The 121,896-nt window shown below is 42.2% G+C and overlaps 3 protein-coding genes across 5 annotated transcripts; all 3 read left to right on the forward strand.

Annotated features, from left to right (window-relative positions):
* The first annotated feature begins 10,641 nt into the window (after nucleotides 1-10,641).
* On the forward strand, nucleotides 10,642-26,891 carry LOC131107735 (poly(rC)-binding protein 3). Of its 3 annotated transcripts, XM_058058007.2 has the most exons (14): nucleotides 10,644-11,204; nucleotides 11,967-12,007; nucleotides 15,056-15,166; nucleotides 15,285-15,308; nucleotides 15,412-15,444; nucleotides 16,462-16,578; nucleotides 16,652-16,783; nucleotides 17,185-17,313; nucleotides 18,353-18,442; nucleotides 19,638-19,679; nucleotides 20,104-20,179; nucleotides 21,904-21,956; nucleotides 24,052-24,221; nucleotides 24,544-26,889. In XM_058058007.2, the coding sequence occupies exons 3-14, from the start codon at nucleotides 15,089-15,091 to the stop codon at nucleotides 24,902-24,904; spliced, it is 1,305 nt and encodes a 434-aa protein (XP_057913990.2). In that variant the 5' UTR covers nucleotides 10,644-11,204; nucleotides 11,967-12,007; nucleotides 15,056-15,088; the 3' UTR covers nucleotides 24,905-26,889. The 3 variants fall into 3 exon arrangements, with proteins under 3 accessions (XP_057913992.2, XP_057913991.2, XP_057913990.2); XM_058058009.2 differs by lacking the exon at nucleotides 17,185-17,313 and having other exon boundaries at nucleotides 10,642-11,204; nucleotides 24,544-26,891; XM_058058008.2 differs by lacking the exon at nucleotides 15,285-15,308 and having other exon boundaries at nucleotides 10,642-11,204; nucleotides 24,544-26,890.
* A 2,958-nt stretch (nucleotides 26,892-29,849) lies between these two features.
* vwc2 (von Willebrand factor C domain containing 2) lies at nucleotides 29,850-90,462 on the forward strand. Its single transcript, XM_058058013.2, has 4 exons — nucleotides 29,850-30,085; nucleotides 49,366-50,062; nucleotides 57,256-57,385; nucleotides 89,678-90,462. The coding sequence occupies exons 2-4, from the start codon at nucleotides 49,445-49,447 to the stop codon at nucleotides 89,827-89,829; spliced, it is 900 nt and encodes a 299-aa protein (XP_057913996.2). The 5' UTR covers nucleotides 29,850-30,085; nucleotides 49,366-49,444; the 3' UTR covers nucleotides 89,830-90,462.
* Nucleotides 90,463-96,899: 6,437 nt separating this feature from the next.
* spmip7 (sperm microtubule inner protein 7) lies at nucleotides 96,900-121,284 on the forward strand. Its single transcript, XM_078787424.1, has 8 exons — nucleotides 96,900-96,908; nucleotides 110,588-110,767; nucleotides 111,762-111,818; nucleotides 111,913-111,977; nucleotides 112,206-112,341; nucleotides 112,422-112,486; nucleotides 113,676-113,783; nucleotides 121,182-121,284. The coding sequence occupies exons 1-8, from the start codon at nucleotides 96,900-96,902 to the stop codon at nucleotides 121,282-121,284; spliced, it is 723 nt and encodes a 240-aa protein (XP_078643550.1).
* Nucleotides 121,285-121,896: the final 612 nt, after the last annotated feature.

Raw genomic sequence — 121,896 nt, forward strand, 5'->3', positions numbered from 1 at the left:
ATATATGTTGGTCTCCTATTTTTTTGTGTCTCATATATGTGTGTCTCCTATTTTTTGTGTCTCATGTATGTTTGTCTCCTATTTCTTGTGTCTCACTCATATAACTATGCACTACATTTAATCAAGGACAACCAAGCAGCCTTGGGCAAATCACAGGACACATAATCGCTCTCAGGCACATACAGTTCCGGAGCTCTCCGACACATCCACAATTTTGACTAACAACAGATAACGAAGGAGCAGGACGTCGGCAGCCATGGCCTGTCGATAACAGCTGGCTCCACCGCTCCAGCTGGCTCCACCGCTCCACCCCGCCCGCCCTGCGTTGGCGAGAAGACGTCGGCCGAGGAGAGGAGGGGGGCCACCAGTGATGCGCCAGAGATCTACCGACATTTCTTAGCATAATAAAAGCCGGGCAGGGACAGTTAGCTGTACTCATTTGTTCTGACCTGTAAGTAAAGCCTACGTCTCTGCAGGTGTTAGGGGAAGACTTATGGGCCCGGAGCTCCGTGTAATCTGACTGGTCTGAGAGTAAACCATATAACTGACAAGTTCGTTGTCATCTCTTGCCTCCAACACGACACCCACAGGAATCACTGACCTAAGAACAGGTGGTCAAATTCCAACAATACATATACAACACATATTGAGTTACTGTAAGGATAACATAACCACACTTCTAAATATGGCTGTTAGATAACACATAATGCACATATACTCTATTCCCAAAATCGCAAATACTGTAATTCACCAATTTGGTACACTTTCAGCTACAGCAGAAATCATGCTCAAAGCAAACAGCAATCTGCACATCTAGCATATTAGCATGCAGAGTTAGATTATAAATGGACTGAGCAAAAAACTCATGCTTCGTTCACACAGACGCCGAATCGATGGCGAATTAAATCGGCGAGCAAAGCGGCTGCAAAAAACATAACAAAGCTTAATGAAAGCGTAAAGACCGTAATACAGCGTAAGAAAGGTTTGAGCAATTCGGGACATTCGGCAAGAGTGCCAAAATTTTTTAAACTGTTTAAAAATTTGAGGCGATCTGTCACGAATTGCGTGAAGCCGGGAGAGCGTATTAAAGCTTATCAAAGCGTGAGGAGATTGTGAGATTTTTTGAAAAATGATGCCGAATTCGTTGCCGATTCAAAGCGCGACATTCGGCGTCGGTGTGAACGTAGCATAAAACATCATGTACTCGGGGTGTAATGGCATCACAGTTCAATGCATACGTACAGTTTGGACTCACTGCCTTTTCTTTATTTTCATGACTAGTGTGATAGGAAATGTATATATCACAGGTATAACGTAGGTTACACATTGTGCGAATTACTCTACGGCCTTTTGTAGAGCTTCAGCTCTTGCATTCAAGCACATCCTGCTGTCCCTTCAAGGATCGTGGGCACAGCAGGAGGCTATCTGTAACCTGGGGTTAGGGAGTGTCGGAGGAGGTCATTCTTTGATCAAAGCTCCCCCATCATGGGACAGGGACATCAGGAGGTCCCACCAAATGGTTGACCCTAGGAGGTTATCTGGCATGGGTACGACAAACCATGTCAGAGGAATGGGTGTGTAGGCTAACCCCCATACATGAGGGCGGCATCGGGGGAGTGGCAAGAAGGTCTCCTTTCTCTTTTAATGTAATTCATTTGCATGTTATGGAGTATAAAAGTTCCCGCCAAGAGGCCACTCTTGGCCAGATACCTACAGACCACCATGCATACTGTGTGTTGTCTGACCCCTTTGTTTTGCAAAGGTAATAAAAACTGCCAGAGTTTTGTATTTATTTGAGACATTCTCTATCCTACTTAGGATGATAGAATTTTTTTCCACAACAATTGGGTGTCAGAAGTGGGTTTCCTTGGCTGATTGGATCTGGACCTGTGGCGGACAGCAACTGATCATCCTGGAATGAATTTTTCCCTCCAGCCTCTCTGTCAGTGACAGAGATTTTGAGGGCTGACCGTGCAGGACTCCAGACCATCACCACTGGAATCTCTTATCATAGTGGTACGACATCTTTTACACGGTGAGAATGCTGAAATAAATGCTAGTTCTGGCATTAGATAACAATACACATTGTAATACTTACCATATGCACATTTGGTCACCTGTCGGTATGGATGAGATCTCTGTAATATACATAATAGAGTGAGTCACGTAGCTAAGTATACTGGGTATACTTATGCGAATAAGATCTCAGTAACAACAGAGTGAGTTACGCATGTTATGGAATGGAATGGCCTTTATTGTCATTATACAAGATGTACAACGAGATTGGAGAGCTTCTCCTTTCAGTGCAGTAGTCAAGTTTTAAAAAAGTATATAAAAGTAGAGTAAAAAAGACAATTTAACAAGATATATACAAGATATATACAAGATATCCAAAATATACACATAGTATTGCACAGGAGCATATGCAGGAGCAGACATATTGCAGATATATTAATTTTAGTGCAATGATAAATGGGTCATAGTGCAAATAATGTCTGGTGTATACATACAGGTGAGTAAAGTCACATATGAGTGTATTGTATTGGGTTGTTAAATAAATAAATATGATTGAGGTAGTAACAGAGACAGTGATGGAAATATTGCACATTTGCATTATGCTAATGACCGGGTACGTTGTATATCTGAGTTCAGGGTGGTGATGGCTCTTGGGAAGAAGCTGTTTCTCAGTCTGCTTGTTTTTGCCTTGATGCACCTGTAGCGTCTGCCAGAGGGCAGCAGGTCAAACAGCTGAGCACCGGGATGTAAACTGTCCTTGATGATGTTGCGAGCTCTGCTGAGGCACCGGGTGGAGTAGATGTCCGTCAGGGAGGGCAGAGGGCAGCCGATGATGCGCTGTGCTGCCTTGACTGTCCTCTGAAGCCTCCCTCTGTCCGCCTCAGTGCAGCTCCTGTACCAGGTGGAAACACAGTAGGTCAGCAGGCTCTGGATGGACGAGTGGTAGAAGGCCAGCAGCAGCTCCCTGTTCAGGTTGTTCCTCCTGAGGACTCTCAGGAAGTGTAGACGCTGCTGAGCCTTTTTTATGACAGCTGTGATGTTGTCTGTCCAGGAGAGGTCGTCGGAGATCTGGACTCCCAGGAACCTGAATGTGTGGACCCTTTCCACACACTCGTCGTTGATGTAGAGGGGGGGCGGGTCACTCCTGTTCCTTCTGAAGTCCACGATGATCTCCTTTGTTTTGTGCGTGTTCAGGGCTAGGTTGTTGTCGGAGCACCAGGTCGTCAGCCTCTGGACCTCCTCCCTGTAAGATGCCTCGTCTCCCTGTGATATCAGTCCGACCACTGTAGTGTCGTCAGCAAACTTGCCGATGATGTTGCTCTCATGGGCCGGACTGCAGTCGTGTGTGTAGAGGCAGTACAGGAGGGGGCTCAGCACGCAGCCCTGTGGTGATCCGGTGCTCAGACTGCGGGTGGAGGAAAGGTGGGGGCCGAGTCTCACAGTCTGGGGTCTGTTTGTCAAGAAGTCCTTGATCCATCTATGCAGCAGCAGAAGTTGTATTAATGGCAACAAGTATTTGATTTATTATTAGACACTGCGCTGCTCACGAAAGTGTGCTGGCCACACCCCATTGGCGTGGGGTAGTGTGCCTGGTCTATGTAATTAGAGCCCATTATATCTAAAACTGTTGGTCTTACATAAAAATGCACACATTTTATTGCATTCAATGTTTAAAAAAATGTATATGGCTCTCACAGATACACATTTTAAAATATCTGGCCTTCATGGCTCTCTTCGCCAAAAAGGTTCCCGACCCTGCTTTAGGCGAACAAGATCTCTGTAATAACAAAGAGTGAGTTACGCTTGTCGCTGTTTTGGGCTGAAGAGACCTCATTAATAAAGAGTGAATCACGCACCATTGTATACTGGGTATACACTAATGCAAAGAAAATCTTAAGTGATAAAGAGTGGATTACGCACGTTATGGACAGCTTGTTTTTTTTCGTGAATTGTGCCCGAGGGAACAACACGGATTCAGGGTGACGACCTCATCTTAGGGAAACTGTGCACAGAAGGTGACATTTGTAAATATGGGAAATCTGGTAAACAAGCAACCATAGGTAAAGAAAACAAATGGGGAAAACATGCATTAAAAAAACACTAATATGGGGAACTTTTGAGAAAAGGAGAAGTGAGTTTTATATTAACAAGAGAAAGTGAGTTAAACAAAATAGAACAAAACTAAAATAAGTGAGATTTTTGTTTTGGGGAAAAAATATGGTGATTTAAAAAAAAAAGTTAATTACGATGACTTGAGAGACAGTCAAAGAGCATTCAAGAATTTTGTTTCGAGCATGGACTGTTTGGAAAAAAAATAGTGGGGAAAAATGAAAAAGGCTAAAAACCATTGAGAGCAAAGAGCACTGCTTGCAACTAAGACTTGCAATGATGATAGTTACATAGGCAAGATCTGCAACACACACTGACATAAAAACAGACAAGACTTCTCAGAATAGGTCTTCTTCTCTTTCTCCTACAGTGACTCAGTGTCTCAGAGTGAACCATGATCTTGATCGCACACCTCCACCCTTGCTCTGCCAACAACCTGACAACAACATCCTGATACAACAACATGCATGATGAGTCCAGTTTCATCTTCACCAAGACCTGAAGAAGCTCCATCACATGAGCTGTGTTCTAACTGCAAACGATCCCTTCCAGACATTCATTGTCACTCGTATCCAAACGGATGCTTAGCAAGGATCCTGTTACTGATGGTGGACACCATGAGTGGAACAATGGTGTAAGGAGGGCGTGCGGGGAGGCCATAACAGCCCTGCCTGTGTTTAGTGAAGTTGTCCCACTTCCCCCGACCCCTGAAGAGTTCTGAAGACGTTTGCTGACATGGTGTTCATGGTGACGACAATCACATCACCAGCCCTAAAGTGGAATGTGGCTGACTTAGAACTGGATGGATCACACTTTTGATGCAAGGACAAGCCACGCACCAGAATCTATGGGTGGCAACAAATGGCCACCTGCAAGGAGGACATCCAGAGGAGAGACTGGGACAGCAATATGAGCCTGGCATATGCAACAAAAGGAGACTTTGGACCAGAACCTTGGAGGACTTTCTTAACAAGCATGGTGGAAGTAAGCAAGGAGGTGGGGCGTGATAGGATCAATGGCTACTCTGACTCACCTGATGCCATGGATGATACTAAAGTTGACAGTAACAAACACACACACATACACATCCATATGCTCTGTCCTTTTCTTTCTTTTGTTTAGAGTCTTGGCTTAAATCAGCTCCTCTTGCTGGTAGCTATGGAGGATATGATCTACTTCTCTCTTTTAGAATATCCTATAAGAATACTTAGTATACAAAATATGGCAAGGTTATTTATTTTCCTTTCGACTTTGATGAAACACACACTCACTAAGAGTGACAAATTCCTAACCTCTCCAAAGTTGAATGGCAAATATGTTAACTTCATTGGCCAGTCAGGTGAAGTGGACCAAAGACAAGTCACCATTGGACTTTCTATTTAAGAGAAAATTCAACTTCAAAAATTAAGTTTGTTGGCATATGGTGCAAAGGGTATTTGGCCTATTTTCTGATTCATATGGAGGTGAAGCTGTAAAAACCTGTAAAAACTGACCCTGATGTTCACACTTTTGTGAAGCAGGATGCCAATCAGCTGGCAGGGTGTGTCATAATTTTAACTTGTTTGTTCCTCAGGAGACTTCTTCAGGATCCAGAGTTTGAGTTGTTGAACTTTGTTTGATGTTTGTTTAATGAGTTCCAACATTAGAGGTTGATAATGATCAGTGATCAGCAGTGGCATTGACACTCCATGGATTGTACAACACGCTGAAGATTTTGGTAAGTTACTGTATCTTGTTTTTCTTTACTATATTTGTAGTGTTTTCAACAGGGATGTTGGTGACACCAAGCTATTACTTATCTAAACAACTTTTAATCACTTCTAGAAAAATACACACCCTTAGCATTGCTTATTCAAACCCATTAACTTATTTATTCGGAAAATTGCCTTTAGGGCAGCACACTCCCCGCCTGGCCTCAGTGAGGTCACTATACTTAAACATAAATTCAGTCCTTTTGCATAAGAAGAATACCTTCTGTGACCGGTCGCATAAAGGTCTTTACACAGCCTTGATCCGATGCCTTCACTTCAATTTTCCTTACATGGTGGTCTTTGCCTGGGAATGTTGCAGTGACCCTAGCCATGGGCCAACTGTTACATGTGACCTGCTTATATTTAAGCAAAACGAGGTCACCGACCTGGAGGTTTCTGCGGGATGCAGTCCATTTCTGTCTTTGTTGCAATCTGGGCAAGTATTCTCGCCTCCAGCGTGTCCAGAACTGACTGGCGAGAGCCTGGACCCGTCTCCACTGCTTGGTAAGGTAAGGTCTTTGTCCAGGAAGTCTCCAGGTGGGGGTAGAAGGCAGGACTTTTGTGTGATGAGCATAGAGGGGGATAGGATGAAGGGGCTCTTTGGAGTACACTGGGAGGAGTGGCCTCACATTCACGATGGCTGTAATTTCGGTGTGTGCACAACACTTCATGAGTCCCAAGATCCTCCCTTGTGGGAAGCATGTGGTGGATTGAATTCCCAGGTGCAACCTTGGTCTGTAAGGTACCTTTGGGTCGATTTGTCCATTCCAAGTTCTTTCGAAGCTCCAACAAAATTGGTGCCATGATCAGAGATCACCTGTTTGGCAGGGCCTCTCAGTGCAAAGAAGCGGCGGAGGGCATTTATGCAGCTGGACGTGTCCAGAGATTCAATTACCTCAACATGGACAGCTCTCGAGCTCATGCAGGTAAACAGGATGGCCCACCTCTTATTTTCAGCTTGTCCTCCCCTGGTTCGCCTTGTTGATATAGTCCAAGGCCCGAAGACATCGAGGCCGACATAAGTGAAAGGAGGACATTCCTTGAGGCGTTCAGGTGGTAGATCCGCCATATGCTGTTGTTTCTGCTTTCCACGTAGTTTGCGGCATGTAATACATCTATGGATTACTGAGTTGACGAGTCCTTTGCCACCTAAAAGCCAAAGGCCTGAAGCTCTGATTGCTCCTTCCATCAGGTGGCGACCCTGGTGCTTACTAACTCGTGGTGGTGACGAGTAAGCAGAAGGGAGACATGACTGTTTTTAGGGAGAATTACTGGGCTCTTTTCAATATTTTCGATCTCAGAGTGTCTAAGTCGATCTCCCATGAAAATAAGACCATCTTGCAAGATTGGGCTGAACTTTTGCAGGGGGCTCTGTCTCGGGATAGGCTTGCTGGAATTAAGGGTGATGATACGACTACAAAGTCGATCATAGACCTGCGGCCTAGGGTGTCCTGGTGCCAAGTGCACTTATGGACATCCCTATGTTCGAACATGGTGTTAGTTATGGACAAACTGTGGTTCACACAGAAGTCCAGTAACATCACACCGCACGGGTTCAGATCAGGGAGGCCGTTCTTCCCAATCACGCCCCTCCAGGTCACACTGTCATTGGCCACATGGGCGTTGAAGTCTCCCAGTAGTCACCAGCTGGGGTGCTCCCCTGATGTACTCCGAACTGCCATTTGGCATGTATACACAAATGACAGTCAGAACCCTTTCCTCAGCCCAAAAGTGTAGGGAAATGACCCTCTCGTTCACCGGGGCTGACTCCAACACAGAGGCACCAAGCCAGGGGGCTATTAATAAGCCCACACCAGCTCGCCGCTTCTCCTCTGCAGCAACTCCAGAGTAGAACAAGGTCCAGCCCCTCTCGAGGAGTTTGGTTCCGGAACCCAAACTGTGGCTCGAGGCGAGTCCGACTATGTCTAGTCGGAATATCTCAACCTCTCGCACAAGTTCAGGTTCTTTCCCCACCAGAGAAGTGACATTCCATGTCCCAAGAACCAGATTTGGCCGCCAAAGACCAGGTCGCACAACCCAGGTTTGATGTTTATCTGTAAATGTACTGCAATTTGTGATTAATGAATAATCAAAAGGGAGGAGTGTGATGGGAAAATTTATATTTCACAGGTATAACGTAGGTTACACATTGTGCGAATTACTTTACGGCCTTTTGTAGAGCTTCAACTCTTGCATTCGAGCACATCCTGCTGTCCCTTCAAGGATCATGGGCACAGCAGGAGGCTATCTGTAACCTGGGGTTAGGGACAGTGTGGGGAGGTCATTCTTTGATGAAAGCTCCCCCTTCACAGGACAGGGGACATCAGGAGGTCCCACCACATGGTTGACCCTAGGAGGTTATCTTGCATGGGTGCGACAAACCATGCCAGAGGAATGGGTCTGTAGGCTAACCCCCATACATGAGGGCGGCATCGGGGGAGTGACAAGAAGGTCTCCTTTTCTCACGTTCCGGCTTGTGAGTTTTACGGTTCGATCCCAGGATGCAGAGATGATGACCCATTTGCAGGTAAAAATATATTTAATTATGCTATGCAGCAGAACAATGCACTAGCATGACCAACTCAGCAATGACAATGAACCAACAAAAAAAAACGCACCGGTTGAACTAAATACAATCAACAAATTACAAACAGGTGCGCGTAGAGGAGAAAGTAAAAGTGACGGAACACAGGACAGACCAACACAGGAAATAATACAAAATAAGGGTATGAACTAGGAACAGAGGCATAAAAGGAACTAAACGAGCTGTCACACCTTTATTCTTGTCAGTTACAGTTCAATAGTACAATAGCACAGTTATACAGAAGTACAAGCAAAATAGTGCAATCATCCATCCATACATATACAACATACTATATGCAGTTTAAACAAGGGGTGACAGGACAGGATGATTGAGCAATGAAGGGGGGAAGGGGGACAACACGAGGATAGGGGAGGGAAAAAAAAAACAACAACTCCAAACTAGACTCCTAAATGAAGGAGCACAGTGTGGGACTGCATGTTAAAAAACCTCTGCATACAATTTGGCATACAAGTAAAAAACTTAGTTCACACATATAGACACAAGACCAGCGCCACGGAAAAATAGCCGATGCGAGCAGCAGCCAGCCAGGCTACCTGCAGCCACTTGCCGTGGTCTCCGTCATGCCCGCATGGGGGGGTGATATAGCGATGAAGGCGTTGGATGGGGGGGTGAGTGCAATGCATATGTGTGAGAGAAACAACAGGTATCCGTGAAGAAATAATGGAGGGTCAGAGCATCCCGCTACAGCAATCTCTTGGGAGAAGTAACCCTTATTGTGAGCCACTGTACTACAACCTCACTTTACCTCGGTCATAGAATGTGAATGAACAAACTGACCCTGGCCCCCCATCAGAGGAAGGCAAAGTTATGTGGCCCTCACTGGAAAAGGTTTGGGGACCCCTGATTTACATTGTCTGTGATTGGTTGGCGACGATAAGTGTTATAGAAAATGGGATGGATGGATATTTAAATTGAAGATTCTCACTGAAGGCATCACGGTCCTATCGAGTCTGACTGGTGTGTGTCCTACCTTGTCTTTGAGTTTGAACTGAACTGATGAGGCATGCTCGGATGAAAACCTCTTCAAAGACAACCTGAACAGCCTTGCTGTGATCAACTCAGAATACAATTACCTGTATGAATGAGAATATTCACAGGCATACGAAAATATTCCATTTTCCATATTCCAAGGAATCCTACTTGGTGGACAGGTCTGGAATCGATCAACCGCGATAAACAAGGGATTACTGTATATTATTGCTGAGACACGGAGAAGACTTGGATTAATGAATATCTGTTTCTTCTTCCATCTTCTCTGACATGTTCTCTATGTAATTGTGTTAAGCCTGATTGAAACAAATAAAGCTTTGCCCTCGCCATTAAAAAAGCAATTAAAGGCAGAATGGTGTCAAATACAATTCGTGTGTTTCATCCATTTATTCCAAGGCAATTAAACACCTGCAAATCGAGTACACTCTCTAAATGAGAAATGAAACAATTAAATACGACTGCAATTCAATATAATTACTGGAACAATGGTCTACAAACGTCTATGCTTAGACTTACTTTAGTATGTTGTTCCTTTTTAGGATTGTTTGAATCAAATTGGAAGTAGTTACACCAACAAGTTTTAAGTAATCCCTACAGTAATCTCATTACATATAATCCCTTCCCCTACAAAACCATCAGCACGGGTGGGGGTGATTAGTCATAAGCAACATGGAATTGAAATGTCTTGTCATCTTAAATGATATGCTCCAGATCTCCTTTTTGTTGAATTAGAGACTAAACTTTAATTGACCTACTGTCTTGAACTTCCAACCTCAAAGGTACTCTGAATAAGTCACTTCTTGTCGAAAAACACCCTCACTCATACCATAATCCTTTTCTTCTCATGAGTAGCTATAACAGTTTTATTCATAGAAGCACTGCTGGGCCTGCTAACTGAGCAATGACTGCTCAGATGTCTAAAAGACATGCAGCCATGAGGCTCACAGCAGCCATCATTGTTTCCGTGCAACACAGTGAATAGTAATTAAATATGCCACTTATGCTTCACTGATTCACTTCCCTCACAATTTTGAAGCTCCAGCTGAATACATTTTTCTGTGCAGAAGGGCTGTATTGTATCCACTCTGGCCTCATTTCCAGGGTAGAGGGGCTTGGCGTGGGGGAGGGCAGGACAGAGAGCAAGCGGGGGAAGCACCCCACGAGGACATTGTGCTTAACATCACTAAATATCATCAACGCCACATTGTCCTTGTCATCCCTCAATTAGTCAGCCTCAAGTACAACAATTTCACACAGGGAGTTTTTTTTTATAACCTCTACAAATATACTCCCATAGCAACGCCCATTAAGAAACCTTCTGTGTCTCTATGTTTTTATTTATTTTAGTTTTTTCACAAAGGCATTTTGTTGTGTTGGACCTAACTGCAGCCTGATCTAACCGTGCTGGACAGCGGACAGCACAAGAGAATCTTTGCCCTGCCCTCAGGCCTCTTCAGCTTGGGGATCTCCGTGTGGAGGAACGCCTCTTTGGTGGCAGAGACAGGGAGAATTAGGCAAAGATGTGGGTTCTCTTTCCCTGTGTAGGGGCTTATCTTGGGCTAAGCTGAGGGACTAATAGCAAAGCCTGCTTCCACTCCAGCCGGTCTAAGGGCACAGAAAGCCATCTGTCCATTCTGTGGACAACGGACAACAAAGAAAGTAAACATTGAACACGGAGTTTATTCTACCAGGAGCTACCAGATATAAAGAGGAGTGAAGGGTTTGCATATCAGGTCAGTATGTATTTCTAATGTTTCTCTCTGCACTAGGCCTCTATACTCAGACACAGTTACAAGGGGCAGGGTGTTGACTGCCCATTTTGGACTGCCAACACTGTCCCAGACTGTAATTTAACGTTTTGCGACTGAGTATTTTGAATCTACTGTAAGTTACTTTTGATAGCGATAACAAGGACCGAATTCTCTCAACACCTTAGACTTCATGCAATATAAGATATGATAAGATTTTTTTACTATTTTACATTTTTACACCTACTATGGTATAATATACTGTTACAGGGCACTGGGTTATTATGTTTGTGATAAGAAAGCACTGGAGGGAACACGACTTCTTTTTCTCTATGTAATTCCCTTGTAAAATAACCTATTCAAAACGACACATTTGAGTATGTTGTGAATGAAAATGCGTCACCTCTCGAAAGGATTAATTGTGTTTATTATGATGTATGCTCTGTGGCCGCCATTGTGTGACACTGTTTTGTTCGTAAGTCTTGAGTAGGAGCTGACATGCTAGAGGTGACAGAAATAGGTCAAAAGGGTCTTAGCATTAACCAAACAAATCCTGGCCCATAGGATTAGTACGAGATGTTGCTGTTTATTTATTTGGTGTAGTCACTGTAAAATTATAATGATACACTGCTTTAATGTTATTGATTGGGTTAGGTGTTGCTCAGTCCAATAAGATCAACACAGGAACATGATAGAACAATATTATTGCTAACAGTTAACCCACCCCTCTTTCTTGTTTTCTTTTAGGTTTGAAATGGCGGCAGGGAGTTCTTCATTCATTGGTTTATGTAAGTATACAAACAAATTTGTGGGCGGGTCATGTATTACAAATGTAATTGTGCAAACAGAATCCCATTGTAGGATCAAATTCAACGGGATTAAAAAGGAACAGGCATGTTCCAATAGTAGGGCGAGCATGTTTTAAATATCAAAAACCAGGACACTCTGCCCGGAAATGAGGTACTCAAATGAAACTCGAAGTTTACTCAAAGATGCCTTGTAATTACAGTATACAGCATGCATATGTACATAAAAATTGTTATACAAATATCTCTTGCCACTTTGCTTGGAATTTGATACTTTATCACAATTTTAAACATATAGTAATTCATAAATTGGCCTGCCTATACGGCCTATTGTTAGTAAAAAAAATATGCATGCTTAAAGTGGACATTTTCCACTTTTCTGATCTATAAATGTGGTTCAAATGTTGTATTCTTGTGTTAAACTATGCCAAAGTTTCAGATAATGAGGTTTGCGCATTTGGAAGTGAGCCCTAAAAGAAGTTTGGGATGGCTCAAAACGCTCGGTTTCAAAAAGCGTGGTAAAACTACCCCTTTGTGATGTCACAGAGGGGTGGACTTCCTTATATGGTTCATACTTAGGAACAATTTGGGCGTGTGACCAATCACAGTGAAGTGGGCATGCCCGCAGGTGGGTCGTGGGTGTCACAGCCCAGCATGTTGGTGTTGCGATGCTACCCCAGGATGCAGAGAGGACGAGTAGGTGCAGGTAAAAGCTTAGCTTTATTTTCAAAAAGTGATTGCAGCACTGGCATACAACACAACAAAAAACTCAATGCACCAACCAAAGGCACACACACTCGGCTGAACTAAATACAAATCAACAAATTACCAACAGGTGCGTGTAGGAGAGAAAGTAAGTGACGGAAGACAGGAAATAGTACAAAATAAGAGTAGGAAGGCTGACAAAGTGAAAACAAAAACTGTCACACAAGCAAACGGTGCAGAGTGTGACAGTGGGTGGAATAAATGAAAATAGACAGTTTTGGCAGGAAGCACACATCAAAGGTAATACAGCTGTAATAGGTACAGATTCTAGAAAATCTCAAAAGTTGTCTGTGCGGATTATTGTGTGTAGCTACTCTATAGGAGACCACAACTCCATACAAAGGGTTGAAAAATGAGCATAATAGGTCCCCTTTAAGGCATTCAGAAGACACATTCAAAGACGTTGTGATAAATATGTCGTGTTCTATATCGCTCCCAAGGTGTGAGTAAGACGCACAAGCTCCCAACTTGACTGCAGGAACAACAGGCCTTTAATGTAGGTTAGAAATATCTGACCACAGGCACAATAATCCCTAACACAAGTTCCTGTTGCGGCCGTAGCCCAAGCTAAAACTCAACTCTGAACCCCTAATGTATCCAGCCTGTGCCCGACCCTCCACTCAGTCCCCTTAGCAACAGAACACTTTTACAGCACAGAGCAGACACATGAGTTTCATATATGCCTTAAATTTTATCTAGTTTTATTTTCAGTTATTATGGCTATACACACACACACACACACACACACATATATATATATACATATATATATATATATATATATATACATACATATATATATATATATATATATATATATATATATATATATATATATATATATATATATATTGGGTAATACGGATAAAGGGCATAAAATTACTTATCATGGTTGGGTCTTGAACCAATTAACTGGGATAAACGAGGGGTTGTTGTACTACTAAACACTATCAATTATCAAAGGAAAATATTGAAAGTGGTTCCCGAAAAACAGAACATCACCGGAACATGAGGTCAAATACAAAGTAAAAAATTGCAAATTGCAAAAAAAAACGTGCCCAATAAAATCACAAAAACATCCCCATTGGGAGACTTCAACTCAGTAAGCATCAAAGAATTAATCTTGTGCATATTTTGTGCTTTCTGTGCTTTTTTGGCAACATTAATTAAAAATCCGCTCACAAGCAGAGTACCCTGATGCCACATCCCATTCTAAAAAAAGAATGAGAAAACAAGACATGGCGTTTGGACACCCTAGCTGATAGCATGTTGCCATGCTCTCTCCCCTTTTCCTAAGGACTCAGGAAGTAAATCTACCATGTATTTGCTTAAGCCAGCAGGATGTAGGTGAGGCTTCACGCAACAGCAAACCCGGTGCAAAATTGTTAAAGTTGCCAATAGGAATGAAGGCGTTTTGTCAGACAAGGATTTTCATTTTTGTTCCATTAGCAATATTGTCATTCACATTTGAACCCTGGGATGTATGGTCTCTCCAAGACTTCAATAAATCCAATGATTCAACTTTCTTAGTATCAAAAATAATATCATCCCATTTTGCAAACAAAAGCAAACTCTCAAGACTAAATGTCTTTTCTGTGTTATGAGAAAGGAGCCTCTCTTCCTACATGGACTGCCTCCCAACATTCTTCATTTGTTCTGCAAAGACAACAAAGATTGGATTCACTGTGTCTACCCGGCTGAAATTGTGTGTCAGTACATTGGAGACCATCACACACATCACTTGATTCTCGCCTCTTCACAGTGGCATCCTTTGTGTCTTATCATGTCTAGGGGAGTCACACATCTTGTGTTAAGCCGGAACCAAAGACCTGGTCCCATGTGAAGATTGCACCTCGTGATAGGCTTATCTCCTCCACACTCACAACCACAGGAATCAGTCCCCTGATAGATTCTCTCTACATCATCTCTACTGATAGAAATCTCTTTTATTTCTTCTGCAGATTGATACAGACTTATATTACATTCTTAAGCACTATTTGTCTGAGGACCTTTTTTCCTGGATGACACAGGGGCTAACAGGAAATTATATATTACTGATATCCTGCAGGCGGCGGGCCAGTGGACTGCAATAAGTGGGCAGTTAGCAGATGAAAGAATAACGGATAACAAATAACTTGAAACAAACTCCACTTTTACGCTTCTCTATTTAACTGTCTTCTTTTTGATGGCTAATTTTATAGATAATGCCACTGAATGCCCGAGGTACGGTATATATACTGTGTTAATATTTTATTTCATTTGCAGAGTATTTACATAAAATTCGCAAGAACACAGAGTATGTCTGAGAGGGAAGAAATGGCCTTGGACGGGAGCCTGAATGTTACACTGACACTACGGCTGTTGATGCATGGAAAGGTAATCGACCATTGCAGAATAGCTGAATTAATTAACTATTATTCCGGTCCATGTTTTCCTAATACCCGTTTTGTTTGTAGCTTGTTATTGCTCTTAAGATGATTTGTTTTCATTACAGGAAGTGGGCAGTATAATTGGAAAGGTACATTTAAAAATTTGTGAATGTATCATCATATACTGAGTCACTGGCATGTTATTTATTTTTTTTAAATGAAAAGTCATTGTCAATTTCTGTTTGTTTCCAGAAAGGAGAAACAGTGAAGAAAATGAGAGAGGAGGTAAGGAGTACAGTGGATCCTTGCACATTCATGGCCCCACAAAAGTGTGAATCTTTTTTTAAATATGCATTTTGTTTAGTAGAAAACATTTCAATCACTATAAATTGGTAACTGTTTACAAATACATGACAATACAGTATAAAAATATACAGTGTATATCAGGAGAGTTCCATTGGCCCTTGGCAAATAAAAGAAAAATAAAAAAAAACAAAAAAGCAGAAATAAGAATAAAGGCAAAATATTTGGAGAATAACATCATAATATTCTGAGAAAATATAGCATTAAGTTGAAATAATAAAGGGCCACAGGGTGAATGAGTGGTTAGCATGGTTGGCCACACAGCAGGGAGATCTCTGCTTGGGCATCTCTGTGTGGAGTATGCACGTTCTCACCGTGAGTGCGTTGGCTTTCTCCGGGTACTCCGGTCTCCAAAAACCAACATTAAATTATGACTCCAAATTGTCCATAGGTATGAATGTGAGTGTGAATGGTTGTTTGTCTATGATTGGCTGGCATCCAGTCCAGGTTCAGCTGGGATAAGCTCCAGCATAGCCCTGTGACCCTGGTGAGGATAAGCGTTATAGAAAATAGATGGATGGATGAATATCATTATGATACCAAAGTTTACTGAATATATTTTATAGAAAGACATAGACCATTTTGTCTTGTAACTTGCGTGCTGAAAAAGTGTGAGTAACCCTGACCTATAGTATATTGTACTTTAAATGTGCTTGCTTGGTGTATGAGGCAAACACAACCTGTTTCAAGTGAACACTGGCAATTGAAGAGAGAAGGGGAGTGTTCTGGAGCTTTTATTGCAAAAAACAACGTTATTGTAAATGTTGATCCGAAGTCGGAGGAATGTTTACATCCAGCTAGCTGGAAAGTTTGAAGGGAATGAAATGGAATAGACATTTTTAAGGGTGTATCAATTACTTGCTTATTGAATTTACCAGAAAATAACCTCAGCAAAAATGTATTTCTTCAGTCTTGCAAGTGTGGATATATCTTTCTCAGAGTGGCGCTCGTATCAACATATCGGAAGGATCATCTCCCGAGAGGATAGTGACCATCACAGGGCCAACCGAAGGAATCTTCAGAGCTTTCTCCATGATTGCACAGAAGTTTGAGGAGGTCAATATTGGTGACATCCTTACATTTTTGTCCTAGCCTTTGTGCTAATAGGAACAATGTTCTTCTGGCTCAGGATATCACGACAGCAATGACAAACAGCAACGTGACAAGCAAGCCACCTGTGACGCTCCGCCTGGTTTTCCCTGGGAGCCAGTGTGGCTCACTGATTGGAAAAGGAGGCTCTAAGATCAAAGAGATCCGAGAGGTAGGAGGCCTTGCCTTTCCGCAGTTTCTATTAGGAAGTTGTTTTTCTGCATGCAAATGAGAACAGACAACCTCCTACCTGATGTTCTGACATCATGTGTCCTCCCATATCAAACACTTCAGTCAAGCCTCCATGTTTTTTTGCCTTCCATACATTTTGTGGAATTGCTTCGGTAGCTGCGCATGAGAATTCAAAATCACTATGCTTGTACAGAGCCTGAATACTCATTCTGACTAGGAGATTATTTATATGCACCTCTTCAAATATCGGTGCACACATTTCTATTTGGCTTGCAGCTGGTCTTTGCATGTCCAAATCTGATCAGGATAAATCTGCAGGTGCTTGAAACTGCATTTCTGGCATTAAATAGACCTTTTGCGCTGTTGTCTGACTATGTTAAGACTACAGGGGCGCAGGTTCAGGTGGCAGGAGACATGCTGCCGGACTCTACAGAGAGGGCTGTCACAATCTCTGGCACTCCACAGGCCATCACTCAGTGTGTAAGACACATCTGCTCCATCATGCTGGAGGTAAGCACTGTCAAACAGCTCAGCATGATCAAGAATTCTGTTTCGGCACACATTTGCTTTAGATGGGAAGAGGTTCCTCAGTAGTATAGTCAGTCTTGTTGCACTAAAGGTTGTATACAGTAGTGAGCAAATGGTGAAAATCCACAAGTAATTCATGCCCATAACAATGTCTATTTTGAGTTTTGAGTGTGTCTCAAATAACATTTTTTGACTCTTTTGTAGTGTTATTAGTCAGCAGATTTAGAGAACATAGTCTATGTAGGTTTCACTTTTGGTTCTCACAGAAAGCATGCTACGAAAAACATTATCCGTGAATCATAAAGACATAAACATTGAAAAATTATACATTTAGGGTACAGTTGAGTGTGGTGTGGAAGAACATGATACCTCAGCTGCATCAAACATCTTTGTCATGAGCTTGAAAAAAGATTCACCCCTATATTTATTTTCCTGTGGGCATCAGACATGCCGATAATTCCGTCGATACAGTACAATGCATTGGCGTCATTTCAATGGCTTTGGTTAAGTTTGTTTCTTTTGTTGAGTTGAGTTCGGCATTAGTGTTGAGTCCAAACGCTAATGAACTATTTAATATTGATCTAATCTCTGAATTCACAAAACTCTGACTAATTAAAACAACATGAGCTCGATTATTCAAACTGATTCGATGTACTTGATTTGCTAAGGTTTGATGGTCCTGTTTGCTGGATAAAAGAATGGGCCCTCCATTATCATAATAACCATTTATGTCACACAATACATTCTATTTTCTGAGTGAGGGAGCTGGGAAAATGGATGTGTCTCTCCTCCATGCCCAAAGGCAAGGGCAGTGTTACCCTCATGCATGAAAAATGAAAAGGCTTGTAAATTAAGAGTTTATTTCATCTATGGCATGCAAGGTCCATGTAACCTTCGCAACCGATTAAGCACTTATTAAAAGATTCAGCGAGGGATCAAAGTGATGTTAAATGTATTAGTCTTGTCAGGGTTCTGTGTATAAATCTTTCTCTGTTTTTGGTTTTCATGACTTTATCTCCAGTCTCCTCCAAAGGGAGCAACTATTCCCTACCGTCCAAAGGCCATTCCTGCCGGAGCCCATGCAGTATTAGCGCAACAGCACTCTGCACAAGTAAGTAGTCATTCCTTGTCACTTTAGCTTCCTTGGAAAATAGAAGACAAAAACAGAGGTCTTTTATCTCCAGAAGTGAGTTAGGAGTGTTTTAACCACTAGAGGGACTGTACCTTCGAACCTGATTTATACTCCTCCGTCAAGGCTCCGCCCCCTCCAAACACACCACAGAGCTTGAAAAAATGTGAACTTTACATCAACCTTGTGGACTGTTCAGGTGTGTTTTTGGGGCTTTTTATTACATCATTGGCCGCACGATGGATGAGTGGTTAGCATGTAGACCACACAGTCAAGAGATTGTGAAGACTTGGGTTTGATTCTCTGCTTGGGCGTCTCTGTGCGGAGTTTGCATTCTCTCCCTGTGTATGGGTGGGTTTTTTCCGGTTTCCTCCATTCCAAAATCATGCATGTTAGGTTAATTGACTCCAAATTGTCCTTGGGTATGAATGATTGGGTCTTTGCCACTCGCCCAAAGACAGCTTGGATAGGCTCCAGCTTACCTGTGACCCGAGTGAGGCTAAGCGGCATATAAAATAGGTGGATGGATAGTACATAATTTTCCCTTCCACGAAAGCATGAAAATATCTGCCATAGCAAAAGAAATTGAGGAGTATCTCAGCAAAAAAAAAAATGCAATATGTAAATCAGTGCTTCAGTCACATTTTTTTAAACGTTAATACAGGTTTCTCATTAAGAGGATAACAGTCGCCATTGTATACTAATACACCAGAAGCTATATAGGTTGTCAAAAAGAGTTTTTTGGGAGAAAAATTCCATGTCTTCATTGACGCTTCTGATTGGCTTACATTCCAGTGCCGACATTAATTTGGCCTGTGTTTTAGTGTGCTTGTTTGTGTGGACATAGACTAATTCCCCGCAGTGTGAAACAGGGACAATAACATGACTAAATCTGATGGTTTTCATGAGATGGCTGGGCCACTGTCCTGGCACAGTATGCTCTGATTTATCAGACATCTGTTATTGAATTTCTGGTCAAAATGGGTTAAAAACAACATATGACATTTAGACGAAATTCCATCAGGCCAGCACCCATTAGCACTATTGAGCTCTCAGGAAAAAAGCGAGGGAATGGATTTTTTTCATAAAGCACTCAGTTCTGTTTACTCTGTATGCACAGAGGTGAATTTACATTTCAAGTGACACATATTCACATCTCCTCTCTTCTATCATCCAGGCCTTTGCACTTCCAGGGCCGTACGCTTTTGCGCATCAAGATGTAAGTGTGTTCATTTGAATGACAGAGCCCATTCCTTTTTGACCCTCTCTGCCCACTCCCTACCAAGTCTCAACTATACCCTCTCTCAGCCCCTTTCAGCAACAATGAAACTTTAACAAACCTGATTTGTCCACTACTTTGTCCATTACTAACACTAACACAAAGTAGCAGCATACTCTGATTGAAATCAAAGTTTAAGAGTAGTCCCTTCATGAGCAAGTTGTAGATTTGTAGCAGAGATGTGACTGTATTTTCAGATGACTTCCATGAGAATCCAGCATGTTTTCTGAAGGAAACAAATGTCTTCACACTTATACTATCTGTGATGTTTGTGAACTTCCGATTGTCTCTGTATTTTAGCGGAAAACTCCTCTGAAATAATCCAGTTTGATTGGTTAGCTCTAACTTCCTTCCTACCCTGCAGTTGACCAAGCTTCACCAGTTGGCTATGCAGCATATTCCCCTCCCTTCCCTTGGGCAGAGCAACCCTACCTTCCCTGGTACGTACCCACGGCTCCCAGGGGAAGACCATCAATCCCTCTGTCATCACTCCTCTTCCAATCACAACATCAAACAGCCCCTGTCACTTTAGAGAGGATCACAGATATCTCCATTTTCTCAGAGGTCATCCACTCTTTCAGGTCAACCGTAAGTGGTCACATCTGATCAATCACAACTGGAGATCCAAAACAAAATGTAAAAGCCGCAAATACATTTTACAATCTTAAAAGTTTGCTTTGACACAAAAATAGTGTGTGAATTGTATGTGTACTATATGGACAAAAGTATTGACCAAAATGTGCCCTGTGATTGGTTGGTGACCAGTCCAAGGTGTACTGTACTGTAGCCTGAGATGCTGCAGCACACGCCCACCATCCTAGTGAGAATAAGTGGTTCAGAGTTCAGAGAGCTAGAAGTATGGTTGATTGTACAACACAAGGAAATGATTGAGCAGGGAGAGAGAGTAGACAATGCAACAATCTGGCAGCATGTGAGTATCCAACAAAACAATGTACGATGTACAGTGTGTATAAAATGTATAACCCTAATTTACAGTGACCGGGAAAATGCACAGATATTTAAGCCCACCCTTTTCATTAAGAATGCAAAGTTCAAACCAGCTAAGCTTAGAGAATATGATGACAAAATGCCGATTACAAGGGGTCCTTGGAAAATGTTCTCTCCCGCAGGGTGTCTGTGGACCCAAAAAGCTTGAGAACCCCTGCACTAGGCACAGTCATGCTCGAACAAAAAAGTGCTTTCTCTTCCCAAGTGTTCCCACAATGTTGGAAGCATAACATTCTCCAAAATGCCTTAGTAAAATTAAGTTTGTTTGTCTATATGTGCCCTGTGGTTGGCTGGCAACCAGTCCAGGGTCAGAAGGCAGCTGGGATAGGCTCCAGCACCCCCGCGACCCTCGTGAGGATAAATTGTAGAAAATGAATGAATTAATGAAAAAAAATACGTTTAACAGTGTAATAGGAAGCGTATCAAAAGTGGCATGCAGTGAAAAAAAAATGAAATGTTGAGATGTTACAAGGTAAAAGTAATAACCTGAGGTAACATACGTATATTGGCCTACAGTGAATGAGCATGTTAAATAAACTGTGATGTCTAGCCATATACTATTTTGATATACAAGGAAATTAAAGAAGATATACTTTTGTCCATGTATTGGAAACAAGTCCTCTAAGAGGGAAATGTGAAAATGACAGCAATATTTACAATTTTATAAATATTGAACCATTTCACTATTTCTCAAATCCTCTGAAAGAACAAATCCATTTGCCTGATTTCACTCTGTATAAACAAATCCCAATGTCTTGATCCCCACTCCTCCCATCCAGTCACATCTCCCCTCAAAATCTAACACTATCTTGGCCCACACCATCCCTCACATTATCAAACCACATCGCCATGCAGTCCCCCCCGCCCCCACAACTAACTGAAGAGCTCAACACCACATACAGAGGACTGATGTGAAAGAAGTCATAATGAGACAAGACTATTAGACACATAGCAGTGTCCGATGCAGTATGTGCTTAGAATGTGTGTTAAATATGCATGTATCATACAGTACATGTGTGAACCTAGAAATATTTTTTTGCCATTTTCATGTTCTCAAAAAGTGATAAACTAGTAAAAGTAGGTCAACTTGTTATATCGTAATAGTGGAAGCCATTAGTGCCATGCAGTTGTTAGTGTTCTTTGTCCTACTTTACAGGATTGGATGCTTCTGCCCCCACAAGTTCACAGGAGCTGGCAATACCTAATGATGTAAGTGTCTCATTATTTGTGTTGTGGCAGTACAAAAAAAAAATTTGGATGCTGTGTACTTCATTAACACTGTCTAGGTGGTCAGCTTTGATAAGCAATTTTTAGACCAAAGTAATTTGCAGCAATAAAGGTATCATCTGTCTCTTTCATTAATGTACTTATTTCACAAGTGCAGTGCAGTACAGTCCGTGACCCGCTACAAATACATTTGGACTGTCACAAATAGACTTGGCGCAATCTGTTCCCTTTCGCTCATCAACAAATTACAGTGGGAGTGAGAGAATAAGACGATGTAGCAGGACGGATCAGTGTTGCCATTTTAGCGATATTGTCGCTATAGTGTAAAAAGCAAAAAATCTAGTGAAGAGACTTTTGGAGACTAAAACAGAGAGGCTCTCAAAAGGGTCAGCACCAATCACAGTCAGAGCCTGTTTTCCAAACCGAAGGCACAAAGAAATGATCCACTCCTTCACCTAGGATGACTCCAATGAATAGGTAACAAGGCAGGGGGCTATTAATAAGTCCACACCGCCTCTCCCTAACAGCAAGTCCAATGTAGAGCCAAGTCCAACCCCTCTTCAGTTGTTTAGTTCTGTAGCCCAAAGGCTAAAAGTAAGACTATTCCTTCCGAACCTCTTTACATCCTACACAAGATCAAGACAGATTGCTGCCAGGGATGTGATGTTCAATCTGCCTTGTTGGGTGAGCCTGTACATTTCATTTAGTGTTGTACATTTTTGTTCACTTGCAGAGCAGCAGAGCAGAACACTTTTTTACATAGTGTAAATAAATATAGTAATCCCTCACCACTTTGAACTTGGAATTTTGCTTCTTCATTTTGGTTCTTCACTGTATCATAGTTTTAATTAATAAGTCATGCTGCCTATTATTAGTCCAAAAATATACACAGGTACGTCCATTTGATTTGGATTTGGTGCTTAAATGAATAATTTTTCAAGCATAAAAATGGCTAAATGAACTAAAATACAAATATAAGGCAGTCAAAGACGTTGTAATGATATTAAACTACACTGGTCATTAGGTGTCAGTAATGTTACTGTATAAGCTGCTACTTTTTTGTTTAACTTTGAACCCTGCTGCTTAGTAGGGTGGCTAAATTCTAATCTCAAGACATCTCTTTCACTTTGAATACGTTATATGTAACAACACAAAAGTCATCACACAGCAACTTAACATGCAAAATGTATAAATAGTAATATACAACATGTGCCAATATAAGTTTGAAATAAAAAACAACTCTTGCTCTTGCTTGTCCTCTAGTGAAATGCTTTGCTCAAATGAAATGCATTATCAGATAACTAAAAAGTTTTTTTCATGTTAAACTCATATTGTTAATTGTTTATATATTTCGTAGGTATACCGTTGTTAAGTTGCTGTGTGCTGAGTTTAGTGTTGTTTGTAAGATGATGCTGTGAGTCAGACTGTTATATTGAGGAGTAGACTGCAATTTCCAAAGGGTTGACAGGCTCCTGTCAAATAAAGAGCTACCTGGTCCTCATTTTATGACATTGACGTCTTTTTTACATGCTGTAAAAAGCTCATAGATGAGACATGCTCACCGAAATGGGATACTCTTTTGCTTCACTATGGTGACCATCATAAATGTTTGGATTGTGCCAGTCGCATGATGTTATTATTATGAATGCTAGTGGGGTTATGCATTCTGTGCACTGTTAAGAGAAGATCTGAGACCTTTCGTACTAATCTGGGACAATATTTTAAGAAGGTAGGAAGGCATGGTAGGGCAATCACAGGGATAAAAGTAGGGACTTGCTCTCTTTTTATTCCTGTTTCATTTATTCTTGTATTTAATGTATCTATTACGGTAATTTATATGTCCTTTAGGTGTCCTCTGTACTGTGCAAGTGACTTAGGATGTAATTCAGGTATAATGTAGGCATAATTTCCCACTTTACAATAACAGTGTAGAAACATAATGGAACACCTATATATTGTGTGCATTTTCACATTGCTGTGCTGCTTTCTGTATTATTTTCTTCTTCTCTGTGATGTTAGTCCTGAAAGGGAGAGTCTGTGTAGCCATTTACATGTGGTCACTCTCCCTCTCTTGTAGTTTATTGGCTGCATAATTGGAAGACAAGGCACCAAGATCAATGAAATCCGCCAGGTCTCGGGAGCCCACATCAAAATTGCCAGTGCCACTGATGGCTCAGCCATGCGCCAAGTCACAATCACAGGCTCGCCGGCAAGCATTAGCGTGGCCCAGTACCTCATCAGCGCCAGGTAAGAAATGATGCAAAGCCGGCATGTCTGGCAGGCCTACATAGTGCACTCTGACATGATGGTCAACCAAGCGTTTGTGTGAGGGCAAAATAAATGTGGTCAAGGTGAGGTTGGATTTGTTCCATCTCACTGCCTCCAGCCTCTTGACTGCATCAACATCCTGATTGTCTCTGCTTTTTAACACATTCCTGCTCTGACTCATGTTTTCTCCGCTCTCTCCCCCTCCCTTCTCCTTTGTCTCACCCACTTTCTCCCCCGTCATGTTCCATTGTCTTCTCTTAACTTCACGTCTCAACATCCCCTCCAATGTTTCACCATGCAGCTTAGAGATGGCTAAATACACCATGCAGGCTGCGTCTTCTGCGACCCCAGTTGACCTGAACATGAGCTACTCACAGTCTGCTCCCACCGCCTCCAATGCTGCTACCTCAATCGCCGTCCTGGCGGCCACCACCCCAGCCCCCACCAGCATTAATGTCCACTCTCCCTCTACCTTACCGACCATTCAAAACCCACACTACGCTGTCCCTGTTTCCAGTCTGCTTGGCATGAAAACGCTCCCTGTACTGGCTGTACACCCAGCAGCTGCTACCAGCCTAACACAGGGTTTAGCCCCTTACACTGCAAAAATACCCACCTCTGGTGTCAAAAAGTCTGAGCGGCAGAAGTTTGCTCCATATTGAGTCAGTCCAATTGGATAACATTGCACTAATGGATGACGAAATACTGATATTTGGTACTTGCTTATATATGTATGCAACCTTTACCAGTGTAGCATCTCCTTTCCATAAAGCAGGAGAGCAGGAGAGCAGAGGTATCAAGGTATTAAAGTAGGCAGCAGAATTGGGTATTAACTCAGTATTGCATAATATGCAATGTGCTAACTCAGGCTTGCATTTGAACCCAATGAAAACTTTTGTAATGGTTTCATGACAAACAGCTTTATGTGAAGAGTTACTCCAGGAGATTTCTTTTCCAATATGCAATTGTTTACATAGTTTTCTATCTTTGTAACTAGATCCATTTTTGATAGAGAATTCCATTTTTGCAGACAGAAGGCTGGTAAATGTACAATACTAGTGGGGTGTGTTTAGTATAATGAATAAGGATTGCTCCATTTTTATGTCATATTTCCCCCTATTCCTTCACTATAGGCTTTCATCAGGGCTAACAGGCTTGGGTGTTCTGTAGTAGCACTGCACTGTTGCAGTTCTGATGGGATTATCCTAAAGCCACATGGATTCTAGTGGAATTCACTCTGCACTGTAATCCTGTAGAGCAGGACTGGTCTAAACAACTCATTTATTGTTTCTGCTTGGTTCTTGTTCATTTTCCACACAAATTATTAACTATTTCTGTCACAAACTGACGCAGCACAGTTATTGTAACACATGTGTGTACTTGGTGATGCCTACCCTGAGACATTGCAAATTTGTAATGTTTGATGTTTATGCAATGGCTTTGAAATAAATGTGTCATTTTGAGAAAAAAAGGTTGTTTTTATTAGAGAAATAAGTCTTGCTGTACTGTGACTTACATAAAGGACTCTGTGTTATGTTTCACTATGATGTTGTGTAGTGTTACCCCAGGATACGAGGACGTGGTTGCTGGTGCAATCAATAAAACTAAAGAAAGCTCATATGGAGTGGCACAACACATAAAAATGCAACATAGCAAAATATCAAGGAAAGGCTAGGAGGCAGAGCTAGGTCTTACGTAAAAACTCACAATGGGAGGTGGAAACAAGAATGCCCCCCAAAAAGGACAATCACTCCAGGGAACAGGAAAAGTGCTAACAGAGATGCAAACAGATGCATCGAGCAAGAAGCGAGACTCCAAGGTGAAACGAAAATCCAAGCAGAAACAGATGTAGAACCCTAATTACAAATAAAAGGTGGGCTCAACAGCCCCTTCAAACAATGGCAAGCATGTGGTGCCAAACAGGGTTTTTTGGTTCAGAGAAAGAAAGTGACATGTCCATCCATCCATTTTCTGTACCATTTATCCTCACAAGGGTTGTGGGCATGCTGGGGCCTATCCCAGCTGCCTTGGGACGAGAGGTGGGGTACACCCTGGCATGGTCGCCAGCCAATCACAATTTGGAGTCGCCAATTAACCTAGCATGTTTTTGGAATGTGGGAAGAAACCGGAGTACCTGGAGAAAACCCACGCATGCATGGGGAGAACATGCAAACTCCACACAGAACCAATGGAGATTCGAACCCAGGTCTTCCCGATCTCCTTACTGTGTGGCTTACATGCTAACCACTCATTCACCATGCAGCTCCATATTGTTTATTTTTCTGTTTAATTAATTCAGTTACAAAGACAACACATTCTGCTTATGGAGAATTATCAACACATATGAGTGAGGAGGTACTCATGGTATGACAAAAAGGCTCTGAAGACAAAGAAGGTTGGGAAACACTGATTGAAAGTACAAAAGCTACAGCATGAACAGCGGAAGCCACAGCAATTTCCTTTTGGCTATTGTTACCTGTGTGTCGAAGCACCCCATTGCATCTAATTTATTCTCCTTTTTGTACGCGTTCTTATTTCCACCTCCTACAGTGAGTTCATTTGTTAGCTGAACCTCCTTTCTTTCTTTCTTTCTTATTTTGTACTTTGTGTTTTTGCATGTCGTTTTTGTCTGTGTGAGCTTCATTAAAGACTCTTGTTATACATTTTGCCTCAGTCTCTGCATCCCAGGGGTACTGCCCATTGTGACATACCCATTTTCTTTCTGGAATCATGTCATTAAGCATGGTATCAACATTTCGCTTTTCGGATATTTGATCCTAGCCAATAAATTTTCTAGATTTGTAGACAGAGCAGCTTGATGGTATAATTTTTTTTCTCATGTCCAGACATACTGTATCATGGCTGCACACATGCAGTTGATCTGGTAAAGCAATTTTATTTTTGTATTGGACGAGGCACACAGTCACACATACAACAACATAAAATATATGCAGTGTTATGGATTTTGCAGGGAGTTGACAATAGACTTGCAGATCATAAGTAAGCAGGATGGAAGTGCAACACATCTTCAGCATAATATTCAGCGCAGGTTGCAAAAAATATATATTGTTGAAGCTAAAAAAAAACACAATCATTTGATGTCTGATTTCTTCCCCATACTAGAGTACTCATAATACAATCATAGAAAAAAATTCTTAGACCACCCTTGCTTCATTTTTATTCCTGGCACAACTAAAGATGCCTTTATTTGGACAAATATAATGATGATAAAAATGAGTTCATATGAGTACATTCTTTGGCAGTACAATGCCATAGCTATTGATGTCAGAACTTAGGTGATTGTGGTTATTGCTAGATCAGCTCTTAAATTAATCTCTTATGAGCTCTTTTTGTTATAAACATACATATGTACACCTTTAGTTATACCAGGCATTTAAATGGATCAATCAACTGGAGAAACAAGGGTGGCCTAATAATTTTTTTTCCGTGACTGTAAGCTGCTATAGTGTCGTCATTGTTGCATTGTATCGCCAGAGGCCTGTCCCAACCCTAAATTGACACTTCTGACTTGGAAAACCATCAGTGCAACTTTAGTGGAATTCCAATGTTGAAGAGCAGATGATCAATAGTTAATGGCTGGGAAAATATAATGACATTGAAGATTGACATTCATCCTCAGGCAAGGTATGACAGCAGAGAGCAATGCCATGTGTATGCTGATGTCTATCCAGGGTAGTTTTGAGGTCATGGCTAACCTCTGATGCCATTGTCATGATGTTAACACAGACAAGTGTGCCTTTTAAGACTAAATAAAAGCTGGGCTTGCAACGTAAATAGGTTTAGGGTGTGTATATTCAATTTTATGTGCAGTGTGGGCTAAAGCTGAAATCAGTTAGTCATCCATTTAACACAATGTTTTATTCTAAATGTTTTTAAGGGGACCTATTATGCTCATTTTCAGTGCTTTGTATTATTATTGGGCAGCTACATACATTCTGCATACATTCTGCAGTGTCTTTCTGCAGTGTTTCCATGGACTTCCTGCATCCTACCCAAATGGTCTGTTTCATTTACTTGACCCCCAGCCCTCCTCTGGATACACTGTGATTGGTCACACTCCCAAATGCTCCCGAAGACTTCCTGATACGTAGGTCCGCGTTTACTGAGTGCAGGCCATGCGTAGCCAATATAAGAATGTCCGGATCGCATTGCTGTTAGTAGAACTTGGTGTTGGAAAAACAATATGTAAAACCGAGCATCAGAGCCATCCCCAACATCCCCAAAATCTTTCATGGCTCACTGCCAAAAGTGCAAACCTCATTATATGACGCTTTGGCATAGTTTAACATGAGAATACAACATTGTAACAATATTTGTAGGTCAGAAAAGTGAAAAAGCATAATAGGTTCCCTCATTAGTTCAGCACTGCTTTTAATACATGGAGTTGGAATTAATCTGCTGGTTTAGTATGTGTTTTTTAATTTGTCAGCTTTCCCTGTCTGTGTTTTGTGTTGAGGCCACCAATTGCATGCCGCACCATCACCCTGATATAACTCTATTGATGCATGTCAGATCACCCTGTGTGTGTGTCCGTATTTCTACATAAAGTATGTTCAGCAACAGATTGTAAAAGTTTAATTTCACCTGAGGGGACACTAAATGATTAGATAGCTGCAATATCATAACAATTTTCATACCATGCAAGTTTTATTACATTTATTTTTTAACACAAAACCTCCCAGTTCTACATAATGATATATTACAGAGACTAGTTTGTTACGCGCAATATTGATGATAACCAAGACAAGGTACAAGGACCCAGGACAAATTTTGACAAAAGTAGTTTTGAAAACCGAATCATACAAAAACTGGAGCGTTTTAAAAATGGAGGTTTGACTGTAACTGAATATTGGTGACAAATTTGCACCAAATATTTGGAAACCTGAGTACCTGGACACAGTGGCGGGGCAAGGGTCCCTATGGGAAATTCATTGGGCTCCCACCCCATTCGTGCAAACTGAAAAAACATTTTCTTTTTTTTGGGGGGGGGGCATTTTATATGTACTGTATATTGACAAACTTGGAGAACCCTTTTGCCCATTGTTGTCATTTCTGTGCAGTACACATATTAGCACTTGGAGCACCCAGTCTCTCAGGGGCTCCCTAAAAGCCGGGGCCCCAGGCAAATGCCTTTTTTGCCTGTTGGCATGCCCCGTCTCTGCCTTGAGAAAGCATGGAGACAATGGGCAATAAAAACATACATAAAAATTATACATTGGATACATGAGCTGAGCTAATGAGATTATTACCTATAAAAGATTAATACATAACAGAAAATTGAGAAAAATAATGTATTTATTTGATTTATTGAATTGAATCTAAAATGTCTTCCAATTATGGAATGCTTCCAGAGAAGACAGGAGATATAGGAAATGACAAACACCGATTAATGCTCTTCAAATTCATGAATTGTATAATGAAAATGATAATTCCTAGAATTCCTAGAATTCAATAGAATTAAAAAACCCTAGTGTCGTCCCTGGGGGGAAACAGCAATTAAACCGCGTTCTTAATCAGAGCAGTAGAACCGCGCCATCTAGCGGTCACGTGACACAATAGCACGACGTCACAAGCAAGCCACTCCGCCTACATTTATTTAATAATTTTGGAGGGAGAAATAAAGTGGTGGTGTGGAGCAGGGACATCACACTCTCTGGAGCACAAGCAGGGAGCGCAGCACCTTGTCAGCCGAATTAAGTTCATAATAAGCAACCGTCCTCCGGAGAAACGTCGTATTTTCTCCAAAGCGGACCCGACGCGCATGTTGTTTGTCTGGACTCCAACTCTGTGTGGTGACCCACGGAACCAAACACTGGTCACAGGTAGGTTCACAGCAATTTGGTTTACAAAGAATAAACTATCTATAAATGTGTGTTTAGATATGCAGGGTATTTTTCCACTGAGGTATTCATGTCATTACAAAAAGACCTGTGCACCTGTAGATGCCACATGTGGGTTTTCTTACTGTTCGCTTCAGTTGCGTGGTGGAACACAATACATGTGCTCATAAGAAATTCAGAGTATATTCGGGTAGGCAGCAGGGGAATGCTGGAGAATGATTTTTTTTCAGAAAATTCAGCTCCACGTCCTCATGTGTGCCTTCAATTTTGACCCACTAAAATGTAAATGTCACCAACTCTCTGGGTGAGATACATCATCATGAAATCCATGTATCATGCTGCTCTTTAATATACTGTAGCTTCACTCCGATGCTTCCCTGGCAGGATTTGTGCATACATCAGAGCTGAATGATGTAAAGATTATGTGACAGTTTTGCAAGGGTAGTTGCATTTGTGGAAAACTTTTGATTTAGGTCACTTGTAAGATTTACAGTGAGATGATAAAATTCAATTAGACAGCCCCGCAGCGATTTATTCTCTGGCATACGGCTCAATACTCTGCTTTGGTGACCCTTATTGCTGTAATTAGATTGCATTATCCTGTTTTATGTGTATAAAATTTGTTTTTAGGATGGCATCATTAATTCAATGCTTTCTCAGCCCTGTCAAATTGGAGCCCACAAGCCAAGACTGTCTGAACCTATCACATCTCATCCCTGGTGATGTGCTTTGTCATCATTTCACCTCAAAGTAAATAGTTACATTCCCCATGTGTGTAGATGGCATGTTGGGATGTTGGAGTAGTGCGAGACAAAGAATTTGACATGTGCAAGCAGTGCTCCACACTTGTGTGTGATTTGATTCTTGCCTAAGGACATGCTTTTCCTCCTGATGACATCCAGTTTGATGCGACAGAGGGACATGGCTTTAGTTTTATTCACAGGGACACTTTGAATGTGATGCTTGCCTTGGAGGCCAGCCAGCCAACCTGTGTGAGCCTCGCACTGTTTACAGCAAAGGCCCTAAAAACAAATCAAAAGAAGAAGCTGCCTATTGCTTCCTTGCACGTCACCATCATTTCTTTTCATCACCGCTCACATGGATAAAACAGGAATTTAACATATGTAATTATTTGAAATAATATCAAGATACATTAGAAACTTGAATGAAAAAGATATGTCTTTGCTAAATGTGTGGAAAATTCCTGAAGATGAGCATGCTGCTTGAGTTTATTTGGGCCTATTTATAGCAGTAATGTGTTGGTTTAATTGCTCCAAGCTACCCTGGAAGGAATGGCTCTGAGTGACATTATTGAAGAAAGCAAGAGGCAGGTCAACCTTTTCTCCATGTCTTGAAGTCTTGTCAGTCCAATCTGTATTAATACTAGTATCTTATTAGTCAAGCTTGAGCAAAAAATATCTCCCTGAGCTCAAAATGTGTGGGCTTTATTCCCTGTGCTGGGTAATGAAAACAACAATATTTATTATGAGTCATAAATCAACTCTACGGTGAGAATCATTGAACCGTGAACCAACAGCCAGGTTAAATCTGTCTGAGATTAATCATTGTGACTGCGCCTCCGTGTTGGTCTATGACAAATATGCTGACATGTGAGTAAAATGTTGGCCTTTGACTTTGTGAGCATCCAGTACATCTAAAGTGACATCACAAACCTGCTCATGTCGCAAAACAAGGTCGGTAGCAAGTCGGTATAACATTTAAATGTCAGTGGAGAGCAGCATATAGTGCACTCCACACCAAAAGAATGCAGATCAATAGAAAATGTATAATAGTCAAGGCAGAGGGACGCAACTTAGAAAATGTGTATTTGATTTAGCATTACATCAAAGAAAATGTTTTATTTTCTGTTGACGACACAAATGCTCATTTTTCAGCCCTTTGTATTGACTGTGGACTCTTATAGAGCAGCTACACACAATAAACAGCGCAGAAAGCTTTCTAGAGCTTCCATAGTCTGCACCTATTCCAGCTCCATTTCCTTGGATTTCCAAAACGGTCTACAGGCACACCCACTCCGCTGTGATTGGTCACACTCCCAAGCGTTCCGACGACTGCCGGACCCCACTTTCTAATTTTATTGGTTTTTTCGGTATAGGAGTTGATAATAAATGAATAAACCTTATGGTGAGCTACTTGAAAATTGGTTGGGCCGCTAATGGTAGACTTGCGTAAAACTCGGGTCCCTATATATTAAATATAAGGACAGCAAAATATCTCAAAACAACCTTTTTTTTTATAGTGTGTGGAATTAGGAAAGCATGTGGAGCACTCTTGACTGCTCCAACTGCTGTTTGAGTTGAATGCTTCCAAAATAACCATGGCTTTATTGTCTCTATTTAGGGGCCATCCATAATTTTCAACATTTTCACAAGAGTACAAAGAGTACTCTTTTGAGCACCCCCCCCAAAAAAAAGAGTACAATCCCAAATGAAAAATGTTGCTAGGTCCATGACCAACTGACCCAATACAGCCAGGAAATTCGAACATATCCAATCCAATCCAATAGTGTTCTCCGGCTGTATTTTGGGACTCTGGTCAATCAGTCACTGCCCATCAACATTGTATTGAACACGAACAAGATAAAAAATTATATCAAATGCCTCTTTTTTGTACAGTAAACCTCGGATATATCGGACTCGGATATATCGGAAATTCGCTCACAACGGACAGATAAAAAAGAACCAATTTTTCTGTAATGCATTTCCAATAAAAATTCATTGCATATGTCGGATTTTTTATAACGGATTTCGCCTATTTCGGACAAAATCTCCAGTCCCGTTCCAATTTCCCTCGCATATATCAGATGGCCACATCGTCAGCCAAAGCTGAAGATTATAACATCTTTGTATGAATTACAGACATGTACATGAGCATGTACAACGAAAAAAAAAAATCTCAAATCTGTAGAAATGTCTTCTTGTTGCTATTAGCGAGGCTTAGAAACCAAACGATAAACGTAAGTGCAAACGATAATGACGTCACATGCTATTGAAATGTATGGGAACTTGCCGACTTGTCAATAGCCTGTGACGTCATTATCGTTTGCGTTTACGTTTATCGTTTGGTTTCTAAACCTCGCTAATAGCAACAAGAAGGCATTTTTACAGATTTGAGATATTTTTTTTTTCGTTGTACATGCTCATGTACATGTCTATAATTCATACAAAGATGTTATAATCTTCAGCTTTGGCTGTGAACATGGATCAAAGAAAGTTCCCCCATGGCATTGCGTGTCCGTGTAATGAATGTGGCGGACATTTTCCGGTATACGCATATAACGGATTTCGCTTATATTGGACAAAACCAGTGAGAACAATTGAATCCGATATATCCGAGGTTTACTGTATTTTTCTTTTAAGAAAATACAAATGTATTACAAATTTGGTCTTTTTGTATTGTTCTTTCTATCAAATGATACATGTAGAAAAGTCCTGATGCAACAACTGTTTTCCACAGGATTTTTTAAACAAGGGAATACTTCTTGTATACACACATGATTACTCAAGGAGCAGAAGAGTTGCCCATGGTTTCCAAAAGCCTGAGGAGATAAAATCTTTGAAATGATGGACACAACCCTTGAACTCAACTCAATGCGAAGTATGCAATAAAGATGCCACAACTGTTTTGAAAAGGCTTAACAATCACACCTATAGTCTAGTCAGTGTATCACAGGAAGTGAAAATCACATTGATTGTTACTGCACTGTCCACAAAGTCAAATTCACCACTACAGAGTCATTCAGAAAATGGCAATCACAGCCAGATCCATGCCCATATATATAAAATAAACACAGAGCTGGCGAATAGATTCAGGATGGTCGGTTTAGTTTTGATCTTCTCCATTTTCGCAACGGCACTTCGGAACAAATCCGCCCTGCTCAATGCCTTCGATTTGGAACCTTGCCAAGCCACCTGGCCAGCCGCGACAGCATCCTTCCGCTTTCTTTCCGAACGCACAAAGCAGTAAACATTGATGTATTGTTCGTATGCATTGCTCGGTGAGCGATGAATGGCAGTAATTCTCTTTTTGATGAACGAAAATAGGTAATCGAAATCACCGGGGTCGGACATTGTCTGATTGTTGTGTTGGAATGCGAAGCACGCAGAGCTACGTGGAGTATCGCGTGGACTGGTACGATCTCGCGCGAGCATGCGACGACAGGGGACCAGTCTATTCGCGCTAAAATTTGACTGCGTCCCACGGTTCGAACATACAGACATCGACATCGAGAGGGCAGGGGAAAAACAACAACAACTCCAAACTAGACTCTTAGATGAAGGAGTACAGTGTGGGACCGTTAAAAAAACCTCGGCATACAAATCGGCAGGTAAAAGACATTGTTCACACACATAGACACAAGACCAGCGCCACAAAGGGAAAATAGCTGATACGAGCAGCGGCCAGCCCGGCTATCTGCAGCCACTTGCGGCGCAAGCCATGGTCTGTCATGCCCGGGAATTAGCGACGAAGGCTTTTGGTGGGGGTGGGGTGGGGGGTGGATGCCTGCGACGCTTCCCCCACCCACCCGGAGTTCAGTTCGCAGGGTGTCATTGCGACACATAGCAGTTGCTATGGAGAAGTCCGTGGTGGGCCAGAGAAGAGAAACACCAGGTGTCCATGAAGGAATGAAGGAGGGTCAGAGCGTCCCGCTGCAGCAATCTCTTGGGAGAAGTTGTTTTCACAACACGACCTTGGTTAGCCGTGGTGGGGACGCCGAAATCCAGATTAAGAATATTGTTTGGGTTAGGTCGGGCAGCCACATTCCAATAGACCGGACCACCCTATTGTCCATTCTGGCCTCCCAATTGATCCAACTGCTTTTGCAAAACCAAAATCTTCACCAAGATGGCGTCCTTGTTGTGATTGGCAGTCACAGTCAGTGTGTGAACGGCTTTGCCCACCAAATCATTCACGATGGGCAGTTGTGGGCCAACTCGATCCGTTGCCTTCATCATCATACGAATTTTGCGATACACCAGGAAAGTGCCCAATCCAATCAGCAACAGACCTGTTATCATGGTTCCGAATAGGTAGACGTCTTTGATGTCCTCCACGGAAAGAATCGCCAGGCACATGACCTTCCACTTCCCCCAACTGTCCATCACGTACCCAGCGGTGAACGTTCCGTCAGGGCAGGCAGGTTCCCCTGTACCTGAGCTTCTCGTCGATAAGATTGTGTCAATTGCGTGGAGAGACCAGTTGATCAATTCCATGATATAGGCTTTTGGAGAGCAGTGCAGTGAGAGGCTCTTGAGGAAGTATAAGACGAGACTAAGCAAGACAAAGACGCTAAGCAGGGAAGATAAGGGATAGGGAGGAGAGGGGAAAGATGCGACTGCCTTCGTTGAGAGCCAGAGAAGAAGAACATGATGTCAACTATGGGAAGTTGAGTTACGTCTATGCAGAGTTGACCAGTAGACCAGGCAGCATTATTCAGTAGCAAACTAGGAGTTCAGAACATCCGGAGAGAGAGATTCACCCATCTTCCTTTTACTACCTTACCGACTAATGTAAAGTTAATATAGTGTGTTTAGCAAGGCTGAATTACTTTGGCTGCATTACTGCACACTGTGTTCAGTGGGGTGTACATTTAATTGGGTTTGAGGCTTCAAGCTAGATTGTCTTTTTGGGGGGCTGGGTGGGTGGGATGACTACATAGTGTTAAAAGAAATGCTGCAGTAAAGATTATTCTTAAAATAGAAATACCTATATATGTTAGTGATGCTCCGCTCAGGGTTTTAAGGTGGTCGATACCAGTCACATGGATTCATTCATTCATTCATTTTCTACCGCTTTTCCTCACGAGGGTCGCGGGGGGTGCTGGAGCCTATCCCAGCTGTCTTTGGGCGAGAGGCGGGATACACCCTGGATTGGTCGCCAGCCTATAACAGGGCACATATAGACAAACAACCATTCGCACTCACATTCATACCTATGGACAATTTGGAGTCGCCAATTAACCTAGCATGTTTTTGGAAAGTACCTGGAGAAAACCCACGCATGCACGGGGAGAACATGCAAACTCCACACAGAGATGGCCGAGGGTGGAATTGAACCCTGGTCTCCTAGCTGTGAGGTCTGCGCGCTAACCACTCCACCGCCGTGCCGCTGTCACATGGATTAATTATACATTTTTCAATTTGTTTATGATTAGTGCTATTGGCCAGGGGTGGCGTATTAAAGTGAAAAGTCAGGACAATTCCAAGGTTACCTAACTGCCCAGGGGCCCAGGAAATAGTTAAATTGGTAATTAATAAAGGAGGTGGGGGGTAATAAGATAACATACATCACTAGTGAAACTTCTTTAAGGACGCTTTGGAAGTGAGAGTACATTGGTGGAGCTTGGGGTTACTTTGGTTAGCCTCCTGAATGTCATGTACACTGTGAGCCTAGAAAACTAACCATACTCCAGCAAGTGTTGGTGTTTGTTTTTTTTTGGCCCTCTTAGTTAGGGCAAGACACTACACTGCACACAGGCATCAATACGAGATGCCATACTCACCTGTGAGTAATAACTCACAGGTGATCGACTTTTGAAATCAGCACTGAAATACTGATCAGCGGCCGGACGTTTTGCTTCACCGCCTCGGCTATACACCACTGCAGCCGACAGGACCTCATAGACATTGGATACCGACATGTTTCGATGGACTTTAATACCAGCCACAACCAACATCCCATGCAAACTAGCCAGGCCGCCGGACTCCCCGTGGATTGGTGTCGGGTCTGGGAAGCGGCGCGAATGAAGGAGGGAGCGGAAGCCGGCCTACGGATAAAGCTAAAGCTACAACCGCACAAACCACCCCTCCCAAGCTTGTGTCTCACCAACGCCAGGTCTCTCACCTACAAGACGGATGACCTTGAACTACAGCTTGTTGGAAACCGCTACGTTCGGGATTGTTGTGCCCTGGCTCACTTTAAAGATCCCCGATGCTAGCGTACAGCTAGCCTGATGCTACCTACATCGTTGGGATCGGACTGCGGACTCTGGGAAAAAGAGAGGTGGGGGACTCTGTATTTACATGCGTGAGAACTGGTTCAACAACAGCAGCGTTATAGCGAAGTATTGTTGCCCTGATATTGAGTACATGTCCGTGAGATACTGGCCTTACTTTCTGCCAAGAGAGATCACAGTGGTGATCATCACAGCAGTTTACATCCCACCAGACCAGGGGTCGGGAACCTTTTTGGCGAAGAGAGCCATGAAGGCCAGATATTTTAAAATGTGTATCTGTGAGAGCATATACATTTTTTTAAACATTGAATGCAATAAAATGTGTACATTTTTATGTAAGACCAACAGTTTTAGATAATGGGCTCTAATTACGTAGACCAGGCACACTACCCCACGCCAATGGGGTGTGGCCAGCACACTTTCGTGAGCAGCGCAGTGTCTAATAACAAATCAAATACTTGTTGCCATTAATACAACTTCTGCTGCTGCATAGTTTTGCACCGTACTCCGTAGACGTATTTCATTCTTTTGGCCATCTTCGTCAGAAGGCTTGGTTCTGCAGCTTTAGCTATTTGACTAAAGAAGGAAAGTTTACATTTACATGTTTTTTTGACATCTCAATGACCGAGGTAGACTACAGCATTACCCAGTAATAATCAAGTTTTGGTGTTTGACCTGGAAAATATCATCAGGAAAGATAGATATGGTTGGCCGTATTGCAGCAGAAGTCAACAGTCATTTCTGTGATGGTTTACTTTAAAATGTTAGCAAAAATAAATTTTTATTGTGGTAAGAAATGCTTGAGAGCCAGATACAGTCATCAAAAGAGCCCTACCTGGCTCCCGAGCCATAGGTTCCCTACCTCTGCACCAGACGCTAACGCTAACACAGCGCTCTCTCTCCTGCTAAACGCCATCAATGCACAACAACGGGCCCACACCGAGGGTGTACACATCATTGCCGGGGACTTCAATCGGACAGATCTTGAGATTGTATTCCCAAAGTTCTACCAGCATTTTAAATGCCAAACAAGAAGGGAAAGGACTCTAGATCAAGTGTACTCCAACATCAAACACAGATACAGCGCAATGCCGCTCCCCCACCTCGGACAGTCAGGCCACCTTTCCCTGCTTTTAATCCCTGCATACACCCCCCTCAGACGCAGTTCCAGGCCCACAACAAAGACTATAACAACTTGGCCTGAAAATGCAAAAAAGTGAATTACAGGACTGCTTCCAATACACAGACTGGCACCCTTTTGAAAATCAGGACCTGGAAATATTCACAGAGACAGTTCTGAATTACATCAAGTTTTACATGGGAACCATTTCAGTGACAAGAACCATCCGGGTTTTCCCAAACCAGAAACCCTGGATGACCAACCAGGTCCGTTCACTCCTCAAGGCCCGCGGTTCTGCCTTTAAGTCAGGTGACAGAGCACTTTACAGCTCAGCCCGGGCTGACCTGAGGAAAGGGATCAGGAAAGCCAAAGCGGACTACAAGGAGAAAATGGAGTCCCACCTCACCAGCACAGACCACAGAAAGTGTGGCAGGCCATCAAGAGCATCACCAACTACAGAGGTTGTGATGTGATGGCAGACTAGTATGAGTCCTTGGCAGAGGAGCTGAATTGCTTCTTCGCCCGCTTTCCACCACCTCGGCAACACTAATCTGCCCTAACCGTGCCCCCACCCACATCAGACCCCAGCACACCCCCACTCATTTATGAGGAGCAGGAGGTGAGACGTGTGCTGAAGGGAGTGAATCCCAGGAAAGCTCCCAGCCCTGACGGAGTACCTGGCAAGTTGCTCAGAGCTTTGCGCTCACCAGCTATCCCACATCTTCTGCAAGATCTTTAATCTCTCATTGGCCCAAACGATCGTTCCCCCCCCCCCACACTTGACCCCCACCAGTTCGCCTACCAGACAAACAGATCTACAGAGGACGCCATCACAACAACTCTGCATGTTGTGTTGAGTCACCTGGAATAGCAGCAGGCCTATGCCAGTTTGCTCTTTGTTGACTAGAATTCGGCCTTCAATACCATCATCCCAGACATTCTAAACACAAAATTGGACACACATTTGTAGCCTCCCCATCTCACATGCAGCTGGATTATGGACTTTCTGACCAACAAGCCCCAGAAAGTGAGGCTCGGCCCCCACCTCTCCTCCACACACGCTCTAAGCATTGGCTCACCACAGGGCTGTGTCCTGAGCCCCCTGTTGTACTGTCTCTATACCTACAACTGCAGTCCGGCCCACAGGAACAATATGATCATCAAATTCGCGGACGACACCACAGTGGTCGGGCTACAGAGAGGAGGTTCAGAGACTCACAACCCGGTGCTCTAAATATAACCTGACTCTGAATACCAGGAAGACTACAGAAGATCATCATGGACTTCAGGAGGACGATAAGTGATCTTCTCCCCTTCTACATCAACGGCGAGGACGTGGAGAGGGTCCATGACTTCAGATTCCTGGGAGTCCAGATCTCCGGTGATTTGACCTGGACTAAAAACACCTCAGCCATCATCAAAAAGGCTCAGCAGCGGTATAACAGCTATCTGTAGTTTCACTATTCTACCACTAGGTCTTGTAAGAGTTGTGCATAAACGTAGACATTTTCCTATGCACAAGTACTTGCAGTGGGGATGTTCTTACACACAACTCTGCTTCGGTTTGCTTTGCAAGAGAAAGGCAAAAATGTTTACTGCTCTTTTCCAAAGTGAAAGCTTATGTGTGTGACTATCTTGTTTTGCCCGAAACATAAAGATAATAGGTCTGCTTTCCTGGATGATCAAGGAAATTAATAAATACTCACATTTGAGAGGTTGGATTCAGGACATTTACATTGCATTTTAAAATGTAACTATTAATTGATTACCAAAATACATAGTTGTTGATTAATTGAATAATTGATTAATCATCAATTTGTCAATTAATCCTTGCAGCTCCATTGCTGACACACATACGGACGAGTATTGGAGCTACATTAGCTGCCGTTTGACTGATGATCACATTGTGAACCGAGAAAACCCACCATACTTAGTCAAGTGTTCAAATGCCATATGACTTTTTTGTGGCATGTTTTGCCGGGTGCAAAATTTATCTGATTCTCACAAAATAAGTCTCACACAGCAAACATGTTTGTTTTCAGTTTGGCACACCTACGGACTGTGAAGGAAAGTGGGCGGGGGACACTCACTACAGGCTGCATGCTGCAATTGTACGAGCCAGAGGTGATCGGCGTCGAAAGGCATTTGTCAGCAGCATATGCCGATCACATATGCTTTTTCACGGAAATCTGATATTGATCGAGCTCTGATGTTGATCGGTGGCCGATCAATCTACTTTGTACCGCATTAATTCATTTCCCGTTGTTGAGTTTTGAGATGAAAACTTTTTACTCTTTGAGCCAAGAAGACTGAACACAAAAACACTCACTCAGTGGTGGATTATAATAAAAAGAAATGTAGTTCATTTATGTTTGCATTTCTATGATGTGACTTAAGGCTTGTAAGCAAGTCACTACAAGGTTCCATGCTATTCGACACAGCCCATTAACGTACTTTCTCCCCGGAGGTTTGGCGTTTGTTTCCACACCTCACAGATTTAGGTTGCATGATTATTTATTAAAGAACTTTCAGTTTAACTTTTGTAAAAACAGCACAGCTCTGCAGAGTCGTTTGCTAGTTTGTATTTATGAATGTTTAAACAGAGGAAACTGTTTGCTGTTCCCTAAACTCTTATGGACAATTACAGAGCAATGCACATTTTCAACTTTTATTCACATTTTGTGAGTCACATTAAGTATTTTCTTTTCTATGTATGTATCCCAATACACGGACAGGGCTCAGACTAGCCTAGTATTGAAAGGGACCTATTATGCCCATTTTTCATCCCTTTGGCATCATACTTTCAGCTGCTGTCAGGTTGAGTTCCCATTATGCGTGACGTCTTTGACATCAGATGTGATTGGACAATTGATAAAAAAATTTACATGCTGGTTCCGACGGTGACTTTAAATAGAGGTTGCTGTGTTTATTGCATTGAAGTACACTGCTCAGACTGCCCTTCGCTTGCACCGAGACTAGACCAGGTCGGAGCTGGCAAGCTTCTAGGACACCTCCAGGGCTCTGTTTTTTCATGAAATTGTCACTGCGTCAAGCTGAAAATCTGGACGCCACACCCATCTCGGCACAGCCCAGTCTACCAAGTTGGCTGTGCATAGTGGTGCGCTGGATGAAATTACCACTGCATGGGGTCCACCACACTCCGCCACACTGTGGCACCTTGTGCTGTGCCACCAAATTAGAGCCCTTTATCTCTAATGGGATATCACTGATATTTTTATGACACCTTGATCTTGCTGACACAATTAGACAAATGTGACGAGTGCTTTTAATTTGAAGGCCAGCATCAACAACTACATTACAAAGTTGGAAAGAATGTCAGTTGCTATTAATATCCTAGCATGCATAACAATTGAAATCTGTAAAGAACAAAGAAAAAAACATGTACATTGTTTATACAGAACGCCACACTAAAGGATAGAAATGTTTTGAAGATTGGATCAAAGCAACCTTTTCAGATTTTCATATGTGGAGACTTCAATATTGATCTGTTGAATCCACACAAAAACAAGGTAATTGACGATTTTATAGATACAATGTACAGCTTGAGTTTGTTTCCCAAAGTAGTATAGTAGAAAGTAGAATAACAGACCATTGTGCCACTCTAATCGACAATATATTCACCAATGACTTTGATAACAAAACCACTAGTGGTAGCTAACCAAAGACATCAGTGATCATCTTCCAATGTTCACAATTTATAACCATCGTTACAACAGTCCAATGGAGGCTACAAAGACTGTCCAAAGACTATGTTCAGAGGACAGAGTCAACGCTTTCAAGAAGGATCTAGAAGAACAAAAATGGGAGTGTGTGTACAGTGCCAAAGACATGGATGAAGCGTACGAACACTTTCTACATACTTATATGAAGCTGTACGATAAGAACTGTCCCTGGAGAGAAGAGTCAAAGCAAAGCAAAGCAAAAGAAAAACAACCAGCCATGGATGACAAAAGGACTTACTAATGCTTGCAAGAAGAAGAACACACTATGCAGGAAATTCATCACTCAACAGACTAAAGAATCAGAAAGAACATATAAGATTTAAGTAAATAAGTTGACTACAATCCTAAGCGCGTGTAAGAAGGAATATTACAGCCAACTATTAGACAAGCATAAAAACAATATTCGAGCAACCTGGGGCATTCTAAATAGTATTATCAGGAAAAGTAACAAGAAGACAGACTACCCTAATTATTTCATGGTGGGAAACACCTATAATGATGATATGCATGAGACAGTTGAAAAGTTCAATAACTACTTTGTCAATATTGGCCTCAAACTAGAAGAAGGGATTCTGAAACAAAGGACAAGCGTGGAAAGGAATGAAACAAGGAATCCTAATTCTATGTTTCTGACAGATGTAACAAAAAAGGAAATCATCAACATTGTAAAAAATTGTAAAGCAAAAGCACAAACTGTTTGTAATAGAATCAAAATGGACACTATGAAAATGGTAGTCAACGAGATCGTAGAACTGCTGATGTACATCAGTAATTTATCTATTCAGACCGGAAGATTTCCCCAAGAAATGAAAGCAGCTAAGGTTGTTCCAATTTTTAAACACCAATTTACAAACTATCGGCCAGTCTCCTTAGTCTCCTTAGTCTCCTTAGCTGGTATTATTTGCGGATGATACCACTGCTTTTTGTTCTGGAGGGAGTACAGACGATATCGTTAGAAAGGTCAGAGAAGAAATAGTCACACTAAAAAGATGGTTTGATGATAATAGATTGTCCTTGAACCTAAGTAAAACTAAAATCATGCTGTTTGGTAACAGCAGAAAGGACACGCACCAGCAAATACAAATAGACGGTGTAGACATTGAAAGGCTGAAGGAAAATAAATTTCTGGGGATCACAATAGATGAAAATATGAGCTGGAAACCTCATATTACAAATATACAACATGAGGTGGCCAGAAATATTTCAGTATTGAACAAAGCAAAGTTTGTTCTCAATCAGAAATCACTCCACTCTTTATTGCTCTCTGGTTCTACCATATCTTACTTATTGTGTGGAAATATGGGGTAATAACTATAAAAGCAGTCTTCACTCGCTAAATGTACTGCAAAAAAGGTCAGTAAGGATAATTCACAATGCCGCCTACAGAGAACATACTCCTTATTTCTAATATCACAAATATTTAAACTTGCTGATATAGTTAATCTTCAAACAGCTAAAATAATGCATAAGGCTAAAAATAACCAATTACCTAAAAATGTCATCCAATACTTCTCTACAATAGAGGAGAAATATGATCTCAGGGAATAACTAAATTTGAAACACTTATATGCTAGGACTACTTTAAAAAGCCATAGCATTTCAGTATGTGGAATCAAACTATGAAATGGATTGATAAGGACCTCAAACAATGCACAACGATGGGCCAATTCAAGAAACAATAGAAGCAGTTGATGTTTGCTAAATACAAGGATGAAGAGTCTTGAACCAGTCATGATGTACATTATGTCATTGTATGGTCATATCACCTTGTACTTCGGTACGTGACAAAAATAAAATAAAATAAATAAATAAATAAAAACTTTAACTATATTAGGAAAACAGGAAGTGAACAAATGTAAAAGTACCAGATTGAGGGGTAGGATTTAATAAGCTTTGCTTCTTCCTACTCCTTTTGGACATGTGGAACTGTGAACTGATTATGTGATGCACTCAATTGTAATCTGATGCATGTTCAAATGAAATAAAACCATTACCATTACCAATGCCTGGCAGTGGTGTTTGGTAATGTATAACTCTGGTTATTTGTGCCAATACCTAAACACATAACCGGAATTTGAAAGGTTTTGAAAACTGTAGTTTTTAGTGCCGGATATCTGCGGGCTCATGTGGATGATAGGCTAAATTGTGGAAATATAACTTCATTATGATCTGGTGGCTGAAGCCGATGTTATTCGGCTACTTCAAATTATAGCGGATTGGCAAGACAATCCTGATCCTGAAGATCGGATTGGGACATGATTTGTATTTTAATGGAGTTTATGGGTCAGTTTCCTAAAAGGGGTACCAGAAGCGTGACATAGCAAGCAAAATTACAAATATTTTCTACTAATTTGCTTATTAAAATAAAGTATCACTTGAATAAATGTCAGTATTTCATCTAGTATATTAATCACTATAAATGCTTTAAACTTACCTTAAATTGTCACAAACATGCTCCTAGATGGACCCTGCGTCAAACTCATTGTCCTTGAGAACTGCAGTAACACATTACACCTTCTGTCTGGGCATGATGTAAAATATCTCCTCGAAGTGTATCTATTAGAAAATATACATCAGTATAAATCCTGAAGGTAACATGCATGTATAATGGACATTATGCAATATTTATGATTTTGTCCCTCTCGTTATTGTCTGAATTTTGACAAAAAACAAACAGAGACATAGTATGCAAATACTATGAAGTACACATTGTGTGTCAAAGAAGATGTCAGCTCATTTGCATGCAGCAAAGAAAATATTTGACACTGTTTCCCCAGGTTATTCAATGTGTTTGCAGAATATTTTTATTTCAATGTAGCTGCAAATCACTGTAATCTTTGTGTCATGCTCCTTGAAGTGACGGCACCCGCTCTCGTACTGTTTGGTCCTTATACATTGAACAATAAAAACCCAAGGAAAAGATTATTTGTAATAATTGTATTGAGATTGTATTGAGGTTTGGCAGGGACAAAAAACCTTCAAAAGGCTCAGTCAATTCTTTTTTCCACCAATGCCATGTATTTGTGTTTTTATTTGTATACCTGAAATCTGCCCTGCTTATTTTGTGCGTGGCATTCATTCCTATTCGATTCCCTTTCACATAATAGTACAAGGTTATGCTTAAAATTGCTTTTGCAATATTGTGGTGATGATTGTGTATTATAACAGCTTTGTAGTTCCACTACAACATGAATCGAACTCTACATCATGTTTTTCTCTTCTTCAGATCCCAGCACACAGAAATAGTAAAAGGCAGAAAAAAATGTTATGTGATCAGTTTAATTGATCAGTTTGATAAAATAATAAATAAAATCTCTCTTGTCTCTTTACATAACTGTTCTTTTCCAGCATTCTTTTCTGTTATTTTTATTTTTGACTGAGACATATTGTACTGAGCAACCAGGACAGACACTTTCCTACATCCAAAAGTCTGGTAGATATTATTATCAAAGCTATAGAGTCAGTCTATTGGCTCATTTCAGTCTAATACAGCGGTGTCCAAAGTGTGGCCCTAGGGCCATTTAGAGCCCACGGCTGTCTTTTTTTTTATCAGCCCTGCATCACATACAATAAATCAAGAAAATGAATGACAGAAAATCCTGATTTTTGAAGGATTATTTTGTTTGAACTTCAAAGGGACTACTGAGGAGTTTCCATGTTTAATACTGTTTCATTGTTGAGTTGGTTTTTGTCAGTCAGCTGTAGTAGTGCAGGTAATTTGTGCCCATTTAAGAAGGCCAATGAGGTTCCTTTACTAATAAGTCTTGGCCTCATCTCTTTCTCTCCCTGCCAGCTGCAGTATTACAGTATACACTCCCATTCTCCTTCCTCTCCGTTTCACTGCAGCTTCAATACTTGTGATTCAAACACAGCAATTTAGCTAAAAACATTACTCACTGCTGTTGACATGCCAGCAGTCAATTTCAGCTCTTTAACCTCTGAATGGAAGATAATGTATGAATTTTCAAAGGCATGATAAAACATATGGCATCATAGTTGGAGTCAGAACGTGCTTCCCGCCTTCCCACACGAACACGCTCCTCACTACCTATTCAGAGGGAAAAAACTATGCTAGCATAAGTGCACATCAGATTATTTTTAAATGAGTCAACACAAGATAATGAAGTCATTGTTCAAATGAAATTGCTACCATTAATATAACAGAATGGTAGCTTCAGCAATGGCAGCGAATGCTCCCTACAAAGGAAATAAATGGAAGTAGGCCACCGAGCGCAGCAAAGCGTTGTAGCCGGCATTTGAATTTCAAAGTGCCAGGGTAAATCAAATTTAGCAAGAGGCTAAAGTAAAAATATTGAGCACAGCTTTTTATAAAATGTGCTGTGTTTGCAGTTGACTCTGAGGTTGTACTCCTCCTGAGGTGTGGTATATTAACGTACTGTGCAGAAAGGTCCAGTTAAAGTCATATGCAATAACATGTGAAGGACACATGGAATATATTGTTTCTAGAATCCTTGGGCTCATTTTCAACTGAACGTTAAGTTTGGCAAATAAATCAGCTCTGTCATTCAGACAAGATGGGGCTTCTTGACAAAACCAAACAGTATCTTCATTAGGCTGACCTTGAGAGAGCAATTCAGGCTTTGACTGCTGTAATTCTTTTAGAGCTGCAGCTATCAATCAACTATCAATTATTTTCTTAGTCGACTATTCACACTCACATTTATACCTTTAGAGTTGCCAATTAAGCTGACATGCATGTTTTTGCAATGTGGGAAGAAACCAGATCTTCTACAGCTTACCCAAGGCCGTGTCATGGGGGCAGCAGCCTAAGCAGGAAATCCCAGCTCAGATGCCCAGGCCAGTTGAGAGACATAACCTCTCCAATGTGTCCTCGGTCTTCTCCAAGGCCCTCTACTGGTCACACATGCCCTGAACACCTCCCTAGGGAGGCGTCCGGGAAGCCTCCTGACCGGATGCCCAAACCGACTCATATGGCTCCTTTCAATGAGAAGACGCAGCATTTCTCCTGGATGACAGTGCTTATCATCTTACTTTACCTGCATTGAGGACATGATCGACACCAACTGAAACACAGTGTGGCAGGGAGATCAAAACGGACCTAACTAACACCGGCTAGGGTGTGGTGGGCCTGGCTGGGGAGGCCGACCTGACGCGGAGCAGGTGACGCTGGCAAAGGAGGCGTGGCGTCCCGCCGAGGAGGAGGTGACGCCGGCAAAGGAGGCGGGGCGTCCCGCCGAGGAGGAGGTGACGCCGGCAAAGGAGGCGCGGCATCCCGCCGAGGAAGAGCGGCCGCCGGCAAAGGAGGCGCGGCGTCCCGCCGAGGAAGAGCGGCCGCCGGCAAAGGAGGCGCGGCGTCCCGCTGAGGAAGAGCGGCCGCCGGCAAAGGAGGCGCGGCGTCCCGCCGAGGAAGAGCGGCCGCCGGCAAAGGAGGCGCGGCGTCCCGCCGAGGAAGAGCGGCCGCCGGCAAAGGAGGCGCGGCGTCCCGCCGAGGAAGAGCGGCCGCCGGCAAAGGAGGCGCGGCGTCCCGCCGAGGAAGAGCGGCCGCCGGCAAAGGAGGCGCGGCGTCCCGCCGAGGAAGAGCGGCCGCCGGCAAAGGAGGCGCGGCGTCCCGCCGAGGAAGAGCGGCCGCCGGGAAAGGAGGCGCGGCGTCCCGCCGAGGAAGAGCGGCCGCCGGCAAAGGGGGCGCGGCGTCCCGCCGAGGAAGAGCGGCCGCCGGCAAAGGAGGCGCGGCGTCCCGTCGAGGAAGAACGACCACCGTTCTGGGCACAGGAGGAATCTGGGGCGTCACGCAGCTTGGCACGGGAGCCGGGGTTTGGGAACTTTTGGAGCTGCGTGGCTTTGGCACTGGAGGGAAGGTGTACCGTGGTCCTCTTTGTGTTGCATGGGAGGCAAAGGGGATTCCGAAGAGGTGGGCGGCTGGGGCTCGGCGGGCTGTTGCAACGTGGCAACAATCGGCAGCCGCGAGATGGGTGGGAGCAATGGGTGCAACCTGAGGGTTGCACCCTGGCTTGGCGTGGCAAGGAGGAAGTGAGCGGTTTCACCTTTCGACGCTGTGGAGCCCTCGCAGTCGTGTCGTTAACGGAGCCCGGATACACCCACGCCATGGGTACAAGCATGCCATCCGGCCCCCACACCATGTCCTCCAGTTCCTCAGGAGGGAACGTCGTGCACTCCTCTTCCATCGCCTTCAGAATTTGCCAGGTCCAAAAGTCGCTCTCCGCGAGGTCGTCTTTGGGTGGCTTCATTCTGTCATGATCGGGTTAGTCGGCGTTGCGTTGAGACCCCAGGATGCAGAGAGCAATACCAAAATGCAGATAAAAAATTGTCTTTTAATGGTACTTGAGCAATGCAGCAAGCAAACAGACAACAACTACCAAACAAGCCAAACAAATGACAATGAAGCCACAAAAGAAAGAGCGCACACCTGAACTAAATAGGGAGTATGAAATTAGAGGCAGGTGCGTGAAATGAGCAGGGATAGAGAAAGGCAAAGAGGCAAAGAAGGAAACTAAAAGAGCTGTCACGAGGGGGTAATGCCCACAGCGGGACACTATTTTTGAATTCAATCATGTTTCTCACCTTCTTGATCAAATTGTAACTTTCTTTGGCTCCATTGCCCTTGGCTCCATTGATTGAATTCAAGAAATAACACAAACGAGAAATCTTGTTTTATTCTTGCGAGATCTTGTGGCACAAGATCTTGCGACACTCCTAATTTATATAAATTTTGAATTGTTTTCTGCATGTAAAACTATAAATGTAAAACTAGAAAAACAGGTTTTGTTGAACATTTTTGGTGGTCTGCAACAGATACATTGGATTTACATGATTTCTTATGGGAAAAATCTATTTGGTTAGAGTACTTTTTTAGTTCAAGTTTATTTATACCGTTTGTGTATAATTTTAACATGATTTTACTTCTCTACAGCACTTTGGTCAACTGCAAATGTGTTCTAGAAATAAATTTTAATTGAAAGAATATCTGTCCAGCTAATAAAAGTAGAGGTTGCAAGTTTACTTTGCATGCATTTGTCAGATTTAGCTAGACTAATGTATGATTTTCTTCTCTGAATCAATTTCTCCTACAGTTGACTGCAATTCATTTGAAAAAGTACATTGATTTAGATTCTTTGTTCTGTTAAGAGGAACAGCTGAGTATTTGATTCAAGCCTTTCCTTTTTGTCAGCAACAAGACTGCTTGATGCAGGGAATGGTTACAGTGTCAGGCAGCATTGATTTTCTCACACAGGCCTATGAATGTTCCCTATTCTGATGATTCAATTCAATGATCTCACCGGCTCAACTCACTCTCACTGGGGTGTTTGCTTGACATGATGGAACATTGCCATGTCAATGTGTTGCCCTGCTCCAAGGCCCACACCTGGAATAAAAAGTGACAAAATACTGAGCGCATAACCCCAGTTTAATTTTCTCTTTCCAGATGGACTGGCTCACACCTGAGATGTGAAGTCTGTTATGTGAGCCAAGGTGTTTTCCCACCTCGCTGGTGGTGGGGAGAGATGCTGCACTCCGTTGCCATGACAGCAGAGGTTCTCTTTGTTCTCTGGTTCCTGATGAGCAGTGCCCAGAGTAATCCTATAACAACCTTACCAGTTAGCCGGGAACGTCTGGAAAGGGTGCTGACCCAGGCCAAGGAGGACAAAGCGTCCACTAAGCAGCTGCAACCTGAGGACAACAATACTTTAGGTCTAAACAGAACTGGTGTGAGCCGCGCCAGACCGAATCTTAGCTCCCAGTCGCGGTGGTCTAAGGGCGGGAAGTCCCAAGAGCTGTTGACTGAGCAAGACAGCCTGAACCAAATAGATGTGGGCCCTACGAGTGACGTCACCCTCTCCTTGGAAGCCATCGATGAGTACGCCTACCCAGACTACAGGGGTAAAGGCTGCATGGATGAGAGTGGCTTTGTATTCGCCATCGGTGAGCAGTTCACCCCAGGCCCTTCCACGTGCCCTTGCCTCTGTACAGATGAAGGTCCTCTGTGCAGCAAGCCTGATTGTCCCAGGGTGCACCCTCGCTGCGTTAAAGTGGACACCAGTCAGTGCTGCCCGCAATGCAAGGAGAAAAAGAACTACTGTGAGTTTCGGGGAAAGGTCTACGCTTCACTAGAGGAGTTTAAGGTGAGTTTATGAACTGCATTCACTCATTTTTTGACATGCATCAAGTGGAACCGAGCCCTGACAGAACCCTCTTTGACGTTCAAATTAGTCTATGGCAAGCACTACATAAAAAGTAGTTCTCCCGCAGGAAGAAAGCAGTCAAGAAGGCAGGACGGAAGATTTATAATGGCAAAGGTCAGCACTTGTCTTTGTTCTCGTTGGAATATTCCTGTAGGCAGAATTTAGAGCTGCAGCTTCAGCAAAGTCTTTCCATATTGATACACTTGTAGTAATCTTACAAGTGCAAGCTGCTGCATGTTTTAAGCTGTATGAGACGTAATAGTGTCCCTTAACCAGTGGAATGTCTTTACTAAATAAAAAGAAACTGAAGTAAACGCGCTCATTGAAGACACCTGATGAACGCATAATGGAGAGGGAAAGTGAATTAATAAAACCTTGTTGTATGTGTATCAAAGCTTTTTGATACACATACAATCAAAGCAATTGAAAAGTTGAATTCTTACAGGATTTGCTGATTTGATAGAATATGGTGGAACCTCGGTTTTTGTCATTAATCCCTTCCAAAAGGTCAAATAAAAATGATATTTTTTTCACACCAATACCGATTACTTCCTGCTTTTCAATACAGACTTAACTGTTGTTTGTGCACACATAGAGCTAACAACGATTCAAATCATTACATCATTACTCGGGGTGTCATGATACACTCAGCTTATGGGACGCAACGATATGTGATACTGAACTCACAAGAACGTGCTTGATGCTTTTGACAGTCTTTCTACAAATTGAAATAAACAAAAAAAGTTCAAAAGTTAAAATAATGACAGCAGTTGTAACTGCTGTTCATCATTTATGTTGATGTGTAGTTATGTAAAGACATGTAAACTATTATTTGTACTGGAAGTACGCTAATATCTTGTGTGTGTATCTTGCAGTGATAGTGTTTTCATCTGACAAATCTTAAAGGGGAACTGCACTTTTTGGGGAATATTGCCCATCATTCACAATTTTTATATGAAACATGATCATATATTTCTCTCCATATCCTGTACATTAGAACTCCATAAAACAAGTTAATATGAGCTAGCTAACAATGCACATCATTGGGACACACCTATTTCAACTACCAAGCCCTCTAAAAAAACCTTTATCAGCATTTTATCATTTGATAAACATGTTGTGATCATGCAAGAACAAGTACATTGATGACAACATGTAATACCTATAGTATTTTGCTGATTTAAAACATTACCAAAACTTCTTTCCCCGGTGCATGGTTTTCACATCAAGCATGTAGGTTATGCGACTTCTGTCAATAACAGCATAGATACAGCGCCAACCTTTAATGTCTGCTGTCTTTGGGATGGCTGTGTCTTCCAGCACTAAACGTGTGCTCCAGTCCTCAGATAAAAACTGCTGACAGCAAACAAGCATCTTGTTGAGTCTTTGTCATGAGATTGAGAGGTACGTAGGTATCCACTCCACGTCAAACGGCTAGCGAGGCGTTGTGTTAGTCCACCAGATAAAAATAGTTTTTCGTATTTGCTGCTAAAATAACAACATCGCTGTAGCTTGGTTAATATATAAGTCTATTATGTAAATGGTCATTGTTGGTGTTTTTTAGGTTTTTGTGTGAGCGTTTAGTGTCAAAATACATATTCCCATTAGCTAGTGCATATTACTAAATTGTTTTCTTGCCCTAGGATGCACAGAAAAGAGAAATACATATGTGTTCATGTTTCACATAAGGATTGTGAATGAGGTAAAATAAAAAAAAAAAAAAATAAGAACAATTCCCCCAAAAGTGCAGTTCCCCTTTAAGTAGTAAGTTTGATGAAGTGTAGATGGCTGCCGACCAGTCTAGGGTGTAGCCCACCTATCCGCCCAAAGTCAGCTGGGATAGGCTCCATCATATCCCCGCAAACCTAATGGAGGGGCATAGAAAATGAATTACTGCAGCTTCTGGTTTGACAGTAGCACAGCACAGTAGCTGGAAAGCCGAAAAGCATCTCACGTCTCAACCACCAAAGTTAAAGAGAGACGAGTAACAAGTGAAAACCCAAGGCCAGCTTGGATTACAAGGCTTATAATGTGCGGTTCCGATCCTGCCTCCAATTCTGCCTTCCTCAGTAGTGTTTCTCACCTTCTTTATTAATGTTCTGTCACTTTTTTAGCCCCATAGTGGGTTATTTGCAGCCCGTAAAAGGAAATGTCTGACACTCAGACATACACAGGATGCATGAAAGCATCAGCGCATGGAGCACAATGCTTACTACAAGGAAGAAAAGAGACAAAAACACAGTAGTTTATTGTTCTGTGTGCCTTCACTGAACAAATGAACAACACACACATAGTAAATATGACGAATAAAGGCATATCTTAATCTTAATCTTAAAAGGTTCCCTGGCCAGAATCTATCCATAGTGTCACAACTGTAAAAGAACCAATATCCACTCTTTACAGCGACTGAGCCACCAACACGTGGATCTTATTTATGCACTCGACCTTGTGGAATTATATGATAACTGAGACGGTCTACTAAAACCAATGCATATATGTGGCAATATTTTTTTGTTGAAAACTGAATCCTGCGAAAACTAGGGCATAAGACATGACTTTTGAGGCACATTTTTCAATAATATTTGGGTTGTGCTCCTCTTGTGGGATGTTGAAAGGTCGACTATATTTGTCTTAGATAATGATCCACTAATGCAGTCCTTTGACTGGTCATTACCTTACATCAAAATGAAACTTAAGAGTTTACAGGCCCTCTCTGCTGATGTAAAAAGCATCAAGCATCAAACATTATCCTTTGACACTGTGCAGTGGGATTTGCAACTGGCAGGTTGTTATGCCTGATTGCTTGGTTCTGGGGCATTGTACTAAGTGCTACCTCACTCCATTTTTCACAGTGAAGTGTCATGCGGAGGCGCAAGCTTCTGCAATCAGCAGCAATCGCGTAAGAATTAACCTCAGCTCTATTGATAGGACTGCCGACTGCCAAATGACGCCATGCACAGGTTACATAGGAGCTGCATGTCATTCAATCTGTACACAATCAGTTCTAATTTTTTATATTACAATTTGTGTTATTTTGAGACACATGGGAGCAATTGAATAGTAAAGTCTTTTTGAACCTACAGTATGTCTTGTTCAAACAGTCATAGACACAAAACAGAAAGTAGTGAAACTTGCTTGTTTGGTATTTTAGTTTCTGTATAAAGAAATCTGTTCACAATGACTTTGATCTCAGTTATGGTGAAAACCAGAAGTTGAAACAGAGGGTCACTTCTAACTTTAGGTTAAGTCACTTTGACTTACAGAAGATCCATTCAGCTGTGATTTCTATATATGGTGATGATCAACCTTTGCGCGGTCATCTCTGTGTGGAGTTTGCATGTTCTCCCTGTGCGTGTACATTCCAAAAACATGCATGTTAGGTTAATTGGCAACTCCAAATTGTCCATAGGTATGAATGTAAGTCTGAATGGTTTGTCTATATGTGCCCTGTGATTGGATGGCTCCAGCATACCCGCAACCCTAATTTGCAACCCCTAAGAGGATATGCGGTATAGAAAATGAATGAATGCATCTATTATAGGATAATATAATCCATCCATCCATCCATTTTCCGCCGCTTATCCGGGTCCGGGTCGCGGGGGCAGCAGTCTTAGTAGGGAAGCCCAGACTTCCCGATCCCCGGCCACCTCCTCCAGCTCCACCGGGAGGACATCAAGGCGTTCCCAGGCCAGCTGTGAGACATAATCCCTCCAGCGTGTCCTAGGTCTGCCCCGGGGCCTTGCCTAGGTCTGTTCCTGGGCATGCCCGGAACACCTCACCAGGGAGGCGTCCGGGAGGCATCCGGACTAGATGCCCGAGCCACCTCAACTGACTCCTCTCGATGTGAAGGAGAAGCTGCTCTACTCTGAGCCCCTCCCGGATGGCTGAGCTCCTCACCCTATCTCTTAGGGTGAGTCCAGCTACCCTACGGAGGAAACTCATTTCAGCCGCCTGTATCCGCGATCTCACTCGCGGATACTGAGTCTCATCCCAGACGCTTCACACTCAGATGCAAACCGTCCCAGTAAATGCTGAAGGTCGCAGCCCGAAGAAGCCATAAGAACACATCATCTGCAAATGGCAGAGATGAGATTCTAAGGCCCCCGAACTGGACTCCCTCAACACCTTGGCTGCGCCTAGAAATTCTGTCCATGAAAATTGTGAACAGAATCGGTGACAAAGGGCAGCCTTGGCATAGGCCAACGTTTACCGGAAACAGGCTCGACTTACTACTGGCAATGCGAACCAGATTCCTGCCCCGTTTGTACAAGGACCGGATAGCACGTAGTAGCGCGCCACCAGTCCCGTACTTCCGGAGCACCCTTCAAAGGACGCCACAAAAAAAAAAAAAAAAACTTTCCCAGTGAGGCTGAGGAGTGTGATCCCCCTGTAGTTGGAACACACCCTCCGGTCACCCTTCTTGAAAAGGGGGACCACCACCCTGGTCTGCCAATCCAAAGGTACTGTTCCCGACTTCCACGCAATGTTGAAGAGACGTGTCAGCCAAGACAGTCCCTCAACATCCAGAGCCTTGAGGAATTCTAGGCGGAACTCGTCCACCCCCGGAGCTTTGCCACTGAGGAGCGTCTTAACGACCCCAGATACCTCAGCCACAGTGATGGCACTGTCCACGTATGTGTCCTCAGACTCTGCTTCCTCTATGGAAGGTATGTCAGTGGGATTGAGAAGGGCCTCAAAGTATTCCTTCCACCGTCCGACTACATCCCCAGTCGAGGTCAGCAGGCCCCCGTCTCCACTGTAAACAGTGTGGACTGGGCACTGCTTCCCTTTTCTGAGGTGCCACATGGTTTGCCAGAACCTCTTCAAGGCCAACCGAAAGTCATGCTCCATGGCCTCACCGAATTCCTCCCACACCCGAGTTTTTGCCTCGACAACCGCCGAACCGTTTGGCCTGACGGTACCTGTCAGCTGCTTCCGGAGTCCCACAAGCCATCAATGCTCGATAGGACTCCTTCTTCAGCTTGACGGCAGCCCTGCCCTCCGGTGTCCACCATCGGGTTTGGGGCCTGCCGCCACGACTGGCACCGACCGCCTTGCGGCCGCAGCTCCGGTCAGCTGCCTTAGCAATGGAGGCACGGAATATGGCCCATTTGGACTCAATATCCCGGTCCTCCCCCGGGATGCAGGTGAAGCTCTGCCGGAGGTGAGAGTTGAAGACTTGACGAACGGGAGACTCTGCCAATAATATAATATTGGGCAATATTATGTATGGAACCATGTGGTGTGCCTCCACATTTGCATTAAAAGGTGGGTGTGATTTAGCATTCACAGCCCTGCAGTTTTAAAGTTTTTTTCCCCCCAATAATTTAAAGATACACGGACCATGTTTTTCAGGAATAGTTGAGATTTCGGCGGCCATCGTTGTGTGTTATGATTAGTTATCCTGTGACTCTGATTCCATGTGTTCTATCGCGCTTATCCTCACTTGGGTCGTGGGGGTATGATGGAGTCTATCCCAGCTGTCTTTGGGCGAGAGGCGGGGTGCACTCTGGACTGGTTGCACATATAGACAAACAATCATTCACACTCACATTCATACCTATAGACAATTCTTATTTAATTACAGTGATGTATGATAGGAACATCAACAACAGTGTATATATTTACGTATGTATTTTTTTAATAATTTCAGAGACGTTCCGTCTGATATATAGAAATCCTCATGGCTGCACTGTGACGCAGCCCTCACTGAGAAAAATTGCTTGTTAATTTTCAGTGGCAACACTCTGGATGGATCTTCTGCTCCGCTATTAGCCTCCTGTCCTCACACGTTGTCAGATCCAATTGTGCTCCAAGTCTCTCAATAACCACTAATATTGAGCTGAAAAAGCTGAGCAGACATTCTCAGTTGCTCTGTGATCGACTTTTAGCATTATTAGCGAGCATGCGAACAGTCCTCAGTTTTTTGTTTAATCATTCTTCTTCTTCTACTTCTCTTCCCTGTGTTGTTTGAGGTGCATTTGGCAACGTTATTCATGTTGCTGCTATTCTACCTTTGGCGGTTGTATTATGGCTATAATGGAAGTGGATGGGCGCATGTGTGAAACAGAGGATGATTAGGACGTTTAACACCTGAGTCACTTGTCCCTACCTGTTGTGTTGAAAATTGCTGTCGTCATACATTATCAGATTACTGTGTGAATGTGCACACATTTACACCAATGTCCCTCTTCTCTGGGATTTGATAACTAAATCTACTGTTATGACTCTGCTGCACTATTTTTGTAGGAAGAAATCTCCATGAAAATGGATCTATACAGTCGATCCCCACTTTTTGATGTTCACAAAGGTACCACGGTTAGTTTCGAACACAGTTTTTAAGCAGAGGAGACAGGAAGATATTAATGTGGAGGAATTAGTTTCACCAACTGCCAAGGCTTAATCAACCTCCATTTCTGCAGAGCAGCTTTAAAGTGTCAATGAGACAGGCCTTTTTGTATAATTCTGAAATATATTATTTTTCAGTTTTGGGTAAACTTACCTTTTTTTAACCTCTGGTAATTCACCACTTACCTTTTGTACCATTTCAAGATATTGAGAAGACTACCTCATGCACATTTAAAAGTTATACAAAAAGTTTGTATTGTTTCACAGGTATTATTCAATGTTTTTCAGCAACTTAAGATTGGAACATTGAAAGTGTATGCTGTCAGTTAAAAAAAAGACAAACATAGCAATTCAGGCTTTGAATGACCAGAAAATTGTAATGCACCCCCAGTTTATAGGCCTTTAAAATTTTTATTTAAACCAATGTTTTTTGAGGTTTTTAATGCATTTAGGGCTGCACGGTGGGGAGTGGTCACTGCACAGGTACACTAGGAGACCCGGGTTCGATTCCCCGCATCAGCAACTGGGATAGGCTCTAGCATGCCCGCGACCCTAGTGAGGATAAGCTGTATAGAAAATGGATGGATGGATGTCCATATGAGGGTTTTTCAAAAAATTGGCTGCTCTAAATTTTATGAATGTGAGTGTGAATAGTTGTTTTTCAATATGTGCCCTGCAAATGGCTGGGATAGGCTCCAGCATACCACACTCACATTTGTTAACAAATAAATAGAAATAGAAATAGTAAACTTCAGTGGTGTAAGGATGGTAACTGTGTTTTTCAGGTGTCTCCATGTGAAAAATGCAGATGCGAGCCAAGCGGGGAGGTATTGTGTTCTGTGTCGGCTTGTCCTCAGACAGAGTGTGTCGACCCTGAATATGAGCCGGACCAGTGTTGTCCAATCTGCAAAAGCGGTAAGTGGAGGATGTTGCCTTCAACAACAATGAGATTAAAGAAAATTCAAGGTCATTTAAAGTGAATGACAGGTGACAATGAGCAGTAACAAGACATAAGACAATGACGAACACTGTCCAACCAATGATAAGGTCCTGTTTGTGTAGTATATGCTGCTATTTTACAGGTTACAGGTTGTAGCTAATACTGCTTGATGACCCTGTCAAATGGCGAAACAAAACAAGCCAAAGTGAGAAAAAGCAGTTCTTTTCAGGTGGACTGGTTGTCTGGGTATGTGCAAACAAAAAACAAGCAGTGAAACTGTGTTTTTTTCATTTTCGAATGAGAAAGGGCCGCTTAATAAAACATGCTGCAAAGCCAAAGAAGCAAGCACGTTTTGGGAGTGAAAAGTGCGGAGTGAATATGTGGTGTAACTGCATGCTTTACTGCCGTGCTTCTTTTTGATGACCAGGAATGGCCAGAGTGTTCCGCTGCCTTTGTGTTGCTGAAGGAACTGGAAGGTCTGTTAATTTAATTTATTTTTAATTTCAAGAAAATTTGCAGGATAAAACACTGGCATAATAGGCTGCTTTAAATCAGAAAGTGAAAGTCAAATAGGGAAACTAGAAAATAAATGGAAAATGAAATGATAAACTATGGGTTTTCTACAAGATTAATGGTTAATTCCATGAGACCATTGCTTGTTTAGTCTGAGATTGAGAACTACATTGTGGAATCTTCCTTGCTGTCTGTTTGAAACCAGTCATATATAAAATATGACAGAATGGAAGTTCGCAGTTCTGAGGTTTCTTAGGATTTGGACAGGTCCAAGGCTACAGTGTGCACGTCTGATGCCGCTCACAGAGGTCCAAGGAATTTTGCCAGGAATACTAGTTTTTGAGTATACTCAGATATTGTACTTGAAAAATTAGGGGGTGTACTGATTGTACTGATGTACTGAAACACTGACTTTCAGGTCACGCATTTATCTTCAGTGTAGCAAGCATTTTGTTTTCGATCAAGATCATGTAAAGTATGAGGGAAGATGATAAAGTGTTCACCTTGCCACGTGTCAGGGTCTGTGGGTGGAATAAAACACTTTTGTATTACAAGTGAGGTTATACAGTATATTCAATATATAATATATTCAGTATTAGAGTTGTAACGTCAGCTTAGTGTTTGGTTTGTGCATTTTTTTCCCACGGGATGGCAATGAATTTGTGGCGGTGTTGGCTCGGGAGAGTTGGGAGAGTAGGGGGGTTGATATAATGACATCATTGCCTAGTTTGCATAATCAGTTGTGATGCATTTGCATGGAAGTGTAATGGACATTGTAGGAGAGAGGAATAACGTCGTGTGAGACACAAAGTGGATAAAATATATAAAAGCACAACAAATATGGTTAGAAAATACAACATGGAATTTTGTCAATCATTCACAATCCTTATGTGCAAAATGAACATTTATTTACATATTTATAACATATTTATTTCCTTTTTCTGTGCATTATAACACAAGAAAACGAGTTAATATGAGTTAGCACAGGGGTGGGCAAACTTTCTTAACAGGCGGGCCACAATGGGTAAAAAATTTTGCGAAGGGGCTGTCTATATATAGGCAGCATCAATCAGAATGACATACTTGCTCACGGAGCAACGAAACAAAAACACAAGACATCCACAACACGTTAACGCAAAACACATAAACACATAAATCAACAGCGCTAAACATAACATGTAACTTAAAAATGTTATTTCCACATGCCCTCAACACATGCTGGGTAGTTCAGCTGCAACAAAGAGCTACCCAGCATGCCTTGCGGTGGGAATATATGGGTGTTTAGAAATGCCCAGTGTGCTGGATTAAGACACATGGCAGGCGTCATATGGCCCACGGGACGCAGTTTGCCCATCCCTGAGTTAGTATCAAACTAGGTATTTCCCACCTGGCCCGTTGTTAGCTAGCTCATATTAACTCCTTTTCTTCCTTTGCTTCAATGCACAGAAAAGGGAAATAAATATGTGTTCATTTCCCAAACAGTGCAGTTCCCCTTAAAGGTTACGTTTACCTTCATTGAAAACGGTAGAGTTCACAAACCTTTACTGTGGTTCATGACCTTCCTGTCACATCAAGAATCATGTCCTCAGTAAAGGTAAAAGTAACCTTAAAGTTTCATCTATCCCTTTCACTTCATTCATGTGCATCTACTGTATATGAGTTTCAAATTGTTTCTGCATGTCAAACTACAATTGTAAATCTTGAAAAAATTGTTTTGTGTTAACATTTTTGGCTTTCTGGAAGAGATTAGGCTGTACAACGGTCGAGTGGTTAGCGCGCATACCCCACAGCTCGGAGACCCGAGTTCAATCCCACCCTCGGCCATCTATGTGTGGAGTTTGCATGTTCTGCATGTGTGGGTTTTCTCCGGCTTCCTCCCACATTCCAAAAACATGCTAGGTTAATTGGCCGCTCCAAATTGTCCATAGGTATGAATGTGAGTGTGAATGGTTGTTTGTCTATATGTGCCCTGTGACTGGCTGGCCACCAGTCCAGGGTGGACCCCGCCTGTCGCCCGAAGACAGCTGGGATAAGCGGTAGAAAATGAATGAATGAATGATTGGAAGAGATTAATTAGATTTGCCTTATTTCTTATGGGAAACGATTCGGTGAACATCTGTTTCAGTTAGAGTAATTCTGCAACAACCCTAAACAAGGTTCCACTGTCTATAGACTGTTATGACATCCGGGTTCAAATCTTCATTGGAACATCTCCGTGGGTAGGATGCACGTCTTCCCAAGCGTGTGTGGGTTTTTTGTTTTTTTTTTCAGATAATTCCTCCCATCCAAAACATGCATGTTAGGCTAATTGGAGACTCGAAATTATTCACAGTGAGGAAATGAAGTTGCTTTCTATATCTGCCCTGCGATTGACTGTAGCCTACCTCTCACCCAAAACTCACCTGGGATAGGCCATAAGCTAATAAGGACAAACAAGATGGATGTATGAAATACCCAACTGTCATTAAGGGAACCCATATGCTCTGTGTGGGAGTTGGCTGCCACTTATTAAAAATAGAAAACAAATAAATCACATTTACATAAGTATTCACAGCCTTTGCTTAATACTTTGTTGATCCACCTTTGGCAGCAATTACAGCCTCAAGTCTTTTTGAATATGATCCCACAAGTTTAGCACACCTATCTTTAGGCAGTTTTGCCCATTCTTCTTTGCAATAAGTCTCAAGCTCCATCAGGTTGGATGGGAGACGTCTGTGCACAGCCATTTTCAGATCTCTCCAGAGATGTTCGATCGGATTCAAGTCTGGACTCTGGCTGGGCCACTCCAGGACATTCACAGAGTGGTTCTGAAGCCAATCTTTTGAGATCTTGGCTGTGTGCTAATGTCTACTGTCTATATGGTCAAGGTACATGGCCAGTCTACTGAGGTCAAGAGCGCTCTGGAGCAGGTTTTCATCCAGGATATCTCTATATATTGCTGCATTCATTTTTCCTTCTATCCTGACTAGTCCAGTTCCACTAGCACCAGTTCCTGCTGCTGAAAAACATCCCCACAGCATGATGCTGCCACCACCATGCTTCACTGTAGGGATGGTATTGGCCTGGTGATGAGCAGTGCCTGGTTTTCTCCAAACATGGCGCCTGGCATTCACACCAAAGAGTTCAATCTTTGTCTCATCAGACCAGAGAATTTTGTTTCTCATGGTCTGAGAGTCATTCAGGTGCATTTTGGCAAATTCCAGACGAGCTGCCATGTTCCTTTTACTAAGGAGTGGCTTTCGTCTGGCCACTCTACCATACACGCCTGATTGGTGGATTGCTGCAGAGATGGTTGTCCTTCTGGAAGGCTCTCCTCTCTCCACAGAGGAACGCTGGAGCTCTGACAGAGTGACCATCGGGGCCTTGGTCACCTCCCTGACTAAGGCCCTTCTTCCCCGATCGCTCAGTTTAGAAGGCCGGCCAGCTCTAGGAAGAGTCCTGGTGGTTCCAAACGTCTTCCATTTACGAATAATGGCGGCCACTGTGCTCATTGGGACCTTCAAAGCAGCAGAAATGTTTCTGTATCCTTCCCCAGATTTGTGCCTCAAGACAATCCTGTCTCGCAGGTCTACAGACAGTTCTTTTGACTTCATGCTTGGTGTTTGTGCTCTGACATGCACAGTCAACTGTGGGACCTTATATAGACAGTTATTATATTTCCAAATCATGTCCAATCAACTGAATTTACTGCAGGTGGACTCCAATTAAGCTGTAGAAAGATCTCAAGGATGATCAGTGGAAAAAAGATGCACCTGAGCTCAATTTTGAGCTTCATGGCAAAGGCTGTGAATACTTATGTAAATGTGATTTTTTTGTTTTCTATTTTTAATAAATTCAAAACATGTCAAAAAAAAACTTTTTTCACATTGTCATAATGGAGTATTTTGTGTTGAATTTTGAGGTAAGAGATTAATTTAATTCAGTTTGGAATGAGGCTGTAACATGACAAAATGTAGAAAAAGTGAAGCGCTGTGAATACTTTCCGGATGCACTGTAATATTCACATTTTTACAATATACACATTTTTTTCTCTATTTCCATCCATTCATTTTCTATACCGCTTATCCTCACGTATGATATGCTGGAGCCTATCCCAGCTGTCGAGAGGCGGGGTACACCACAAGGCACATATAGACCATCAACCATTCACACTCACATTCATACCTATGGACAATTTGGAGTGGCCAATTAACCTAGCATGTTTTTGGAATGTGGGAGGAAACCGGAGTACCCGGAGAAAACCCATGCATGCACGGGGAGAACATGCAAGCAGAGAGATGCCCAAGCGGAGAATCAAACCCAGGTCCCGATCTCCTGACTGGTTGGCCACCGTGCGACCCATAATACACAACTCTTTTTACAAAAATGTAAAAACATTTACATTGATATATATTTATATTGATATATGCTCATCAATATTATAATGTACTGTATATAATAAGCATGTTGTACTGTATTTTCTATATTTCAGTGCTCTTGTCACCCAAAAATGTTCAAAAAATTACAATGAACATATTATAAAACATATTATAAAACATTTTGTCACACTGATGTCATCTGCCAGGATACAACAATATAATTCAAGTGAAATGAAGTTGTGTTCTTTTCTGAACCGTCACCCTCTTGCCTGCGAGGTCATGTCGACAGACAAAACATAGCCTTGGATACACAGCAAAGCAAAGAAAGAGAAATATTCATTCAACAATCACACAGCAATAACATATTCTCTTATGATGATAAACCACTCATCCAAAAATCAAGCACTAATAGTACTGTATGTTGTTTGACTGGCCGTGATTGACACCGACAAATCTATGCAGCCACTGCAAGATACAAGAGCAGCAACAGCTGTTTAACTAGTTTAGAAATTTGGCATGACCCATATTGTTATTCTAAGATTGGTCAAATATATCTAGTAGAAAAAAAACATGGATTTACGTACTGCCACTTTGGCACCATGGTCAAACGTCTTCTGGGTTTTGCCTTTTTGTTTACATACATCTGTGTCAGTGCATGTGTTCTCACTGGTTTAGATTAAAGATAGATAGTAGGGAGCATCCTCTGGGAATTCACATTCAGTATCAAAACAACCATCCTCAAAATGTGCCAAACACAATACCAAATCATCTGACGCAAGTGGTGTCTTTTGGAAAAGTCAGCAGACTTGAGTGTTCCAGCAAAAGCCTGCCACACAGCTCTCAGACATAATATCATAAGCATTTATAACAGCCAAGGGTGTCTCTCGCTAATATTGATATCGGGCTGATACGTATCTGAAAAAAATGAATATAGGATTATATCAACCTGCATCTAAATCGCACTGACAAATACATTCAATTCCTGACTCCGCCCCAGCATGTCTATCCAACAGCAGCTGAATAGAGCCCACATGATCACAACATCAGCATGTGCTAAATGATATGCATGGCGTAAGAGTGATCTTGGCTGTGTGTAAGTCCAGCTGAGGGCAAAACATGTCATGCACAAGTTTCCTGTGTTGGCGCAGAACCAGGGGTGTTCAATACAACCAAACTCATCACGCATTTGAAGCAGCGTTACACTGGAAGTCATTAGCTATAACTGAAAAGATGACTAGACCCTGTCGGTGGTGTTTAAACGCTTACAGGGATGGCTTGGATTTTTTGGCATGAAGTTGTATAATATCCCCATCGGCAATGTACTACAACAACGGTGACCTATCCCCCCAATTGGTCCTGTGAGTCCACTTCTGGTCGTAGATCAGGGACGAGGACTGTAGTTCTTTGTTGCTGGGGCAATTTAAGCAAAGAGGCTGGCTTCGCCAAACAATGTGCGTTCAAAAGAGTCTGCATCACAAAAATGAGCCAGCTGTGGTCTTGTCATGCCTGCCATTGCCTACCCCGCCTTCGCCTTGGAGACCCCGCCTCCTGCCTGATTGTGCTCAGGTGTCCCTCATCACCTAATTTCCTGCTGGCTATATATTGCCTCTGATTCCTCCTGTCTGGTGCAAGTTCGTTGTACTCCCATGTCTCGTTCTAGCATTCCTTGTCATCGCCTCGCCTGGTTCTCGACCCTCGCCTGCCTTTCGACCTCTCCTTCTGCCTGCCGCTCTTGGATACCTTTGCCTTATTGGACTGACTTCCTGTGCACCGACCCTCACCCGCGTGTAGAACCTTACCTCGTGCAGTGCCTGCCAATTCTGCCTTTGGGTCCTCCTTCCCACGTCCTGCCCTTGACAGAACGAACTTGCCATCATGGACCCAGCGGAGTTGGAGTCTGTTCGACAGGCGCCAGAGCTAGCAAGAGGAACAGCTTGCCGCTCTAGGCACGGCGTTGCAATCTCTGTCGGAGCGACAAGATGCCATGGCTGGGAATCTAGGCTCCCAGCTTAACTCCCTGCTATTGGCTCTTCAGCCCGCTGCTCAACCCGCGGCTCCAGTGGATCCAGCAGCGGCTTCGCTTCCTCCACCAGTCCCGACTTACGCCTTCCGGCCGCCACGTGTCCACAGTTGTCACGGCCGGAGTGGTTCTCTGGCGAGTCGGGCGACGTACGCCCCTTTTTGACCAAGTGTGAACTCCATTTCGAACTTCAAGCCCCCGCATTCATGTCGGAGCGTGCCCGGGTGGCTTTTGTGATCTCCCATCTCACGCGCAGGGCAGGAGCGTGGGCCACCACGGAATGGAGCCGTCGGTCCGTGGTGTGCGAGTCCTACGCAGCATTCTCCAAGGCACTGGAGCAAGTGTTCCAACGGCAGCCGTCCGGCAGAGAAGCAGCTCGCTCCCTGCTCCAGCTACATCAGGGGCGTCAGTGTGTCACCGACTACGCTGTTGGATTTCGCGCTCTCGCGGCAAACAGCGACTGGAACGGCCCCGCATTGTTAGACGCGTTTTTTCTTGGATTGTCCCCCCACATCCGTAAACAAATGATCCCTCAGAAACTGCCAGGAACAATTGATGAGCTCATCGCCTTGGCTGTCATGATAGAGAAGCGCCTTCATGATCATGGGGTGGCAACCTAGGGCACGTCAATAATGTCCGGCCCACCCCTGTCGCCGTGCCACTTGCTGCGCCCTCTGCTGATGAACCCATGCAACTGGGACTAACCCGACTGTCTCCAGAGGAAAGGACCCGCCGCCGAAGTGAGGGCAGGTGCTTTTATTGTGGTCAAGGGGGACATCTAGTGGCTAATTGTGGGGTCAAGATGGGCAAAACAAGCAACCTGGGTTGTTATTATCAGCAATCCTGCTCTCTATAAACCTTTGGTCCAATTTTGCTCTCAGCATACATCCATCATGGTACCAGTATTTGTGGACTCCGGGTCTGATGCCAATCTCATCAGTACTTCTCTCGCCAGGAAACTAAAGCTTCGCCTGTGCCCTCTACGACACCCTCTAACAGTGAAGGCGGTGGACGGAAGCTCTCTGGGTAAAATTAGTCACAGGACTCATCCCGTCAAGATTTCATTTCCAGACAGTCACACGGAAAAACTAAGTCTCCATGTATTTTCTAGCTCTGATCATGAAGTTATCTTAGGGCATCCTTGGTTAAAGCAACATAACCCCCACTTCGATTGGGCTTCTGGTAAGATCGTCTCTTGGGGGTCTGGCTGTCAGGGCAACTGTTTGGGGAGTGCCAAAACAGAGCTGGAACCACAAGGGGAGGTGAATCTAGCATCTGTTCCAGAGTGTTACCATGATTTAGCAGCGGTGTTCAGTAAAGTCAAGGCCAAGTCACTGCCCCCCCACCGGGTCCACGACTGTGCGATTGACCTGTTGCCAGGAACCACACCCCCACGGGGAAGACTCTTCTCCTGGAGGAATACATTCAGGAGTCACTTGCAGCAGGCATTCTCAGGCCTTCCTCATCTCCTGCTGGGGCGGGTTTCTTCTTTGTTGAGAAAAAAGACAAAACCCTTCGGCCATGCACAGAGGCCTTAACGACATCTCTATCAAGAACCGGTATCCCCTGCCCCTCATTGCCACCGCCACTGAGCTCCTGGAAGGAGCTAAGATTTTCACCAAGCTGGATTTGCGTAATGCCTATCATCTGGTCAGGATACGAGAGGTGGACGAATGGAAAACAGCCTTCAACACCCCAACCGGACATTATGAGTACTTGGTGATGCCCTTTGGACTGACCAATGCCCCAGCAGTGTTTCAGGGCCTTGTCAACGACGTTTTGAGGGACATGTTGAATATTTTTGTGTTTGTGTAGCTTGATGACATTCTTATTTTTTCTCGTGATGAATCTACCCATGTGCAGCATGTCAGGAAGGTGCTGCAAAGGCTCCTTGACAACCACCTATTTGTGAAGGCAGAAAAATGTGACTTTCACCAGTCTTCTGTATCGTTCTTAGGGTTTATTCTGTCCGAGGGAGAGGTGAGGATGGACCCGGGAAAAGTCTCGGCGGTTGCAGAGTGGCCCACTCCCAAGTCTCGTAAAGATGTTCAAAGATTTCTGGGATTTGCTAATTTTTATTGTAAATATATCAGAAATTTTAGCTCGGTAGCCTCTCCTCTCCATGCCCTCACCTCTCCGCACAAACCATTTGACTGGACTTCTGAGTGTGAGAAAGCTTTTGTGAAGCTTAAGGATAGTTTCACCACAGCCCCGGTGCTTGCCATCCCTGATCCCCATCTGCAGTTCGTGGTTGAAGTAGATGCATCAGATATTGGAATCGGAGCCGTCCTGTCCCAGATCGGTACAAAAGACGGTAAACTGCATCCATGTGCCTTTCTGTCGAAAAAAATGTCTTCAGCAGAGTGCAATTATGACATTGGGGATCGCGAGTTATTGGCAGTCAAGACGGCTCTTGAAGAATGGAGACACTGGCTGGAGGGGTCTACGCTGCCGTTCCAGGTATGGACTGACCACAAGAATTTGGAATATCTCAAATCCGCCAAGAGATTAAATTCTCGACAGGCTAGGTGGTCATTGTTGTTCAGCCGTTTCAATTTTACCTACCGTCCGGGTTCCAAAAACACCAAGCCGGATGCTTTGTCCCGTATTTTTTTTTCCTTCGGAAAAGGAACCTGAGGAAGTCGCAACCATCCTACCTAACTCGTGTTTTGTCTCGGCCTTACAGTGGGCATTAGAAGACAAGGTTAGGGAGGCAGGACTCGAAGTGCCTCGGCCCCCGAACTGCCCTCCAGATAAATTATTTGTTGTGGAAGCCATGAGGGGTCCGGTCATTCATTGGGCTCACACCAATAAGACCTCCTGTCACCCTGGGGTAAAAAAGACCATATTCGTAACCCAGCAACGCTTTTGGTGGCCCAACATGGCAAAGGATGTTTCAGAGTATGTCTCTGCCTGTCCTGTTTGTGCTGCTAACAAATCTTCATCACAGAAACCCGTGGGAGAACTCAGGCCCTTGTCTATTCCCCACCGGCCCTGGACCCATATCTCGTTGGATTTTGTTTGTGGATTGCCCCCGTCAGAGGAGAAGACAGTGGTACTCACAGTTGTGGACAGATTTTCCAAAATGTCAAGGTTCATTCCTTTTGTTAAAATTCCCTCGGCCAAAGAAACGGCCGTGGCACTGATGAACAATATATTTTGTGTTTTTGGTTTCCCTCAGGACATAGTGTCCGATCGTGGTCCTCAATTTGTCTCCTTGTTTTGGAAGGAATTTTGTGGCTTGCTGGGATCCACAGTCAGTCTCTCATCTGGATTTCACCCCCAGTCGAATGGACAGGCAGAAAGGATCAACCAGGTGCTTGAGACAAAGTTGAGGTGCCTCGCCTCTCAAAACCCCTCCTCTTGGGCTAAACAACTCTTGTGGGTGGAATTGGCCCACAATACCTTGCCTAGTGCATCCACCGGTATGTCTCCGCATCATGTGGTATTTGGTCACCAACCCTCCTTGTTCCCCTCTCTCAGCAAGGATTCCGTTGTTCCCTCCGCCTTGGCCTTGGTGGGCCGCATCAAGAGAGCTTGGCAGAGGGCCCGCAAGAACCTTCAAAGGCAGTCGGATATTTACAAGGTGGCGGCGGACCGTAAAAGAATTCCTGCTCCTGCCTATACGGTGGGCCAAAGAGTTTGGCTGTCCTCCAAGACCCTTCCCCTGAGAGTGGAGTCTAAGAAGCTTGCTCCTAGGTTCATCGGCCCATTTCCAATTTCCAAAGTTATTAATCCTGTCTCAGTCCGTCTGAAACTACCTAGGTCCATGCGAACCCACCTATCCTTTCATGTGAGCCAGATCAAGCCTGCGAAAACCAGCACCTTGGTCCCACCAGCCAGCCACCCACCGCCAGCCCGAATCATGGACGGAGGTCCGGTTTACACAGTCAGGAAACTGCTGGCTGCTCGACGGCGAAGTCGAGGTTGGCAGTATCTCGTCGACTGGGAGGGGTATGGACCTGAGGAACGCCAATGGGTACCCTCCCGGTTCATTTTGGATCCCTCCCTCATCAAAGACTTTCATGTAGCTCACCCTGAGGTTCCTGGGCCATCAGGAGCCGGCCATTGAGGGAGGGGTTCTGTCATGCCTGCCATTGCCTACCCCGCCTTCGCCTTGGAGACCCCGCCTCCTGCCTGATTGTACTCAGGTGTCCCTCATCACCTAATTTCCTGCTGGCTATATATTGCCTCTGATTCCTCCTGTCTGGTGCAAATTCGTTGTACTCCCATGTCTCGTTCTAGCATTCCTTGTCATCGCCTCGCCTGGTTCTCAACCCTCGCCTGCCTTTCGACCTCTCCTTCTGCCTGCCGCTCTTGGATACCTTTGCCTTATTGGACTGACTTCCTGTGCACCGACCCTCACCCGCATGTCGAACCTTACCTCGTGCAGTGCCTGCCAATTCTGCCTTTGGGTCCTCCTTCCCACGTCATGCCCTTGACCGGTCTAGTGGTTAGGATTCTGGACTTTAGAGCGGACGCCCTGTGTTCGAATCTCCACTAGTAAGCATCATCAGTATTCGTCAGGAAGGGTATCTGGAATTTGAAGGGCTCAAGCCAAAAATCAGTTTGCAGGTTAAAAAAAAATCCTCTGTGGCGACTCAGAAAAAAGCTGAAAGAAATAAACCTTTGCATCACAGAAATGGTTAGCGTGCAGACCTCACAGCTAGGAGACCAGGGTTTAATTCCACCCTTGGGTATCTCTGTGTGGAGTTTGCATGTTCTCCCCGTGCATGCATGGGTTTTCTCCGGGTACTCCGGTTTCCTCCCACATTCCAAAAACATGCTAGGTTGATTGGCCACTCCAAATTGTCCATGGGTATGGGTGTGAGTGGTTGTTTGTCTATGTGTGCCCTGTGATTGGCTGACGACCAGTCCAGGGTGTACCCCGCCTCTCGCCCGAAGACGGCTGGGATGGGCTCCAGCACCCCCCGCGACCCTTGTGAGGAAAAAGCGGTAGAAAATGAATAAATGAATGAATCACAGAAATGCTTCCTCAAAAAATCTTCTAGATCCCACAAAAGCTTTAGTGTTTTTTTGGTCTCCCACCTTATCACTGTGCGTTGATGACTGTCCATTGTTGTGTATGTGATGAAGATGCTTGCATCTACTTCTGCGACGGGGAGCCATCTTCTTTAGGTATGTGTTCCACAGCAGAGGAACATGCTGTGGGAGATAAATACAAGGCCAATCGTTTTGTGAGGTCTGATTCTTTTTGAGGAGGAATTTTTGTGATGCAAATTACTTTTTTGAACGCATATTGTTTTGAGAAGCCAAAGTCTTTACTTGAGTGGCCCTAGCAACGAAGCGGAACTACATACCTACCTTTACTGATTATTGTTCTGTTTGAGTAATATTGCTAGCCATTCCTAACATTCCGCACTACAAAATAAGTTAATTTGTGATGATATCTGATTGATTTATCATCCGATGCATTATAGGTATCGGATTGGAAGTGCAATTGTTTTTTATCAGGACACCCTAACAACAACAGCTGAAAATCAGCATAATTTCCCCACTGAAGGACAAATAAAGGCATATCTTATCTTATCTTATAATTTCCTCCTTCTTCTCCAGTTCCCAGAAGTAGTTTTAGTGATGAGAAGTGAAAAAGAGTAAACATAGAAGCACATGTCTGACTGTGATGAGTGTGTGCAACAAAGCAAGATCCCAAGCCGCAGAGGCGACAAGAGGTAAGTTTAATATTCTTTACTAGTGTCCAAAAGGTGCACAGGAACAAAAAGGCTAAACTAGATGTAAAGCACGCTGCTCCGGCTGAGCTACTTAACGTGCTGCAGACTGATGCAGCTGGACTGGATGGCACCGAGTATATAACCAACAGCTGACAAAAAAGCAGGCAGGAACGATGGCAGCACATGGTGTAGAGGTACGAGTAGGAATGATCAAGTGCCATCTAGTCGCCACAGGTGAACCTAAAAGGATGATGATGATGTCCCTTTGCGCACGTCCAGTAGCTCCGCCCAAGAAACTGTAGCAGTAAATATAATAAAGAAAAGCACAAAAGACAACAAAACCAAAAGATGACAATAAAAAACTAGTGTGTCACAGTACAGGAAATTTCTGCTCATTTCTGCTGTAATTTTAATGGATTTTCTGATGTTGTTTGCAGGTTTGTTCTTATTCAATGCCTTTTATTGTAGTGTGCCATCATGCTGAGAGCGAAGGTACACTCATGTACACACCTCATGCCACAGAGGGGAGTTGTGTTTTAAAAATCTGTTTGTGAGAGCCTTGGTCCATCTGGGAAGAAATCGTGCAACTCAAAGTCAATTCAAGTTGAATTTGTTTCCACTTAAGAGAGCATGTCCTCGCTTATGTGTCCATTTTCTTGGTGTGACTCTAATGAAACATGACAATGTCAGCAAAATTTCTTCCTTTGGCTGAAAGACGGCAATGATGATGCAATATGTCTCACAGAAGTGGGATTTTGAAGTGTGCAAATCGGCAAGATCAAGATGACTGGTAGAGTATGTTGCACACAAAAAATGCCATTTATTACACTTGGATCCCTTGAAAGTAGAAGGGAGATTATTGTGTTAGGTTACCATTTGCATTAGTGTATTGACACCAGAGAAGTTCAGAAATAAAAATACTTGAGTGAATGGCTTTCAAAAGAGATATAATGAAACATCTAGATTACATTCAAACCAACTGAAGCAATCAAAGTGGCCAAATTACATATTAAATAATGTTTAATTGTAAAGCATTCATCATTAGACTCATAAAACCTAATTGATTTAAAATGTGCACATAATGACTGCACATGGCTGCCTCATAATCAAGATTCAAATCAACATTACAAGCTTAGGCCTTTCCCCTGAGTGTACAACAGTGTTTCACCGTAATGTTTACCTGCTGTATTTTGGCAGACAAGATGACAGTCCATACATACTACAGCTGTTGCACAACTTGCACATGCTGGAGTGCTTTGTGTTGCATTTCGGCATTGTTCCATCTTTTTTCCCTGTGGACTGCACAGTGGATTTGCTAAGCTGATCAGCAGCTGCATGCACGTCCGTGTAGATACAGATGTGGCAGTGGTGTGAAACCCTAGTCAAAACCGCCACTGAGCCGAGAAGGATTTGCAGTTGAGGTGGATTCCTTCCATATCTAGTTCAACATCGTAGTTACAGTATAGTAGTTTAACATATCTAAAAGAGCAACTTCTTATTAGATACTGTTAGGTTGTGTGGGTAATAATTACTTCAATATTTACGCTGCATGAACGGTGCAAACTTGTGAAAAGCATTGGACTTTGTTCAGATTCAGAACTGACAGAGAATGTTGATTTACTTCTAATCAGCTCCGAATTTTTGTGCATACACTTTAAAACACACGTACAGTGCATCCGGAAAGTATTCACAGCGCTTCACTTTTTCCACATTTTGTCATGTCACAGCCTCATTCCAAATTGTATTAATTTAATCTCTTACCTCAAAATTCTACACAAAATACTCCATTATGACAATGTGAAAAAGTTTTTTTTGACTTTTATTTATTAAGTATTCACAGCCTTTGCCATGAAGCTCAAAATTGAGCTCAGGTGCATCTTTTTTCCACTGATCATCCTTGAGATCTTTCTACAGCTTAATTGGAGTCCATCTGCAGTAAATTCAGTTGATTGGACATGATTTGGAAATATAATAACTGTCTATATAAGGTCCCACAGTTGACTGTGCATGTCAGAGCACAAACACCAAGCATGAAGTCAAAAGAACTGTCTGTAGACCTGCGAGACAGGATTGTCTTGAGGCACAAATCTGGGGAAGGATACAGAAAAATTTCTGCTGCTTTGAAGGTCCCAATGAGCACAGTGGCCTCCATTATTCGTAAATGGAAGACGTTTGGAACCACCAGGGCTCTTCCTAGAGCTGGCCGGCCTTCTAAACTGAGCGATCGGGGAAGAAGGGCCTTAGTCAGGGAGGTGACCAAGGCCCCGATGGTCACTCTGTCAGAGCTCCAGCGTTCCTCTGTGGAGAGAGGAGAGCCTTCCAGAAGGACAACCATCTCTGCAGCAGTCCACCAATCAGGCCTGTATGGTAGAGTGGCCAGACGAAAGCCACTTACTTGGTAAAAGGAACATGGCAGCCCGTCTGGAATTTGCCAAAAAGCACCTGAATGACTCTCAGACCATGAGAAACAAAATTCTCTGGTCTGATGGCTTTCGTCTGGCCACTCTACCATACAGGTGAATACTTATGTAAATGTGATTTTTTTTGTTTTCTATTTTGAATAAATTCAAAACATGTAAAAAAAAAAAACCTTTTTTCACATTGTCATAATGGAGTATTTTGTGTAGAATTTTGAGGTAAGAGATTAATTTAATTCAGTTTGGAATGAGGCTGTAACATGACAAAATGTAGAAAAAGTGAAGCGCTGTGAATACTTTTCGGATGCACTGTACACACATTGTAACGGCAAAGCTTCTGCTGTCATTCAAAGCATGTTGCAGATCTGTGACAACAAGGAATAGCATAACGTATTAAATGATATGATCTCTTCATATATGTAGCCTGTAACCAGTGAGACGGGAAATTATTTATTAACAGACAGACGCAAGCTCTGTAATTAACTGTCCAGCTCCACCAACAAACCAAGTTTAAAACAATGAACACGCACCATGCAACTTAAAATGCACAATGAAGCCATCCATGACCTAAGTGAGCCTGCAAGCTTCTGCATGAAGGAAACTTGAAGGAAACATCATCATAAAAGTGCAGACAGCAGAACATTGGCAACAACTTTTTATCATTGAAACCTGGTCAATGTTTCAGCACAGTAAATATTGTGTGTTGTTGTGTACCTGAACCCAACCTCTGGTCACTTTGAAAAGAAGAGGAAGTTTGTGCTAGTCAATTTGTGCATCAACATTATTCCATACTGTATACATATATACAGTATATACTGTACTGAGGCATTTTAACCTTTAAGGCCACCATATTCTTGTTTATGCTAAACAATGAAGTGTACATATCCCATTTGTACATCACTGTAAAAAGTGTGGACTTGTGAGAGAAATGGCACCGCTAAGTAGGGCCTGTTTAATGGTTTCCCTCTTTAACATGCAACTGATAGCATGCACTAAATTCAATGTGGCATTTGGAGTTAGGTCCAATCATGAACATTCCCTACCAGCAGCTCACTAAAAAGCTTTCATCATGACAAAACAGTAAAACAATACAGTAAACAATATAGTAAAACAATGCAGTAATATATACAGTACAAAGCATACACAACATATTAACAAATCCAGAGCAATCAAGAACAACATGCCAGTGGGAACCTTTTAAAACCAAAGGGTATCCATGCATATATTTAAATAATAAATATGTCTGAGAATTTGCGTGTTGCTCACTTACAGCTTGGCTTTTTGGTATCTATGACAACAATTCGTATGGACTAGAGCATTCCTATCTAGCCAGGAGCATGAATAACGCCTTTTAAGACAACCCAGTGGCGATAGAGTCAATGCCCTGAGAATACAAATACCTGGATAAATGACAATATTCACAATCTGCATTATATCTATATATATATGTACTCTTCAAGTGGGTTTCATATGAATCACAGCTCCTCTTAGCATAATAACCTGCTCACTGGGTCCATACATTTATCCTGAATGATGCTTGTGCTATGCACTGTAAGTATGTTTCTCCATTAGACGTTTTCCCTTCGTATCGCTCTGATTCAATCTGAAATGTTGCTGGTATCATTAGTGTTACTTTACTTAATATTTAAATTTGGACATTGCACAATCTGCACTGTAGTTAATGAGGGTTCATATCAGGGGATGTCATCTATCGTCTATTGTTGTCTACTGTTGCCTGCTTGTTAAGCCCTTTGTGGCTCTTTTGTGATTAAGGGCTATATAAATAAACTAGACTTGACAAATAACCGGAAAAAATTGGGTCATTTGGCCCCGCCAATTAGGTGTCCCTTTTCTATTTTTCAGGGAGTTGGCAGCCGTAGTTAGATGTCCTTAAGGACTTTTTCCTGGTTGCCTTTTCGGATGAGTACTTGAAATAACTTTCAAAAGAAGAGGAAAATTGTCCAGGAGGAACGTCAAGTAACAAAAAAAAGGCTCAATATTTTGGACCGTGACGTTATGACCTTCTGTTCTGAGTTATAACATTCTGCAGGGGGACCATCCAGCTGTGCATGCCTTGTAGTCTGCATCAATGATCCACCTCTGGCCGAGTTCACGCATCAAAGAGTATTAGAAAAATCAGCCAAGCTGCACACTTTGCCATTAAATTAACAGTTTTGTAATGATTTTTGCTCATGTTCTGCTGTTTGTTGAAAAAAAGTTAAATAATTTAGTTCATAAATAAGTCATACAAATTGTTAAATGTCAAGAATTGCTGCCATCGTGATGGAGCAGCAGCATGACAAAGCAGTGGCTGTTTCCTGTAGAAAACCCTGCTACCTGTGAAGTTTTCAGAACTAAAGAAGGAAACACTAGGAACCTGTTGACGCACCTCAAAAAGACCGGCACCCTGACTTGTTTATAGAATTCCTTATGAGTACGTTTCCAATTACTGTCACTTGTTACGTTATACATGACATGAATAAACATTTTATTATTTGGGCTTGACAGCCACATGTTATTTGTGTTATTTTTACTTTGTAAAGCAGGAGTTTCAAAATCACCACCCATGGGTCACCATTTTTGGTAGCCCCCTATTTGACATTGGTGACCTTAGCGGGGTGGTGTGGCTCAGCTGGTAGAGTGGTTGTCTCCCAACCTGAAGGTAGTGGGTTTGATCCTCTGTCCTGCTGTGATCATGTCTAAGTGTCCTTGGGCAAGGTACTGAACTCTCTGTTGCTCCTGATGCTGCGTCATCAATAGGTAAATGTAAAACAGTGTCAAAGCGCTTTGAGCACCTTGAGGGGGAAAGGCGCTATAGAGGTGAAAGACCATCTAACATTTACATAGGTGTTTAGCGCAAGTTCTACCTGTGTTCCCTGGGTGGGGAGATGGTGTGAGGCATTTTAGCTTGCTTAAAGGAAGGCAGATCTTTGATTGGGCAATAGCCAGCACTGAACTTGTAGTGAGTATTGGGTGTGTGGTATTAAGCCCAGCTGGGTCAACCATACAGGAAAAAGGAAAAAGGTACCATTGACCCCACTCTATAATAGAATGAAGCTAAGTGGCTGCATTCCACAAAACACTTCTCTTGTTGACTCCATGCAGTGCCAGCCATCTCACTAACTAAAAGAGACAGAATACATGTCATAAATACAACTGGAAGTGTGAATACTCCCTTAAGTCATACAGCGATGTATGGACAGGCAACAAAATGACAAGTGCATAAGGCGTAAGTTCTGTGTATTTGTTAATACATTGTTTTGATAGCATTCAGGTTTTTAGTTAATAATGTCAGATACATAAGAAATACTGTATTACATACTGAAATACAAGAGGCAGATTAACTTTTTTATGTTTTATGTGGACACATACTAACTTCTGCAGTTCATGTGAAAAGGTTTGACTATTTTAATGCCTGCTGTTGTTTTGCAAGTCCTTTTTTCCTTGGAAAAAGGGTATTCTATGAACAGTTATATGCAGTCATCCTTCACCATGTCATGCATCAAATTTCGAAGCTTCACTATCTAACGAGGGCTGCACGGACGAGTGGTTAGTGCACAGGCCACACAGCTAGGAGATCCAAGTTCCATTCCACCCTCTGCCATCTCGGTGTGGAGTTTGCATGTTCTCCCCGTGAATGCGTGGGTTTTCCCCGGGTACTCCCACATTCCTAAAACATGCTAGGTTAATTGGCGACTCCAAATTGTCCATAGGTATGAAAGTGAGTGTGAATGGTTGTTTGTCTATATGCGCCCGGTGATTGGCTGGCGACCAGTCCAGGGTGTACCCCGCCTCTCGCCCAAAGACAGCTGGGATAGGCTCCAGCGTATTATCCTACGCTGGTCACTAGGTGTCGGTCATGTTACTGTTATGTTCGGTGAGACACACAAGCACCAGACTTGATTGCGGGAAAACAGGCTTTTATTACAGGTTTGAATTATCTCACAGCAGTCACACAAGCTACCGTTGTCCATGCCAAGCTAATCTCAATTCTGAACCCCTGATGCCACTTCCTGTCCACTCCCTGAGCACACATTTACAGCAACACACACAAGCACTAGTCTTACTTTTGTCTTAATGTTGTATTTTCTCTTATTGTTCTCTTATTATGTTTACTATATTGGGTAATAAGAGTATAAAAGTCACTGTAGGGATGTTATTTCATGTCGAGAGGGCTCTAATAAACTTCCACATTCCAAAAATATGCACGTTAGGTTAATTGTAGACTCTAAAAAGTGCCACTGGTGTGAATTGCTGTTTGTATTCTTAAATCTACAATATGCATTGACATGTTGCTTAAATCTAGTCTCATGAAAGCATTTGTTTTTCAATTTATGACTTTATAAGAGCATTTGGCTTAAATCTTACCTTGTAATAAGAACATTTTACATATATCTAGCTCTGTGATAAGAACAGCTTTTCTTGCTCACTTACTCACTATATTCTTAAAAGTCTAATTTTGCTTACCCCCTGTTTCAAGTATAGCTGTTTTTGTAGTGAATAAGAAACATCTCTAGTAGGTTTGTATTGACACAACATGACGTTTGTTCACCTTTCCTTACTGGGTCCTCATTTCTAAAGCTGACAATTCAAATGGTGACAATTATTAATTGTCACTTCTTGCTAGTGTTCATTCCAAAGAAGTCTACGTTAGTCAAACCATGTAGAACAGTAATAGGTGTTAAATTGGGTTATTGGGGGTCATTAAAGTTGTCACCCAGCAGCCTGCAGATGCTTTTTAGGTGTAGACAGATGTTATGAGCTTGTAGCAAATTTGTCACATCAAAGCTCACCTCACTAATAGGGGAAGAACTCACTCCTCATCCAGATGTGTTTTGCCACTGACTGAATGAGAAAATTAGTGTTAAAAAGTAAATGAGGCAGCAAAAGAAAGGTGGGTATTAAAGAATATTCCTCATTCAATATCTCTGCTGTCTGTATAATTCAGCTTGGCAGCATTTCTCCTCTGTATCACTTCCTCTACCAAACAAAAAGTATTTCAATGTTTGATGAGTTCATCAATTATGCACTGGCATTATCGTGGCCTTTTCAGGCATGCAAAATCGATGCCTATAGTGTCGTCTGTCTCAGATGTGTTATTTGCTATGTCGCTATCCATGGAGATATTTGGGAAGGGCCAAGGGACCAGGATGAAAGTGCGAGGTATCGCTGACATCTCGCGCAGACAGTTGTTCATGAATATCAAAGAACAGCTGTGAATGGAGCCAGGTTGTCCACATTTTTACACATTATCCTAAAGAAGGGGAACATACTGCAATTAAAAGAAATGGTTTCATACCCCCTAAAGGTTGGTGACTGCCGCCAGTTTAATTTCATGGATGGAGGTTTCATTTAACAATCGGGACTTTACAAAGACCATCTGTGAACATCATGAATCAAATAGTGCTTTCAAAGTGTTTATAGTAATAGTTACATTATAGTTACATTTAACTACTTTCCCATCAAGCATGGGAGGAAAAAAAACATTAATTAAATTTTTCATTAATTTGTATTTTTCATTCATGTTATTTATTATTTCCAGCATGTTATTTCTTGATAAATTGTACTTATCTATATGCAGTAATTCCTCATTTATCTTGGTTAATTGGTTCCAGGCACGACTGTAAGACTCGATTTCCCAAGAAGTACGATTCCCTATTGCTAAATGCAATATTTCTGTATTTCTGTGACATAAGAAACCTGCTAATGACTTACTAGATATGGTTTTTAACAGTATTAGAGCCTTCCAGACATGAAATAGCACCCCTACAGTGACCTTCACACTACTCTTAGCCACTCAAATAGTGAGGCGGGTTCCTCCTGGGGGAGATGAACTCTATGGGGCGCAAGAGGCAATTGTAATGCAAACCTACCAACATGTACACAGTTATAGCACTCAACATGCAATTTAATTACTGAATTTATTTTATTTTACCTTTATTTACCCAGGCAAGCAATTTAAGAACAAATTCTTATTTCCAAATGCAGCCTGAACACCTGAATACGCTTGTATGCTCTCAATTTTGTTGCATTTTCCTGGCTTTAATTTCAAGTTCAGCAACCTGTACAGAACAGATAAAAGAAAATTAATAGATATTACCAGTTTCTCTAGTATTTCAAATTGAGGGGGGCAAAAAATGTGTGTCCCTTAAGGGGGCATAACAGAAAATAATTGCGAAGGACTGCAATATTGTAACAGAAAATAATCAATTTAAAGTATAAATATGACACAGGCGAGTTCCAGTTCTAGGGGAACTGCATGAGGGCTAGACAGGAAGTGGAGTTGAGTTTTAACTGGGCATGTGTTACAGCCGCAACTGTAACCTGTGTTTTTATTAGGGATTATTTTGCCTGTTGTGAGATACTAATTCAAACCTGCAATAAAAGCTTGTTGTTCTGGTGATCAAGTCTGGTGCTTGTGTGTCTCAACAAACATTACAGTAACATCACTGGCACCGAATGATGAGTGGAGAATACTACATATGATCACAAGGTGTTGTAGTAGTTTATTTAGCCATTTTTATGTTTGAAAACGTTTCATTTAGGCAAAGAATGTGTAAAACTTTAAGTCGTCATATTTTTGAGTAGTAAAAAGTGTCAATTGCTTACTTGTTCTTGTTGAAAAATAAAAGAAATGGTCACTCTGGCAAATGAAATGAAATTAATGCAGAAGTAACGTTGTGATAAATGGCTAACATGGCTACCTTTGTAAATTTGAGAGAATCTTCCCAAATGCTCAGAACTCTCGCTAGAGTGTTTGTGTTGCATTGATCTGATTAACGCTCCTGGTATCTATGGGCTGCGTGAATGGAAGCCTTGTTGAGGACAAACTAGTTGACACAAATCTAAGTTGCTCCTTAAATTGATTAACCAACAATCAAGTCTATACAATCAAAATAATCTATTTATTATGTATATATATATATTTAATCAATATATTATTTATTATATATTATATCCAAAGCCAAGGTGCTGCAAAGATACTTTTGAGTGATGCAAAAATATATTAAAAAAAATTAATGCCATCAAGGCCGTCATCCTCACCATCTGCATCCCTCTTGTCCTTTAGTTTTGCAGGTTATTGCCTTGGCAACGCACAAGGAAATAAATGGGGCTCTTGAAGACCCAGACATGAGGGTCAGCGCTAATCTGGGGAGCTGTGATAAACAGTCTGAACTGGAGCTAATATCAGTTCAAATAAAGCAACATGAGACATGGTGGCCCGGTTGCCAAGAGCGATAGAGGCTCATTTGAATTAAGAGACGTATATGATTCATTAGGGGCCCTTTAAGATGGAGGTTTTGTTTCTTTTAAAGAATGCATCAAAACCACAATTTTTTTTTAGAATTCAATTTGATGCAGACCGTCCTGACAGTAAAGAAAATATATATATATATATATATTTATATATATACTGTATTTGTTTTATGCTGTGACTTTGGCATTGGCTATTAAACTTTTTTTTTTTTATTGCCATGCTGATACAATGCAGAACAAAACCAGGAATGACCACTACCAGATTGAATTACAACTACTGTAGCTAGTAAAAGCTGAGTTAGAGCTGACTGGAAACTATTTACCTAATTTGATTACATGCGCCTGTACTTTCCTGTATTTAATGATACACTGAGTCACACTAAGATACTGCAAAGAGATATACATACAATCAGTGCTGACAAATCTTGCTACGGTGGATCTTTAAAAGAGCAATAGGATGTGAATGTTTAACTATATGTAGTAGTCCATTGTTTACCATGGTTAATTGGTTCCAGACTTACCCATGACAAGTGAATTGAGTTGTAGCTATGTAGAGCACAGAAAAAACCTGTTTCTGACCTTCTTTTTAAAAAAAACATTATTAGAACCCTCTAGATATTAAATACACCCCTATAGTTACCTTAGCACTCGTATTACCCAATATAGTAGGCATGCTAACCATGAATAAGCCATTTAAGACATAAGACATGTGCTTGTGCGTGAATGTGTTCCAGTGCTGGGGGAACTGTGTGGGGGCGGACAGGAAGCGATGTCGGGATTCAGAGTTGAGTTTTAGCCTGGCGAGGGTTATGGCTGTAACAGTAGACCATGTTAGGGATTACAAAGGGATTAATTCTTAATACACATGTATTAATAATTTATGGTAATGGTTTAATTTCATTTGAACATGCATCAGGTTACAATTGAGTGCATCACATCAGGTCACAGTTCCACATGTCCAAAAGGAGTAGGAAGAAGCAAAACTTATTAAATCCTACCCCTCCATCTGGTACTTTTACAATCAGTAACTGTTACATTTGTTCACTTCCTGCCTTTCTGATATAATGTAATTTATTTATGTATTTTATTTACTTTTTTTTTGTCACGTACCGAAGTACGAGGTGATATGACCAACCAATGACATAATGGGTACCATAGTAACTGTCAATATAGTGACATATATATAGCACATCATGACTGGTTCAAGACTCTTCATCCTTGTATTTAGCAAACATCAACCTCTTGTAATGTTTCTTGAATTGGCTCATCGTTGTGCATTGTTTGATTTCCTTACTCAATCCATTCCATAGTTTGATTCCACATACTGAAATGCTATGGCTTTTTAACCATGTCCTAGCATGTAAGTGTTTCATTTAGATTCTGTTACCTCCATATTCCGGTTAGCATACAATATTGTCTTATTATTAAGACACTGCATGAGTATAACTGTGTTTTTAATGTATTTTATCACCAAATATACTTTTGAGCAGCCTAATACACAGAAACAGAAACTGGAAGTCAGCTCTGTCGCCTGTCTGTGATGTCATCATCAGTTGACTCTCTTTGCTAACTAATACATTTATGCCACAAAACATGTTTCATAGTTTTACACTTAAAGTTGTACATGCATAAAACAATTCTAATTGCATATAAATGACGGCTGAAAAGAATAAATGAACATATATGATTACTTTTGCCTGATTGTTGCCAAAGACACAATGTGACAATGAGCTCAACACGGTGACACAAAGGCAAAAGTAACGTTTTATGTTCTTTATATGCATTTTTGAATGATTTTTTTTGCTTGTAAAACTGTAAAAATGTGTTTTGTGTTAACATTTTCTGGTTTTCTGATATAAATGAATTGGATTTACCTTATTACTTATGGAAACATGTATTCAGAGTACGTTTTGATTAGAATCTGAACCTCTGGAGTGAGTGGATTAATGACGCAAACCAAGGTTCCCCACTGTATTTTGTTATATTTGCTACAATATAACATTGTGGTTTGTAGGAAATATAATGGCCACTAATTAATTAATTATGCCATCTTCAGTTTAGATAATGGCAGTCCACAGGAGGCAGCCCAATTGGGAATGATGGCGACTTTGTGAGATAATTTATGACGAAGCCAGGCAGGCTAAGTAGGGCATTTTGTGGCTTAATTTCATACATATTTCACTATTTGGATCAGCTCTTTCATCATATTTCAGTATTTTATAAGGCAATTTCCATCTGTAGACTAGATTTATGATTGCAATATAGGTCACCTAATAAAGTAAGGCTTGGTCACCGAGGGAATATGTTTAGTGTAATTTTGTACATTTTCTTTTGAATAGAATTCATCATGTCATATTAGTTGGCTACTTTACATTACAAAGAGATAGGGCATTAACTTCACAGGACGATATTATGGGATTCAAATGAAGTCTGTTACCTGGTCACTACTGTGATGACTGCCGACAGTCTGTGCTTTTGCCCCATGAAGGACATTGGTTATGACAGACTGTGCAGCTGGACCTTTCATCTGGCAGCCTAGGCAGCGTGGCTGTTCAAAACATGAGAAAGAAAATATAGTTAATAAAGATACCAAATAAAACATAAAAAAGGCTTTACCATGAAATCCAGCAAATTTAAAAGCTATTTATGAATTGCATTTATTCCATAAGATTTTTATGGTGGGTACTGTTTTATCTCTTTACAGAACTAGAGTCACTTTTATTTCTGCATTTATAATGCAAATGCACTCAAGGAGTCCATTAAGATGAGTGGTTTCAGCTTTTTTTTCCTTTTACATTACAGGATAATGGCGATCTTCTGATCTTTGTGTTTAGGAATGGAGGGATGCTCAGAGCTACAGGTGCCGATGTCTGTCCTTTTCCATATACTGCCTTTGTTAACCCTTAACAAATGCTGTAGCGTAAGTGTGGTCCACATGCACAGTCCATTTGTCTCCGCAAGTGTTGTTGAAAAGCTCTTGTGGTGCCTAATGTGCTGCAAAAAGCAGGGGAAGACAGGGACTGATGGATAAAAGATTCTAGAATAGATAAATGAAGCCAGGCCTAAAAAGAATAATAGGGTGATGAAAATGAATGTGTCCTGCATGCACCAATGCAATGGTGAATGAGTAGCTGGCAGACTGCGACGTAATCAAGATGAGGTTTGAAGGTTGATTTATGATATTTTTTGTCCAAGCAAACCTTTGACATACTTTACTGGTGAAAGTGTGTTGTAAAGAGACCTAATGATGATGAATCAGGAGCGACAGCAGTCTGCGGGCAAAGGATGAGCTGTTCCCCAGCAAGGGTGTGTGCGTGCATCCAAAGACTATGAATGTGTTGACATTTTGACAGGCTGTTCACATTGATTGATGTGCCAGCAGCACACTTCCTCCGGGTGCTGACGCCCAATGAGATGCGCCGGCATTTCCAGAGGAAAGACTTCCCATTTTCTGCTTCTTAATTACAGAGTAATGTGTAACACAGCAGCTTGAGACCTTGTTAGTGCAGGAAACACCCATTGTTATGCTATACCTGATGCTGCATGAAACAATTCCTGTCGAGTGCAGCTGTGGAGATAGTGGATGATTTATGGGGTCTTTTTTTACTTGTGGTTGAAGACAAAGGCATATTCAGGAGACAAAGGTGATCCAATCACATCAACCATAAAGGACAATCCAGAGAAATAATGTGTAGATTTGGCAAGAGAAATTCAAAATAGATTCTAACACATTTCTGTAACCTGATCAGCATATGCTGACACATGCCTTTTTGAAGCCGATCACAAAAAACTATCGTGATGGTGACATGACAATTCATGTCATGACTACACAAACAGTACATGACTGTGCATGTCTACTGTGTCATGTCGGGTTGCCAACACCCATATTGGACTGACAAGGGATGCACTCTCCATATTACTGCAGGAATCAGCACTAGTCTGTACGACCTCAATGGTTTCAGTTTGAAAGCTTGGCAATCGATGTCAGCATGTTTGATATCGCCCCAGACAACATGGCTCCTCGGGCACTCAAATCCCTCCACCATGATAAGGTGTTGATTCATTGAGGAGGGGATTTCTCTCACCCTGAGAGATTGGGTGAGGAGCTCAGTCATCCGGGAGGGGCTCCGAAGAAAAACAATGAGCTATGGTACTTCCAAAAGTGTTGATTGCTCAGCCCCCCAGGTGTGTGTGTGGCGGGTTACTCACCGCTCAATATAGTGACTCCTTCCTGCTACATCTTCTTATTCTCTGGCAGGCCAGGTGTGTAAGCCATCTACTGTACAGAATTGCCAAATGTATTCAATCCAAATAAATTATATTCATTCAATTATATCCAAATATATTATAGCTGTTGTAGGGAGTCATCCACCCCCCTCCCCCCATGTCTATTCTGCAAAATGTATTTTGCAGTAATAACATTGTAATAATAATAATAACATGTAACATTGTATGCATTGCACATAAAAGAATTGTCCTTGTGGCATTTTATTTGGAATTTCACTTTCCTCACCTCAGATGTTGTGAACATTTTGTTTGCAGGAGCGTTTCCAGTGTATTTTCACATCAACTAGCAAAGCTACACAACACCTTTAACCCACACTGGAACCATCTTTTGAAGATAACTACATTGTTTCTCTAGATTAAGCCAGGATTTTTTGTATTGCTCCATTAAGTAGATAGCCAAGGTTTTAGTCAGTGTAGGTAAAAACAGTAAAGGTTCCCTCGTGTAAGGAGAAATAGAAAACGCTTCTCCATATAAAACAGAAGAGGCTACTTTGTGGTCTCCGGAGCCTTCTAATGGCAGTCCAAGGCTAGAGTATAAGCAGATCTTAATTCTTTGAATCATTCATGGCAGTTTGAGTGGAAATGTCACAGTGTAAATTCCGCCTTTTAAGTGACCCCAGGGCACGACTCTAATGCATTCCGTATATGTGTTCTGCATTGGGTTGCTTCGGATTACATGCCGTCAGGAAAGGTCACTACATGACACATTCCTTTCAATGTGTATGTATCCATATTTTTCTGTCTTTTTCCACCCCTATAAAACAAATTTGGAAATAGAGTCTAGAAATAGAGTGGAAATAGAGAGCTTGTAGTGATTCCTGTCTTTGACGCTTTCACTGTGATGTCAAGAAATATGTTCCTCGTATGAAGATGACAGTTGCTCAAGGTGTCCCACAAGTGTTGTTGCGCTGAAACATCAAATAATATTAATAATACTTGTTTCCAAAATACAACTACAAGACACAGGAAGATTGAGCAGCAATCACTGTTTCACTAGCCTCAAAATTTAGCATGAAAGCCTATATTATTATTCTAACATTCGTAGAATATATCTAGTAGAAAACAATGTGGATTTACAGTGCATCCGGAAAGTATTCACAGCGCTTCACTTTTTCTACATTTTGTCATGTTACAGCCTCATTCCAAACTGTATTAAATTAATCTCTTACCTCAAAATTCTACACAAAATACTCCATTATGACAATGTGAAAAAAGTTTTCTTTGACATGTTTTAAAAATAGAAAACAAAAAAATCACATTTACATAAGTATTCACAGCCTTTGCTTAATACTTTGTTGATCCACCTTTGGCAGCAATTACAGCCTCAAGTCTTTTTGAATATGATCCCACAAGTTTAGCACACCTATCTTTAGGCAGTTTTGCCCATTCTTCTTTGCAATAAGTCTCAAGCTCCATCAGGTTGGATGGGAGACGTCTGTGCACAGCCATTTTCAGATCTCTCCAGAGATGTTCGATCGGATTCAAGTCTGGACTCTGGCTGGGCCACTCCAGGACATTCACGGAGTGGTTCTGAAGCCAATCTTTTGAGATCTTGGCTGTGTGCTAATGTCTACTGTCTATATGGTCAAGGTACATGACCAGTCTACTGAGGTCAAGAGCGCTCTGGAGCAGGTTTTCATCCAGGATATCTCTATATATTGCTGCATTCATTTTTCTTTCTATCCTGACTAGTCTGCCAGTTCCTGCTGCTGAAAAACATCCCCACAGCATGATGCTGCCACCACCATGCTTCACTGTAGGGATGGTATTGGCCTGGTGATGAGCAGTGCCTGGTTTCCTCCAAACATGGCGCCTGGCATTCACACCAAAGAGTTCAATCTTTGTCTCATCAGACCAGAGAATTTTGTTTCTCATGGTCTGAGAGTCATTCAGGGGCTTTTTGGCAAATTCCAGACGGGCTGCCATGTTCCTTTTACTAAGGAGTGGCTTTCGTCTGGCCACTCTACCATACAGGCCTGATTGGTGGATTGCTGCAGAGATGGTTGTCCTTCTGGAAGGCTCTCCTCTCTCCACAGAGGAACGCTGGAGCTCTGACAGAGTGACCATCGGGGCCTTGGTCACCTCCCTGACTAAGGCCCTTCTTCCCCGATCGCTCAGTTTAGAAGGCCGGCCAGCTCTAGGAAGAGTCCTGGTGGTTCCAAACGTCTTCCATTTACGAGTAATGGAGGCCACTGTGCTCATTGGGACCTTCAAAGCAGCAGAAATGTTTCTGTATCCTTCCCCAGATTTGTGCCTCAAGACAATCCTGTCTTGCAGGTCTACAGACAGTTCTTTTGACTTCATGCTTGGTGTTTGTGCTCTGACATGCACAGTCAACTGTGGGACCTTATATAGACAGTTATTATATTTCCAAATCATGTCCAATCAACTGAATTTACTGCAGGTGGACTCCAATTAAGCTGTAGAAAGATCTCAAGGATGATCAGTGGAAAAAAGATGCACCTGAGCTCAATTTTGAGCTTCATGGCAAAGGCTGTGAATACTTATGTAAATGTGATTTTTTTTGTTTTCTATTTATAATAAATTCAAAACATGTCAAAAAAACCTTTTTTCACATTTTCATAATGGAGTATTTTGTGTAGAATTTTGAGGTAAGAGATTAATTTAATTCAGTTTGGAATGAGGCTGTAACATGACAAAATGTAGAAAAAGTGAAGCGCTGTGAATACTTTTCGGATGCACTGTACTTACTTCTACCTTGGTATGCCTTTCCACAGTCAAACATCTTCTGGGTTTTTGCTTTTTTCTGTCCAAGCTTGGTCAAAAAAGAAAGTTGGGACAGCAGATGGGAGAAGCCACCTCTGGTAATACACAATCAGTCATAAATTACCCTTTATCTGAAGTGGAGTATCAAACAATTGTCCTCCGAAGGTGTCGACATACAATAGCGAGTAATCAGATGTAGCGAATGCCATCTTGTGGAAATGTGTTCAAGCAAAAGCCTTCCACACAACCATCGGCCATAATATCGACAAATATATAACAACTGAGGTTCTACCAAACTGTACCACAAGAATTTAGAAACCAATATATAGTATTTCATGGGCATTTACAGGTGGAAGGGTTCTTAAGGGCTCTTCAGTTGCATGAAGCTTCAGTACAGAAAATCGTGAAAACCCTAAATATTTCAACCTTCGAGCACACATCTAACAGAGGAAATATGCCTTTCAGTGTTTTTTTCCACGGCGAAAAGAACCAGACTGACTTGTGTTTTTGTGACGTGAGCACTTTAAGGCAGGGAGAAAATATTCACATTTTGCACCTACGGATTGTAACCAGACTGTAAATAGAGCTTTAAAATGCAAAAAGAAGACAATAGTCTACAATTGATTGAAAACTGCATTTGTATTCAAACAGTCTCTATATGTTTAAGATGAAAGTCTTACAAAGTCCAAATCTACCCTGAAATATTTTGTGTCATTTTCTGTCAGACATTCAAACCATTGTGACCTCCTGCTGGCATCATATCTTTGAACGTAGCGATATCATTGAACTGCACAAGTAAATGAAAGACGCATTCTCCTCTGTGCCATATGAAAGTACATCACAAGATTATTTAAAAAAAACTCACTGTAGATAACAATAAAAAGGATCCTTGTCTCGGAATAGAGTAAGGTGTGGTGTGAAAGAAATAAAAAGAATTTGAATTTGAAATTCCTTGTAAATGTACATTATGTTATGGCGGTTATGGCAAGTTCAGTGCAATTACAGCTCTTTCTTATTCTGTTGGTTCAGGCTTTTAAAGTCTAGTGTCCAGTATGGGCCGGGTCCCTAAGGATGTGCGTTGCCTTTTTTAGACAGCAATAATTGTAGAGATCCACAGAGGAAGGAAGGGAGCAGCCAGTAATCCTCTGGGCCGTGGTGTCAACCCTTTGGAGTGCTTTCCTGTCTGCCGCTGTGCAGCTGGAAAGCCACACACAGATGCAGTATGTTAGAATGCTCTCAGTGGAGTATCGGTAAGAGCAAGCAATTTCTGTGCAAGATTGTTGTCTCTGATAATCCTCAGGAAATACAGTCCCTGCTGTGCCTTTTTGATGATGGATGCAGGAAGACAGTGATTTTAAATTTCTTAAAAGATCTCAAGCTGGCACTCATCAGCCAGCCACTATTTGATGCCACTGTGCAACCTGGGGCTCCATCTTTAAGCCCTTCTTTCACAGATGTCACTTTCAAAGACGGAGAGCCTTTTTCCATTAGGGGGTCATTGTGTGAATGTCAGATAGAAAATTACATAAATTACATAAAAGCCAGACTTTAGCACAGATTTGGACTTTTTAGTCTTTACCTTTTCATCAGCTGATGAAACAGCCTACTTGAGTTTAAACGCAGTTTTCAATAAATGGTAGGGCTGTCATGAGACACTCACTTTAAAAACATACTCACTCACTATTAAAACATACACCTCTACAGTCTACTCATTTAATTTCTACTATGTTACACTCTTCTGGACTCTGTGTGTTTACGAGCCCCGCCTCCACCCACCAGGACAAAGAGACTGTACTGTATGACTGACAAAAGGTCTCATTCCGTTCATGCTGTTGTTCTATGGAACAAACACACCAAGGTGCTGGAGGCCAAATACAAGGAAAACATACACGCATGCACATGGCAATATACTGAAACCAGCAAAATGGTCAAGTTCATTTTCATTTGTTGTGTTAAATTAGTATAATCTGGTGTCTAGGCCTGGTGTCCTCTGAACGATAAATTACATTTTAATCTTGCAAATCGTGACACGAGATCTTGTAACAACTGTAATAAATTGTACACTCTATTTCCCAAATCTTGCTGCTGTTCTCTCTTGCACTTTGATGCCCTCCCGACAATTTTATTAGAATCCATAATCCAAAAAACCTGGGTTTGTTCAGTTGTACAGTGGAACCTCAGTTTTCATACGCCCAGGTTTTCATAGGATTCAGTTTTCGACAAAATGTTTTGTGAAAAATACTGTATGTCTTGTACAAAATTCCTATAAATTGATGGTGATGCCAGCCTAGGACTGCTAAATTATTGCTTGATATAACTTTCATTTCAAATGTTCAAACCTTGGTGCGTGCCAGGCTGGGCTGCACAGATGACCACTGCTACTGTCACCTAGATGATACTTATGATCATTTGGACCAGCAGGTCATTCAGCATGTTCAGGGCATTTCATGAAAATCTGTTGGACCTTTCTTGATATAGGAACGTACACAATAGTTCAGTATAAACCTGGAAGGAGGAACAAACATATGAGCTAAGCTGTCAGGCAGGAACAGGTTAAAATGAAAAGGACACAGAAACACACCGACATCGTGTAGACACAGGAGGGGCAGAAAAAGCTAATCAAATGCACAGAAGAGAGCAAATGACAGGTCTCAAGGTGAGAAGATTAAAATAAGAAACAAAACAACAAGAGTACACAGGCAGGGCATGCCTTGACAGGGGCATAAATATTTGCCAAATCAATGAGTGGAAAGCTTTCATCTAGAACAAAATGCAATATAAATGTACATCCTTGATAACCACAACAAATTAGAGCCTGATTTGATGAAGAATCAGGAATAACCTTCGATACCTGACCTGACATTGGACAGAATAGACTACACTAACAGCAGAGACAGATTATCTAAGGTTAAGGTTAAGTTTGCTGTAATGCCTGTTATTTATCCCAGCATATTCACTCGCTCTTGTCATTTTTTACTCTTCTGCCTGCCAACAGGTCCCAACTGTTTTGCAGACACAACTGTGATACCTGCCGGACGAGAGGTGAAGATCGACGAGTGTACAATCTGCTACTGCACATACGAAGAGGGCACCTGGCAGATCGAGCGTCAGGCCACCTGCAGTAAGAACGAGTGCCAGCGCGGTTAGAGACTGGCACGGTGAGAGGAACGTTGGTATGCGACACCAGCGCCAATCCATGTAAACACTTGGCCTTTCACCCAGACTTCCGGACATCAGGGTCAGCCTGCAGCCTGTGACCAGCTCAGCATTTGGATTCTGTACTAAGCAAAGGCTTTTATGAAGATTTATAATCCGTACACAGAATATCTATTTATCTATGTATTGAATTGTTTATCAATATATACAAATTCTGTATAGGCAGGCGTCATTATGCTGAATTAGCTGTAATATTTTTATAGGCTTGGTATTTTAATAAACAGCGTCATGGACTGCAGAGAAACACATAGAATGTATAGAAAACACCGGCTGTCTATGGGGGCAGAGATTTTATGTCTCCATAAGTCTGACAAATCCTCACACCGATTCCTTAATGACCGCAGTGCAGAGAAGACCCGTGTAGTCAGTCAACTGTGGAGCTTTGCTGTTCCAAGACGATCGAGTACGGATCTAAAAGTGATGTTAAAGCTGGCCTGACTGTTTATGACTTGTGCTGCGTTCTTTTGTCTGTTTCAAATGTGCTTTGATTTGAAAAGTGCTTTTTTTGTATCTTGGTGCTGTGTGATCCTGTTTCAAATAAACGCCAGTCTGTGGCTCTGCGGGTGCCTGTGTCATACTTCCGATAGGTCTGCATGCAACCCGGTGCTTGTTTTGTTTACCAACTCCCAAATGAATCAAATGTTTGTTGTGTATGCAGTCGTAGTGCAGATATACGATGTGAATCAAGAAGGTGAGCCTCTAATGTGTGAAACATGAACAAAATTAAACACTCTTGTAAAGTAAGCAGGCTTTATTTCAGATGGAAAGCTATATTTTTGGGAATATTGAATGTTGTATAAAACATGTACAATAGTTTGTTTCTTTCGGATTTTTCCTGATTGCGAAATCGCCACAGCGGATCTTTTGATCCGCATACAGATTTTGGCTTGAGCACTTTATAATCTGGATTCCCTTCTACTAGTGGAGATTTGAACCTGGGGCGTTCCGAAGGCCAGAACGTTAACCACTACACACAATAGCAGCTCAGTAAGTGCAATACTGTACTTTTTTCAATTTTATTAATATGTGGTCATTAATGTATTGATAAAACAACTTATCTAAAAAATATATATTATATATCTATAAGACCTGTGTACATTACTCTAATTATTCTCTGTCATGCCTGAGAGCCTGAGAGAAATGTTTCCGCACCCGACCCTGGCTGTCAAGGTTAACACGCTAATGACTCGTTGAGGGAAGTTTCCTTTAACAGCAGCAATTTTTTTTGGTCAAGTTAGCTTCAAAGCAACAAGACCAAATTTATTTGTATCTACTGTCTGTGTTTGAGTTATCACTGATTAGTACAGGCATGTACTGATACAGATATATTGTATCATATTCAGTGGTACCTTGCATCAAACAAGAAAGGTTCATCATTCATTCAGAAAGGGAAAGAATCATCACCAGTTGGTGATCAGTTGACAGCTCAGCCCCTCTCTTCACCCGTAAGTCCAGAACATGCGGACGCAGGTCTGATAATATAACTATTAACTACAAAGGTTTGCTAGTGTTCTGGTGCACGTATGGACATCCTCATGGTGTTTATTAAAATGGATGCATGGATGAATGGATAGATGGGATCAGACCGAGGAGGCCGTCCCTCTTGATCACACCCCTCCAGGTCACACTGGTATTGTCCACATGGGCGGTGAAGTATCCCGGTAGAACTACGGAATCAGCAGCAAGGATGCTCTCCAGCACCCTCCCATTAGACTCCAAGACGGCTGGGTACTCTGAGCTGCTATTTGCTGCGTAGGAAGGCTTAGGGAGATGACCCTCTTGTTCACTGGGGAACACTGATCACAGAGGAGTTTGGTTCCAGAACCCAAACTGTGCGTCAAGGTGAGTCCGCCTATGTGTAGTTGGAATGTTTAGCACAAGCTTGAGCTCCTTCCCCACCAAAGAAGTTATGTGAGGTTATCAAACATTTTTTCCTCTTTTGACTTGTTCAAAAATGTTCACCTGTAGGAGGACCAAAACTGCCAAAATAATAAATAAATAAAAGTGGAAATAAAAACAAAAATGGAAAAAAAAGAAAAAATTAAATACGAAAAAATAAATATAATTGGAAATAAAAACAAAAATAAAAATTTTTATAATTTTTGAATCTTGTTTTTTATATTTGTATTTATTTTTGCTTTTATTTATTTATTTATTTATTTATATATTTTTTTATTTTTGTTTTTATTTCCATTTGTATTTATTTTTTTGTATTTAATTTTTTGATTTTTTTTTCATTTTTGTTTTTATTTTCACTTTTATTTATTTATTTATTTATTATTTTGGCAGTTTTGGTCCTCAGAAATGCAGAAGGAAAAACTATTCAAATGAGGGGGCGGTCCTAAGTGTGTCTTGGGTTGAACTGTTCGCCTATTGGTTGATCGACATGTGAGTGCGAAAATTGACTAGGTATGCCTGCAAACAGCCACAGCAAGAGGAAGTCACCACACCACTCTCGTCCGATTCGTCCGAAGTTGAAGCTTGTGAAAGCAGAAAGTAAAGAAAGAGTCAACACACCTGAACTGGAATTAAGTAAAAGCGTAACACATCAGCTGTTTCATACTTACCACGTTCCAAATCATCCAAACGATTGGCAGCGTCCCCGAGAAGCTCGGACACCGACTTCCTGGTGGACCCCGCCATTATTGTCCCGGTAAATGTATACTTTTCTCCCTGTATACTTCCTCTTGCTGTGGCCGTTTGCAGGCATACCTAGTACATAAATAAATAAATAAATAAATAAAAGCAAAAATAAATACAAAAATAAAAAACAAGATTCAAAAATTAAAAAAAATATATTTTTGTTTTTATTTCCATTTATATTTATTTTTTTGTATTTAATTTTTTGATGTTTTTTTCATTTTTGTTTTTATTTATTTATTTATTATTTTGGCAGTTTTGGTCCTCCATAATGTTGGGAGGGCCAAATGAAAAGCTTTGGTTGGCTTTGATGTGGCCGTCAGGCAGCCTATTGTGATCCACTGGTATACAGTTGCTGTATAAATTGTACACAATTGGAACGTCAGTGAAAATAAAATAAAGACAAGTACACACTAAGTATAATAAAATCGTCACTGGTGTTTTAGGAACAAAAAACGACTTTTACTCCGCAGTATCGATTTCACTCGGTGGGATAGAAATATAGTATAAGAGCATGTTTAGATTTTGTAGCCACCAACTGGCTTCCAAGGCTTCAAAATGAAATCTGACACATTCAACCTGCAGTTTTATTTGCTACCTCCAGTTAATATTGGGAAGTAATGAGTGCATGTGTCCGGCCAGCCTCAGCCAGCAGATCAAAACGATGGCTCATAATAAGTCCAGGTAATGAGCACTGAAGGGCTGGCTGAATCAATGAATGCAAATGCTGTGTTTCTGTGTTTACCTGCCATCTTTTACAGGAGCAGCACAGTGCTCTTACACTTTGCAATGCCTTAGTCATACAGCACAACGCTGTGATCCAGGGGGTTGCCAGACAACGGTGTTGCATCTCCAACAGCGAGACGTGCCTGGGAGCCAGCCAGCGGGATTGAGGCAAATCAGCCTAAATGCATGTACATGCAAGCAGACAGGCTTTTCTGTGCTCGGCTCAATTGAGGGCTTTTGTCAATCCTAATATGCCAGATTCTATGACTGTCCTCTCAAGCCAAACGCATTCATTCAAGAAATGATAGAACTGTGCTCATACATACAAGTGTGAAATGTTAGTCAGATGCTTTTTCTTCTTGTGCCTACATTTCTTACCTAAAGTAAAATAGATTTACTGTAGTGTACAAATGAATTGGTTCAATACAAGCCCAGTTCCCTTCATGGGGAACAGTGCCGATTTACCATGTATGAACTCAAAGAGTGGTAACATAGGTCGTGTTTAAAAAAATCTGTGTAGATCCACCAATTGTGGTGGAAAAGGCTATTGGCAACTCCAGACATTAGTAAACTTGTAAATTGCATGCATGCAGGGAAGATGTTCCCTATATGCACACTCTATAATGCTACACCGTTTACATACACAAAATAAACACAGGACACTGATAAATTGTTACTTACATCTTACGCTTCTGACTCTTCAACATGACCAAGTAAGGTTGGACAGGCATAGGACTTCAGCAACAGTTTGCCAGATAGTCCAGTCCCATGCTCACAAAATATTTTCCTCTTCACCTGGAATCTGCAACTCCAACCACTTCTGCCACTTATGCCTTCCTTCGGGAAGTTGGCTTTCCTTCAAACATGAACCAACCTGGAAGCCATCGCTCCGTGCCGACTCATTGTGACTTACAGTGAGCCAAGCTTCCTTATATGGGCATGCCCAGGTACAAGCCATGTGGTGGGTCTTGTCCAACAGAAAAGTGTCATTTAAGCAGCTCAAAAAAAGAAGAAAAAGCATCAGCTGTGGACTTGAAAAACGGGCAAAAAACAAAGTGTCAAAAAGTGGGTCTTTAGGTAACGAATGTGTGGTGGGTTTCGTCCACCTCCTGGAGCCGCAGCTTCCTTATACAGGTATGAGATGTTAGAAAAAACTCTCTGAAACCAAACATTCAGAGCCATCCCAAGTTGATAAGTGGAAAAACTATAATAGGTCCCCATTTACAATGTAGTTTAAACTCCAGCATATTTAACTGTGGTCCCAGTGTATGACCATAAAACAAATAAAACAACGTATGGTCCGAGTCGTCAAATATTTTAAATGGGCTGCATCTAAACTGGTCTCCCTCCAGACAGGCCATTAATTGGCCGCATCTGTCATAGACCCTCATAAAAGATTAGCCCCTGGTCTTCTCAACACTGAAACTCCATAATTGGCCAGTACACACTGCTCTGCTTTCACAACTTGTGATCATATTACTGGTGCTGATGACATTCATTATACATTTATTGCAATCGGCCAACACTGCCAATTAAAGTTGCTTCACACTGCTCAGGAATAAATGTCCTCCAGTTATTTGCCTTCAATAAAGACAATGAAATATATTGTAACCTTGATTTAAAAAGTATAGCTCAGAGGTAAAGTAACTGTATTACCATCATGTAGAGATCATCACGGTGGAAAAGTCCAGAGTGCTGCCAGTGCAGACGATTATTTTTTTCTTCCAAATGAACGTTAAAATACAGGGAAAATATGGGAAACTATAAAAACCAGAAAAATACCAGGAAATACGATAGTTACCCAGGAAAAATATGGGGGTTGATAATTATGCTAGAATTTTTTATATTACACATTGCCATATGTTGCTATCTAGCTTTTTTTTTTGCTGGATTTTTTTGTCTATTTTATCTTTGCAGCAATGTGTCACAGCCTATGGGAGGCCAGCGACGGTCCATAAATGACATCTGAGAGGCAAATCTGATCAAATTTGAAATAAATGAGCCCCACCTCTAATGTGTGTCTGTGACGGGGCCAGCACTCCATATTCTGAAGGCCCTGTGTAGATGACACTGATATGGCAACCCATGAAGCTGAAATCTGATTGGACTAGAAAATCCAGATACACATGAAATGAAGATAATAGACTGTTGGGAATATATTAATACAACTTCACTGAACACTATGTTAGGTTAATTGGTGACTCCAAATTGTCCATAGGTATGAATGTGAGTGTGAATGGTTGTTTGTCTATATGTGCCCTGTGATTGGCTGGCGACCAGTCCAGGGTGAAGACAGCTGGGATAGGCTCCATCACGCCCGCAACCCTCGTGAGGATTATGAATGTTTATGTTGGATGTTTGTGAAACAGTGATTTGAACTGAAGCTGCTGAGTGAGCCTCGAGGGCAAAAAATTTACACTCCCACTGAATTTGCATCATTGTTTATCTTTTAAAATGTACTCATGCATGCATATAAAAACGTATAAAAATGCATATAAAACTGCAGAATACTGCTCCTTTGCTGCTCCAGTCATTTATCTTCATGGATTTGGTAATCATTAGAAGTGAATGATTATGTAAGAATTTTTTTTTCGTCTTAGAACTTAAATCTTCAGAGAGGAAGACCGCAACACCAAGGGTTGTAGGTTCTACATTTTTAATGGCAGATGTGCCGCATTCATTTCAATTGGAGAGGGGGAAATGAGTTTTTAACAAGGATCAATTAAAATAAACAAAACCTCCTCATCTGTCAGGACATTTAAGCTTGCTACTCAGGATTGGATTTTTAGGAACGCCGTTCGTTTGTGGATTTTCACACAACCAAATATTTCTGCTATAAGATCAGCTTTTCTCACGCTAACTTTTTTCATTAAAATTGCACTGGTAATATGATGACTTTTAAAACTCTCCACACGGCTGCTAAATGTGGTTAAAACACTTTGAGGATTCTATTTGCACTTCCTGGATTTATTTTTAAGCCTGTCTCCTTGAATCCACTCAATCCAACTTTGAAACCCCCTGATGGTTTCACATGCTCCCACCATGGAGACATACGTGTTGCTCCCATTTGACCTTGATCAATCTGTGTGAATTGCTTCACCATTGAGCGCCTTCTCACAAGGCTGAAGCCTTAAATTGCCTTTTATAGATTTAGTATTATAAGTCCTGCTTTCCTTCTCTGCCATTGCCCAGATTTTCACATTGTAGATTCTTCTGAGGTTGACGGATGAAATTGTGCTTTAAGTCATACATTTGTAGCAATGGGCCCGATTTTATTCAAAAGAAGACTGGCATTATCTGAACGTGCAAAACAACGGTAGTAGTTGTAAATGTAATCATTTACCACCTGTAATGTATAATTAATCAAACCTAAAACTGTTTGTAGTCATATTTTAGCACGATTGAAAGGCAGGGGGAACTGGTGCATTATGCGCGTAGCAATATATTAGGACTGTGAGAAATAAAAGTAGTAGAGACTCCTTGCAATACTGCATTTCCTTTCATCAGGCTCAATGAAGGGCCAGACACTGGAGGATTTCTCTCCAACCATTTTCTCCAGCAGGTGATTTAATTGATGAGCTCCTTCCCTCAGACTGCTTTAGTGACCGGCTGGAAAGAAAACCTTTCAGCCCTCCATGGCGCAGGTTTGTGGATTTCACCAGGCTATACAGCTAAGTAATGAGAATAGATAACGCTGTATACTGTTGTCAGGATTTGGGAGTTAGCCTCCGTGACAGCTTGTTAAGTTCCTTCTATGCCTTAGTTCCTGTTTCCATGCCCTTATTTTGTTGCCACTTCCTTTGTTGCTCCTTTCCATTTGCTCACACCTTTACTTGTTTCACACACCTGCCTCTAATTTTCTGTTCCCTACTTAATTCAAGTGCGTGCTTCTCCCTTTGTCGGTTTGTTGTCTGTCAATTGTTTGTTTGGTTTGGCCAGTTGCCGTGTTTTTTTAAAATTATAATTAAACAAAGACTTTTTACCTGCATTTGGATCCTCTCTGCATCCTGGGTCACGACGCAATGCCGACATACCACACCGTGACATACTTGTAGTTGTTTTTCAATAATTCATTTTATTTATAGTATTATATTTATTTGTTGAATATGGCCTATTATATCTTCCTAAATTAAGCATTTCAGGCGTAAAAATGGCTAAATTAACTAAAATACCGACACTGAGCTACAACTTATGACCTCACTTCCTGTCCACCGCCTCACTCAGCTCCACTAACACCTTTTCAGCAACACGCTGGCTTATTTTCTGTTAGCATATCTATTATATTGGGTAATATGTGTGTAAAGGTGACTAGACTAGACAGACTATAGGGGTGTTATTTAATGCCTACAGGGCTCTAATGAGGTTAAAAACTTTATTTAGAATGTTGTAAACAGTTTCTCTATGATCTAAAAACACAATGCTTTTGAAAAAATATTCATAAATAAGGAATCCTACTTCACAGAAATGTACTGTGTATTCAATCACAATCGAGTCTGGAACAAATTAGCCCCAATTAAGAAGGAATTGGTGTATATGAAATGATCAAATTCACTACTATAACATACTATAATATTATTAGGATGATGCAATGTCTCTGCTGGAGAAATGTGTTTATGTGTGTGTTTATTTGCATTCTCCATCAAGCCCTCCGACTCAATGCTTGACACGCCATTTTTCATTTTCAATCCTCTCTACCACTTTTGAACCTGTGAAAATTGTGCAAGCAATCATTGTAGATCACCCGCAACACTCCGACTAATAGTGCAGGCAAATTTTTTGTTTGTTCACGCAATTTAGCCCTCCTTACTTGGGATCTTACTAGCTGAGGACTATTTTTGTCTGTGTAAAAGGAGCGAGAGCTTGAGCATAGGAAGAGTGCCACATGGGCAACAAATACTTTTTTTTTCTTGATAGGGTTCTTCTATTTTCTTCAGATAACATGCATGGGTTGAACAGGCAAGGGCGAGTTGCCTGTGGCCATCCAATCCATCACAGGTTGTTATGGGTGGTGAGTGACAAGGCTTAGAGCGTCTTTGATGGTAGCATTTCATCCACAACAGACAAGTTTACGGAGCCAATGTGACCTGCTTACTGAAGACTTTTTAAAGGGTGTGGGGGGTTCGAGTCAGAAGAGCTTTGCTGAGCTGCATACTTCTGCATATGCTGCTGTCAAGAATGAAAAAGGCCGCTTTTGTCTCAGCCCTGAGGAATATTAAGTGTTTGTATTTGCAGACAACATTCAGCCCCAGGTTTTTTTCTTCTTCTTCTTCTTCTTCCCTCTATGGTAATTCATCATTCATGTCTTGATCCATACTGGGAGAGCACACATGTACGAGCTGCTGGCTCAAACGGTCATGCGGCTCCCTGAGGATATTATGTGCATGAAAAGTTTCTGAATGCAAACAACTGGGCTCAGTTTGCTTTCCCATTTTGTTCCCAAACAACTTGAAATACCAAGCTGGAGACAAAGTATAGCTTTTAACCATGGGTGTCCACCCTGAGGCTCTCTCCTCTGTGTTTATGGTTCAAAAGAAGAGGTTTTACTTTGTTCTTATTGGGAATAAAAAATAGCCTGTTTGTGCAGTTTGGGCCAACTTAGTGACAGAAGTGAGGGACCAGCAGATATTTGAGGTAAGAGAGAAAGTCTGTTGATATGCTTCACTTTTAGCGTCCTGTACGCCACATTTAGACACTTCACTTCCTTTCTCTCCAATACATGTTACCCTTTGTGGTTGAGGCATGGAGGAAGTAGAAGACACAGCATGTATTTCACATCTAATACTCAGCTGTCGCCAACCATAGTATTCAATTTGAATACATTTCAAATTGTATTCAGAGTGTCAGGGGGTGTGCTAGTTTCCCAGGACGTGGTCCACCAAAGGGATTCTTTTTTCCCATATAAAATTGTAGCATTCAATGTGAATAATTTGGTGGGCGAAAGGGGCTAACATGCAGCAACAAAAGTCTCTGTGATGATAAGCATTTGTTTGTATTCATTGCTTTTATACTAAAGTACCTCTGTTAGGGAAAAAAATGTTAGCATCTTTCCACTCATTTCACGCCTGCATTTAAATGTGACTACCCCATCTTACCTGCTTGGCCTGGTCTGTCCTCACATGTGATTGGCCCATCAAAATAAAGCCTTCCCCTATCGAGGCACAGGGATATAAACAAGGGACATTTTGAAGATATTGCCCAGGGGGGGGATTTTATGGTAGTATGTGTACTCCAACGGCACGGTGTAGCACAATTGAATTTGACCTGAGGTTCAACAGGTGTTATTTCATAACATTCATTCATTCATTCATTCATTCATTTTCAACCGCTTATCCTCACAAGGGTCCCGGGGCGTGCTGGAGCCTATCCCAGCTGTCTTCAGGTGAGAGGCGGGGTACACCCAGCCCTTTCATAACATGTTTTGCTAAATTTCCTACGTATGGAGTGCACCCCTTCCACAAGCTCAGGGTCTGCCGAAAGGACCACTTCAATAGACAGAGGGTTGTCCAAAGATGGAATAACTCCTGGTCATGCTGTTGAATAAAGAAATGGAGCCACTTCTCCCTCCAACTGCAGATGTCTCTTTGAGTGGTTTCTCAATACTCAACAGTCTGCATGAAATTGTGGCTTGATGTTGACCTTCTCCTCCATTCAACATTTAAGTCCTTTCGATCTTTCTCACTTGCATATTTCTGCATATTGAAAGTATTATTCATTCATTCATTTTTTTGTCCTCACAAGGGTCCCAGGGGGTGCTGGAGCCTATCTCAGCTGTCTTCGGGCGAGAGCCGGTGGTCGTGGCCAGCCAATCACAGGGCACATATAGACAAACAACCATTCACACTCACCTACGGACAATTTACCATACCTATGGACAATTTGGAGTGGCCAATTAACCTAGCATGATTTTGGAATGTGGGAGGAAATCGGAGTACCCAGAGAAAACCCACGCATGCGCGAGGAGAACATGCAAACGCCACACAGGGATGTCCGAGGCTGGAATTGAACTAAATGCAAAATCTCAGCGGGAGACATACAAACGTTGTCAGTGAAGCAGACAGACAATGGTATTCTGTACATTTCACCTGTATTATCACATATTTTTACATTCTTACCGACATAAAATCCAAATTATTCAAGGATCCACGTATTTGCTATTGTTTTCATTGGCCTCTGTGGCCGTTATTGTTGAGCCCAATGAACTTTGCCTGACAAGTGGTTCCACAAGCGTGTGCTGTGACCAGGAATAATAATTTCAGCACTTATGTTGACCTTAGTTGCTGCTTCTGCTGGAGACCTAAAATTGTATTTCAGTTGGAAAGTTTTACTGTTTATTTTTCAACATTGCTGTTGGAAGTGAAATGAATGAATTAAATGAAAACACTTGAGAGTGGGCTAGTTTCCTCGAATGTGGACCATAGAAAAATGTTTTTGATGGTTAGCATTTAATGTAAAGCGAATCTATTACGCTTTTCCGACTTTTCTGACCTATAAATGTAGTTAGAATGTTGTATTCTTGTGTTAAATGATGCCGAATTTTCAGATAATGAGTTTTACATATTTGAAAGTGAGCCCTGAAAGAAGTTTTGTGATGTCACAGAGGAGGTGATTTACTTATATGGGCATGTCTGTAAGCCAGATAATCTCTCTTCCCTCCCTCATTTGTCGTTGGAGTTCCTGATTCCCTACCAGCAACAGAAATGTATTTTAATCTGTGAACGGCATTTTACACTGGACTATTTCATGAACATGGGCCACTATGTAGCTGGACTAGCCCACAAACTTGCTGATGCCCTACACCTTTCCAACGTTACTCGGTCGTGTGGAAGAGTCAGAAGAGCAAGCAGTAAGTAACAGTTGCATACAGGGAGCGGGGTTGCTAATAACTGTTTCCCACCACAATTAGTGTTTCTACCTGAATTCTTTAAACACCGGTAGTCCCTGGTAACATTAGACATTACCAATGTTGTAGATGCTAAATAGTAATGGTAATTGTTTTATTTCATTTGAACATGCATCAGATTACAATTGAGTGCATCACATAATCAGTTCACAGTTCCACATGTCCAAAAGGAGTAGGAAGAAGCAAAGCTTATTAAATCCTACCCCTCCATCTGGTACTTTTACAATCAGTAGCTGTTACATTTGTTCACTTCCTGCTTTCCATAATACAGTTTAAGGTTTTTTTGGTTTGTTTGTTCGTTTGTTTGTTTTAATAATGCACCTCGTACCGAAGTACCAGGTGATATGACCATACAATGACATAATGGGTACCATAGTAAGTGTCAATATAGTGATATATATAGCACATCATGACTGGTTCAAGACTCTTCATCCTTGTATTTAGCAAACATCAACTGCTTGTATTGTTTCTGGAATTGGCTCATCGTTGTGCATTGTTTGAGGTCCTTACTCAATCCATTCCATAGTTTGCTTCCACATACTGAAAAGCTATGGCTAGCATAACGTAGTCCTAGCATAGAAGTGTTTCAAATAGTTCTTCCATGAGATCATATTTCTCCTCTCTTGTAGAGAAGTATTGGATGACATTTTTAGGTAATTGGTTATTTTTAGCCTTATGCATTATTTTAGCTGTTTGGAAATTAACTATATCAGCAAGTTTAAGTATTTGTGATTTTAGAAATAAGGAGTTAGTATGTTCTCTGTAGGCGGCATTATGAATTACCCTTACTGACCTTTTTTGCAGTACATTTAGCGGGTGAAGATTGCTTTTATAGTTATTAGCCCATATTTCCACACAATAAGTAAGATATGGTAGAACCAGAGAGCAATAAAGAGTGTGGAGTGATTTCTGATTGAGAACAAATTTTGCTTTGTTCAATACTGAACAGCTCATATTTTCATCTATTGTGATCCCCAGAAATGTATTTTCCTTCACCCTTTCAATGTCTACACCGTCTATTTGTATTTGCTGGTGTGTGTCCTTTCTGCTGTTACCAAACAGCATGATTTTAGTTTTACTTAGGTTCAAGGACAATCTATTATCATCAAACCATCTTTTTAGTGTGAGCTCTCTGACCTTTCTAAATGCTATTGAGAAATGTCTTGAAGTAACCTCTTTTCTTAAGAAAGGTCAGACTATCCAGTCTCTACTTCCAGATCGGATTCGGAATCCAACACATATGGCTGTTAAAGGAATTTTATATTTTAAAAAGATACAGCACTGTATCAACTCCTATACCGTTTATCAACTCCTGTAAAGTTGGGTTTCCAAGCTAGCGGCACAAACCAGTTGTTCTAAGCGTGTCTGGAGGCGGGCCATTGGTGGAATACATTAAAACATACCGTTTTTGCAGGAAGCACAAAATCCAAAGAAATACAGCTGAATAGGTGCAAATTCTAGAAGAACTAGAAAGCTTTCTGTGTTGGTTATTGTGTGTAGCTGCTCTACAGGAGCCCATAACTCAATACAAATGGCTTGGATCACGATATTGACTAATAATGATTGAATAACTTTTTAGAACTCAGGTTACTTTGTGTTTGACTCAATTTTGCTAACTCTTAAAAAATGGGACATAAAATGTCTTTGACCACTACATTATTGAACAAACTAACTTGGGCCTGTTATGTCATATCTATTTAGTCTTGATGGATACCATCACAACTAATCGGAAAGTAAAACATACTGCCTCTATTAATATTAGAAAGCATGAATCAAAGCGGCCAAAAGCACGACAGAAGAGGATGACGAGCTTACACACCTCGTTGAAAAAGCAAATAAAGCTCTGGTATAGAATGAAATTGTGGCAACAATCATTGACCCTGTCATCAATCATCGTTTGCCCTTGTCGAGAGGTTGCCTGAATGGGATGATGTATTTCAGCAGCCTGGGCTTTTTCTCTATATTTTGTTTTCTACTGCTATTCTTTTCACATTACCTCCATTGTGTTGTAGGGTGCTTAATGCATTTGCTTTGTTGAATTCCCAGATTACCATACACAAATGTAAAAGTCTGACATTCTAAAAATAATTGTGATAAAAAAGATGATATTGATATTCATTTGCCTGGATCCATTTTTGTGCACAATGTTTTTTGAAATGCTTTTGTTGTGAATGATGAGGCATATTGGATTTGCTTTACAATCTGTGTGTTTTAATGGAACAATGGGTTCAAGCACAAGAAAAACTGCGGTTGTGTTGTGCCACAATGAAGGGCGGGACAATTAAATTTTGATTTATGGCAGTGGTGACATATTTCGCATCTGTGAGATCATGCTGATTGAAGTGATTTGTTTTTCCTTTTCTGAAGTAAGCTGACTTTTTCATGCATATGAGCGTGTTCTGTGAATACAAAAATGGAATGTCATAGCTGTAGAATAATAATAATGAGTGCATTATCACTGACTGGTGGATGAAAGGAAAATGAACCCATGAAATCATTTACTGTAAAACATTTATTCATTCATTCATTTTCTACCGCTTATCGTCACGAGGGTCGCGGGGTTGCTGAAGCCTATGCCAGCTGTTTTCCGGCGAGAAGCGGGGTACACCGTGGACTGGTCACCAGCCAATCACAGGGCACATATAGACAAACAACCATTCACACTCACATTCACACCTATAATAATAATTAATTTGGATAATTTGGAGTGGCCAATTAACCTAGCATGTTTTTGGAATGTGGGAGGAAACCGGAGTACCCGGAGAAAACCCACGCCTGCACGGGGAGAACATGCAAACTCCACACAGAGATGGCCGAGGGTGGAATTGAACTAAATCCAAAATCTCAGCGGGAGACGTACAAACGTTATCAGTGAAGCAGACAGACGATGGTATTCTGTACATTTCACCTGTATTATCACATATTTTTATATTCTTACCGACATAAAATCCAGTTGGGTTTCCTAGCTGTGTGGCCTGCGCACTAACCACTCGACCTCCGTGCAGCCTAAAGACAGTCATATTTTGTTTAATTTAATATTTGATAAATCTCAATATTGTTAATTGCAGCATAATGACAATGAAGGTTAACATTCTTTTTTTCATTCTGTTTTGTTAACATGAGACCTCAATTTGCTATAATTCCTTGCCTTTGTATCTAGTTTTCTCATGATGTACAGCTGCTTGTGTATTTGCTGTAGTCAACATATTCATCACCAAAAGTGACATTGCATCATGCTGACTCTCCCGCAGGGAATGTTACCATTAAACATGCTTATGCAGCATCATGTTAGCCCGGAGGGTGTTCTGCGGGGGACGGGGTGAAGAGTGTGTGGGGAAACCATATTAAAAGCATTATAAGAAGCAGATTTTTCACTCCCACCCCCTCATGAAAAATGTACAGTGGCATACTCATTACTTTGTTGAGCTAACTGAGGATGACAAGTGGAGCACGGCAGTGGCGAGAGAGCAGGGAAGCAACAATACGCCGAAGCCTCCGGCCCCCCTCTCTGAGGACATAGCTGCCCACGTTGCTCAGGGGAGCTTCATCTACGCACTCACATTTTTCCAAACGGTCCAAGGGAGCTGCACACACCCTAAAATAGAGCTCACTGAACCTCCTTGTTGTAATGCGCTGCCTTTTTAATGTGATGATCACATGGAGCTATGGCCTGAAACCATAATGATATCAATAAAATAATATTTGACCTTTTGGATAAGGATTGAGCTATTTGTGTTTGGCCACAATGACAAAAAGTGTGTTCGGAGGAGTCAAGTTGAGAATTTCAACCCTGTTACTATACCAACTGTCGAGCTTGGTGGAGGTAGAAACATGATGTGGGCTTTGCTGCCAGTGCTACTGAGGCACTGCATCACTTAGATGGAATCATACAGCAAGACCTCCTAATTATTGTATAAAATGCTGATTGATCATTCACAGCTGCCTGTGTAGCGTGTCCACACACACAACTGAACACAAAATGCTGTTTTTAAATGCAACTTATTATGAAGGGAGAAAAACCTACATGGCCCTGTGTGAAAAAGTGATTACCCCCCTTGTTAAAACACAACTTAATTGAGACCTATCAGTCTGGGAAAGGTTGTAAAGCCATTTCTAAAGCTTTGGGACTCCAGCAAAACACAGTGAGAGCCATTATCCACAAATGGTGACAACGTGGAACAGTGGTGAACCTTCCCAGGAGTGGCCGGCCAACCAAAATGGCCCCAGGAGTGCAGCGATGATTCATCCAAGAGGTGACAAAAGACCCCGCAAGAACATCCAAAAAACTGCCTCTTTTAAGATCGGTGTTCATGACTCCACCATAAGAAAGACACTAGGCAAAAGTGGCCTGCAAGGCAGCGGTCCAAGACCAAAACCATTGCAGACCAAAAAGAACATTAAGGCTCATCTCTTTGGTCTGACTAGACAAAAGTTTAACTTTTTGCAAGGTGTGTCCCCCATTACATCTGGCGTAAAAGTAACACCGCATTTCAGAAAAAGAACATCATATGAACAGTTAAATATGGTGGTGGTAGTGTGATGTCTGTCGCTGTTGCTGCTTCAGGACCTCGAAGACTTGCTGTGATAAAAGGAACCATGAATCCTGAAGGAGAATGTTCGGCCATCTGTTGGTGACCTCAAGCTGAAACCAACTTGGGTTCTACAGCAGGACAATGAATACGAAAGGTGTGTTGCCTCATTACATGTTTGTTATATCAGACAAGACAACAGTTACAGTAAAGTAAAAGCTCAAGCCTCCACACCCTTGACAAGACACAAAAACATTTCACTGTGCAATTTATTTATTCTTTTCTGGCAGGGGTGCACGGTGCCCCTTCATCAAGGCTGCTCTGTGGGCTTGTACATAACGCACATGCCAGAAACTGCCACTGCATATTAGCGACCAAGTAACGTTAGCTTATTTTTATCACATCCGCCCCATAATATCTATGACATAATATCTATGTCATAGCTCCTTACTTTATTTCCTTTTCTGCATTTCACCTCTTTTTTTGAAATTGTGCACCCGATTATTTAACGTTTTCATGGTGAAATAACATATGTTTGAGACTCTTGGCCTGCGATATATTCAATATTATACAATATTAAGAGTGACATTTGACTGCAGATGGCATTTTGGGAGCGTCCTGTTTAGGGCCTGGCAATGATGAGGTCCTGATGGCTGGTTATTAGGTCTCACCTTGAATGCATGTTGATGACATGTCTGTGGCCTAATGATCAGGGTCTGTTTGAATGACAATGCTCCCTGTTGGAGGGCAGTGGGGTGTGCGGGGGTGGCTGGGGCACGGGGCACTGAGCACTGGACGAGTACATTTGGTAGCTGCAGAAATGGGAGAGTTTGCAGGGTGGAGGAATGAACAAAATCTAGAACTGAACTAGTTACTGGAGTTATATGGAGATGGGGTAGAATTTAATATACTCTGCTTCTTCTGCTTCTTTTTAGATATGTTGAACTGGGAATTGTGAACATGTGGTGTATTTCAATATAACATTGAATGCATTTTTGAAATAAACCAACCCCCCCCCCCCCATAACAAGAGCGCCTCTGAATCCCGGCATATTAAGATGAGAAAAACCACCTGATGATTACTGCATTCTCTGATAAGGACTGAAGGTAATGTGTATGGAAAAGGTAGGACTCCCTCTCAGCAGCATGAGCTAGTGTGCCCAAACTTTGGACTAGGACTATAAATATATGATATGCTGCATGCAAAAATAATGTGTATAAAAAAATCCTGTCTCGTAATTCTTTTAGTGCTGTTTTTGCAATCATTGTCTTAGTGCGTGTCCGTCTGACACATTGCCTGCCAGTGCAGTCTATAGGCGCAGCAGTTCTGGACATCTACTGGCCCTAAACAGGATGAGGCGTGGCCAATGGCTATACTTAAGAACTGATGATGTCCGTGGTTGATTCTTATCGATGTGCAAGGCTGCCACTACCATGTAGTACAATGTATATGGTACAATGTAGTACCATGTAATTACATGGTACTGTAATAATCATTTGTTATATCCAGCATACCCTCGTGAAGATTAGTGGCATAGAAAATGGATCGATGGCTGGAATGCTTTGTTTTCCCAACAAATCAAATGTCGTTTTAAGAGTCTCAACATCCACAGGGTGCTTCATTGAAGAACAATGTATTAACATTCAGTTTATTGACATACTGGAAATAAATTTTGATGATAAATTACAGAGCAGATTGGTACACTGGTTCAGTAAATAACCACTGATGAAATGTTATGAAATTAGCACTTCTAGTTGTGATTTTATAGCACTAGTTAAGATTGTAACAACTTTTTGACCTACTATATTGTCACGCCCTGTGTTGGTTCCTGCGTGACAGTGTGTTTATGTTCCCTTTTTAGTTTAATTTCTCTTTGGATGCTCTTATTTTTTTATTCACTTCCTGTCTTGCCTCGTTTCCGTTTTCCGATCTCCCACACCTGTTTCTAATTTCACTCCCTTCTATTTAGTTCAGGTGTGTGCTCCTTCCTGCCATTTGTTTGCTTTGTTTGGCCAGTAGCCGTTCTCTCTGCTTATCTGGAATTAAAAGAAAAAACATTAAAAGAAATGATTTTTACCTGCACTACTGTCCTATGTCTGCATCCTGGGGTCATAGCCATGCCTAAACGTGACAACTATTAATCCTACTATTAATTTGGGTTTATTTTATACAGGATACAGCTTATTCATTGATAGAACGTGAGAGCCCTCTGGGCAGTTGGGGGGCTCATTGCTCATTGCATATGGTCTCTTTAAGTGATTTGGTGCACCACCAATTTTTTCCAACTAAAAAGACCATTGGGTGACTTACTGAGCCAATCTGCTCTTATAACTTAAAAGACCAAAAGACTTAAAAGGCCAACAGCAGTAGCTGCCCATATTGTCACCGCCATCCAATTGTTATTTTGCTTTAACGACCCTCTGCAGCAGCAGCAGCAGCAACAAGAACGATGATCAATCTAGAGTATCAGTTCCGAGCAGACACATCTAGCCTGTGCAAATTAACCGCACTGCAGCATCGGGTCCACTATCTTGGCTAGTAAATATTTTCAGAGATAGCAGAGGATGCTTGAAAAAGCCACACAAGCCAACTAATAACTCAGGATTCAGACACAGACTGCTCTGATGGTAATGACGCCTCCCTCCAGAAATATCTGACTCCCTGCAACGCTTTATAGCATCTGCAGGCTGGATTTCTATTCATATTTCTGCAACAATATACAGGAAACTGAAATAATTGGCAAACAAAGATTTGGGGATGTGGTGTGGATAATTAAAGTACTCCAGATGTAATAAATCATGCGGCTATCTCAACATAACTGTATTCATAACAGCGGCATTAATATACAATCAGCGTAAGGTTCTCACCAGGCATGCAACAAATAGCGTGTTTTTGTCAACAGTGCCATTTTAAGAAGGGCCCCCCATCACATCTGACAAGTGTCATATCTGCCCTCCTTTTTTTCAAGGGAGAATTTCTATGGGTGACACATTCACCACCATCGCAATAACTCATAATTAGACTATTTTTAACACATCCCTTTCAACAGCCCGTGGGTGTTCATATTTGCAAATGACAGCCTGAGTGAAAGTCATCCATCAGCAAGCATCAGCATCATCTCTGACACATTAACATGAATAAATGCTCTCACATCAAAATGCTACCCACCCCCAATGTTTTAGTCACTACTGAGTGAAACTGCAGCACACGCCTGTGTGTGTACATGTATGTATATGTTTACACAACGCAATTTAGTAAATCCAGGCAAAGCCATTAATAAGCGCTCAGCCACATACTCTAGTCATTTCTGGGGTTTTGTGTTTTTTGCTCCAATGAATAGAAGACAGCTCTTTCAAGCCAGTGCATTCACCAGATTATGCCCTTTGTAAAATAAACATTTGTTTTACATCCCTGTAATTTACATAATTATGTTTGCTGTTAAAAACGAAGCATTATTTTCTGTGAGCTGGCCTGCAGGCAAAGAGGAAGAAAACACCTCATCCTGTTTCTAGGGACTTTAGAGGGTGTGACTGAGGTTACAGGTTTATGCTACTGTGCCATTTTAAAACCATCATGGATCCAACAGGGATCCATTCTTCTGCGATAAATAGTGCTTATATAGTTAACTGGAAAAGGGATTCTTGAGTTTTCTGCTAGTTCAAGCACGCCATCTAGTGGTTATTTGATTGTTTTTTGAGGGTGCACGGCTCTCTTGGGTCGATCACACCCTATTGAGTATACAAGCTCTAAAAATCCATTCAACGATCTGTTTTTTTTATACCGCTTGTCGTCATTAGGGTAACAACTGCTGAAGCCTATCCCAGCTGATTTGGGCCAGAGGCGGGGTAGGCACTGGACTAATTGCCAGTCATGGGGCCCAAATAGACAATTACATAATCATTCATTCATTTTCTACCAACTGACGAGGGTCACAGGGGTGCTGGAGCCTATCCCAGCTGTCTTTGGGAGAGAGGCGGGGTACACCCTGGACTGGTCGCCAGCCAATTACAGGGCACATATAGACAAACACCCATTCACACTCACATTCATACCTATGGACAATTTGGAGTGGCCAATTAACCTAGCATGTTTTTGGAATGTGGGAGGAAACCGGAGTACCCGGAGAAAACCCACGCATGCACGGGGAGAACATGCAAACTCCACACAGAGATGGCCGACGGTGGAATTGAACTGCGTGCTAACCACTCGGTCGCCGTGCCCCCAAATAGACAATTAATAGCCTCCAATTAAGTTAACATGCATATTTTGGGAATGTGGGAGTAATCTGGAGTAACTGGAGAAAACCCACGCATGCACAGGGAGAATGTGCCAACTCCACCCAGAGATTCAACCAGCCAATCTGCTAACCACTAGTCCACCGTGTATTGTAAATGGCAGAGCACAGTAATCTTTCAAAGATGACCTTTTTTCTCCAGTCTAAAGATATGAAGTCATTGTTTAAAGTTGGCAAACTAAAGCATCTTGTGGGAACATTCCTGACGATTGATCAAAAGCATTTCATTGTACTGTGGTGAAAACTAGAACAGCATTTATAAACATACAGAATGATTATGGTCAACTAGTGTACAGTATGTCCAGAACGTTAGGTGTTGTGTGACCTCTTCATGTCAGCAATGTGATCCGGTTAGCCAACAAAGTCTGTTTCCCAGCAACCAACACTTTACATCACGTGGCCGGGACGGTCTAATGACCTGTGCTGCAACACACTTGCACACTTATGTGTCAAAGATGGCCACAGACTTGAATGCCTTCAAGACATATACTGCAGGCATGCGTGTTATCATTATCATCGTGTATTAACTCTCGAGTGTGCCGGCGTGCTGGTGGAGACAGACCACATCCAGGATGCTTAAACTCACCTTCTGGATCCCAGCGACCAGCTCAACATACCCCTCTGGCTCCCAAGCGAGATGATGTCCCTCCTTTGGACCCATGCAACTGGCAGTTGTCCACTGGAGCAGAAGTGGATCTCTGTATCAAAGGTCGGCAGAAGTTTATTGGCTTCCAGCATGTGGCTTCTGCGATGTTGGTATCCCCTCATTACAAGGAGAAGGTGAAAACAGCCTCAAGGCTGTCTGCAATAAGACACGACACGACCAGGCCTGGAACTCCAAGAGGATTTCTTATGCAGCAATAAGAGCCAGACTTGCCGGTAAAACAAATAGATATATTTTATTTGCTGAAATGTCATGTACTTTACAGTCAAATCTATTTGCAGTGTATTTCTGCCACAGCTGCATTGCAACAAACAACTCTTATCTTCACATGTAGTGTTTTGCTGCCCTCTTTGGCTGGAATGCTAAATGTTGCTCTGTAGCCACATGTGCACTAAAATATTACATTCATATTACAGAGTCTTAGTCTTTTAGGATGGTTGCTTTCTAGTTGCTGAATGCTGCAATTATGGGAACGCTTCCTCTATGGGTTACCTGACAACATTGGAGTTAGTTGGAGGCACACCTCAAACACACCTTTTTCCTTGTTTGACATGATGGGAAAATCTAAATAAATCAGCCAATATATCAGAAAAACAGGCTGCACAGTGTTTGAGTGGTTAGCATGTTGGCTATACAGACAGGAGATGGGGAAGAGCTGGGTTCAACTCTCCTCTCAGGCAAATCTGTGTGGAGTTTGCGTGTTTTCTGTACCCGGCCTTTTGGCTAAAGTCAGCTGGGATAGGCTCCAGCATGCCCCCGCAAACCTAATGAGGATAAACGGCATAGAAAATGGATGAATATCAGAAAAAGACTTGGTTGCAGTTCCCTGATGGTGCTACATCCATCCATTTTCTATACCGCTTATCTTCATTAGGGTCGCAAGGGTATGCTGGAGCCTATCCCAGCTGACTTTGGGCAAGGGGCAGGGTACACCCTGGACTGGGTACCAGCCAATGACAGGGCACATATAGACAAACATATGGCCAACAGACATTGTAGTCCATCAACTGTGACTTACTTCCCACTTTGTCTATTGAGCCGACTTCTGGTCAGATTTCAGTAATGAGGAACGTAGTTCCGGTTTGTTTTCAAGCTTCACATATGCCTCAGATCGTCAGAATTGTGGATGAAGAAGCGATGCCAAATCGAAAGTACAATGGACCTCAGGTAAGGAAATGTTTTTTGAAAATGACTGTTTTAAGTGTGAGAATTAGAATTGTGTTTTGGAACAATAACAGTATTCATTATGTTGTCCTGTCAGGATGTTTTATCCTCAGAACTCTTAGCGATCACCCGTTGCATCAGATTCACTTCTGCAACCCAGAGGTCAGTATCCGACTCTTCTTTTTAGGAGGTGCATGTTGGAATGCACAGACAACGTTGTCTTGTATTTAGTGTCAGTTAGCATCTAGGAGAAATGATTGGCTTATGCCCTGATGATGTCACCTATCCTTTCATGAACTATTGCTCAGTGATGGACATAAAGGCAGTGTACTTTAATCATACTGTATTACATTGTAGCATGACATGGTGGCTGTCCCTGTCTATTTGCAGGAGTTATGAGGACGTTGATTGGGATTCAAAGCTGCCTCGACGCCAGAAGGCAACGCCAACCTTGGAGAAAATTGCTGACCCGGTGGCTGAGCGTCCTTCATCAATACGCTACTACAGCAAACCTCAGCTGTGGCAGGTGAGCAGGGTTGAAAAAATCTGATAAATAACACCGCTGCTTTGTCCATACCGTATAAACTTTGACTTTTATGTCTTCAGAGCGGAAGAGAAATTGTAACAAATAACAGAGGAGATTGGGGTGCTCCTGGACATGTAGCCTCTAGGTAAATTACTCAGGAGCCTTTACACAGGAGCCTTTACAGAGATATGCTTCATCATTCAGTGGTGTAGAACTGCACTGTATCATACTGAGAGATATTTGTAATATTTTGGATATATTCACTGCAGGTGAGGTGATATTTTAACATCGGTAACTAAGTTCTTTATTTAATTTCATTAACATTTTTAGTGTAATTAATGCTTGTGCAAGCCTGTCTGTTAAGACAGAAGACGCAAGTGAACCATCCTCAAAAAGTCTTTTTTTTTACTTTATTCCAACCTGAACACAACAGCAGTGCTATTTCAACACCACATAGGTATTCTAACTCGCAAACACATCTCTCCATCATGCCTCTCCAACCACACAACTGTGGTGCATTCACGGACCCCCTGAAGTACAGTTGTCAAGAGCTCCAAGACAAACAGAACAACAAAGAGTTGCATGTTACATCCTGTATTGCTGCACTGAATAGCTTCTATTTTCCAATACGTCATTTTTACTGGGTTCCTACATAAGTATAGAAAAGTAGTATAGCTACAGTTACATGTCTGGAAAAGTATGGTGAAAGGGCGCACAGCACACATTTTAAAAACATCCATGCTAGGTTAATTGACCACTCCAAATTGTCCATAGGTATGAATGTGAGTGTGAATGGTTGTTTGTCTACATGTGCCCTGTGATTGGCTGGCCACCTACCCCGCCTCTCACCCGATGACAGCTGGAATAGGCTCCAGCATACCCGCCACTCTAGTGAGGATAAGCGGCACGGAAAATGGATGAATGGATGTTGTACTTATTTCAAACTTGAGTGTTGCGAATATGTTCAACCCTTTAATGGGGTCAGTATGTGTTAGACACTTTAAAGAGATAAGGTTGTATGCGTATTTTTGCCCTCCATAGTCTCGTAGGAGAAGAGTGTGCGAGACAGCAGCTTCGACTGAGGCATGATGCCAAGAAGGCAATATAATTGTAAGTTTACAACTTGCCTCACTGACTTATGCTTGTGGCTTCTTGTTGATTGTGTAATGTTAAAGACCCATCACATGTTTGTTACATTAATCATGTTGTGCAACTGCAGTGGGTGTGCAAGATCAGGCCAAATTCCACTGTACACATGAGTATCCTACTGTCAACACTAACGTTAAAAGCTAGAACGTTAGAGGATGAATGCGTCTATTCACATCCATGTGCAGTGGGAGAATTGGCTCAGAAAACATGGATAACATTGATAACATGGAAGAAGATTTCCAACCACTGACCTTAAAGAGGAGCATTGTGCCACCATACACACCTCCAGCACGGTACATGTTTTTATTTGATCAATAATGATGACATTTTTATGAAAAATTCCACTTCCACAAGCTCTGTCCCTGATGTGTCCAGGTCAGTCACAGTTAAAGAAAAATTGCACAGTTACTGTTTTATATTTGTAATTATGTATACAATCTAAGAATGTGTACAGACCCACTGTTGTTCTTAATTTACTGCTGCTGTCAACATAAATTCAGCCAGACTAGGCAGTAATGACAGCAAATGTCCTCTAGAGAGCAACCCAATACACGGATCCATGTCCTGCTTCACAATGCCTGCTTCATTTTCCACAAGAACATTGTCCTCACTATTTAGTTGAGTAGAGTGGAATAACAACTATTGTGTAAAGTTCTGCTATCAATACTAAAATGTATTGTTTATTTGTTAGACAAATCTCAATCAAACAAACAAATGGTGTTCTATCATCATATAATTTATTAATAATTTTAAATGCGTCCCAGGATTGGATGAATATGCACCGTGCCACAGAAGAACCAACTGACATAGCATACACACCTATTCCAACGAAGACACAAGCGTACAAATACATGTATTTAATTGTGTTGTATTCAGATATCTTTTTATCGCTTGCAATAATCACTGTTTTTCATATGTACATGTTGGCGTTCGTGGTTTCTCTCGTGTGTATAGAATCTATACACAGTTGGTTCTTCTGTTGCAGGCATGTGTTTGGCCAGCTATGTGAGGCGGGTTGAGCATGACCTGTGAACCAGGAAGTGCGGGAATCGGTGTGTGTGCTGTGCTCTGGTGGTGGAAGTGTGAAAAATAAAGTTGACTGGAAGCAGCCGTTCGCCGTGTTCTTTTTTGGTATTGAAATCCTTAAGCAAAGATTGATTTAAGCTGCTCGACATTATTGCATTATAGTGCATTATTGCCCACTTTTAATGCAGTTCGGCGCAGGATCGGATATATCGACAGTCCGGTTATATCGATATTTTTTCCGACTCCTAACAATATCGATATAACGAGACTTTACTGTATATATATATATATATATTTTTTCTTTTTTCTTTAAGGAATTTGTAAGGAATGTTGTGATATGATATGGGGGCTGCACAGTGGATGAGTGGTTAGCGCGCAGCCCTGGGTTCAATTCCCCGCTCGGGCATCTCTGTGTGGAGTTTGCATGTTCTCCCCGTGCATGTGTGGGTTTTCTCCGGGTACTCCGGTTTCCTCCCACATTCCAAAAACATGCTAGGTTAAATGGCGACTCCAAATTGTCCATAGGTATGAATGTGAGTGGGAATGGTTGTTTGTCTATATGTGCCCTGTGATTGGCTGGAACAACTAAACTTTTGAGCATTTTAACCTGAGCATTTTAGCCAGATGCCCACTTGTCTATGCAGGGGAAAAACTAACTGTAACGCTGTCATGACAGTTGACTCCACAATTGGCCATTCTTTTACCAAACTTTGCTCAGCATTCCTGGTAAGATTCAGGGTTTCCTTAGCTTTTCTGCTTTACAAGCAAATTAGAAATGTTGGTCTTTCCCGGGAACCAAAGAAAATACACACAGGAATAATGTTTTTTCTGACAGATGGAACAAAAAAGGAAATCATCGACATTGTCAAAAATTGTAAAGAAAAAACATCAACTGATTGTAATGGAATCGAAATGGACACTATAAAAACGGTAGTTAACGAGATCGTAGAACCACTGATGTACATCAGTGATTTATCTTTTCAGACCGGAAGATTTCCCCAAGGAATGAAAACAGCAAAGGTTGTTCCAATTTTTAGAAATGGTGATAAGCACCAATTTACAAACTATCGGCCAGTCTCCTTACTACCACAATCCTCCAAAATTATTGAGAAGCTGTTCAACAACAGGCTGGATAAATTTATTAATGCGAACAAATTACTATCAGAAAGTCAGTATGGATACAGAGCTAACATTTCTACCTCCATGCCACTGATTAAAATTACGGAGGAAATCACTAACGCTATAGATCAGAGGAAGTGTGCAGCCGCAGTATTCATGGATCTGACAAAAGCCTTTGATACAATCAATCATGACATCCTAATAACTAAATTAGAAAGGTACGAAATAAGAGGATTAGTTCTGAACTGGTTCAAAAGCTACTTAGCTGACAGGAAGCAATACGTACAGCTAGGAGAATACATATCTGCAAGTTCATATATTACGTGCGGAGTTCCCCAGGGGTCAATACTGGGGCCAAAACTGTTCAACTTGTACATCAATGATATCTCCAAAGTAACGAAAGACTTAAAGCTGGTATTATTTGTGGATGATACCACTGGTTTTTGTTCTGGAGGGAGTACAGACAAAATCATTAGAAAGGTCAGAGAAGAAATGGTCACACTAAAAAGATGGTTTGATGATAATAGATTGTCCTTGAACCTAAGTAAAACTAAAATCATGCTGTTTGGTAACAGCAGAAAGGACACGTACCAGCAAATACAAATAGACGGTGTGGACATTGAAAGGCTGAACGAAAATACATTTCTGGGGATCACCATAGATGAAAATATGAGCTAGAAACCTCTTATTACAAATATACAACATGAGGTGGCCAGAAATATTTCAGTATTGAACAAAGCAAAATTTGTTCCCCATCAGAAATCACTCCACACTCTTTATTGCTCTCTGGTTCTACCATATCCTACTTATTGTGTGGAAATATGGGCTAATAACTATAAAAGCAATCTTCACTCGCTAAATGTACTGCAAAAAAGGTCAGTAAGGATAATTCACAATGTAGAGAACATACAGTACAATACAGAGAATACAGAGAACATACTAACTCCTAAAATCACAATTAAACTTGCTGATATAATTTTCAAGGCTAAAAATAACCAATTCCCTAAAAATGCCATCCAATACTTCTCTACAAGAGAGGAGAAATATGATCTCAGGGAAGAAGTACTTCCCTAGCACTTCCTACTAGCACTTCTATGCTAGGACTACATTAAAAAGCCATAGCATTTCAGTATGTGGAATCAAACTATGGAATGGATTGAGTAAGGACCTCAAACAATGCATAACGATGAAATACAAGGATGAAGAGTTTTGAATCATGATATGCTATACATATCACTATATTGACACTTACTATGGTACCCATTATGTCATTGTATGGTCATATCACCTCATACTTTGGTACGAGGTAAATTATTAAAAAAAAATTTTTTTTAAAGCCTTAAACTGTATTATGGACAGCAGGAAGTGAACAAACGTAACAGTTACTGATTGTAAAAGTACCAGATGGAGGGGTAGGATTTAATAAGCTTTGCTTCTTCCTACTCCTTTTGGACATGTGGAACTGGGAACTGATTATGTGATGCACTCAGTTGTAATCTGATGCATGTTCCATCCATCCATCCATTTTCCTCCGCTTATCCGGGTCCGGGTCGCGGGGGCAGCAGTCTTAGAAGGGAAGCCCAGACTTCCCGGTCCCCGGCCACCTCCTCCAGCTCCACCGGGAGGACACCAAGGCGTTCCCAGGCCAGCTGTGAGACATAGTCCCTCCAGCGTGTCCTAGGTCTGCCCCGGGGCCTTTTCCCGGCTGGGCATGCCCGGAACACCTCACCAGGGAGGCGTCCGGGAGGCATCCGGACTAGACTAGATGCCCGAGCCACCTCAACTGACTCCTCTCGATGTGAAGGAGAAGCGGCTCTACTCTGAGCCCCTCCCGGATGGCTGAGCTCCTCACCCTATCTCTTAGGGTGAGTCCAGCTACCCTACGGAGGAAACTCATTTCAGCCGCCTGTATCCGCGATCTCATTCTTTCGGTCATGACCCAAAGCTCATGACCATAGATGAGGGTGGGAACATAGATCGACCGGTAAATTGAGAGCTTTGCCCTCCGGCTCAGCTCTCTTTTCACCACGACGGTCCGGTTCAGCGACCGCATTACTGCCGAGGCTGCACCGATCCGTCTGTCGACCTCACGCTCCCACTTTCCCTCACTCGTGAACAAGACCCCGAGATACTTAAACTCCTCCACCTGGGGCAGGACCTCATTCAACCCGGAGGGAGCACTCCACCCTTTTCCGACTGAGAACCATGGCCTTTGATTTGGAGGTACTGAGTCTCATCCCAGAAGCTTCACACTCAGATGCAAACCGTCCCAGTAAACGCTGAAGGTCGCAGCCCGAAGAAGCCATAAGAACCACATCATCTGCAAATAGCAGAGATGAGATTCTAAGGCCCCCGAACTGGACTCCCTCAACACCTTGGCTGCGCCTAGAAATTCTGTCCATGAAAATTGTGAACAGAATCGGTGACAAAGGGCAGCCTTGGCGGAGGCCAACGTTTACCGTAAACAGGCTCGACTTACTACTGGCAATGCGAACCAGACTCCTGCCCCGTTTGTACAAGGACCGGATAGCACGTAGTAGCGCGCCACCAATCCCGTACTCCCGGAGCACCCCCCAAAGGACGCCACGAGGGACACGGTCGAATGCCTTTTCCAGGTCCACAAAGCACATGTAGACTGGTTGGGCAAACTCCCATGCACCCTCAAGCACCCTCGTGAGGGTGTAGAGCTGGTCCAGTGTTCCACGACCAGGACGAAAACCGCATTGGACCTCCTGTATCAGAGGTTCGGCCAACTGTCGTACCCTTCTCTCCAGCACCCTGGAATAGACTTTCCCAGGGAAGCTGAGGAGTGTGATCCCCCAGTAGTTGGAACACACCCTCCGGTCAGCCTTCTTGAAAAGGGGGACCACCACCCCGGTCTGCCAATCCAAAGGTACTGTTCCCGACTTCCATGCAATGTTGAAGAGACGTGTCAGCCAAGACAGTCCCTCAACATCCAGAGCCTTGAGGAATTCTGGGCGGAACTTGTCCACCCCCGGAGCTTTGCCACTGAGGAGCGTCTTAACGACCCCAGATACCTCAGCCACGATGATGGCACTGTCCACGTATGTGTCCTCAGACTCTGCTTCCTCTATGGAAGGTATGTCAGTGGGATTGAGAAGGGCCTCAAAGTATTCCTTCCACCACCCGACTACATCCCCAGTCGAGGTCAGCAGGCCCCCGTCTCCACTGTAAACAGTGTGGACTGGGCACTGCTTCCCTTTTCTGAGGCGCCGGATTGTTTGCCAGAACCTCTTCGAGGCCGACCGAAAGTCGTGCTCCATGGCCTCACCGAATTCCTCCCACACCCGAGTTTTTGCCTCGACAACCGCCGAAGCCGCAAACCGTTTGGCCTGACGGTACCTGTCAGCTGCTTCCGGAGTCCCACAAGCCATCAAGGCTCGATAGGACTCCTTCTTCAGCTTGACGGCAGCCCTGACCTCTGGTGTCCACCAACTGGTTCGGGGCCTGCCGCCGCGACTGGCACCGACCGCCTTGTGGCCGCAGCTCCGGTCAGCTGCCTCAGCAATGGAGGCACGGAATATGGCCCATTCGGACTCAATATCCCGGTCCTCCCCCGGGATGCAGGTGAAGCTCTGCCGGAGGTGAGAGTTGAAGACTCGACGAACGGGAGACTCTGCCAGACGTTCCGAGTACACCCTCACTACTCGTTTGGGTCTACCAGGTCTGTCCAGCATCCTCCCCCGCCATCTAATCCAACTCACCACCAGGTGGTGATCAGTTGACAGCTCAGCCCCTTTCTTCACCCGTGTGTCCAGAACATGCGGACGCAGGTCTGATGATATGACTACAAAGTCGATCATAGACCTGCGGCCTAGGGTGTCCTGGACATCCCTATGTTCGAACATGGTGTTAGTTATGGACAAACTGTGGTTCGCACAGAAGTCCAATAACATCACACCGCACGGGTTCAGATCAGGGAGGCCGTTCCTCCCAATCACGCCCCTCCAGGTCACTTGCCCACATGGGCGTTGAAGTCTCCCAGTAGAACAACGGAGTCACCAGCTGGGGTGCTCTCCTGCACCCCTCTGATGGACTCCAAGAAGGCCGGGTACTCCGAACTGCCATTTGGTACGTACGCACAAATGACAGTCAGGACCCTTTCCCCAGCCCGAAGGCGTAGGGAAATGACCCTCTCGTTCACCGGGGCTGACTCCAACACAGAGGCACCAAGCCGGGGGGCTATTAATAAGCCCACACCAGCTCGCCGCCTCTCCCCTGCAGCAACTCCAGAGTAGAACAAGGTCCAGCCCCTCTCGAGGAGTTTGGTTCCGGAACCCAAACTGTGGGTCGAGGTGAGTCCGACTATGTCTAGTCGGAATGTCTCAACCTCTCGCACAAGTTCAGGTTCCTTCCCCACCAGCGAAGTGACATTCCATGTCCCAAGAACCAGATTTGGCCGCCGAAGACCAGGTCGCCTAAGCACCCGCCCTTGACCGCCACCCAACACACATTGCACCGGACCCTTATGCTTGCCCCCGTAGGTGGTGGGTCTACGAGGGGGAGATCCCGTGTGGCTTCTTCGGGCTGGGCCCGGCTCCACGGGTGAAGGCCCGACCACCAGGCGCTCGCCTGCGAGCCCCTTCCCCGGGCCTGGCTCCAGGGTGAGGCCCCGGTATCCCACATCCGGGCAAGGTACTTTGTCTCCTCTCGTTCTTGCTCATATGGGTCTTCTGAATCACTCTTGGTCTGTCCCGTCACCTCGGACCTGTTTGCCTTGGGAGACCCTACCAGGGGCATATAGCCACAGACAACATAGCTCCTCGGATCACTCGGGCACTCAAACCCCTCCACCACGATAAAGTGGTGATTCCCGGAGAGGCTGATGCATGTTCAAATGAAATAAAACAATTACCATTACCATTACCATTACCAAAAAGGTCCATAAAAATGTGTGTCTGATTGACAGCATTTTACGATATTTGACCCATAAAACCAACCTATGAATGCATCACTTGACTCCATAAGAACAATTAATACTTGATTGTACAAAAAATCCATGATTTCACATGGTTAAAGATGAGTTGGTTTCTTTGAATCGTTCATAGTCCTACTAATATCAAGCAGCATCATACATCACACACACATGCACTTGGAGTGTCCTCTGTGTCAGTGGCTGCAAACCTGTTTCCTACAGGGGCCCCAGCACAGCCAATTTTACCGGCTTTTGGAGCAGGCGGCTCCAGATGGCTGAATCCAGAGCAGCTCGTGGTAATCGTGGTTTTCACAACCCAAATCCATTTTCCTGGTGCCCGACAGACCTTGAGATCTGTTTCCTCTGCTGATTACACTGGCCTGCCCCAAAGTTTTCCCCCAAAACAAAAAAAACCACACTTGTTTGGATTGATTAACGGTCGGCTGCAACGGTCAGACGACCTCTACTTTGTTTGACAGAGCTCACACATTCGACAAGAGGTCACATTGTGTTACAGAATTATTGTTAGCTGATGATTTCTTGGAATTTTCACATTGGCAGCACCTCTTATAATGCCTAAAATACACACAGGACAGTGAAAGACAAACAGCACTCTTTTTGGTCGCGTAGCACCCCTATCTCGCATGGTGACCATCAAGCCATTCAACCCATCCCTGACGCCTTCACTTCCTGTTCCAGGCAAGAAACTTTAAAAAAGACTTTAAAGAGTGTCAGCTTCTTTATGGAGTCATTCAATGTGTTTTCACTATATGATTAATGTCATTGATTCAAAATAATGAGTGGCATCCTTGTCATAAATTCCTTGTTTTACATGAATGGTTTTGGAATTGTGAGCTCTTTTTTCATGTTAGTATGGGTGTGTGTGATACCAAAGCATTTTTTTGTGACGTAGAATTGTGTGTTCGATGCTCGTAATGACTACAAGATGGATAAATGAGTAAAGTTCTGCTATTAAATGAAAGTAATACAAATACACTCCCTGCAAACTGAAACACAGTGTTTGCTGCCCAGATGTGACAGTCATACAAAATGACAGTGTATGAATAATCAGTCTGTCTGTAGCATACAATTTGGATGTGTGATTACTGATGTGGAATGAGAAGAATATGGCAAAAAAATTACACAAAATAGTTGATCAAAATGTTCAGTTGATGAGTCGTTTGTGCATGTAAGCTACCGCATGTAAGACTATGTTTTCACATGAAAATATTACATTTTGGCCAAGTTTCAAAACAACTGGGCAAGCTGATCACCAGCATTGGGAGTAACGGTATTATTGTTTCTAGTATGTTTCTAGTACGTTT

Source organism: Doryrhamphus excisus, linkage group LG20, assembly GCF_037039965.1.
Source record: "Doryrhamphus excisus strain RoL-2023G ecotype Guam linkage group LG20, RoL_Dexc_Guam_v1.1, whole genome shotgun sequence".
Taxonomy (NCBI): Eukaryota; Metazoa; Chordata; class Actinopteri; order Syngnathiformes; family Syngnathidae; genus Doryrhamphus; species Doryrhamphus excisus.

What these genes read in the sequence shown, in the direction of transcription:
- LOC131107735 (XM_058058007.2), top strand. Translation starts at nt 15,089, where the DNA reads ATGTCTGAGAGGGAAGAAATGGCCTTGGACGGGAGCCTGAATGTTACA. An exon ending in TTGCACAGAAGTTTGAGGAG is followed by an intron (nt 16,579 to 16,651) that starts GTCAATATTGGT and finishes CTTCTGGCTCAG; the next exon opens with GATATCACGACAGCAATGAC. An exon ending in CGCAACAGCACTCTGCACAA is followed by an intron (nt 18,443 to 19,637) that starts GTAAGTAGTCAT and finishes TCTATCATCCAG; the next exon opens with GCCTTTGCACTTCCAGGGCC.
- vwc2 (XM_058058013.2), top strand. Translation starts at nt 49,445, where the DNA reads ATGCTGCACTCCGTTGCCATGACAGCAGAGGTTCTCTTTGTTCTCTGG. An exon ending in CTTCACTAGAGGAGTTTAAG is followed by an intron (nt 50,063 to 57,255) that starts GTGAGTTTATGA and finishes TGTGTTTTTCAG; the next exon opens with GTGTCTCCATGTGAAAAATG. An exon ending in TTGTCCAATCTGCAAAAGCG is followed by an intron (nt 57,386 to 89,677) that starts GTAAGTGGAGGA and finishes GCCTGCCAACAG; the next exon opens with GTCCCAACTGTTTTGCAGAC.
- spmip7 (XM_078787424.1), top strand. An exon ending in GAAAGTACAATGGACCTCAG is followed by an intron (nt 111,819 to 111,912) that starts GTAAGGAAATGT and finishes TTGTCCTGTCAG; the next exon opens with GATGTTTTATCCTCAGAACT. An exon ending in CCTGGACATGTAGCCTCTAG is followed by an intron (nt 112,487 to 113,675) that starts GTAAATTACTCA and finishes ATCCATGTGCAG; the next exon opens with TGGGAGAATTGGCTCAGAAA.